General features: G+C 37.3%; 4 protein-coding genes across 9 annotated transcripts; 2 read left to right on the plus strand and 2 right to left on the minus strand.

Annotated features, from left to right (window-relative positions):
* Positions 1 to 8,025: 8,025 nt before the first annotated feature.
* Mnr (Membrane-bound Notch regulator) lies at positions 8,026 to 43,159 on the plus strand. Of its 5 annotated transcripts, XM_028187991.2 has the most exons (6): positions 8,145 to 8,266; positions 8,331 to 8,406; positions 35,924 to 35,990; positions 40,865 to 40,999; positions 41,121 to 41,958; positions 42,944 to 43,159. In XM_028187991.2, exons 3-6 carry the CDS (start codon positions 35,930 to 35,932, stop codon positions 43,002 to 43,004), a joined length of 1,095 nt encoding a protein of 364 aa, XP_028043792.2. In that variant the 5' UTR covers positions 8,145 to 8,266; positions 8,331 to 8,406; positions 35,924 to 35,929; the 3' UTR covers positions 43,005 to 43,159. The 5 variants fall into 5 exon arrangements, with proteins under 5 accessions (XP_028043791.2, XP_028043792.2, XP_028043790.2 ...); XM_028187990.2 differs by having other exon boundaries at positions 8,026 to 8,406; XM_028187989.2 differs by lacking the exons at positions 8,145 to 8,266; positions 8,331 to 8,406 and adding an exon at positions 34,560 to 34,713.
* A 2,835-nt stretch (positions 43,160 to 45,994) lies between these two features.
* Positions 45,995 to 53,025, minus strand: frj (membrane bound O-acyltransferase domain containing farjavit). Its single transcript, XM_028188085.2, has 7 exons — positions 52,527 to 53,025; positions 51,836 to 52,131; positions 51,201 to 51,352; positions 50,349 to 50,560; positions 49,144 to 49,317; positions 48,709 to 48,847; positions 45,995 to 47,634 (listed from the first exon to the last, which is right to left on the minus strand). Exons 1-7 carry the CDS (start codon positions 52,754 to 52,756, stop codon positions 47,392 to 47,394), a joined length of 1,446 nt encoding a protein of 481 aa, XP_028043886.2. The 5' UTR covers positions 52,757 to 53,025; the 3' UTR covers positions 45,995 to 47,391.
* A 1,788-nt stretch (positions 53,026 to 54,813) lies between these two features.
* On the plus strand, positions 54,814 to 72,381 carry Rint1 (RAD50 interactor 1). Its single transcript, XM_028188172.2, has 14 exons — positions 54,814 to 54,994; positions 55,221 to 55,462; positions 55,999 to 56,154; positions 56,294 to 56,469; positions 56,651 to 56,865; positions 57,612 to 57,858; positions 58,417 to 58,594; positions 61,026 to 61,221; positions 62,502 to 62,655; positions 63,515 to 63,618; positions 64,418 to 64,602; positions 67,083 to 67,257; positions 68,975 to 69,102; positions 70,404 to 72,381. Exons 1-14 carry the CDS (start codon positions 54,863 to 54,865, stop codon positions 70,612 to 70,614), a joined length of 2,499 nt encoding a protein of 832 aa, XP_028043973.2. The 5' UTR covers positions 54,814 to 54,862; the 3' UTR covers positions 70,615 to 72,381.
* A 1,564-nt stretch (positions 72,382 to 73,945) lies between these two features.
* On the minus strand, positions 73,946 to 121,069 carry LOC114253387 (dietary and metabolic glutamate transporter). Of its 2 annotated transcripts, none has more exons than XM_089734206.1 (8): positions 120,817 to 121,069; positions 79,520 to 79,704; positions 78,726 to 78,965; positions 78,434 to 78,643; positions 78,124 to 78,288; positions 77,444 to 77,660; positions 76,459 to 76,697; positions 73,946 to 75,510 (listed from the first exon to the last, which is right to left on the minus strand). In XM_089734206.1, exons 1-8 carry the CDS (start codon positions 120,941 to 120,943, stop codon positions 75,322 to 75,324), a joined length of 1,572 nt encoding a protein of 523 aa, XP_089590332.1. In that variant the 5' UTR covers positions 120,944 to 121,069; the 3' UTR covers positions 73,946 to 75,321. The 2 variants fall into 2 exon arrangements, with proteins under 2 accessions (XP_089590332.1, XP_028044053.1); XM_028188252.2 differs by lacking the exon at positions 120,817 to 121,069 and adding an exon at positions 93,745 to 93,917.
* Positions 121,070 to 121,896: the final 827 nt, after the last annotated feature.

The raw sequence follows: 121,896 nt of genomic DNA on the forward strand, positions 1-121,896 counted from the left end.
TTCAGTGCTCTCTCTCATTTTACTGAACGCACACAGATAAATTACGCCTTTGAACAATGAGCTAAGTCAAGTACAATTAGTAGACAATCTAAATATGTACTCTATTCCTCTAGAATTCAAAACATCAGAGTCAGTTTGACCAAAAAAAGCTTCAAATGAAATGAAGACGCATCACGTCTGTCTTCCATTGTTTATTCAACCACGTCGCTAGACAGGTACCGCTTCGCATTATTTATTCTTGCGAAAAGTTTGTCTCGTTCCGAAAAAGATTAATTTACGACCGAACACGACACAGTGGCGGCTCGCAGAAACTTAATTTTACGGCTCCCGAAACCGTCGCAGCAACGAGGATCGAAATGGAACCATCAAACATTGTAACGGAACAAAAAAAAGGCTGATCGAAGTTATATACCGTACGTCGTTTTCGCGCGCCAAATGTACTTAAAGTCTCTTTTCATCGACAGATATTATTTCCTCTTCCACTCAACGTAAAGGCCCGGCTTCGGCGCACACCGTTGCTCGGGCAAACTGAATTAGGAGCGTTTTTCTTCATTTTATATCTCTCGACCGCTAAAGAGCGACGAAGTGTTGAATTATTGGACTTACTTTACTTTATAAAACGATTTCGTTTCGAACGCTTCTGTTTGCTTTGGCAGGAGATTATTTTGCTTTTTAACTTTACAATTCATTCGGTTTTCGTTTACTGGTGGTAGGACCACTTGTGAGTCCGCGCGGGTGGGTACCACCACCCTGCCTATTTCTGTCGTGAAGCAGTAATGCGTTTCGGTTTGAAGGGTGGGGCAGCCGTTGTAACTATACTTGAGACCTTATAACTTATATCTCAAGGTGGGTAGCGCATTTACGTTGTGGATGTCTATGGGCTCCAGTAACCACTTAACACCAGGTGGGCTGTGAACTCGTCCACCCATATAAGCAATAAAAAAAAAACTGAAGATACGATCATTGGTTGCAGTATCTGCGAACTGCTGCGGCCGTACAATTAAAACATCGCAACTAACAAAATAAATTATAAGCACACGTTGAAACACGTTAAACACGTTAACTGACAGATAGATAATTTTATTACTCTCATGAATGAGTTCACTGTAATTATGCAAACTTATAGGTATGCCATTATTGTATATAAGTAGGTAAATTGCAATATGGCGTACACTAAAAATTGAATAGCATGTTATCAACTTGACACAAGAATTGAAAATGTGTGCCCACTCTGCCCTAGTAATTTTAATACAGTAGATTTTTAAGCAACTACGAAAGTAAATAAACGGTTTTGCTGTTCCAGCTCAGTAACTTACAGTGGACGACTCGCAGGAAACGAAATCCATCCATCTTTTACTGTAATTGAATAAATCTTAAACATATGTACTAGAACATATAAAATATTCAGACAACTTTCACGATGAAGATTTAACATCGTCCAAAAAGTTCTAGAAGCGGTCGTATTGAGGCATACAGCTACGCTGTAGTTCGAGGTCTGGAACGTTTACTTATATATTTTTTATTAATTTTAATTAAATTCATAATAGGGCATCTTCTGAGGCTACACAGGTAGGTATAACTCCAAAATGCGACTTCGTTCTTTTGTGATGCGCTTGGCCAAAGTAAACTGGCCGTTATTCCAGTCCAATAAAAAAAATTGACGTCTCCCAAACACAACAATCTTTATATTCATCATAGGTATATTAAATACGCGAAAAACAAACACAAGAGTCAAGCAATTGCCAGAGCCCGAGCACTTATGTTTTCTTGTTGCATAACCAAATAATCTCCGCATATTAGTATTGTTCGAAAGCTGTTTTAGCGCATGTATGTATGTATAAGAGAGGGTAGTGTTTCCTTTTCATTAAGTTGCCACGCACAATATTGCTGGCTGGTCGTAAACTCGGACCGAGGTGCCGGTCGCTGCCCGTTCTCGCCTGACCGAAGTAATGAGGCTACGGGAAAAATTATACGTTTAATGAAATGAGAGAAGTTCAGTTCCGTTTTCCTGATCCAGATATTAGGTTACTCTAACTGCCGACGTAACTTGACCTTAATGCTTGGTTTTAACGGTTACTTCGACGAGTGGCCTTAATTGTTTTTATGATCGTGAACATTGAATTTGGATATAAAACGAAGTAGGTACCTGGGTTTTAATTTAATTTTATATTTGAATTCTTAGGCTTATAAAAAATGAATATAAAAAAAATCAAACATTTAAGGAAACGATACTAAGTAAACAAAGAACCAACTTGAACTAGATTAATTCTTAAATTCACAGTACTAAATAGTTCTTGCAATATAAGATTGCAATTTTTTCCTTTTTTTTTATAAGATATATATCGGGTAAAAACGTCCTTCTGAGACGGCGTGTGAATTAAAACTAATGGAACGGTTAATTTCTCATGAGAATAAACCTCTCTTCGAAGCTCACCCCACGGAATCTGCTGAACTCAGTTCCAGCGGCCCAATGTTTTTTTTTTTTAAACGCAAACTATATACATTTTCATATTATATTAAATTATTTACTATTGAATGAATTATTATGCTATACAATATATATTTTTTATTGCTTAGATGGGTGGAAGAGCTCACAGCCCACCTGATGTTAAATGATTACTGGAGCCCATAGACATCTACAACGTAAGTGCGCCAACCACGTTGAGATATAAGTTCTAAAGTCTCAGTATAGTTAGAACGGCTGCCCCACCCTTCAAACCGAAACGGATTACTGCTTCACGACAGAAATAGGCGGGGTGGTGGTACCTACCCGTGCAGACTCACAAGATGTCCTACCACTAGTAATAAATTATTTATATAATAAATAAATATATATATAATATAATAATATAGGATATTATTAATATTAATATTATAATATAATAATATAGGATATTATTAATATTATACTGCGAGCTGAAAGAAAGAAACTAAATTAAAGGGAACCAAATCGTATTTTTTTTTTTTTTTTTTTTTTTTTTTATGATTGAAAGTTTACTGGTGGCCCGAAGGCCTTTCCAGTTTCACCAGGACAGGTGGGCGAGCAAAGGCTCAGCCAAGAGGGGTGGGATTTGCTAACAACTGCCCGAGCGCCTCCGAAGGAGACCTAACAACTCAAGAGCAATTGTTTCGCGAATGAATCTACTACCGGATCGGAATCGCGACCCGCTGAGAAGATCCGGCGAGAAACTCAGCGGGCTGATGCATGGGTTAGGTTGCACGTCGACCTCTTTGTCGAGTTCGACGAGTACGGTTACCGGGGTCCCTAAGCCTGCCCCTAGTATTAGAGCTGAAGGCATCTAATGCAAAGGTTATTGGATCTGATGGATCCGTAAGGACGTGTCTAGGGCGTCGACGGTGACTGGCTCCTGCATGATCAGGATTCGGGGAGTAGTCAGCGGCGGCAACGATAAGGCGATTATCATGACGCATAGCCTTATCGAAGTATCGTTCCGACGCTGACTTCATGTATTTCCGAATTGATTCGAGGCCCAGGTCGTCGTGTAGGTCAACGTTCCTCACGAACCACGGAGCCCCGACAGCTAACCTGCAAAAGCGGGATTGTAGGGATTGGAGGGTGTCTATGTGTGTGCGGGCCGCGTGAGCGAACACCACACTCGCGTAAGTCATGACGGGCCTTATGCAAGTTTTGTAAAGTGTCACCTTGTTCCGAAGGGACATTTTACTCCGCTTACAGATCATGGGGTAGAGTCTACCGAGAATAAACGCGGCACGGTCACGGACTGATTTTATATGCGGGCGGAATGTCATCGATGCATCCAGGGTAACGCCCAGGTACTTGACCTTCCTGGCCCAGGGTATGGGTTGTCTAAAGAGAGTAATCGGGGGTGTGAGATTCCTCCTCCTAATCCGGGAGGAAATCCGTGTGGAGCTTCCCCTCTGAAATAGCACCGCAGTACTTTTCGCTGGGTTGATGTCTATGCGCCATTTTCGGAACCACTGTCCTAGGGCTAGGGCTGCGCTCTGAAGCTTCTTCGCGATTAGGGACTTATTTCTACTAGAATAGTAAACAGTCGTGTCGTCGGCGAATAAAGCTAAATGGGTCGGCGGCGACCGGGGAATATCGTTGACGAATAAGCTAAATAGGAGGGGTGAGAGGACAGAGCCTTGCGGGACTCCAGCTGTGAGAGGTCGTGGGGAGGAGCGGGTTCCCTCGACTCGATATCGAAAAGAGCGGTTCGACAAGAAGTCCCGTATGATGAGCACGAGACTATCCGGCACGCCCATGTTGAATAGTTTGAAAATCAAACCATTGTGCCAGACTTTGTCGAACGCTTTTGCGACGTCGAAGAAGAGAGCTCCCGTGTATAACGGTTTTGGTCGATTAAGCCCCACAAGAATGTGCTCCGTGAGGCGGTGCACCTGTTGAACGCATGAGTGATTTGTACGGAATCCGAATTGTTCATCGATAAGAATGCCCTTGGATGAGACGAAGTCTCTGAGGCGTTTGTAGAGCAGACGCTCATACAGTTTGCCTAGAGACATGAGGAGGCTAATCGGGCGGTAGCTCGTCGGATGATTTTTTGGTTTACCGGGTTTATGTATGCCGATAACGTCCGCTTCTTTCCACACCGCGGGAAAGATACAGTTCGCCATAGCGGCATTGAAAATAGATGCCAACATCACGATGAGTTGGACGGGTAGAAGTTTAATAACGCGGTTGGATATACCGTCGGAACCGGGAGCCTTGCGAGGACGTAGGTCTTTGATCAAGTCTTTAACTTCCATCGGGGTGACGGGTGGTAACGCATCAGAGGGTGGCAAGGAGGCTCTGCGTTCTACCTCACTGTCTACTAATTCTACATGAACAGGGTCCACGGATTGAGTGCTGGGCGTGCACTGGGTTTGCAATGTATCGGCCAGCAGCTCTGCTTTTTCGTCATCATCGAACGCCGCGAGTCGGCCTGAGGGGCCTACGAGGGGGGGCATAGTTACTACCGTATCCGATTTGAGAGTACGAGCTAAGCGGTAGTAAGACCTTTGGGAGGGCGCAAATCGTATTTCTAACGATGACTAAGCTATGATATCAAACAGAATGATGAATGGTGCCGTCCAAAGATATTGTTAATTAATACCTGACACATTATTAAAGAAACTACGGTGTTACGCTTTCCCAATAGAAACTTATGAATCAGCAAGAATAAAGCTGTTTTAACATAACATAAAAATTATGTTATATAACATTAAAAAAACAACAGAAAGTATTGATGAATTATTTTTTAACTTTTCTTATATTTAAAATAAATAATTTTTCAGCACAATGATTGAAAATAAGCCTTTTTACTAAGTGGGCTGTCACTAATACTTTTTTGTACAGGTTGACGAAATTCTTGACGACACCTCTGAGTGACGAAGGCTCAAAGGATAATGTCGGTGCCTAGTACATACTACCTATAAGTGTTTAATCTATGGTAAACACTGAGCTGTGTGTGACAATGTCAACATTAGCATCACGGCTCCCCTTCACAATCGGCCATGATGGGCCGACAAATGATCGTCCATCATGGCCGCCATGATCGGGCAACTCTCCACACAATCGTGAACGTTCATTTACTGACTGTATACTGATATGTTAAGACGTCTGGGTATCGAAGATGGAAATCGAGGAGATGGTGTGGACACGCACACAATCATGGGCCATCGTTCCTTTGATCTACTGACACAACGCTGATTGTGCACGATCATACACGATGATGGCCGATCACAGACGTTTATACCCTCTACACTATCGTGAGTATCTATAATCACCCATCATGGCCAATTGTGAAGAGGAGCCATCATATATTTCCACTGTTGGAAGGCCGCGGGAACATGATGTGTCATACGTAGGTATTACTGATTTTTTTTAATTCCATAGAACTATCGTTCACTCGTCTCACGGCCGATAATATGGTGCTAAGTGGTTACTGAAGCTTATTAATACCAAAAACGTAAATGCCGCTACCCACCTTGAGACATTAGTTCGAAGTTTCAGTTCTATAGCACAACGATTGCCCCACCTTTCAGACCGAAACGCTTTAATGCTTCGCGGCAGAAATAGGCAGGGTGGTATGTAACCGTGCGGGCTCATAAGACGTTTTACCACTAACAGATTTGTTCTGATATCGTGTTTAATGTCTTAGAGTCGTATTTAATGTAAAGGCATCTCGATGTAAAGGCATAAAGGCAACACACGGAAAATATATCCTGTATTATCCACGTTTATAAATAAAGCTTTCTCCATCTAAGCTTGATATATTGCATTGTATTGCTTTATTGTATTGTATATAATATCATATTCTATAAAAAATATAACATATGTTTGTGTGTATCTTTAATAATCTTAATACAGGCCAATCTCTTTAAGACTTCTTACGACACTGAGATTGATCACATGTAATTAGAACTAACGAAAAACATTTTGAAATAAACGTTTGTCGCTTAAAACGAAAATGTTTTTTCGAGAACGATCGCAACCTCCTGCTCAAAGAATATGGATCCTTTTAAACTCTTTGCCTCACTTGACTCTGGCACACAAGTTTGTGTAAACACCAAACAGTTTGCTAGCTCAAAGGCAGCCATGTATATTAAGTATGTACATATGTTAGTACCTACTGATATCCACCTTGCCAGCCAAAAAGAAAATTATAGTTAAAAGTAAATTTTAATTGCCACGTCGATTTATAAAAACATATTATCTAATTAGTTGTGTACCTACTTGTGTGATTATTTAAATGAATGTTTTAACTAAGTAGGTTTACAGACATCGGATTAAATTTAGCTAATATAATATATTGGATGTTATATAAATTGGATGTTAATGATTATTAGAATTGAGAAGCTTAAACCTGTAATGATCCTAATGATGAAAATCAGGAAAGAAAAAATGTAATTATAAAAATTTTAATTTGCTTAACTATGTACCTACTGGTGATATGGTTTCATAATAATATGAGCTCACATTGATTACATACTAACAACACCCTGCTGTTTCTAACGCAGTAATGTGTTTTGAGGGTGCAATAACCGTCTTAAATACTATACAACTGAGGCTCACGTCTCAAGGTTATGTAATGGCGATATTTATGTTGTGACGTCACTAAACTTCAGTGACCACTAAAATCAGATGGGCCGGCAGATCGTTCTCACATTCAAACAGAAATTTTAAAAAAGATATATCGTCGAATCGTAATATGTGTGGCATTTAATTGTAGATCACTCGCTTTAAGACCAGCACAGTACATATGTAAAAAGAATTAAAAGGAAGTGTTTCTTTCCTTCTTAATGTAGTATCCTACTTTAACAGGTTACGGCACTGTTTTTAATCTTCCCACTTGCTGCTATGGCGCCACTTCAATTGCCTCCCTTTCAGCGGACACTTTTAAGCTATTGCATAGATTTTATCGCGGGCTTTCAGAACGGCGACCGAATCAAGAAATTAAGTAACGAAAATAAAACCTAACACCCCCACTCCGCCTACCATGTAACTCGCGTTCAACACATTCACACATTGCACTTGTGTAGTGTTTGTGAAAAAACGCGCGGCGTCTGTACGTCGCACTGCATGCGCATCATGAAAAGTCTGCCCTTCTCTCTCTCGCACGGTCTAGCTCATAGTGTGAAGGGGACAGTTAATATTTTGCTTTTCTTAATGTTTATAAATATAGCGTAGTTTCATTTTATTATTGTTTTAATATTAAATTGTTATTGTCCAATTATAATTGCTTACGTTGATAAAAAATGCTATGCAATAGCTTTACCGCAGCAGTCCCCAAGTGCCACACGTGTTTCTTTAATACAGTGAGATGGTGCTCCTTGCTTCTATCCTTCATACTTAGTAGGTTCAACTTCAACGTATCAGTCCACAGTTCCAACACCTGAGGTGCTGATACGGCAATTCTTCAATGCAGGTTTCATCTTAAGCTCCACATGATGCTGTGAGCATAATTAAGGCCAAATGACTCAAAAGACTTATTCCCAGGCCAAAAATAAGTTTAAAAAAATGCAAATCTCTGTCGCTGACAGTTTTTTTTTATACCTACCCTGACACATGTTTTCCGACTAATTTAGCCATCTCTGTCTATCCTACAAGTAAAGTAATAAGCTATCCTGCAGTCAAATGTCAACCAGTTTTATCTTAATATCAAAACATTCATTCAAAACATTATATCGCAATTATTACATTCATGTTTTTTTCGCAGTTTGTTCACTTCGAACAGACTAATGAATATAATAAACGCTAACGTTACGCCAGTTCAGTGATTAGGTACGTTTTCCTTGCAAGTATCCTTTCCTGATGAACTGACAATTCAGATTGACCTTGTTTGTAGATTAGAAACAAAAGTAGATTGTTGAAATATTGGATTTGGAAGTTCACGTTTCGTCTTAGAGGGATCTTGTCACAAGGTAAGTGTTCAATTTTGTGCTTTTACTTTTTTCGGCTTAAGCTCACAAATAACATAAATGTGTAAACGTACATACTCTTAAATCAAGTTTTATTGAATAGGAAATTTTTTGCAACATTACCATGTTATAATAAAATTATTAAAGGAAATGACTCACACCAATTCCTTATTTTCATTATAACTCGGCAACAATTTATTTTATCACAAACAGAATATTTTAAAAATGAGATTAACTATTAAAATAATAAAATAGTAGTAATTGGGCCCAGTGAAATATTACGAGACTATGTATTAATATTTGGTGACCGGTACCTTCAGATTGAAATTGAGGTCTTGTCTGTATTTGTGCATGGCATCATAGGCTTTAAATCACAAGACATATCCAAGCTCACAATATGCCCTGCATTGTATGTACGTAAAACATTTTGTATGCATTTTATAGTAGTTTCCAAATTTTTTTCTTTTCAGTCACAGACATAAGGAAAGCTTTTTTTTATTGCTTAAAAGGGTGGACGAGCTTACAGCCCACCTGGTGTTAAGTGGTTACTGGAGCCCATAGACATACATCTATGATGTAAATGCACCACCCACCTTGAGATATAAGTGCTTAGGGACTCAGTATAGTTACAACGGCCGCCCCACCTTTCAAACCGAAACGCATTACTGCTTCACGGCAGAAATAGGCAGAGTGGTGGTACCTACCCATGCAGACTCATAAGAAGTCCTACCACCAGTAAAAAAACAACCTTTACAGTTTAAACTTGTGTTAATTATTGTCATTATTTCATTATTACTAGTAAAATAAAAATACAATATTTGAATGTCGACAAATAACCCTAATTCTATGGGACCATGAAAACTAAAGTATTTCAGATATCAGAATAAAAATGGAAAATGAAACTCTGAAAGTAGTTTTAATTGCATGTATTGTTTGCCTGTAACATAAGGCCTATTGGGATCTTGGAACCATAAGGTTTAAAAACATTGATATCCAGCAAAGAGTACCACCAATAAGAGATAACAAAAGAAGACTTACTAAGAAAATAACTATTTATGATTAGCTTGATAAACTAATATTGTTTTTTGTTTATATTAGTATAGTAGTTCATCTTCAGAAATACTGTTATTTACTCCCAGTATTTATAAGTTAAAATATCTAAATCAAAAGAATATTTCCTTCTGAGAGTTTGACCAATTAAAACCAATAATAAGATGTGATTGGATCACTTCCATGACAAGGATGTATAGTGGTGATATTTCCAAGTGGAAAATTGAAATATCCTGCAATTTGTTGCAGTTAATGTGGGGGAGCAAATTTGTTACGCAATGTCGTCCAGATTAGTGCAATTTCAGAATAAGTTAACAGCTTTACACTAGTTCTGACTTTGCTGCTTCTGACTTTGCTGAGCTGCTGTGTAACTGAATTGCTTAATTAAGGCTATAAGAAAGCTTTATGAGTCTTATCAAAGAACTCAAAACTAATCAGTTATTTGAAATATGGGAATACCACTTGAAGAAGGAAATGATGGAAATTATTCTTAACAAAACTTTCAAGGCAGAGAGAGGAGAGGCAGAATAAAACAAGTTTCGTCATATCTATAATTAAAAAAAATTAAACTATGGAATGACAGGGAGTTCATTTCTTCAGAAAACTTAAACCTAATAATTAGTACTTGGGTCTTAATAGTAGGCTGTAACCAAGGCTTGGCCATGAGTGATAGTGATTGCCTAACATCAAATGGACCGCATCCTACCCATTTTTTCTTGTATGTAGTCACTGTCACTGATGGACATCAACAAAACTAGGAACATAGCCAAGCTGCAGCCTACAGTTTCCACTTTTTGAAATGCACCCATAATGTATATAACAGATATCCCTAATTATAATTAAATTGTTGATAAAATCACTGCATCCGATGCAGTGATTTTAAAACATGGTTCACACAGTAAGCCATAATACATGTGAGATAAGACTCCCTTCCAATTCTGAGCCCCGATGGTGCTGCTATGGCATTTTGCCAACATTCTAAAATTAGAATTCCCCTAGTTGCTTTTAACGCCGGTTTGTTAGTATTTACAATAATGACTATGAGTATCAAAACCTCTGAAATTACGTCGACAAGGAAAACCGCTCATTAATGTAATGTACTGTTTTTGTATGGTGCTAACTTGTTGGCTCAATTATCGATACTCCATACTTTTACAAATAAAGTAAAATTTAGAAGTGTGTTTAGTGAATAACAAGTTAACTATCCTTCTTTCGAATCAAAATGAAACAAAGATTGGGCATTGTTTTTTTAAAGTGATATTGTTATGTCAGTAGAGTGAAATAGACTATATAATCTGACGAAGAAACATCTCATTCCCACGGGAAAAACGCGAGCGAAGTTGCAGGTAGAACTAACAGATAGTTTATTCTAAAATTCAAACTGTTGGCATGAGTATAAAATATGTACTTATTATATTTAATCCTTTGCTTAAAAATAAACTACATACATATATGCCATTATTATACCTGTAAGTCACGTTTTATGAAGCTGCATCTAGTGATAGAGATATTGTGTAAACATAGACAGTATACCCATGTGAATTGCTCCGGAAATTCATCATTAACGGCAAGGACGCGACTTTGTGAACAAGTCATTGGCATTTGATCGTATAGTATTTTCAGATCATTTGTTTAGACTAGATGCTTTATAATCAGAAGAAAATGTTCGTTCTATTTCTTTTTGCGTAAACAGTTTTGTATTTGCGAAGAAATTTTAAACGCAAAAAGTAATGTGTATTGTAAAAGTACGTTAGGCTTTTTTGCTGATTTAGTAGCTTATATTAGCAAACAATCAAGAACATTAAATTATAATAAAAAAGATATATGTTGAGATATATGTTGCGTAATTACTACTGTGTGCTTAGTGCGAGTTTTGTAACGTTCTCACTAGCGAGCCAGTTTGCTCAAATTTGTATGCAATTGGAACAGCGCCCCTAGCGGCAAACGTACTCGGTGTTATTTTGTGAGTGCGAGTTCATATTAACGTTGTGATCTCGTAACCGAGTAATTTTACCGAAATGAGTACTACGAATGACATTTGTGCGAGTGCGTGTTACAAATTAGTGGGTTTTAACGTTTCGATCGAGTATTTCTTTAGTAGTTCTATTTTTCCAACTAGAGAGGCAAAAGTATCATGCCATAAAGCCTAATCTTTTTTTATGAAAAATGATAATATGGAGTGAAATGGATTTGATTAATTTGAAGCATTAATCAATTGGCATGGAATGAAATGAAATGAGATCAGATAATATGGGATAAAATATAATCTCTGCAAAATGCTGATTATATACTGAGATTTTTTTCAGTGGACCTTTTCGAAGACTTCGAGAAGCTACGTCCAGCGGTTTTGTTTAATTTTTTAAATTTTCGCACTTTCACAGATACTAAACAGTTAATAAACCCACGTTACTTTGTTATTGTATAGATGGGTGGACGAGCTCCCGGCCCACCTAATCTTAAGTGGTTACCGGAGCCCATAGACATCTACAACGCAAATGCCGCCTCCCACCTTGAAATATTAGTTCTAAGGTCTCAGTATAGTTACAACGGTTGTCCCACCTTTCAAACCGAAACATATTACTGCTTCACGGCAAAAATAGGCAGGGTGGTGATACCTACCCGTGCGGACTCACAAGACGTCCTACCACCAGTAATTACGCAAATTAATTTTGCGGGTTTGATTTTTTTTACATGATGCTATTCCTTTACAGTGAAAGTCAATCGTAAACATTTGATAAGTACGTATTTCATTAGAAAAATTGATACCCGCCGGCGGGATTAGAACACCGGTGCATTGCAAGATACGAATACACCGGACGCCTTAACCTTTAAGCCAGGACGGTCTCAAAATTCCACTTATACACGAAGAAATATTAAATACGCATTAACTAAGAAACATTAAATAGACAAAATAAAACAATTCACACAATTTAGCTCCTCGCGGTCCCTCCAAAATGTCTTTTCATCTTTTTTTCCTAGTTGTTCAATTGTAAATGAATAAATCAAAATCAAATCGAGTTTACGTTCTATACGGTGAAAAATGAAGAATTGTGAGTGTGAGTTGAAATATGCTACTCGCTTCGCAGGGCGTTTATTCACCGAGAGCAGCAATAATATCATTTCTCGTATATTGGTAGCACGTGATGTTTTGGCATTAGACCGTCTAAATGAAATACAACGCATTTTAACAGCATTTTAATGGGAACCAATTACTTTCAAAATTATTCGGGTAATGTCGTGTGTTCAATACTATTTTGTACCTTTAGAATTAAAGTGGCTCAACCCAAAATTCGTAGTTTCTGGTAAACTTCAATATTGTAATACAGTAATTGTATTTTTTTAGTTTTTCGGTTTAAACACTTTAAGACATGCCATTTTATTTGAAAAATACAGAAAGAGTACTTTGTCCTTTTCTAGACTAAAAGAGACTGTTTAATTTTATAAGCTGATAGAATAATATAGAAAAGAATAATAGGATACCCTCTAATCGTCACATTGGAAAAAGGTATGGCTTTATCATTTTATCATTTAAATTATTTTTTATTGCACTTATAAAACTAATTTAATTTACAATATGTAACTACATATATCTATAACTAATCCGTACTAGTCAAATTCCTCATAAATTGTCAATATTCTTAATAAAATTCCTATTAATAATATACAAGTGCAAATGTTGAGCTGCTTGCCAGAAATTAATAGTGATAATGAATAATAGTGTTTTGTTTTTTTGTTGTTTCCTTGTAGGCTGCCTGTAATAATCTAAATCTGTGTGAAAGGCAATAAATGATTTTATTATTATCTACTAATGGTAGTCCAGTGGTCGAAATTTGACCATAATTTATTTAAATTTTAAGTTTGAACATTATTATAGTTCTATTGTCACCTTTCTATTATCATCATTTCTATAATAATCATTGCTCTATGTCGCCAAGGCTACATTATAGAAAAATAATATTAAAGACAAAAAATATTAATCTATTCTCAATTTGACCACAGATTGATAAATCAATAAACAAAAAAAGTATAAATGCATGTGTGTGTGTGTGTGTGTCAAATACATGGTAATGTGTGTAAGGTTTTTTTATTGATTTAGTTTATATTTTTATTGTTTATGCACAATTAAAAAAAAATATTAGCAATCTGCACTACTTCTCTATATTCTCTATAAGTGTGGGAAATTTCATACTTCACCGTCCGCGCAATTTTCGTAAAAAGAAGTACAACATTTTTGCTTCACGTATTACTTAAAATGTAGGTTCTTAATAATAATACATAAGTGTTTTGAAATATAAAACTAATCTTAAATTTTTTAGTTATACCACTTCCATTCTAAGGGTGCAATTTCGTAAAAAAAACTTTGCCGTAATGGCGTAACCTTTAAAATACACGAAAACTGCCCAGCATTAAGTACATATTGTTTTAGTAACTTTAATAGAAGTATTAGAATTAGAAGTTTATTATAGAATTTATTTAATTGTAATTACATATTTAGACATACTTAACATACCTAATTAATCTTGGAATAGGTAATTATTTCTGCTTTTTTTAATTAAAGAAATTATGTTTTACATAGGTTTAATCATTTACCCGTTGAACGTTTATAAAATGATTGTATTTACGGTAATAGTGTTGATGATCTTCATTAGGTGGCCCAAATATACTAAAATTATTACGAGCATCCATCCTTATTTATAAATGTGTAAAGAAGCAAAATTATTATTACATTGTTCAAATTTCTATATAATTTATAAATATAAATCTGTACGTATGTACCTGTAAATATGTATATTGAGCGCGCGTGTGTGTGTGTGTGTGCGCGCGTGTGTATGTGCGTGTGTGTATATATTTCTATAATAGATAGGTACACAGTGTGCAATTAATTTCGAAGTTATTCTTGCCCATCTAATGGTTGTCTGGAAGAGATCACTCTTAGCGATAAAACTAAGAAAGAATGTTTCACAATATTTATTCATTTTGTGTACAATAAAGAATACTCTTTCACTGGTGGTAGGACCTCTTGGGATTCCACACGGGTAGGTACCACCACCCCGCCTATTTCCGCCGTGAAGCAGTAATGCGTTTCGGTTCGAAGGGTGGGGTAGCCGTTGTAACTATACTGAGACTTTAGAACTTATATCTCGAGGTGGGTGGCGCATTTACGTTGTAGATGTCTATGGGCTCCAGTAACCACATAACATCAGGTGGGCTGTGAGCTCGTCCATACATCTAAGTAATAAAAAAAAAAAAAAACTATCTCACTCTCTCTCTCTCTCATCAAACAACTCTTTAAAAAAAGCAATGATTTAATAAGAATTAAATGAAAAAGCAAATAATTAATATGTATTTACAACTAGCTAGACGTCTATAAATTTTTCTAACCGAAAAAATATATGTGTATAAACCATTAGAATAGATAAAACCTTAAAAAACAATATTATTATGAAAAACGAAAGAAAAAATCTTGATATTGTATTGGTTTCACGGCAAAAATTTTAGTGACTACTTAACTTGCTTGAAAGTGAAGAAATACTCTCACAATCCATTAATTTGTAACTCGCACTCGCACATACAATAATCGAGAGGCTCACTTCGGTAAAGCTATTCGATACATGAGACAGCAACATAAACAAACTTTCTCTCTCCCACAAAATGGGATTCATAAGTTTACCACTAGGTGGCACTGATACAACCTCACACAAATTAAACATAACATTAACATCGATTGAGTAATTAAAAAAACTCTCACTAAGTACAGGTACATTACCCATTACCCGACTAATTATAAATATCGTTAGAAAGCTTGGCATTTCAATTAAACGCCTTAAAAACAAACCTTGCGTGCTACCAATATAAAAGAAAAAAATATCGCTTTTCAAGATGAATAAACGTCCTGCAAATCGACTAACTCGCACTCAGAGCTCCGCACGTTTCACCGTGAAGAGCGTACACTCGATGCGAGTCATTCGATTCGATTTTTGAAACTCGCACTAAGCCTACAGGTCGAGCTAAATAAAACCGTTTAAAAAAACACCTCAAGAAAACGAAGAAGTGAATAGTGATACTGTGTGCTTAGTGCGAGTTTTGTAACGCTCTCGATAGCGAGCCAGTTTGCTCAAATTTGTATGCAATTGGAACAGCGCCCCTGGCGGCAAACGTACCCGGTGTTATTTTGTGAGTGCGAGTTCATATTAACGTTGTGATCTCGTAACCGAGTAATTTTACCGAAATGAGTACCACGAATGACATTTGTGCGAGTGCGTGTTACAAATTAGTGGGTTTTAACGTTTCGATCGAGTATTTCTTTAGTAGTTCTATTTTTCCAACTAGAGAGGCAAAAGTATCATGCCATAAAGCCTAATCTTTTCTTATGAAAAATGATAATATGGAGTGAAATGGATTTGATTAATTTGAAGCATTCATCAATTGGCATGGAATGAAATGAAATGAGATCAGATAATATGGGATAAAATATAATCTCTGCAAAATGCTCATTATATACTGAGATTTTTTTCAGTGGACCTTTTCGAAGACTTCGAGAAGCTACGTCCAGCGGTTTTGTTTAATTTTTTTTAATTTTCGCACTTTCACACATACTAAACAGTTAATAAACCCACGTTACTTTGTTATTGCATAGATGGGTGGACGAGCTCCCGGCCCACCTAATCTTAAGTGGTTACCGGAGCCCATAGACATCTACAACGCAAATGCCGCCTCCCACCTTGAGATATTAGTTCTAAGGTCTCAATATAGTTACAACGGTTGTCCCACCCTTCAAACCGAAACGCATTACTGCTTCACGGCAAAAATAGGCAGGGTGGTGATACCTACCCGTGCGGACCCACAAGACGTCCTACCACCAGTAATTACAAAAATTAATTTTGCGGGTTTGATTTTTATTACATGATGCTATTCCTTTACAGTGAAAGTCAATCGTAAACATTTGATAAGTACGTATTTCATTAGAAAAATTGATACCCGCCGGCTGGATTAGAACACCGGTGCATTGCAAGATACGAATACACCGGACGCCTTAACCTTTAGGCCAGGACGGTCTCAAAATTACACTTATACACGAAGAAATATTAAATACGCATTAACTAAGAAACATTAAATAGACAAAATAAAACAATTCACACAATTTAGCTCCTCGCGGTCCCTCCAAAATGTCTTTTCATCTTTTTTTCCTAGTTGTTCAATTGTAAATGAATAAATCAAAATCAAATCGAGTTTACGTTCTATACGGTGAAAAATGAAGAATTGTGAGTGTGAGTTGAGATATGCTACTCGCTTCGCAAGGCGTTTATTCACCGAGAGCAGCAATAATATTATTTCTCGTATATTGGTAGCACGTGATGTTTTGGCATTAGACCGTCTAAATGAAATACAACGCATTTTAACAGCATTTTAATGGGAACCTACTACTTTCAAAATTATTCGGGTAATGTCACGTGTTCAATACTATTTTGTACCCTTAGAATTAAAGTGGCTCAACCCAAAATTCTTAGTTTCTGGTAAACTTTAATATTGTAATACAATAATTGTATTTTTTTAGTTTTTCGGTTTAAACACTTTAAGGCATGCCATTTTATTTGAAAAAGACAGAAAGAGTACTTTGTCCTTTTCTAGACTAAAAGAGACTGTTTAATTTTATAAGCTGATAGAATAATATAGAAAAGAATAATAGGATACCCTCTAATCGTCACATTGGAAAAAGGTATGGCTTTATCATTTTATCATCTAATTTTTTTTTTAATGCATTTATAAAACTAATTTAATTTACAGTATGTAAATACATATATCTATAACTAATCCGTACTTGTCAAATTCCTCATAAATTGTCAATATTCTTAATAAAATTCCTGTTAATAATATACAAGTGCAAATGTTGAGCTGCTTGCCAGAAATGATATAATAGTGTTTTGTTTTTTTGTTGTTTCCTTGTAGGCTGCCTGTAATAATCTAGATCTGTGTGAAAGGCAATAAATGATTTTATTATTATCTACTAATGGTAGTCCAGTGGTCGAAATTTGACCATAATTTATTTAAATTTTAAGTTTGAACATTATTATAGTTCTATTGTCACCTTTCTATTATCATCATTTCTATAATAATCATTGCTCTATGTCGCCAAGGCTACATTATAGAAAAATAATATTAAAGACAAAAAATATTAATCTATTCTCAATTTGACCACAGATTGATAAATCAATAAACAAAAAAAGTATAAATGCATGTGTGTGTGTGTGTGTGTCAAATACATGGTAATGTGTGTAAGGCTTTTTTATTCATTTAGTTTATTTTTTATTGTTTATGCACAATTAAAAAAAAAAATTCTCTATATTCTCTATAAGTGTGGGAAATTTCATACTTCTCCGTCCGCGCAATTTTTGTAAAAAGGAGTACAACATTTTTGCTTCACGTATTACCTACTTAAAATGTAGGTTCTTAATAATAATACATAAGTGTTTTGAAATATAAAACTAATCTTAAATTTTTTAGTTATACCACTTCCATTCTAAGGGTGCAATTTCGTAAACAAACTTTGCCGTAATGGCGTAACCTTTAAAATACACGGAAACTGCCCAGCATAAACATATTTTTTTAGTAACTTTAATAGAAGTATTAGAATTAGAAGTTTATTATATAATTTATTTAATTGTAATTACATATTTAGACATACTTAGCATAATTAATCTTGAAATAGGTAATTATTTCAGCTTTTTTTAATTAAAGAAATTATGTTTTACATAGGTTTAATCATTTACCCGTTGAACGTTTATAAAATGATTGTATTTACGGTAATAGTGTTGATGATCTTCATTAGGTGGCCCAAATATACTAAAATTATTACGAGCATCCATCCTTATTTATAAATGTGTAAAGAAGCAAAATTATTATTACATTGTTCAAATTTCTATATAATTTATAAATATAAATCTGTACGTATGTACCTCTAAATATGTATATTGCGCGCGCGTGTGTGTGTGTGTGTGCGCGTGTGTATGTGCGTGTGTGTATATATTTCTATAATAGATAGATACACAGTGTGCAATTCATTTCGAAATTATTCTTGCCCATCTAATGGTTGTCTGGAAGAGATCACTCTTAGCGATAAGACCAAGAAATAATGTTTCACAATATTTATTCATTTTGTGTACAATAAAGAATACTCTTTCACTGGTGGTAGGACCTCTTGTGAGTCCACACGGGTAGGTACCACCACCCCGCCTATTTCCGCCGTGAAGCAGTAATGCGTTTCGGTTCGAAGGGTGGGGTAGCCGTTGTAACTATACTGAGACCTTAGAACTTATATCTCGAGGTGGGTGGCGCATTTACGTTGTAGATGTCTATGGGCTCCAGTAACCACTTAACATCAGGTGGGCTGTGAGCTCGTCCATCCATCTAATCAATAAAAAAAAAACAACTCTATCTCGCTCTCTCTCTCTCATCAAACAACTCTTTAAAAAAAAGCAATGATTTAATAAGAATTAAATGAAAAAGCAAATAATTAATATGTATTTACAACTAGCTAGACGTCTATAAAATTTTCTAACCGAAAAAATATATGTGTATAAACCATTAGAATAGATAAAACCTTAAAAAACAACATTATTATTAAAAACGAAAGAAAAAATCTTGATATTGTATTGGTTTCACGGCAAAATTTTTAGTGACTACTTAACTTGCTTGAAAGTGAAGAAATACTCTCAAAATCCATTAATTTGTAACTCGCACTCGCACATACAATAATCGAGAGGCTCACTTCGGTAAAGCTATTCGATACATGAGACAGCAACATAAACAAACCTTCTCTCTCCCACAAAATGAGATTCATAAGCTTACCACTAGGTGGCACTGATACAAACTCACACAAATTAAACATAACATTAACATCGACTGAGTAATTAAAAAAACTCGCACTAAGCACAGGTACATTACCCATTACCCGACTAATTATAAATATCGTTAGAAAGCTTGGCATTTCAATTAAACGCCTTAAAAAAAAACTTGCATGCTACCAACATAAAAGAAAAAATTATTGCTTCTAAAGATGAATAAACGTCCTGCAAATCGAGTAACTCGCACTCAGAGCTCCGCACGTTTCACCGTGAAGAGCGTACACTCGATGCGAGTCATTCGATTCGATTTTTGAAACTCGCACTAAGCCTACTGGTAGTTGGAACTCTTGTGAGTCCGCGCGGCTAGGTACCACCACCCAGCGTATTTCTGCCGTGAAGCAGTAATGCACTTCGGTTTGAAGGGTGTGGCAGCCGTTGTAACTATACTTGAGACCTTAGAACTTATTCTCAAGGTGGGTGGCGCATTTACGTCGTAGAAGTCGTCGTGGCCTAAAGGATAAGACGTTTTTTTTTTTTTTTTTTTTTTTTTTTTTTTTTTTTTTTTTTTTTTTTTTTTTTTTTTTTTTTATGATTGAAAGTTTACTGGTGGCCCGAAGGCCTTTCCAGTTTCACCAGGACAGGTGGGCGAGCAAAGGCTCAGCCAAGAGGGGTGGGATTTGCTAACAACTGCCCGAGCGCCTCCGAAGGAGACCTAACAACTCAAGAGCAATTGTTTCGCGAATGAATCTACTACCGGATCGGAATCGCGACCCGCTGAGAAGATCCGGCGAGAAACTCAGCGGGCTGATGCATGGGTTAGGTTGCACGTCGACCTCTTTGTCGAGTTCGACGAGTACGGTTACCGGGGTCCCTAAGCCTGCCCCTAGTATTAGAGCTGAAGGCATCTAATGCAAAGGTTATTGGATCTGATGGATCCGTAAGGACGTGTCTAGGGCGTCGACGGTGACTGGCTCCTGCATGATCAGGATTCGGAGAGTAGTCAGCGGCGGCAACGATAAGGCGATTATCATGACGCATAGCCTTATCGAAGTATCGTTCCGACGCTGACTTCATGTATTTCCGAATTGATTCGAGGCCCAGGTCGTCGTGTAGGTCAACGTTCCTCACGAACCACGGAGCGCCGACAGCTAACCTGCAAAAGCGGGATTGTAGGGATTGGAGGGTGTCTATGTGTGTGCGGGCCGCGTGAGCGAACACCACACTCGCGTAAGTCATGACGGGCCTTATGCAAGTTTTGTAAAGTGTCACCTTGTTCCGAAGGGACATTTTACTCCGCTTACAGATCATGGGGTAGAGTCTACCGAGAATAAACGCGGCACGGTCACGGACTGATTTTATATGCGGGCGGAATGTCATCGATGCATCCAGGGTAACGCCCAGGTACTTGACCTTCCTGGCCCAGGGTATGGGTTGTCTAAAGAGAGTAATCGGGGGTGTGAGATTCCTCCTCCTAATCCGGGAGGAAATCCGTGTGGAGCTTCCCCTCTGAAATAGCACCGCAGTACTTTTCGCTGGGTTGATGTCTATGCGCCATTTTCGGAACCACTGTCCTAGGGCTAGGGCTGCGCTCTGAAGCTTCTTCGCGATTAGGGACTTATTTCTACTAGAATAGTAAACAGTCGTGTCGTCGGCGAATAAAGCTAAATGGGTCGGCGGCGACCGGGGAATATCGTTGACGAATAAGCTAAATAGGAGGGGTGAGAGGACAGAGCCTTGCGGGACTCCAGCTGTGAGAGGTCGTGGGGAGGAGCGGGTTCCCTCGACTCGATATCGAAAAGAGCGGTTCGACAAGAAGTCTCGTATGATGAGCACGAGACTATCCGGCACGCCCATGTTGAATAGTTTGAAAATCAAACCATTGTGCCAGACTTTGTCGAACGCTTTTGCGACGTCGAAGAAGAGAGCTCCCGTGTATAACGGTTTTGGTCGATTAAGCCCCACAAGAATGTGCTCCGTGAGGCGGTGCACCTGTTGAACGCATGAGTGATTTGTACGGAATCCGAATTGTTCATCGATGAGAATGCCCTTGGATGAGACGAAATCTCTGAGGCGCTTGTAGAGCAGACGCTCATACAGTTTGCCTAGAGACATGAGGAGGCTAATCGGGCGGTAGCTCGTCGGATGATTTTTTGGTTTACCGGGTTTATGTATGCCGATAACGTCCGCTTCTTTCCACACCGCGGGAAAGATACAGTTCGCCATAGCGGCATTGAAAATAGATGCCAACATCACGATGAGTTGGACGGGTAGAAGTTTAATAACGCGGTTAGATATACCGTCGGAACCGGGAGCCTTGCGAGGACGTAGGTCTTTGATCAAGTCTTTAACTTCCATCGGGGTGACGGGTGGTAACGCATCCGAGGGTGGCAAGGAGGCTCTGCGTTCTACCTCACTGTCTACTAATTCTACATGAACAGGGTCCACGGATTGAGTGCTGGGCGTGCACTGGGTTTGCAATGTATCGGCCAGCAGCTCTGCTTTTTCGTCATCATCAAAGGCCGCGAGTCGGCCTGAGGGGCCTACAAGGGGGGGCATAGTTACTACCGTATCCGATTTGAGAGTACGAGCTAAGCGGTAGTAAGACCTTTGGGAGGGCGCGAGTCCTTCTAAGAAATCAGACCATCTGGCATCTCGGACTTCGGCGATGCGAGACTTTACGTCGCGTTGTAGGGCACGCATTCGAATACGATTTTCCGCGGTAGGATACCTGTCGTAGGCGCGTATCGAGGCGTTCTTAGCTCTAAGGAGTTCCCTAATATCGTCGGACAATTTGAAACGGTGAAGGAAGTCCTCCGCTACAACTTGTTTCGATGACCTATCTAATGTCGAGGTGATGTGTGATGTTAAGATGTCTATGGCTTCAGCGGTATCCTGAGGAGACGGGGTAGAGTCCGGGTTAAACGGGAGCGATGGTGGATCAGATTCAGCCAGGCTGATGCCCAGCGTGTGCCAATCCACCACAGTCCTCGTGACGGGAACGGAATCGGGAGCGCGACCGAGCTTCATGACGACGGGACGGTGGTCTGAATCTAACTCTGAAACTACTTCGATCGAGTGTAAGCGCAGAGTTACGTTTTTTAATAACGCTATGTCGAGTATATCCGGGCGATGCGCGATATTTAGCGGGTAGTGAGTCGGGGTTAACGGAGCGACGATATCGAAGGCGAGATCATCGACTAACGCGTCAAGCCGCCTGCCATTCGGGGTTGTGGTGTGTGAGTTCCACCTGATGTGTTTACAATTTAGGTCGCCCGCCAGAATGACAGAGCTCCCCATACCGAGCAGCGCCTCAATATCACTGCTTAGAACGATCTTATCCGGTGGAAGATAAACGGACGCGATAACGATCGGCGCGTGTCCCGTCAGTGAGATTCGGCACACTGATGCTTCGATATTAGCGAGCGCGGGAGGATCGAGCGGGACGCAATGCAGGGCTCTTCTATAGTAAATAACGGTACCACCACCACGGGCAGAGAGCCTGTCGTTCCTGACCATGTTATAGTTCGCGATTTTAGGGTCACGGCGCGCGGGCTTAAGTAGGGTCTCCTGCACTAAGAAAATGTCAATTTGATGGTCACGCAAAAAATCACAAACCTGATCACGTTGATTTGCGAGACCGTAAGCGTTAAAAAATCCTATTGTTACGGATAAGGGTTTTATTCTACAAATGTACGCCATTGATTACCGGCGGAGTGAGGGGAGGACGTACGTATTTAACGACGCGTATACGTCAGCGTATTCTTGCACAACGGCGATGAAATGTTGTGCAGTGGAGGCGGCGCGAATGGCGTCACCCAAAGCGTTAACACGCTCAAAGTTGATCGACTGGAAAAAGTCGATCGCTAGAGCGAGATTTTCGGACGCGGTCGGAGGGCAGGTCGCGGGGCAGGGACGTATCGCGGGGGTGGGACGAGTCGCGGGGGAGAGAGTTGTAGCCGTGTTCGTGTACGGCAACGGTTTAGCCCAAGCCGAGACGCTGGGCACCGACGCCGGCACGAAAGCAGGCTTAGCCTTCGGCACAGAGGGTACCGTGGCTTTGATGTCTGGGCCGGAAGCTCGGAGGCGGTTTTGACGGGCGACGCGGCGATTTATTTTTGGAGCTCGGGGGCATCCACGGTAGTTCGCGGGGTGACCTTGTGTTCGGCATAGGACACAGCTAGGCGGTTCCGTCGCGGTTTTTTGGTCGCGAGCGCAGAGGGCCGTGGCGTGATCGCCCAAACACTTAACACATCGGGGGCGCGCGTGACAGTTACGGGAAGAGTGCCCGTACAGTTGGCAGTTATGGCACTGACTAGGAGTGCCTTTTTTATGGGGGACTTCGATGGCAATACCGGAGAGCCTACAGACAGTCCGAATGTTAAAAATTTGCTTACCCTCGGGGGTAGGCTGGAGGGCGACTAAAACCATATTGTATGGCTCCCTACCGCGGCCGGTGTGCATGCGGTGCACGGAATTTACTGGTAGGCCTTGTTCTATCAGATCTGCCTTGACGAGATCGGCATCTAGCTCCTTCGGGATTCCACGTAAGACAACGCGGAGTTCGCGCTCCTCCTGGAGCGTATAAGTGTGGAAACTTATACGCTCCTTTCGGAGGTAACTTGAGAGGGCCCTATGGTCGTCGGGTGTCGTTACTTTTATTTGAATCCCGTTGGCGAGATTACGGGCGCTGGCAAAATTAATATTTTTGGCCTTAAGGGCCAGGGAAACTCGGTCCCAAGCTGCCTTCTCTTGAAGGATAACCGGGGGAGGGGTCTGAGTTTTAGATTGCGCCACCGGTCGCGGCGACGGAGTGGCACGGGCTGGAGGCGCAACGGGAGTCTGAGGGCGGGGGCGCGACGCGTTCGCGGCTTTGCTAATTTTAGCGGCCGCGAGAGCTCGAGACTCCGCGGCACGCTTCTTACCCTTTTGTACCAGGGTGAATCCATCCGTCGATGAGGCGGGGGCGAGGTCGACCTCCATCTCCGAGTCAGAGTCGGAGGACGAGGAGGCGGGCGCAGGTGACCTACAAGCAGGAGTTTTGGAGGCTGCGGATGATCGCGCTGCTGGAACGGTGGCCACGGCGGACGACGCAGTAGTTTTACTCGCCAGTATAGGCGACGCGGGAACGGCAGGCACGACGGAGGCTGCGGTGCTCGATGTAGACGCTTTGCACGCAGGTACAGGCGACGCAGGAGCAGCGAGCACGGCGGAGTCTTCGAGAGAGCTCGCAGTGTGATTGGCCTTGAAAGCCAGAAACTCTGAGGCGAGCTGTGGGTGACGAAGTCGGAGGAATTCCACGAATACAGCGTCCATGATCGCTGAGTACCCAGGTGGGGCGGCCCCGGGTCTTGAAAACACTCGCCTTGCGGCGAGGCCCCAACTTCTCGGACCTGAGCGGTTCTATTGAACACAGGTGGCAATGCGGCGCGATTACTACAGGACAAAGAAAAAGCACAACAAAACAGAAATTACAAAAAGAAGCAAAACAAATAAATACTTGCAGGAAAACACTTTGTCGGCAAATGTTCCACGAACACAAAAATAACTAAAACAAAACAAATAAAAGCTTCCAGGAAACACACTTGGTCGGCAGATGTATCACGAACACAGGCCGCGCGAACAATGGCCGGGCTAACAAAAGCCGGGCGAACAAAGACCGGGCGATCGAGTGGACGATGAGCACGTCCGCACGTGACGGGTGCCTCTATCGGAATGAATAAGACGTCCGGTGCATTCGTATGTAGCGATGCACCGGTGTTCGAATCCCGTAGATGGGTACCAATTTTTCTAATAAAATACGTTCTCAACAAATGTCCACGATTGACTTCCACGGTGAAGGAATAACATCGTGTAATAAAAATCAAACCCGCAAAAATTATAATTTGGGTAATCACTAGTGGTAGGCCCTCTTGGGAATCCGCACGGGTAGGTACCACCACCCTGCCCTTTTTATGCCGTGAAGCAGTAATGCGTTACAGTTTGAAGGGTGGGGCAGCCGTTGTAACTATACTTGAGACCTTAGAACTTATATCTCAAGGTGAGTGGCGTATTTATGTCGTAGATGTCTATGGGCTCCAGTAACCACTTAACACTAGGTTGGGCTGTGAACTCGTCCACCCATCTAAACAATAAAAAAGAATAGGTTTTAAAAATAACTTTCTTGTAATTTCGCCTTCAGGTATCTGAAAGATCGCGAAAGATCCAACAACGGCCAAACTGAAATTACCTTTTAAAAGAGTCTCGTTCGAAATTTCGTAATCACCTGTATCAACCAGATTTTTTTTTACATAATTTAATGAACACTGGTCTTTATGTTATTGACTCATAAAATATCTACGTTCGTAGTTTACTGACTAAAAAGTTTTCATTACATTATAGTATTTTCTTCGGTTTTCCGAATCATAAACATTATTAAAACTACTTTTACGACTTAATCTCGCATTTTATTTTATTTTACATTATAAATATTAGTTCCAACGAATGGAAATAATAAACGCAAAAGTGAACCGTAAAAGAAGGTTTAATTAAGTATCATATTGGTATCCTACATGGCAAGGGAAGAAATTAAGCAAATATGCTTCAATGTATTAATATTCAGGGAGAAAAAGAAGTACTATTTGTGATCAACACAGTCCGATTCTTAAACGTGCAAAAATGTAGATAGGTACTTTATACAATTTCTGTTGTCTGTCGTATTTAATTCGTGATGTTCTAATATTCACATTACGTACCTTCGTGTTACACAAAGTTTCATCAGAGACAATGAAAACCAAATTCAACAACAGGAAGCTAAATAAATTTTATTATTACTCACACTACATTGATCCTAAGAATTCGGAAAATTCCCAGTATACGAGCCTTACTTGTATCTACGGTAGGAAATTACGCATCACTAGTCGATCAGTGTGTTATTGACAGTAAGTTGAGTTAAGATAAAGCCCTGTTTTTGTTTTAATTCATTTGACAAATATAGCACATATCTATTGGCTTTGGCACTATGAAGGAAACCAGGTTAAATAAACGATATAATGATATGTCAGGTAGTAATGAAAACACCAAAACAAAGATTCGATCACAATGTTGGAACATTCTTATCACTAAAGCTATAATTATCAGAAACAAATAAAATAAGCAAAATAAATCAGTACATGCAGTTAAATAATTATGTACTTTATCTTTTTATGCAACAGTAAATACTTTTAAAGAGAAACGTATTTGTGAAAAAGGGTGAAATTCATTTTAAAATATAATATTATAACACTAAAATTAAAAACGATTAAATATAAAACTAAAGACATGTGGCTATCTCTTTCGCACGCTTGTAATTTGAAGGGTGACGTCATTGAGCATGTGCATCTATTATTTTTAATTGTTTATGGAATTTACCCCGTCAATGGTTCTTATTCTAAGACAGTTCTATTTTAAGTTTCGGTAAATACAACTATTTTGATTGAAATTAAACATAATCAAAAACCCTATCGAAGAATTCTTAGAATACAATCGTTCTTTATCTTAACCAATGACCGATTTCAAGGATGTTTACATCGTGTGGTTTCTATTAACAACCGGTTTTCTCATGCCACGGGAATTCACAATAATTGCGATAAAGCGCTTGAAAATAAAATTAATTTAAATGACTGGCCGTTGGAAATTTTTCACTGCACTGCTTGGTAAAAAGTCACACATTTAAATCTGATTTTAATATTGATAGGTATAGCATAGATAAATGCTCTCTTGATGGTAAGTGCAGCTCATTGATCTTAAAGTCAACGTTGTATTTGAAACGTAAAACTGTTATTGGTGGCAAAGCGTTTAAAGATTTTGCAAAATACAAAAGAATTTAGAGAGCTATTAATGTTCATCAGTTAATATAATCGAAGATAAGTTCGCTTAGTTTTTTTTCATCGCCTCAATAAACAAACGATACCGTCGCCCTTGGACATCAAATACACCACCGACATAGACGCGTCACTAACCCCCTCAAAACTCTTCTTAAGCTTCGTTACAAAAAAGCCATTTCGCAAAGAATTTCACTAAATTATAATACTCTCTCTAATCTTCGATCAATAATAGTAATGTTTTTTTTATTTTTTTATTGCCTAGATGTGTGGACGAGCTCACAGCCCACCTGGTGTTAAGTGGTTACTGAAACATATAGACATCTACAACGTAAATGCGCCACACACCTTGAGATATAAGTTCTAAGGTCTCAGTATAGTTACAACGGCTGCCCCACCCTTCTAACCGAAACGCATTACTGCTTTACGACAGAAATTGGCGGGGCGGTGGTACCTACCCGTGCGGACTCACAAGAGGTCCTACCACCTAATTACGCAAATTATAATTTTTCGGGTTTGATTTTTATTACACCACGTTATTCCTTCACCGTGGAAGTCAATCGTGAACAATTGTTAAGTACGTATTTCATTAGAAAAATTGGTATCCGCCTGCGGGATCGAAGACTAATCTAAATGGAAAGAGCAACATGATTTGAATGCAATTCTCGCACGATTAGTTAATAGTATTTAGGAGGATAGCTTAATGTATTGTTTGTTGTCTTCATTTTAACTGCACTAATGCTCTCTTGTATCTAATCCCAAAGTACGCAACGTGCAAAACGATAATACTTTATAAAGACGGCGTATTTAAAATGTGGGATAACTTGGATCGGTTTGTGTTTTACGACCTCACGCCCTTTGACCGAGTTTCGATAACTTGTATTACGCTCGATAATAATTTAGCCCTGTTTATGGAATATTAATCTGTCTGTAGTGTCAGTTAACTGCGAAAGTTTGGACAATAATTGCCTCAAGCGTGCTGTTATGTAATCCAGAAACAGTCAGAATCGTCTATAAATAGTCAAATGTATCTTCTACTTTAACGTTAAATGAAATACTATTTTAGTATAAGCTCTATTTCGATCGATGCTTCATATCTATTTGCACGATCACCTATCTACCCCAGCCGTAAGTAGATGAAATGAAATCTAATAAATAGAATTAAATGAAATTTAAAATGCAATGTGTTTAGGTATAATACATTTTTAGGTACACGACGATTTTAGGGTTCCTTAGATCGAAAGTTTCATATCAGTAATCGTAGTTTTTAGTTCACGGTTTCCGAAAATCTGTGATCATGTAAGTTTACCGCGAACAGAACAAATTATGAATTTTATGAAAAGCGTATTGGAGATCACGTACGAACATGATATTCCGTATATGGAAACTACATGTGTGAGGTAGGTCTTATCCTAAAAGTGTTTATTCGTTAAATTTCTTACGACGTTCACCGTTTTAACAAAACAATCTGCTTGTAGCTTAGAAATCAAGTTCTTATTTATTCTACCTCTAAAATATTATAAGGATAAATGATTTTTTTTTATGCAGCATATATACATAGCACTGTACACTTCAAATTATTTAAGGTTCATTTCCCCTCTTCTGTAAATCAATACTAAAAATGTTAAGAAATTTTGGATATTAACGTAGCAATATAATGATTCTTATCGATTCGCAAACACACTGAACTTCTTTTATCATATGACATTCAATTCAATACTAGAGGTCCCGCAGTAGTCGAAATTCGACTATAATTAATTGGAACTGTAAGTTTGTACCTACACTATTATGATTGTATTTTATACATCTATAATCATAAATTTCGCCAAGACTACACTATAAAAAATATTAACAGAGACAAACAATATTTAATCTCAATTTGACAACAGACGTCAAGAACAAAAGTTTGACAATAAATAGTATGCATGCGTGTGTGCGTCAAATACATGGTATGTGTGTAATGTTTTCTTTATTGATTTAATGTATCTTTTAAGCATTATTAAAAAAAATATTAGCATTATGCACTTCTTCTCTATATTCTCTATAAGTGTGGAAAATTTCATACTCCTCCGTCCGCGCAATTTTCGTAAAAAGGGATACAAAGTTTTTGCTTCACGTATTAATATATAGATTGAAAACAGTACGTATGTAAGAATTATAACAAATATTTTTGCCAACATTGTTGACGTAAAATATTTCGCACTTTACTTTACTATTACTTTTCTGTAAACACGTGTGAGTAATTTAAGTCTCACCAAGCATTACGTCAGTACTAAAATCATTATCGCTGACTGTGTAAACCGACCACGTTGTTGCTTTAGACATTTTTTTCGCAGATCGTCATACATTCCAGAAAATCAAAATCTACATGAACAGGTCACGTGCTATATTTAGAAACGAAATCATTCGTTGAGCACTACTTAATACTGCTTGGATATATTTGTAAATAACTCAAACAAAGACGAAGCGTACATAACAGGTGATAGCTAACAATTTCGAAAATTATCAGTTCAGTTCGGTCTTCCTTCCTTCTGTATGTATGGTCTTCCAATGCATTTGGACCCTCTATTAGAAGTAGTCGTGGCCTAAAGGATAAGACGTCCGGTGTATTCCTATGTAGCGTGCACCGGTGTTCGAATCCCAGACGGGTACCAATTTTTCTAATGAAATACGTCCTCAACAAATGTTCACGATTGACTTCCACGGTGAAGGAATAACATCGTGTAATAAAAATCAAACCCGCAAAATTATAATTTGCCCAATTACTGGTGATAGGACCTCTTGTAAGTCCGCACCGGTAGGCACCACCACCCCGCCTATTTCTGCCGTGAAACAGCAATGCGTTTCGGTTTGAAGGGTGGGGCAGCCGTTGTACCTATACTGAGACCTTAGAACTTACATCTCAAGGTGGGTGGCGCATTTACGTCGTAGATGTCTATGGGCTCCAGTAACCACTTAACACCAGGTGGGCTGTGAGCTCGTGCAACCATCAAAACAATAAAAAAAATCTATTCCTAATAATTGTTACGTGATGAATTTTGGTCGAAAACGTCGCAGACTAAAGGATAAGACACCCGGATTCATCGGTACTGATCAATGTGACTGTGTCGATATTCGAATCCTGCAGGCAGATTCCAAATTTTTCAATGAAGTACATGCTTAAAATACATGTTGACGAACGACTTCCACAGTCTATACTAATATTATAAAGAGGAAAGATTTGTTTGTTTGTTTCGAATAGGCTCCGAAACTACTGGACCGATTTGAAAAATTCTTTTTCCATTAGAAGCCGACATTGTCCCTGATGAACATAGGCTACTTTTTTTATTTTTTATTTTATTTCTTTTTTTGGTTTCATGTGTGTTTTAATGTTTCCGAAGCGAAGCGAGGGCGGGTCGCTAGTCAATGATAAGCATCGTAACATTAATCCCTAAAAATTTGAATTTGCGTAATCACTGACGGTAGGGCATCTTGTGAGCCCGCATGAACAACACTACACCCATTTCTTCCGTGAAGCAGTAATGCGGTCCGGTTTTAAGAAGGGGGTTGTACTATAGAACTGAGACTTAGAACTCATGTCTCAAGGTCGATGGCGGCATTTAAGTTGTTGATGACTGTGGACTCTGATAATTATTTAACACCAAGTGCCCAGTGAGCTCGTTCATCTGTGTAAGCAAAAAAATACCCCTTTTAACTTCATAATAAAACATAACATAATTTCAGACATACGGTCAACAAAGGTTCAAATACAACAACGTCTGTCTTACTATTCAAATAGCAACGCGTGACGGCTGACGCACCAGACATGAGCTTAATTAAAAATGGTGCTCTGAGAATCCAACTCTTATACGAAACTCAGCAAACAAGAATTGCAAACACCACAGAATATCCATCGATATATCCAGACATCCAACAAACATCGTTGCTTTAAACTCGGCGCGGCGGTCGGATCCTAAGAACAATGAATTTTGAGATCGTGTTCCAAAGTTATTACATGTCCGGGAGTAGTAGAGCATTGCGAATTCCAAATTTTTGAAACAACAACCCTCAACTCTCAAGCCTTAGGCCAGACGCATATATACAATTTTTTCGATCAATATTTAATCGTATGAATGTATGCACAATAATCGACTGAAAAATGGATACGAAACTATTTAGGAATCATGAATCAACGAATATATGAGATCGGCTATGTATGCACATTTGACTTTTTTCGCGATAAAAGTAGCCGATATCTGATTTTTTTAACATTAATAAGATAATCTTATAGATGCAGTGTTTGAAAGAAACATAAACCATCTTATATTTAAAGTTATATTATACTAGCTTTTGCCCGCGACTTCGCCGCGTGGAATAGTTCAAATAATGCTTTATTTTAGAACAAATTTGGTTAGCAAAAAAAACGTTATAGTGAGCCAACCTTAACATATTATTATAGACATATGCTGTCGCCGACTTTTTTTTATATCTTTTAAAGGGGAACAATTCTGACATACATTATTTTAGCGAAACTTTAATCGTTTCTGCAGCGCACGCAGCGGAAGCTCTAAAAAGGTAAAAATAACACCGATTTTGAAACACGCTTTATCGGTGCTCCGCTTGTATTGATCTTAGCGTGATGTTATACAGCCTATAGCCTTCCTCGATAAATTAAAGAACACTGAAATAATTTTTCTAATCGAACCAGTAGTTCCTGAGATTAGCGCGTTCAAACAAACAAAATCTTCAGCTTTATAATACTAATAGTATAGATATAACAATAATTTCAATACTAAGTTTCAACAAAAGTATATAACACGGCTAAATGTCACACTTCCTTAACTAAAATTTAAAGCAACACACCGATAATTTTTTTTATGAAAAAAAGATTTTCACATATATGTCTTGACCAATGAACTTTAACCGGTGAAAAGAGACAAGGAGAATTAGGAATCCATTAAATAGACAATAGACAGCGAGGGAGATGGCAGTGGACGGCTGAAACGCGGAGGTGACAGGCGGACCGTTAACAGGGCCGTAACAGGCTCAAGTGATATATGAGCTGCGAAGTGGCTTGGTGCCGCTGTCACTTCACGGTTCCGCTGCCGCTCGGCGTCCGCAAAAAGATAAAAAGGATTCCGAAATACGATTCACAAGTGGGCTGGCGGAAATGGGTAGAAAGTTACCGAGCACGGCTTTATGTCTGACAATATATCTCTCGTATCGCTATCCAATTTCTGCTTTATGGCTTGTAATATCCCCGTGGAGAGTCTTTTAATTTTCTAATCCTCCTTTTTTTTTTGTTGCTTAGTTGGGTGGACGAGCTCACAGCCCACCTGGTTTTAAGTGGTCACTGGAGCCCATAGACATCTACAACGTAAATGCGCCACCCACCTTGAGATATAAGTTGCAAGATCTCAGTATAGTTACAACGGCTGCCCCACTCTTCAAACAGAAACGCATTACTGCTTCATGGCAGAAATAGGCAGGGCGGTGGTACCTACCCGCGCGGACTCACAAGAGGTCCTACCACCAAAAGCTATAAGAGTTTTTCATAGTTTTGAATGTTGTTGTTGTTGTCCTAGGGTACCCCGCTGGTACATAGGGCCCTCACAAGTTGTCTCCACTTGACCCTGTCTTGTGCTTGCTCCTTGACATCACTCCAGGTCACGTTGGCAATCCTCATCTCACTCTCCACGGTGCGTCGCCAAGTATGTACAGGGCGACCAGGCCTTCTCCTGCCAAACGGTTGCCACTCAAACGCGATTGATGCTGCCTTGACTCCGCTGCGCCTTACACCCGTATCTTTAGTCGTTCACACGAGCGTAACTCGACTCGACTCAACCTCCAACGCGCGTTTTGGTATGCTTAGTCGTAAAAATAAACTCCACTCAAACGTCCTTGGAAAAATTTCCTAACCGGAGTGAAGTGACCGAACTGTCAAGTTAAGGTACGTCGCGACGTACCTTGAACGTTCCTCAAGGCTGGTTTTCTATCGATGTCCAAATAGTATGTGGACCGCAAATGGAAATATATGATATTGTTGTGCAATGGCCTGGATCTGTGCATGATTCCCGCATATTTTGATAATTTAAGTTTGATAATATTTATTAATAAAGTAAATAGTTCGAGGTTAGACATTTGAAACTCTTTATTTTATTTACCTACATAAGAGACATATTTTGCTTACTACCTGATAAATAAAGTCAATGCGATTATAAGTTTTATTTATATAATAATAAACTGGTGGTTGTGGAAAAGCACTTCAACAACACGATGCAACCAAAATCACACAAAAGCGGCGAATAAAAATACAAAGCCGGATCCGAAATCTAAAATAATAATAGGTTAGAAAATAAATAATACACTTTCAGGTTTACCGCACGCACACATATTTACGAATAACTCAGCAACCAAAACATCAAACAAGTTCATCTAGTGTCAAACAGACAGCGGCAGCTTAACTTTGACATTAAACAATGACCACAGACTACAGAACTCTATGGGTTTGATGCTAGCTTGATCAAAGTTTCATCATTATTACCTCACTCGAGGACAGTTGAGGAATATTGTAATGGTCGACTAAAAATACCAAACTCGAGTAAGTTTGGAGGGAATTCTCGAGCATCATCGGATGAGTTAAGAGTGGAGGACTATTTTACGAAACGTCTAAAGATACGGGCATTAGAGTTAGTGTAGAGAGTTTTAAATGCTTACATTTATCTTTTTTATGGCTCGAACGAAATATGCCTCTAACTCTTTTGTCCGTAGATCTTGTAGGTTGTATGATGCTAAGTTCTCTAATGCTGACATATTTTGCTTGTCACTTGTAGCTTATAGAAAAGCTATTTTAAAATATTTATAAGGTGATTTAGTCCGATGAATATTATAGTTTTATAGTGTAAGTTGATGTACATAATAATAAGTGCGTATTGTGTTGCTTTTGTTTTTTTGTAACCTAAATTTCTAAATTTCTCTTCTCTGTTCACTTTCTACTTATATGTGATTTTAAATATTATGTGTTTGTATTGTACTGTTTGTTTCCCAAATAAAAAAATAAAAATAATTTGCATGTCTAGTAGCATTGCGGACATTTTTGATTTATAAGATTTAAAGGTAATTTCACACTAGGGACTTATTAGATAATAAATTTAAAATTCACTAACCTACAAGAACTAAACATATTTATCTCGTACAAACTATGCTTGTATCAAGTTATTTGAACTTTAGTTGCGTGACTAGCCCAACCCTCGACCCCGGCGACCTTCAAATACCGCCTTCTATCGGGGTGAACCCAATCCATCCCCTATAAATCCGTTAGTTCACTCACAGGTTTTCCATTAGTCGGATATTTTCTTCGTATTTCATTACATAAAACTAATTGAAGTGTAATAAAATTGCAGCGTAGTGAAGCTACAACTGTGTGACATTAGTTTAATGTAAAGGTCAAACCAATAAGTTCTTGCTGATATAACACACAGGGGTTTCGATTCAGTTTATTGCGTAGATAGTTACGCTATTGTGGGGGCGATACTAACAATCTGACATATTCAGTTGGTAAGTCGGTGAATGATAGTCGGCCAGTCCATCGTAAATGTGAGGTTAGTTCTCTAGATAACAAATAAACTATAAAAAAAAACAATTGCCAATTATTGTAATATACCGCCTTTTTTGCATTAAAAGTGTAAGTAAAAAACAATTTCCAAAAATGTTCGCAATTGAGTTAATATGCGTAAACATTTGGTATCACCAGTTTTTTCTCATAAATAATGTCAAAAGAGCGTAATTTAATGTTTTTTTTTTTACAAACCTATGTTTTGACTACTATTAACAAAATTAATACATAGTTTTATCTTACTTGAAAAGACATAATGCAGCTGGTAAAAAATAAATGTTGCAATTAAGATTAAAATAAAAAATATTACATATTAAACATTTAAAATACTCTCATGTAAAATTAGTAAGTTTTGAGATTATACAGTTTTAATGCTAGAAGACGATATTTTCAGTCTAGTTCTAGTCGAAATTTGCGAAATACGGAACAGTGGCAATATCGAAACTTGTACGAAGCAGAAGTAAGAATACATGTAACTCCAGAAGGCGAAGTGTTTTCAATAAAGAGAAACAACTCCTGTCGTTTCCCGCAAAACGTTTACTCTCGTACATTGGCAGCGCTGTAGTTGGTAACGAGGTTATACAGAACAGTTTCAGGCGAAATTGCTCAGGGTGTGTCAGCTAGGTGTCATAAACTTTGAGAAACGCTGTCGACCATATGAGACGTGTGCAGCGTTGAAATACTCGGGTTGTTTCATCTCGGACTTTGTTAACGCTTCGCAGAATGTCGACACGTATTTAATAAACGATACCCGAAAGTGCCAGACGACCATCTTATTTGATTACGAACTGTGAACAACATAATTATGTAAAATCATCACATGCAAGTAACTAAATAAATTAAGAACGTTTAATATAAAATATTTGTAACTAGCTGACCCGGCAGACTTCGTAGTGCGCCTCAATCGATAAATAAAAGACCTAAACTTTTGTATAAAATAAACTTAAAACAAACAAAATGAATCCGTCCGACACATCGAAGGAAAAACAAAACTGTTATTTTTATTTAATTCCGACCATTTTCACATTTATCTACCTTTGAAGTCTTCTCTGGACTTCCACAAATAATTCAAGACCAAAATTAGCCAAATCGATCCAAGCGTTCTCGAGTTTTAGCGTGACTAACGAACAGCAATTCATTTTTATATATATATAGATTTGTAATAATTACAATTAAAATCCTATTCTTGTTTCCAGATAAATATGGATTGGAAGACTGCTGTTCTTCTTTTCGCCATAATATACTGCGCCGATGGATACTCAAGTAAGTAAAAAATGACCGAAGAATTGAAAATAAAGCGATAAGTTGTAAATTGTGAAGAGAAACAAGTTTTAATAGTACCAATAAACAGGTTACTGAGCAGGTTCATAAATGACCTTATTCTTAATTAAATATAACATAACATCTTAATATATGTTGGTATTTATATGGGATAATTCCAAAACAAGCTTCGATTCGATCAATTTGTTCTGACTTTTTACTGGTGGTAGGACCTCTTGTGAGTCCGCACGGGTGGGTACCACCGCCCCGCCTATTTCTGCCGTGAAGCAGTAATACGTTTCGGCTTGAAGGGTGGGGCAGCCGTTGGAAATATACTTGAGACCTTAGAAGTTATATCTCAAGGTGGGTGACGCATTTACGTCGTAGATGTCTATGGGCTCCAGTAGCCACTTAACACCAGGTGGGCTGTGAGCTCGTCCACCCATCTAAGCAATAAAAAAGACAAAAAAGTAATATTTTATTTCGCTACGAGAATGAGATTACAAATGATCCTGTGTATTCCAAGTTCAACCAGTAAGTACACTTGAGGTACACGAACTTAATTCTCTCTAAAATATATAGGCGCCGTTAATAATGATCACAATGTACAAATTCGCGCGTCTAACAGCTAGGTCACATTTAAACATTTCCTGTTAAGTGAGTTACACTGTATTCGTGTGTGCGTAAATTCAGCGTGCCCACCATAAATTACATTATTCTATAACTTGGCATGCCCATTCGTAACGATCCATCTCGGGAACCTCTTGACTTCAGACGAGTACTGCCTGAAGGCACGTACGGAGCAAGCAGATTGCCGTAAGATATGGCTCGAATCCATTACCTAATGTTCGCATAAAACGAAGCACCCTCCGAGAGAGTAACAAAACAATGAGTTATGATCCGAAGTTATGATAGGTTTTTTTTTGTGTGTGATTTTATTACCTCTAAACAGAGATGTATGGAATCACAAATTCTTCTACATTATCAAACATAAACAATCCTGAAATGTTTTCAAGTATTATTTTTTAATTTAAGTTACATACTCAAAGTCATCGTGGCCTAAAGGATAAGACGTCCGGTGCATTCGTATCTAGCGATGCACCGGTGTTCGAATCCCGCAGGCGGGTACCAATTTTTCTAATGAAATACGTACTTAACAAATGTTCACGATTGACTTCCACGGTGAAGGAATAACATCGTGTAATAGAAATCAAACCCGCAAAAAATTATAATTTGCGTAATTACTGGTGGTAGGACCTCTTGTGAGTCCGCACGGGTAGGTACCACCGCCCTGCCTATTTCTGCCGTGAAGTAGTAATGCGTTTCGGTTTGAAGGGTAGGGCAGCCGTTGTAACTATACTGAGATCTTAGAACTTATATTTCAAGGTGGGTGGCGCATTTACGTTGTAAATGTCTATGGGCTCCAGTAACCACTTAACACCAGGTGGGCTGTGTGCTCGTCTACCCATCTAAGCAATAAAAAAAAGAAAAAAAGTAAAGGATGCAGAGCCGTCTTTATAACAGTACGATATTACAATTTCAATCTAAAATACATATAGATTATACAGATATTAAATACACTACCGTAAACTAGTGATGCTGAGAATCCTCAAACAATCTATTACTGTAATGAATAAAGCGACCCAATAAAGTTAAAAGAAATATCTAAGAAATAAAGAACCGGTATAGTATTATCAATATTATTTGCTATGTAACTTCTAATATGTATCAGTATAAAAGAATCCTCTTTGTCAGAGTACTTACTACTCAGTCATAATAAATTACAAATAACAAAAGTATTTCTTTATTTTGTACTTGTGGTAGGACCTCTTATGAGTCCGCGTGGGTGGGCACCACCACCCTGCCTATTTCTACCGTGAAGCAGTAATGCGTTTCGATTTGAAGGGTGGGGCAGCCGTTGTAACTATACTTGAGACCTTAGAACTTGTATCTCAAGGTGGGTGGCGCATTTATGTTGTGGATGTCTATGGGCTCCAGTAACCACTTAACACTAGGTGAGCTGTGAGCTCGTCCACCCATACAAGCAATAAAAAAAAAATAAAAAAATATTATGTTATTTATTTTTTTGTAAAAATTTTAGGATCTAGATAAATTTTCCCTTTACCCATGTTATCTAAGCAGACATTAAAAGGTAATATGTTGTGATGCAGCATAGTTAACTTCAACCCTTCGCAAGACATGGGTTTTATACTACGTAATTTTAAGTCCTCGGTCCAACTTAAATGTCGCCTTGGAATTTATTTTAACAATAATAATACTCAGATGTGTTTTAAACTTTCCTAATGCATAGGCATTCTATACATAATTTAGGATCGAATTGACAATCTTCTCTATCGAACCTTGTTCGTCAATTATCATGAAATAACCAAACTACCAATGCATCCTAGGCATAGTATTTTATGTACGTCTTTTTGTGATTATAATGGTCAGATGCTTCGGTTATAAATACAGTTTTTGTTTTTTTCATCAATACGGCTTTGGATATCGTAACAAAGTAAAATAATGCTGCATGAGATCATGAAAAATCTGCCCATCTCTCTCTCACGGGGTCTAGCTTATGAGTGTGAAGGGGACAGTTAATGTTTTGCTTTTGTTAATGTTTATAAATATAGCGTGGTCTTATTTTTATTGTTGTTTTAATATTAAATTATTATTGTCGAATTGTAATTGCATAAGTTGATAAAAAATGCTTTGCAATAGCTTGATCGCAGCAGTCCCCGAGTGCCACACGTGTTTTTTTTTATGGCTTAGTTGGGTGGACGAGCTCACAGCTCACCTAGTATTAAGTGGTTACTGGAGCCCATAGACATCTACAAACGTAAATGCGCCACCCACCTTGAGATGTAAGTTCTAAGTATAACTACAACGGCTGCCCCGCCCTTCAAATCGAAACGCATTACTGCTTCACGGCAGAAATAGGCAGGGTGGTGGTATCTACCCTTGCGGACTCACAAGAGGTCCTACCACAAGTGTATAGTTTGAAGCTAGCAACAGTTTTTGTTATCAATCAGTCAATGTAAAGGAATATTTAAGAGTTTTATGGTATCATAGGTGTTTAGTATATATAATTCGATTTCACCACATTCATGTCGTTGGTCTTCTGGTCTGGTTGGTCTGTCATGGTCTTATTTCTACGAATATACGAAAAGAGAATACTTACTGAATTGAACTAATTTTGGAGTTACGCCACGGAATATTCAAATGCCACCACGAAGTTTTACCGTCTTCGGAATTCATTTTCATTTAAGAAATGATTAACGTCACATCTGGTACGAGGCACCCCTAAATGTTGAATTGTTATTCGTTTCAATATTACGCTAGATCTAAAACGTCGGGACTTCTTTTGTTCACCCAATTATCTGAAGTTAGATTCTCGTTTTTGTCTCGTTTATTTTCCACGTTTTGACACATGAGAAGTCTTATGATAGATAACCAAAGTCTATGTAGTGGAAAACAATTCGAGGGCAAAAAGTTTCGCGGCTCACTGGGCTTCTATTACGTGTGATATTGACTCTCGTCGGCGGAGAATCCAATCTAAGTATATAATCTTGTATATGCAAATTATCCTTGTTCCCTTACAGCCGAATTCTTACTCCGTCACGCCTTTTCGGTTATGGAAACTGCGCAATTCACGGAGACACGGTTGAATAAAATATATTCATACGTTATTAAAGAGGTTTTTTTTTCATTGTCGGACACGTTTTTTGCCTGCGCGAATCCTTTTTATTATTCCGTAAAATGGGTGCAGAACGATTGTAACGCTAAGCTGGGACGTCCTTAGATATCTGAAAGTGTTTTATACGAATTTGTTTGACATAACACACTGAGATCGTAAGAACTTACTATAGCACTAGAGCACAGTATTTACTAGAGCAGGCCTGTGCAAATGGCAGCCGTTTGTACGACCTAAAAAACATAAAAATCTTGTTGTTTATTGAAGTCGTGGTGGCCTAAAATATAAGACGACGGGTACATTCGTATTAAGCGAAGCAACGCTTTTCGAATCCCGCAGGCAGACCATTTTTTCTAATGAAATACATACATAACAAATTTTCACGATTGACTTCCACGGTGAAGGAATAATATCGTGTGATAAAACGTAAAACCCCAAAAATAATTGGCGTAATTAATTACTGGTGGTAAGATGTCTTGAGTCAGCACGGATAGGTACTATCGCCTTGCCTATTTCTGTCGTGAAGAAATGCGGTTCGGTTTGATGGGTGCCATTATAAATAAACTAAGACCTTAGAACTCATTTCTCAAGGTGCGTGGCGGCATTTACGGGGGAGGGACATAACGGGGAGTAGGCTCCATTAACCACTTAACGCCAAGAGGGCCGTGAACTCACTGACCCATTTAAGCAATAAATAAATAAAAAATGTAGTGGTTACCAGATGTCACAACTTCAATCCTGCCCCTCGCCTTAAAAGATGAACTGGAAGTCTCTTCAGTTCAATCAATTGCAAGTGGTCGTAGTCGCATGCATACCTTTCATAATACCCGGATAGACTATTGTTATAATTCTAATAGAGTTCGCTTTTAATTTTTTAATAATCAATTCAATGAAGATTAAATCTATTACCATTCGCTAAATCCTGTCATTGAAATTTAGTCTCATAAAACATAACATTTAAAATATATATTCATATATATTCATAGTTCATATGAACTTTAACAAAATGTTTTCAATTTAAAATCCCGAGGGTAGTTTTTTTTAGAAAAAACCGTTAAGAGGTTCCGTACTCCAACGTTCAGCGATCAAACTCACTAAGCACCAGAATTTTACGGCTAGATCCACGCAGTGAATAAATTAAAAAATTGTTTTACGTTTATGGTGAATAATGTTTTTTTTTTAGAATACGGGCGTACGTGCAGAGATATAGGATGCCTTAACAGCGAAGTCTGCGTGCTTGCCGAAGATCCGTGCACGTTTGGTCACACAAGCAACTGCGGCACATATCCTACATGCAAGAAGAAGTCCCTTGTCGAAGGTATAAAATAAACAATGACATAAACGGTTTGATATCAATGATTTATCTTTAATTTATTATTGGTAGATAAGAATAGCTGTTTCTCCAGTTAAATTGACAAGGTTTTCGGTTACTATTTTAGGATCGCATGCAGCAGAACCGGCGCAACCTAAGCCAATGGCTCCAAAACCGCAAACACCAACTGTTGATTTCGACTCGCCCCCTAACTACAAACCCCCGGTTCCGCCCAGCAACGGAGTTTCTTTTGGCGGGAACTCACCATATGACGGCACGTCCTCACATGGAGGTTCCCCCTACGGAGGTTCATCAGGTGGAGGATCCCCCTATGGAGGTTCAACAGGCGGAGGATCCCCCTATGGAGGTTCAACAGGCGGAGGATCCCCCTATGGAGGTAGTAATCCATATGGAGGCAATCAATATCCAGGTGGATCGTCAGGAGGACATAACCCCTACGGCGGCAACAACAATTACGGAGGAAGTTCGTCGTATGGCGGAAATTCGCCTTACGGTGGAAACTCACACTACGGAGGTGGCAACAGTCCTTACGCAAGTAATTCTCACGGCGGATCCAACCCATACGCGCCTAGCACTGGTGGATCAGGCGGAAAGAGCCCACTCGACAGCATATTTAATACACTGACTAATTACGCTGGGGGTATCGGAGGTGGTTCGCCGGGAAGCAGTGGCGGCGGTAGCGGAGGACTTGGCAACATATTCGGCAATCTCCTCACCAATCTCTCTAAGAATGGTCTGAGTAGCTTTGTCAATACGAGACCGATAATGGAGAATCCGAACTACTCCTCGTACAGCTCCAATTCGAGGAGTTCTAACCCGCAAACTTATCCGTCAGGCTATCAACAGAACCATGCGCAGGATCAGAATAAAAATTACAGACAAACTTATGCGCAACACAACTGGGCTACCACTCGTAAGCCCGTCAGCTACGGGTGGACCGTTAGGTAAATAAAGCAAACAGTCTTAACATAATATGTAGTGCTGAGCTTCGTTGGATTTCTACTATGCTGGCACACAAGCACCTCGCTTTTATTTTTTTTGAACTATCTTCACTTTTTCCATTAACTTTTAAATCACTAACGCAAAAAAACTACAGCCAAAAAATATCCTAAATGTACAAAAAAAATATTAACCAAAATGTATACATAATAAATAACGTATTGTAAATATTTTGTGAAAGGTGAAAGTTTTAGAGGCTAAATTAATGTATTTAAAATTTATATAACTTGACATGCATGTGGTGACTGTTTGTTATCTGTAATGGTAAACAAATGAAGCTATACTACAATCAAATTACACATCCAGTAAAATGCTATAATATATTACGCATCATCTCCATTTATGCGGAAGCTTTCATAAGCGTATGCACACGTTTATATGTACTATATACAGCAAACCTTTGCTTTTAGTCAATTTAATCAGATTGGAACGAATATCATACAAAGTGAAGTGAGTCCAATCGAAGTTAATGCTTTTCTTTTTAAATAAGGTGTTTCTAGTGACGCTATTAGGAAAGGCAAAATTATTTTTCAACCCAGGTCAAATGTTCCTAATAGAATATATTATGCCGAATACGGCGTACAGTCAGCAAAATAGTTTATTTTGTCTAATAGCTTATAAACCAACTGATCAAGCAATTTAACAATAATACTCATTATAATTCGAATGTTTATGTTATTTTACGCATTGAGACATCAAATTAAACATAATATATTTTGAATTTAATTTCTATTTTTGCCTAATATTCAATTTGTATCATATACAGTCAGCAAAATATTCAATTTATTAACATTTTGTCTTATATCTTATAAACCAGCTGATCAAACAATTTAATAATAATACTCATTATAATCCTAATGTTTTCGTTATTTTACGCATTAACACATCGAATTAAACATTATATATTTTGAATTTAATTTCTATTTTCAGTGTGACTGTGGTCTTGACGTACCTGATACATCAATATGTTCAAAATATTATACGGACCTAATTTTATGAATACATAGTTTATTATATTATATGCTTGTTTTTGAAAGCAATAACAGATCTGTTTCTTTGTTTCGACTTGAAATGTATGTTGTATTTTTTTTTTTGTTATTCTGTTCAATTCGATATTTATGTTAAAATATAGTATTTTTACTAACAGTTCTAAGTTTTTATTTAGACTTCATAAGATCGCATGTAATCGTAAGGTATCTATAATTTGACAATTTTATTCAAAGTGATGAAAGTTAATAATTAAAATTTTCATGCCAAACTATCGAAAAATATTTACGCTTTTGCAATCTCTAAGACTCCTTTTCCTCCATTAGATACTAATTATTTTTAAGACCGGTATAACTACTATAAATTCACATTCACACACTTCTTTTAATTCGAGACATATATAGTTATAATTAATCTGAAAATTTTAGTCTGGCAGTCAATAAACTTAATAAAAAGGCAAAGAACAAACTACTTATAATTCCAAAATCCGGCAAAAAGTAGATCTGACTAATGCCGAGAAATATGAATGCGCGTGCAAATATGACAAAGTATAAGTACTGTCCTCTGAATATTATAGCTGATTGGAAAATTCTAAATAAACGCCCGTACCTACATTTTGGGTCTTACAGCTTAAATGTGAAGCATCGTGCGTCCCAGTTCCAGACCGTAATATCCTTTATTCTCATATAAATAAACGCCATCACGACTTCGAACGAATATGTGCGGTTTGTTTTTACACAGCGCACGACGTTTTGTGTTAGACGTGCAGAGAAGTAGGTAGTACCCAGGTAGACAACGGCTTGGCGCTGCCCCTGGCATTGCTGAAGTCCATGGATGACGGTAACCACTCACAATCAAGTGGGCCGTATGATCATCTGCCTACAAACGCAAAAAAAAGGTCGTGTGTAACAGCGGCATGAATGTGCCCCTGAAATTACTGAAGTCCATGAGCGAAGTTGACTAATTACCAAAAAAAAACCACCAGCACGGTTTCCGAAAATTCCCTACCACGAGTACTGTGACTTGTGTACTCTACATCGAAAATTTAAGAAAGATACAGCTGAATTTAAATTTCGTTTTCAACACCTTTCCTTTGTAATTACTAAAACAACTGTAAATGCAGTTAATTGCACTAAATACCCATTTCAGTGAAACTTTTTGTGTCTAAACACTTAACATTCAACATAAAAATTGGTACTTAGTCTGTAATATATTATCTGTTGCCACCAAGTATATGAGTACCTACATTATATTCAATATTTTATTGCAAAATCAATACAATTTAAAATGTATAAAGGTGTACAAATAAGTTTCGGCCGTTTTGAGAAAGATGGTGTGGCACGAGGTTTACGTTCCAATTCACAGATGATAATCGGCTTGAAAATTATGTTGATCATTTAAGAACAACTTAACCCTATCATATTAACTCCGTATTGGCATCATATATTTTTTTATCCAAAAATGTTAAAATTTAAACCAAATAAGCGTCATTTGCGGGAACTTTTAATTTACTTTTTTAATTTAAAAAAATCTGCAGCCGAGGCGCATCGATTGCTGGTAAAAGCATATAATGAGGCTGCCTTGAGTGAGAGAACATGTGGTTTAAAAAGTTTAAAAACGGTGATTTTGATGTAGAAGACATAGATCGCAGTGGAAGGCCAAAAATTTATGAGAATGCAGAATTGACGGAATTATTGGAGGAAGATTCGTCTCAAACACAAAAAGAACTTGCACTTACTTTAGAAGTAACTCAGCAAGCAGTCTCACATCGTTTAAAATCGTTAAGAATGATTCATAAACAAGGTAATTGGATTCCATACGAATTAAAGCCGAGAGATGTTGAACGCCGATTATGCATGAGTGAAATGCTGCTAGCTAGGCACCAAAAAAAAAGTTTTTTACACCGAATCGTCACTGGTGATGAAAAGTGGATACATTATGATAGTCCAAAAAGAAGAAAATCATGGGGACTACCTGAGCACGCGTCAACATCCACAGCAAAACCGAATATTCATGGAAAAAACTTATGCTATCTATTTGGTGGGATCAGCTGGGTGTGGTGTTGCTTAATTCAGGCGAAACAATCACTGGAGCTCTCTACCGAACGCAATTGATGAGATTGAGTCGAGCTCTGAAGGAAAAACGCCATCAATACTACTCCAGACATGACAAAATTATTCTGCTCCATGATAATGCTCGTCCGCATGTAGCGGTACCGGTGAAAAATTATTTAAAAACACTTAATTGGGAAGTCCTACCTCACCCGCCGTATTCGCCAGACATTGCCCCGTCTGACTATCATCTGTTCCGGTCAATGGCACATACTCTGTCGGAGCAGCGGTTTACATCATATGAAGATACCAAAAATTGGGTTGATTCGTGGATAGTCTCAAAAGACGAGGAGTTCTTCAGACGTGGAATCCGAACTCTGCCTGAGAGATGGGGAAAAGTAGCTGCTAGTGATGGACAATACTTCGATTAAATTTAAATTACCGTTCTTTCATAATAAATATTATTTTTTCGACAAAAAACGGCGGGAACATATTTGTACTCCTAAATAATACAACAATATTACATCTGTACATATAAATAAAATTGGAGTGTCTGTTTGTAATATTGAAATAGCCTCTTTGTACTACATACATATAAATATATATACGGTACATACACCAAAATAACATTTTTTTACAATTTTTGTCTGTATGTCTGTCTGTTTGTTCCGGCTAATCTCTGGAGCGGCTGGACCAATTTTGACGAGACTTTCACTGATAGCTAGCTGATGATATAAGGAGTAGCTTAGGCTACTTTTCTTAGACTAGCTTCGCCCCGCGGCCTCACCCGCGGTACAACAATAATCGCAGGTAACATCGCGGGACTCAGCTATCAATAATAAAATTTAATGTTTCCGAAGCGAAGCGAGGGCAGGTCGCTAGTAATATATATAAAGAAAAAGGTTTTTAAAATAAAATTGAGCATTTTGAAGAAAACGAGAAATTAATTTTAGTTATGTACTTAATTTATTTTAGTCCACTTACATAAGACTAGAACCCAATACAAAATAATAATAAAAACTTATTCATATCACACAAATCTCAGAATTGACAATAATCTATCTAGATCTTTATTTAGCCATTATACTCAACAGTTTGCTACTTCAGTAATATATTCAGATGAGAATAGACAACGAAGTCCATGACCTGAAACTAAGAACCTTTTCCCGCATAAAAAATAAACTCCAGATCTCTGTCCGATCACAATTTCAACTCAATTTTGGACCACTTCACCGGCCACAGCAGGAAACTAATTTTGTGTTTGGTTCATAACATTGCCGAATATTTATGACTCCAATAAAGTGCGACTGTCATGATTAAAATTATATGCACAATAGAATAAAAAAAATATATAATTTCAATATTATAAACCAATGAAACTATTTTAATATCTCCGTATAGTTATCTCTATCTACACAATAATTTTTTTACAATTTTTGTGTCTGTCTGTTTGTTCCGGCTAATCTCTGAAACGGCTGGACCTATTTTGACGGTACTTTCACTGATAGGTAGCTGGTGATATAAGGAGTAACTTCGACTTTTTTATACTAGCTTCACCCCGCAGTACTCAGCTATCATTAATAATAAAATTTAATGTTTCCGAAGCGAAGCGATGGCGAATCGCTACTATATTATTATAATACTAGCGGACCCGGCGGACTTTGTTCCGCCACACTGTTTGTTTTAAACACGTCAACTTCAAAATTCTACGACAATTAACCATAGAATATATTACGTTTAGCTCTCAATTGCGTTTTGTTATATCACGTTTTATGTCACGTCCCGGAACGTGATAAAAAGTATCCTATGTCCTACTGGTTCTAAGCTACCTCCTCACCAATTTTCAGCCAAAACAGTTCAGCCATTCTTGAGTTATAAATAGTGTAACTAACACGACTTTCTTTTATATATATCGACGCTTGAAAGGCAAACGTGACTAAGCGACAATAACTGATTTGTACATAAATGATAGGCAATAACCATATTCGATGCGCAAAAAATATATATTTCTAGGTCTATTAAAATCATTTCAATCCTACAGCTACTAGCTAGATTCTACTACAGCTAGATTCGTTAAAATAAATTTTGTTTTCAGGTATTTCAACTTTAAATTAGTCTACTGTAAAGTTCACGCATTGTCGCTTAGTCAAGTTTGCCTTTCAAGCGTCGATATAGATAAATACAAGTTCAAATCTATGTACTGAATGGGAATGTATATGAAATGTTAAACAATATCTTCAAAGAGCTATTGATTCCCAAATAAATTCATGGTTCGAAGACACATCAATTGAGCAACATTAATTATTTACCTTGCACATTTATAGTCTTGACTAAATTAAACTATTCCGTTTTTATTTGATCTACTTTTTTTTCATTAGAGTTTTTCGGTCTATTTGTTTTATGAAATTGATTCAACGCAATTCCTATTAATAAAAAAACCAGCCAAACGCCGTACCAATAATGATAAACGGATGAATAGTATATCCATATACGATCAAAAGTCAGGAGCAGGAAAGCGGCCGCCTGGTAAGACTCCGAATGCGAACGTAGAAACCACATTACGAAACCGATCACGTTCCTTTTCTGAAAGAAAAAAAAAAAACAGTAGTTATAACTATTATTAATCTATTTCTCCTCCCGCCAATAACTATGCCTTCTTAAAAAAAAGGTGACACGTACATAATTAACATAAAACTAAATAAAAACACATAACTTTTTTTTTTACTTAAGCTGGTAGTCTTAGAAAGCTACGCCAGCTAACATTAACTAACATTAGCCCTAGCAAGAGCCGTGCTTCGCAGAATCTACCACCGGATCGGAAACGCGACCCACTGAGAAAATCCTGCCAGAAACTCAGTCTGCTGTGTCTGTGGGTTAGTTTACTCGCCGAACCCTTCGTCTCAAGCGACGGTTTCGACGAGAACGGTAACCGGTGCTTGAGGTACCTAAAAGCACCGTTAGTGGATCGTAAGGACCCGAAATGTTGTCATAATACTTACAGTGATAGCAATATGATGGAAATTTTTTGTTAGTAATTGGAACTGTCTTTTTTTTTATTGCTTAGATCGGTGTACGAGCTCACAACCCACCTGGTGTTAAGTGGTTACTGGAGCCCATAGACATCCACAACGCAAATGCGCCACAACCTTGAGATATAAGTTTTAAGTTCTCAAGTATAGTTACAACAGCTACCCCACCCTTCAAACCGAAACGCATTACTGCTTCGCGGCAGAAATAGGCCGGTGGTGGTACCTACTCGCGCGAACTCACAAGAGTCCTACCACCAGTAATGTACCATAACTAAGTGTTGTGAGGATGCACATGTAGTTTCCACCATCCTGCCTATTTCTGCTGTAAAGCAGTAATTAGTTTCGGCTTGAAGGATCGAGCAGCCGTTGTACTATAAAACTGAGCTTAGAACTCACGTCTCAAGGTGGATGGCGACATTTACGTTGTTGATATCTATGAGCTCTGGTAACCAGCTGACATTAAGAGAGCTGTGAGCCAGTCCACCCGTCTAAACAAAAAAATCGATTCTTTAAGCTTATCGAATTGATTCGTCTTTTCCGTTTTCCTACCAAAGGCCTCTGATGGATGGAATAGAATATGCCGTGAAAATATGCAATCTCTTAAGACTTATTAACTATTAATGCTCACCATTCCTGTAGCATTCTTGTAGTACAGTTTGTAGTAGATATCTTCGGCCATCAAGTAGAATGGACAGAAGTATATACAGAAAAAGTATCCAGCATGGAAACCATGCCATATCACAGATATAAATAATGCCGCGTGAATTCTGTAAAGAAATAAACATAATATATAAAGTCTTGTTGTCTGAATTCCTTAAACATACAGAAATTTTAATAAGGAAACTTATCATTAAAATTTCTAGAACAACATTTAAAAAGCTAGAACTAGAAAGTCTATACAATAATTTTGAATGTATTCATTTTTTTTTTGTTATTCGTTATTACAAATGTTTAAATAACTTGACTCTTGACCAAACTACTATGACAGAATATAATATCTACTACGAGTATATTCAATATAAGACATAGACATATAATATATAGACAAATAAGAAATACTCACTTCAGAGGTTTTATGGGGAATCTCTTGTATACAACCATTGCTACCCAATACTGCACTGCTTTGTTCCAAACTTTCATTGAATCACGCAAAGTTACGACTGACTCACAGCCCCATACGTCCATAGACTCAACTGTATTAAAATCGTACAGTGAATTCTTGGCTTCTTCTTCGGACCTAAAGATTTAATAATGTTCATTAAAATTAAAATATTAATCTAATTATAACAATAATTAGCATTCATAATATGTACATTTTATTGCTGTATCTGAGTCGACTTGATATCAAGAGGTAATTAAAGCCTTGAAAGCACAATATAAATGTCTCTAGCTTGAGACATAACGTGAAAATTTCAATTATGTAATAAGAGCGACATCATACCCCAGTGTTCTTAGTGCGAATTTTTTAACGTTCTCGATAGCGTAAAAGTTAACAAATTTGTATGGAGTTCGAACGTTTGCTTGCGTTTGCCGCTAGGGGCGCTGTTCCAACTGCATACAAATTTGAGTTAACTTTTACGCTATCGAGAACGTTAAAAAACTCGCACTAAGCACACTGTATAGCGTAAAAGTTAACTCAAATTTGTATGGAGTTGGAGCGTTAGCCTACGTTTGCCGCTAGGGGCGCTGTTCCAACTGCATACAAATTTGAGTGAACTTTTACGCTATCGAGAACGTTAAAAAACTCGCACTAAGCACACTGAACTGAAATGGCTGGCGGCAACACTCATGACCGCTTCGCGGTAAGTTATAAGCAGGATGACGGTATCTCCATCTCATATGGGCTTACAACACACCCTACCAACACCAAGACTTATTTATTAAAGAGACTTCTGTGTTTTACTCATATTGAGACCTACTGAATATTTATCAATTCTGAGGGTCAATAAAGATGTCTTGGAATACTTCCGCATTACGATGGTAGTCGTATTAGCGATTCTCAACATATTAACAATAAAACATTTGAGAATGATACTCACAATGTAATTAAATTAAAAATCTACTACTAAAATTGGATAAAGGTCCTCAAGAGAATGTTTGGGGGTGACTGAGCTATCTTCATGTTACATTACTGGTTATTTAATAGAGGAGGTTAGTAAAACTAAAAGTTTTATGCATTATTTAGCAAATCATTGCTTTTTGCATTAGAGTAGTCACTCCGGCACTGTCTTTGGGAAGTGACCATCCAATTACACTCTGTATACTTACATCTGCTTTAATTTCATGTATCCCACAGTTGGTCCGTGACCAGTCCTGTTTCGACCTTGTACAGGATATGCACCCAGCCCAGCTGAATTGCAGACACTTTCTGCTAAAGTCATACCTGCATATATTCGTTGGCGGAATGCAGCGAACAGAGCCCACGGATATAGCATTCTGTATATGATATGTCTGCTATTATGTTCTTCGGTTAAGACATACTAAAAAAAAAATGTTTAAACATTTACGTTTACATTCTTACAATGATTGTACATAACAAATGTACAGGCCAAAAGACTAACATAATAGTGTTTATTTCTGCTAATTAATATACTACCATTTCCTTATTAAACATGTACCTAACAGACCGTTGTTTAAGATTCTTTGACCAGAAACCAAAGAACCTAAAACATCTAAAGAACATCTAAAACATCTAAAGTAGACTATATGCAGCGTCATAGCTAAGGGTCAGTTCATATTAACCAGTTTACATTATCTGAATATATTACATTCATCTTCTCTTCTTTTTCTCCACCTTTTCCCACTAGGTGGAGTCGGCGCAGCAAATTTTTCTCTTCCATTCTCTTCTATCAGCCTTCATCTTAACACTCACTCCTCTCTCTCTCTCATATATCGTCATTCACACACACCATCCATGTCTTCTTCGGTCGACCTCTTCCCCATCTACCTTGCACTACCATTTCCATACATTTCCTAGTTACATGCATCTTCTCTCTACGCATCATATGTCCATACCACACTAATATTATATTCATATGAGCGTAAAATACTTAAAATCTCAAACTTTAAAACCTATTTTCCAAAAAGTCATATCCTATTTTTATGAAAAAAGTTTCTTACCTCTAATGGCCATATATTTGAAAATGCCAAATACAGTGAAATGTATAACGGAACAGCTTTCAAAGTGTTGATTGTTGCACCAAAACAATCAGCATTCTTACTGAACGGCAAATAGAAATAGTCATCAAATGTCCTGTATCTGTAATATGGTCCTGAAAATAAAATTAAAATGCGAATATAATTATAAATTTTCGGTGTGTGTAATAGGATAATCTAGAAATGTATAAAGTAAGCCAAAAAATAACAACACTTATAAGAAAATTGCTCTATCTCTATATAATCAAGTATCAGAGTTTAGAACTCTAAGAATATTATACTTTCTACTAATGTAATAAAAGATTTGTTTATATTTTAACTATGTAAGATAGAGCATTGTTAATTTGTATGTTTTTATTCTATGTATTTACATTATTGATCTAATCGAGTTGAAATATTCTAACTGTTAGTGTGCCAGTGAAGATTTATAACATACCTTCAATTAATGATAGGTAGCACTTGTCATTTCAATAAATGGTATAATTTTATTGCCAAATAGTTAATAGTAATTGATAGTATTTAATAGCAGTTAATTGTATTCTATAACCACTACAATGAAATTAAATATAAACTTTAAGGAAATACAATTTAATACAAACCTGTCAAGAGACCAATATAATTAAATGAATAATGAAACAAGTCCAAAAGATCTGGATTTATAATTTCCAGAAAATCATCATCTTTCTCTTTCTCATTTTTAATACTTTCTTCTTTTTTATTCTTCATCGCAAGCCAGGAACCATTAATTTCAAATGCTACTCCCACAACTCTCAATACTATTATCATTTCTATTAAATTAGTTTGACCAGATGACAGTGAGAAACCAAATTTATCAGCCAATCGAAAGAAGAATAAATAGCCAAACATGAAAAAAAAAGTGACTATGTGACAAAACCTGTAACAATACATATTTGAAGTAAATAAAACAGTAATCAATTATATCTACTGACAACAAATGTTAATTTTTTTTATTGAACTAGGTAAGCTGACAGCATTTCCCCACAACTGGTATTGTTTACTTTAGATCATAAATTCTGTTTGTAGTAGTCAATTATGAACACAAACATTGGATACATATTGACTTAAAAAATAGGAACAACACACTTAAAGTAAGTTAAAGGAATCATGCTTCAAATGATGCCATAATTCAATTTGAGGCCAATTGTAAATTAACTCCTAATTTTTTAGTGCTTACTATTTTGTAGTGTTAATAGCCCTTGACTTACTTAACACTTGAAAAATTGTATGTAAGTACTATTCATTAAAGTAAATTAGTTTATAATCAATTACCTTACAGTACTTGCTTTTATTGCTAAAATTCCTATTGTTGCTGACAGAATAGGATGAATAGCACTGTATCCTGACACAGTCACTATTAGAATTAGCCCTAATAATGTACCTGTCCATTTCTTTAATAGAATTGTAGGTATACTTCTATAATAAGGTCCGACTACAACACTGGATAACAGAAGGGATAGGTATATAATATCATTAATGTTTTTTGTTATGAATCCAATCATTGTTATTTAAATTTATTGGAAGATCAGCGAATAGCACGGTCCGATAGCAAGTAAATATCTAGATTGTTGAAGGTGAGATTAATTTATTATTTTGAAACCTTTAACAATATCGAAACAGAGCGCCTAGAAAGTAGAAAAACACTAGTTTGGTGGTGATACATTAACCACAAGTCAGAAATAATATTACATTAAATTTATTTTATTATTTTTATGTGATTTAGCAGACAAGTCAAATATATTATGTGTATTTTTGTATTGTGGCTCGCACGGTTTGTGCATTAGCCAGTGTCAAGCACTGAAGTACGAAACCTAGGGTCAAGTAATAATAAGAAGATTTTTTCGCCTTTTTAATTATTTACAGTTTATGGATAATAAAAAACGAAGGAAATTGTCCGTGTTGGCCATTATTAATATCAGTGTAATTATGAATTAAATTATCGTGGGACGATATAGATAAATTAGGTTGAAAAAGTAATTTAGTAGTAATTAACTCTGCAAATGATAATATGAAGTGAAATGAAATGAAGTTGATTAATATTATGAAATATGGCATGAAATGAGATGAGATGATATGGGATGAAATATAATCTCAGTAAAATGGTGATCATTTATTGAAATTTTTTCAGTGGACTTTTTGGAGGATCCAGAGAAGTTACGTCCAACGGCTTTCTTTCATTTTCCCACAATTGTGCACTGTCACAGGTATTAAACAGTTATTACACATTTAAACCTGAAGAAACCACCAGAGACCACAATTTTACTGGGATTATATTTCATCCCTTAAATATCATCTCATATTAAATATCATCATTTAATTTCATCCCAGTTGACTAATGTTTCAAATTAATCATCTTCGTTTCATTTCACTCCATATTATCATTTCTCATAAAAAGTATCCCATATCATATCATCTCAGTTCATTGCATTTCATTTCATTTCATGTCATATTTCATAAAAAAATATATATAAGATTAGGCTGTACGGTCGATACCTTTGCCTTTCCATTTGGAAAAATAAAACTACTACTACTGTACCTATGTAGGTATGTACATTAGTGATGTGAACCGATTACAATTTCTGGCTCCGGTTTATTACCGTTTTTTTTCTCAAAAAACCGGTTTTTTTTGGTATTTTTAGGTTTTTTCCATAAAGGTTAAATAATCACTTAATAAAAAACAAATTTACGTGCAAACAAAGAGTTTTCTTCATACAATTAATTGGGTGAGCATATTTTTATATAGGCTTTTAATGATCACATTTATATTATCCAATAACAAAAAGCTTTTTATTTTTGATTTAATACTATTTATTGTATTAAATCAAAATGATGACGCAAGAAGCATGGTTGGTCCACTGCGTCATCCAGAAGCCTGCTCCTTCTGGAGCACGTACCCCGACGTCGAAAACATACGTTCGGAAGGCACAGAAGTTGCTGGGACTGATAGGTATTTAAATGCTATTTTGTTAAAAGGCCTTAAATAAGTATTGCTTATCCAAAAAATGCCAGCAATTTCGGTGTGGTTTCCTGTGGCGGCTTCAGTCTCAATATACATTCGCACTATATTCACTGGGGCCGCTGTGGCGTTCGGAATATCCCGTTTTCACAAATGCAAAAAATCCAGAACACCAGGCTTTTTCAAATTCTTTGTGGTTTCTTCTGGCTGTTCCGATGATTAAGCGCCAATTGAAAATTCTTTAAGAAGGTTCCCCAGTTCACGACGCACCATCTCCTTTGCAGACAACATGTGCTCTGGTTAGCGAAAGCCATTTCTGAGTGTTGGGTGCAGATATGTGGATATTTGGGTCAGGTTCCTCATTTCCTACGCTAAAAGTCTACCAACCATATTGTGGTTATTGCACTGTAGTTTTTAAATGTAATTCACGTTAATTTGAGTCTGAAACACGGTGTTTTTAGGTAGCTTGTATATTTGATCTGATAGCACTGGCGTGAACTGTGAATGTAACGCATAATTAAAAACCGGTATTCTTAAATAAAAACCGGTGTTTATCGGTATATATAAAAACCGGTTTTTCTCCGGTTTTCTTCGAACCGGTTTACATCCCTAATGTACATACAAAATCCAATTTTTTGTTAAAAATTTAATCATGAATGATGATGAGAAAAATGCTATTATTCAAGAACTTAATTTTAAGATCGGAAGTGATATTAACGAATTGGGTAGTACATTTGCTCTGGAAAGTGAGTTAGCTGATAAAAGAGATAAACTTTTAAGCTGTGTAAGTTATTTAAATAAACAATATTTAATTTAAGAAATAAACAATATACGATCCCAAAAGTTTTTAAATAAATGCATAATAAATAAATAAATCGAGCTGTTAAGAACTTTATGTTTACTCGCACTTAAAGTTCTAGGTCTCGTCTTTTACACCCATATGTTTGACTTCGTTGATTTATCTGACTTAAAAATTCAAATTAGTCTTCCTAAAAAAAATTTAATTTCAGCTAACGGTGGCCAACAATGAGGTGCCTACAAAATTATCAGTTGCAATTAAAAATGCTGAAGTTAATTCAATGCAAATACAAAACTTGAAAGTAATAAGTAATGAGTTGAGAAAAAGAGTTGCAGTATTCTTGGAGCAGACAGAACCATTACGAGCTGAAATGGAAAGAAAGTTTCATGCTATAAATAAGTTATATGAAATAATTGAATATTTGAGATCTTTTGAGAAAGTAAATGATTTAAGGTTTGTAACATTTTATGTATTTGTATTGTAGGCATATAGTCTAATGGTAAATATTTATCATCCCTTATAGACGTCAGTGATGTCAGGAACACAACCATGCCTGTCTGCTAATCCATAAACCTCATTCAAAGGTAGAGATGACATAGTACTCAGGAATCATTGTGGAGGGAAACTCACACCAAATCTAGATAAGTAGAAAAATACCTCTGGAAATGTAGCATGAGTCAACTCAGCCCTGGTGGTGGATGGTGCGATGGTAAAAATGAGATGACAGGATCATCTCAAATAATTCTTTACTAAGTACTCTCTATGAAACATATAGTACAAAACATAAGAAGACTGAAGTCATCATTTAGAACGCCTTAAAGTTCTAATTTCTAAGTCTATGCCTACAATAAAATCTTAGATAACCTTTTCAGTCTTTAATGCCATTTTAAGTTAATAATACATAATACAGGGTCATTATAATACAGGTGAAAACCTTAACTTAGGGTTGTTGAAATTAGAATTTGTATTAATTATTAGTGTTGTTTCAGTCGACAAATGAAACAGAGTAGTGATGATGAACAACTTGTGTTACTGTATGGTGAACTGAAGCATATGTGCCAATTATACCAGAAGGGTCACAGAGGAAACTATGTAAAGGAATACACTCACTATTGGCATAATGTGCTAAAAGATAAACTGACACAGTAAGATACTTAATAATACTTAAAGTCCCAAAAAAACATGCTGTTTAATTATTTCACTTCAATTTAGGCAATATATTTATGGAATGTATGGTTATCACATTGTCATACTAAATACTATTAAGTATTTCAATTTCCGCAGACACTTTGATGAGGTAATGAAATTACTGAAATGGCCTTTTGTAAGTGGAGCTGAACATTCCCCACCTCCCAAAGAAGTTATGATTAAGTTCACAAATCTCATTAGATATTTGTTTTTGATTGAAGAACCTGAAGACTTGAACATAAATGCTGCTGTTGCCCAAGATTTTGGTCAAGGTTTGTTTTGTTATGTGAAATGTCTCATAAAATTAATTAATTAAATTTTGTGACTTTTGTATTCATAAAAGCTTACTCTTTATATCTTTTTTTCAATAATTTGAATTCACCAAATTTGTTATATGTCACATCCAAATGAAAGTTCTACAAGCATTAAATTTAATTTACCATTTCTTCACAGAACTAAACCCATGTTTGCCTGTTCGTGTTCTCTTAAGGCCGTTAAAGAAGAGATTTGCATTTCATTTCATGGGGTCCAGACAGACAGCTCGCATTGATCGACCAGAGTGGTTTCTCACTCAAACATTAACCTGGATAAAGGACCATCAGAACTTTGTTCAAAATAATGTACAACCAGTTGCTGATAAACTTGAACTGGACAATGTTAATGCAGTGGTGTGTTTATTTTTCTATCCTACCAAGATTTATAGCTCCTTATATACATCTGTAGCCATAAACAAAGTTCGCTTGGGAATAAAAAAATTAACATAGAAATATCAAGTACTTTGACACTTCTTAAATTTTTTATTTGCTCCTTTGGCATTATTTTGCCAAAAATACAATACTTTTCGAAATTCTATTCAGCTTAAGTTAACCATAGAGTATTTTTATAAATTTAATTATATTGCTTTGTCTACGTTTTGTTGTTTTTTCTTGTCAGATTTGTCACCAAGAAAGCTATTGTTAGAAATAGCATTAAATTTAGCCTTATAAGCTGTTAAAAATGAGTCGTCTATTATCAAAGGCGGCAATCTGACTTTTGGACAATGATTGGTAAATCAGAAAAACGAATTATTGACTTTGTATTCCATTGGCAGTCACAAAACTCTTCGGAACGACATCTTAGATAAATAACAGGTTAACTATTAACCTTTATTTAATGCAGGTTTTGAACCGTATTCTTTGAAGGAGACGATTATATTCAAATAAATCTGTATTGACATATCAATAAAATTTTTTTGTCCAAATGTACAGATTGCCGCCTTTGATAATAGACGACTCAAATATAACAAAACTGTTTAAGTGAAATTGTCGAAGTAAAAATGATTATATGAATTAAAAATTTATTTAAATTTAAAGTTATGGAATTTGCTGCTTTAATATATTATCTTCTTTGTTTGTAATCGACAATATTATTTTAGGATCAATTCAATGCCGGTCTTATATCGCTAGCTGCCGAAAGACTTCACACAATTATAGCTTTGTATCATACACAAGGCACCAAAAGAGAGGTAGTCGATGCAGATGCCGCATTCGCACATGCCGTCGACGAAATACTAGGATTTAATAGAGAACTGAGTACACTGACCGGAAAAGAAATAAATAGTATACTCTCGGTGCTGACTAAGGCGGAGACTTTTGTAAGGTGGTTGGCAGTTGAGAAGAAATGTGAGTGATTAGGTTTTTATTGCTAAGAAAACGGACGTAATTGGTATTTTGATTGGTTTATCGTAAAAGGCAGCAGTTTTAAGCGAAGTAAGAGTAACTTTTTTGCTTAGGCTGGTAGACGAGCTCACGGCCCACATAGTGTTAAGCGACTACCCATAGACATATACAACGTAAATGCCGCTACCTACCTTGAGATATAAGTTCTAAGGTCTCAAGTATAGTTACAACGGCTGCCCCACCTTTTAAACCGAAACGCATTACTGCTTCACGGCAGAAATAGGCAGGGTGGTGGTACCTACCCGTGTAGACTTACAAAACGACCTACCACCAGTAATTACGCAAATTATAATTATTCGGGTTTGATCTTTACTACGCGATGTAGTATGTAAGTACGCATTTTATTAGAAAAATTGGTACCTGCCGGCGGGATCCGAACACCGGTGCATCGCTAGATACGAATGCACCGGACGGCCACGACGACTTCATTCATTTATATTGTGATCTATTATTTGACCCAGTGATATTTGATACATGTTAACAACGATATGATGATTACAGATGCACTAAGTAAAATGGATGAGATATTGGGCAGCGACCAGTGGACCGAGCCCGTGGTGACGGGGACGGGCGTGGCTACGGGCGCCATCTTGTGGGTGCCGCGGGCTGCCGACTGGTTCGTCACACTACTAAAGACTATCGAGGACAGATACGCTGTGTTGCCACAGCCTGGACACAGGTCAGTGCTGTACAATACAGAGAAGTATTCAACATCCGTCGTAAATTATCATGACGCCATCGATGGAAGTATATTTGATTGATATCCAATACTAGTTTCATGTTAAATGCCCTAAGTCGAACATCCGATGAGTTACTTACAAGTGCTTGCAACTACTTTAAGTCGTCGTGGCCTAAAGGATAAGACGTCCGGTGCATTCGTATCGAGCGATGCACTGGTGTTCGAATCTCGCTGGCGGGTACCAATTTTTCTAATGAAATACGTACTCAACAAATGTTCACGATTGACTTCCACGGTGAAGGAATAACACCGTGTAATAAAAATCAAACCCGCAAAATTATAATTTGCGTAATTACTGGTGGTAGGACCTCTTGTGAGTCCGCACGGGTAGGTACCACCGCCCTGCCTATTTCTGCCGTGAAGCAGTAATGCGTTTCGGTTTGAAGGGTGGGGCAGCCGTTGTGACTATACTGAGACCTTAGAACTATATCTCAAGGTGTGTGGTGCATTTACGTTATAGATGTCTATGGGCTCCAGTAACCACTTAACACCAGGTGGGCTGTGAGCTCGTCCACACATCTCAGCAATAAAAAAAAAAAAGTTCACATGGTTGGCAGCCTGTTAACTAACTAGTCAGGTCATAAGTATTGTCACACAGTAAAAACTTTTCTTTTAGAATGCTGGCCACAAAAAAGTTTATTGAATTCGAATTTCGAATTGTTAATGAAAATAAAAATGTATACTTTTAGAATTTTACTCATTTTTAAATATGGAGTGGACGCTTAAATAAGACCGTGTTGCAGTTATTGCGTTGCATCGTTGCGGTTACGCGCCAATTCAAATTTTTAACATACTGAAAAATTTGAATATAACCAAAAGATTCGTTTATCGTACCATTAAATGATACAATGAAGACTCTAGTGTAGATGACAGGTCAAAAAGTGGTCGCCCTCGGTCTGTTAGGACTCCAGCAGTGATAAAAGCTGTGAAGGCGCGAATTCAAAGAAATCCCAAACGTAAGCAGAAACTGTTGGCCGTTCAGATGGGGTTAAGCAGAACCACGGTGAAAAGGGTGTTAAATGAAGACTTAGGGCTTCGGGCATATCGAAGAAAAACAGGACATCGTTTAATGCTCGTCTAATGGACCTGAGACTGAAGAGATGCCGCGCTTTGTTGAAGCGGTACGCGGGAAAAAAATAATCGGGAAATTCTTTTTTCGGATGAAAAAATTTTTACCGTAGAAGAGAGCTACAACAAACAAAATGATAAGGTGTACGCACACAGTAGTGAAGAAGCGAGCAACCGTATTCCGCGTGTCCAACGAGGTCATTTTCCATTCTCGCTCATGGTATGGTTGGGAGTTTCTTATTGGGGCTTAACAGAGGTACATTTTTGTGAGAAAGGTGTAAAAACGAATGCAGATGTGTATCAAAATACAGTCCTGACGAACCTTGTGGAACTTGTTTCTCATACCATGTTCAATAACAGGCACTGGGTATTCCAACAAGATTCGGCGCCAGCTCATAGAGCGAAGAGCACACAAGACTGGCTGGCGGCGCGTGAAATCGACTTCATCCGGCACGAAGATTGGCCCTCCTCCAGTCCAGATTTGAATCCGTTAGATTACAAGATATGGCAACACTTGGAGGAAAAGGCGTGCTCAAAGCCTCATCTCAATTTGGAGTCACTCAAGACATTCTTGATTAAGGCAGCCGCCGATATTGACATGGACCTCGTTCGTGCTGCGATAGACGACTGGCCGCGCAGATTGAAGGCCTGTATTCAAAATCACGGAGGTCATTTTGAATAAACTTTAGTGTCATAAGAATCTATGTTTTGTTAAGTTCATTTTGGTATATGAATGGTTACATAATGAATAAACTTGTTTCAATTATTTTACATTAAACATGTGACAGAATTTATGACCTGACTAGGTATAATTTGAAGTCGTCGTGGCCTAAAGGATAAGATGTCCGGTGCAATCTTATTTAGCGATGCAATGGTATTCAAATCCCGCAGGCGGGTACCAATTTTTCTAATGAAAAATGTACTTAACTATTGACTTCCATGGTGAAGGAATAATATCGTGTAATAAAAATCAAACCCGCAAAATTATTATTTGCGTAATTACTGGTGGTAGGACTGCTTGTGAGTTCGCACGGGTAGGTACCGACACCCTGCCTATTTCTGCCGTGAAGCAGTAATGCGTTTCGATTTGAAGGGTGGGGCAGCCGTTGTAACTATACTGAGACCTTAGAACTCATATCTCAAGTTGGGTGGCGGCACTTATGTAGTAGATATCTATGAGCTGCGGTAACCACTTAACACCAGGTGGGCTGTAAGGTCGTCCACCCATCTAAGCAATTAAAAAAAAATTAAACAAATTTAAATTAGTCGGGGGAACCTTATAACGTTTTTATTATTATTTCAGATTACAGTTTCTAGAACTTCAGCTAGAGCTGCTGGAGGAGTGGCGCATCCGCTTAACGCAGCTGCTCAGTGCGGCCATGGACTCGCTGGTGCCTGAAACGTTCCTGTCGCCGGGACCCACGTCGCATCCCCTCATAGCGGTCACCAATACGGCCCATCACTCGCGGATCGTGCTGCTGCAGTGGGCCAACTCATTGGTGATTTTTATTACATTACATTATATTGTTACGCCGGTAAGAATAACGCCATCTATCGCCGAACGAATATCGAAGAACCTAGAACGCTCGAGAAGTACAACGCCATCTATTGTCAGATAGTGGGAACTACTACTAGAAATGTGTGGAATATTCACGATAATTCTAGGATAAGGTACCGGCTATAAAAGCGTTGTAGAGATGGCACGCAGTAACAATATTAACAATTTACAAATTTACAATTTTATAACTTATACACATGACATCTTATTTGCTTTCATTTACATATAAAGTTATATATTATATGTATTTATATACGGTTCTACTCAAAACCCCCTTATCATATATTATCTTATTTCTCATTATAATAATTATATTCAAATATTTAAATATGCATCTTGTTAAATTTCGATGTAGTCAATAGTTTCGAAATTTAATAAAAGTATTTGTTTTCATCAACAACAAAAAAACTCCTTGATAACTTAACGCTTACCTTAATTAATACCTTAAGTGATTTTCTCTTGCCCTTATCCGATTAAGCGGAATCAGCACAATGTGTATCCAATCCTTATTGTACTATACCGGTAGAACTCATATGGTTTGGTACCAACATATTCTCTATTGCCATCAAGCGTTTCATATATCAAAATGTGTTGACATGTCAATAATAAATAAATAAATAAATATTTACTAACAATCACGCCGCGTTTACTGGTCCCGTGATAAGTTCGTAAAGAACTTGTGTTACAGGTACCAGATAACGGATATAAATGTAAGATTTTTATTATACACATACATATATTTAATATACATCCATAACCCTGGAAAAGACATTTATATTTATCATACAAATATCTTCCCTTGGTGGGATTCGAACCCGCGACCCCCTTGTGTAGTGACCATGTCACCTACCACTACACCAGACGGCCGTGCAATAACAATCAATAGATTAAAAATTCGAATCATTTGGTATTTCTGAAAGTTTTATTGAGTATGGTTCACTGAAATATTGCACACTAACTTCTCCTTAAATGTAAGTGCGAAACAATTACAACTACAACTTGAGATACAGGTTTTATCACCTAGTTCAAGCAAAGATGCAAATTATGATTGTGTTTCTACTTTTATGTTAATAATAAATAAATAAATAAAATAAAAAAATAACTTCCAGTCCAACAAATAACAGTAAATTATTTTAATGGTATAGGCAGGTACGCTACTCTTAAATAATTAAGTCTGTAAGCTATTTTGCTAAGTAAGCAGTGTTCGTTTGTATTCAACAGCATTACCTCCAGTTACACTACTACAGGCGGCAGTTCCAGCACTTCACACAGCAGCAGCATCATGAAGATAGCTCGATTTCATCTTCAAGCTCTGATGATGATGATGACGATGACGACAGCAGCGAAGGACACACTAAGAAAGCTTCTAGAGCAGGTACCCGATATATTCACCCAAACAAAATTCATTTCAATTGACTTTTTTGCTAAAGCTATTTTTGATAAAGACTGAAAGTTTTGTAAATTTGGAAGTAATTGATGAATTTCTTGAGAAAGGAGACCTATATCAAATTTATTTAACAAAGATTAAAATAAAAAGGTTTATCACCTAATAAAACCGCTTTTTTGCGGTTTTCGACAAAAAAAACTACAGAAGACGTATTTCTTTATTAAATAGCGCACATAAAGTAGTTTAAATTGCACACTTAAACTACTTTTGGTGGTATTTTCAGGAAAATTTATGTAAATTGGATGTGTGTGTGTGTGAAGTGATTTATGCTTTTAATAAGAAAAACTACCTTGTTTTTATGGGCAAAATTTTGTTTTATCGGCATTTTATAAATTTAATAATTTTATAAGTTTAATTAATACTAAAATTAAATAAATATAATAAACCGCCCCCTTTCGATCGGCCCTGAATTTTAACCGACATTTCGTTTGAACTGCTAAGATTTACAAAACATATCAACTTAATTATTTTATAAAAGTTTCACTGATTACTGTTATTTGTTAATATTACTTATCCCTGGACAGTTTTCGCTGTCTCGCTTTAGTTCGTGGTTGCACTTTGAGCTCGTCACATTGACATCCAAATTGGCAAAACCAACAAAACAAGAACTACACAAACACGTACATGCAAGGTCCATTCTTTGCGCCCTTAAACAAATTTAATTCCTTATTACTCTTTTAGTTATAAGCAATTAAAATCTGACGTTATTTTGTCACAAGACAGTTCGGCTGGCTCTATCATTGTAACGAACGAATAAACGTTTTTTTTTATGATATTTATTAAACAGACGAAACGATGTCCTTAAAAGAAGTCGAATTGCGAGCGAAGAAGCTCGCGCTGAATGAAATGATCCGGAGGGATTCGATGATACACGAGCAACTGTACGACATCGTGAGTACACTGACGTTATTATCCACTTATTAGTTGGAAGACGAGGTATAGAAATAAATTCGATCCTCTTCGTATTTAGTGTGAAGGATGGGACAACCGCCGAGTTATTCTATTGAGACTTCGACCTCACGTCTCTAGGTGGGTGAAGGCATTCACATTGCAGAGCCTATAAGCTCTGGTATCGACCTCACACTGATTAGACGTTAATATTGTTAACCCATCTACGCCATATAAAATAATTAAATCAAAACCGAAATACTAATTTGATTCGATATTTAGTAATGATTAACATTAGAGCTACGGCTGTTTTAGTGCGTAATCTATCTAACTTACCTCTTCTTCTTCTATATATATAAAAGTGAATTGCTGTTCGTTAGTCTCGCTAAAACTCGAGAACGGCTGGACCGATTTGGATAATCTTGGTCTTGAATTATTTGTGGAAGTCCAGAGAAGGTTTAAAAGGTAGATAAATATCAAAATGCTCGGAATTAATTTTTTTTTTTTTGCTTGGTGTGTATGATTTAAGTTTATTTTATACAAAAGTTAAGGTCTTTTATTTGTCGATTGAGGCACTACGAAGTCTGCCGAGTCGGCTAGTTTAAAATAATAATAATTAGTTATCACAGCATAGGCAGCAGATTAGCTGCACCCCACGGCATTGCTGACATCCATGATCGACGGTAACCACTCACCATCGGATGGTATGCTCATCTGTCTGGAAAGCAATAAACAATATCAAGGAAGGTTCCTTATAAATGTCCAAATTTTTTACAAATTAACAACGTGTGTCTTTCCATAGACTGCTCCGATAGCAAACCTCGCCGTCACCGAACCTCTGTCAGGTGACGAGGATATGGAAGAAGCAGGAGTATTCGCCGAAGCACCAGCTTTACTATCTCGATTACTTAATGCGGCCTTAGACGCGATTTCTGAACACATAACATTAGAATTCAAAGCCAGTATAAGGGACTACAAGAAACAAAAGTGAGTGTGTCTTTGTCATGTCAATAAATTTTGAGATTTTAGTTTTAGATTTTAAAAGTTGAAATATTTCACGGTCGCATCGTGTATGTTTGTTTCATCGGTAGGTTGATCAATATCTTTATACAATGATACGAAATGGATTTAAATTAAACATTTAAATGGATCCTAAAAAAAAAAAGAGTATCTGTACAAAGTACACTTGTCAGAAGTGAAACATTTATAAACTTAACTCAATGTTTACACACTGTATACATACTAGTGATAATGTAAATAAATAAAAAAATATCTGCGTTTACTATTGTACAAGACTTTATGCGATAGAATTGCCATCTAAAGTTCTAACTACTAAACGAATACATCAACCAATAGCGTGTATTTTTTTTTTCGATATCCCTTTCTCTCTCTCGCTCTGTCCCTCCCCTCGCTCCATGGCACTGTGCGGGATGCGACATTCGCTCTATCTCACTCTCTCTCAATCGGTCTCGATCGCTCTCTCCCTCTTCTTGGACAAAAACGTCCCACATTTTCGTGTCACTAATATTATTATTGCGTTTCATCCGTAAAAAAAATTACCAACACGCGCGTAAGGAAGTTTCACTTCAAAATCGTAGGTTGTATCATCGATCTAAATAAAAAGTAAAATTGATAAAAATAACGCGTTTCATAAATACTAGAGGATACCCGAGCTTTGCTCGGAATTTTTTTTTTGATAAATTGTCTTTTTTAGAAATTATATTTAAATACGAATTACATTTAAATATGAATTATATTATGTTATTTGTTATTTTCTTTCAATAAAAAAAAAAGTTTATGTTTAAGTTGATTATCGATAAAGCTGATTATTTAAAACACGAATAAAACAATATTTTCTGAAAATAAATCGTAGCTAGATCGATTAATCGCCCCCGAAATCCCCTGCTGTACACTAAATTTTATGAAAATCGTGGGAGCCGTTTCCGAGATTCAAATTTTATATATACATATTTATATACAAGAAGTAGCTGTACCCGTCCGCTTTGTTGGCTATTTAGAATTAACATTATTATTTCTCACCCCCACAAAGATTCTGATCATTAACGCCCCCCCTAACTGGTATAAAGAGTCCAGCCTCATATAAATATAAGCCTATCCATTAAGTACATGTATTTTCTACATGGATACCAAGTTTCAGGTCAATCGGATGCATGGCTCAGTAGTTATAACGGAACATCCATCCAAAAACCACTGTAGATTGATATATGACGGCATCAGGGATGGCTGAGCGGCAGATTCCGTCATCACTCGTTTTCGGTTGAGCTTAGTTTATTGCAATAAAAGTTAATTAAACCTTTTGAATAATAATTATTCTAACTCTCACCAAATAGTTTTCGCAATGACAGGGTAAAACGACAGTTTCGTTTCAACTGACCGACTGACAGGCTGACTGACTGACTGCCTGTGATTGAATGAGACGACACTGTCCGTTTTTTTTTTATTTATTTTTTCCTAAGCTGAGAGCCTTGAGAGGCTATTTCAGCGTAACCCTAACTTTTGTAGGTGAGCTCACGGGGCTCAAACCTGATGACGTTGCTAACACGAACCCTAGCAAGAGCCGTGCTTCGCAGAATCTACCACCGGATCGGAAACGCGACCCACTGAGAAGATCCGGCGACAAACTCAGTGGGCTGTGTCTGAGAGTTAATTTACTCGTCGAGCCCTTCGTCGCAAGCGACGGGTTCGACGAGAACGGTGACTGGTGCTTGAAGTACCTAAAAGCACCGTTAGTGGATCAGGAGGATCCGAGATGACGTGTTTTGGGCGACGTCGACTGCTTTCCATTCTGTCCGCAGGATCGGGAATGTAGTTACCGGCGGCCACGATGAGAGGGTTCTCGTGTCGTGCCGCTTTATCGAAGTGGCGCATCGACGCCGACTGTAGATACTTACTGATGGACTCTAAGTCCAGGTCGTCATGGACTTATTTCTAAGGGACATTTTACTTCGCCTACATATCATCGGGTAGAGACGTCCTAGAATGAAGGCGGCACGGTCGCGTACCGTCTTGATGTGGGGGCGGAATGTCATCCTACTGGCGAGGGTGACGCCTAAATATTTGACCTTCGGGGCCCACGGTATGGGCTGGTCGAACATCGTGATTGGGCGAATGGCGGGGGCGGAGATGTTGACGCGCCTAGTCGGGAGGGGGATGCTCAGCGTGGTGTTCGGAGGGCGACCCCTTTTGAAGAGCACCGCTGTGCTTTTCGTGGGGTTGATGTCGATCTCTGTCCGTGTCCACGTACCACCATTTTATATTCTGGCGTTACGGCCTCTACCCTATATTTTTGTGATATTTATCAAAACAACATTTTATCATTTAAAATAATACTCAAAACAATGTCTTAATATTACTAAAGTCGTTATCCACGACATGTATTAGTATAGATTGCTCGTTTAAACATATAAGAATAACAAATGTTTAATTCTGCTTGGTTTGTCGGACAGGTGGCACAATCTGCCCGTAGTCGAGGAGCTGGCGCTGACGGTGTCGCCGGCTCTGTGCGCGCCTCTGTCCGGACTGAGCGCGCGGCTGTCGTCCGTGAGCGCGCGGCTGGCTCCTTGCCTCGCCGTGAGACTCCGAGCGCAATTAGCCACTAACGTCGACCGATGTTTGTTTGAGGTTAATATTTTTTATGTTTTTTTTTATTTATTAGTTAGATGGGTGGACGAGCTCAAAGCCCACCTGGTGTTAAGTGGTTACTGGAGCCCATAGACATCTACAACGTAAATGCGCCACCCACCTTGAGATATAAGTTCTAAGGTCACAAGTATAGTTACAACGGCTGCCCCACCCTTCAAACCGAAACGCATTACCGCTTCACGGCAGAAATAGGCCGGGTAGTGGGTAAAGTATCCACCAGTTAAAGGTTATCAGTTATCTATCTACTATTGTTCTTAATCTTTATTTTATAAAGCGAACTAATCTATACTAATATGTATATAAATCTACAGTGGTTTTTACGGATGTTCCGTTATAACTACTGAACCATGCATCCGATTGACTTGGAACATGGTATCTATTTAGAAAATACATGTACTTAATGGATAGGCTAATATTTATATGAGTGTTGGACTCCCTACACCAGTTGTGTTAATGATGCGAATCTTTGTGGGGGTGAGAAATAATAATATTAATTTTAAATGCCCAGCGAAGCAGACGGGTACAGCTAGTTATATATAAAAAAGGGTGCGTTTACTTATGTACGCGCGTAAGAAGTTATACTTTATTTTTATGAAATTTATTTCTTTTTTTTTATATTAAATAATTAATAATAAATATTTAACGTTAATAATTTAATAATATTAAGTGAATTATATTAAATAATAATTTTGTCATTTATATTACTATATAATGAATGCTAATAACACTTTTTTTTACGAGTGTACATGCGCGAAAGTTCACCTGCGGCTATATTCAAACTCGCCAAGTTACGTCGGTCGTATTGTAATGACCGATTTAGTGGGTAACTTCATTTCTGTTAATTTTGTGTCACGGTGCGCGCGCATCGTAAAATTTCACTCTCATCAATTTTTCATGACGCGCCTAAAGAAGTATAACTTCAAAAGTGTACAATAAAATAATAATAGAATGTGGGTACTCCGGACATAATGAACGTACACTGTGTTCAAACTGTAACGTTCAAATTGTTAAACGCAAATCAATTTCGATAAGTACGAGTGAATGAATATGACCGCAATGGGTTTAATCAAACTTACCCATTTGAATCGAATGTTAAACATAATTTCTTGGGTTTTACTGATATTTCTGGGGCGGAATTCTAATTGATTTAAAAAAAAAATGGGTGCGTGTACTTATGCACGCGAGTAAGAAGTTATACTTTATTTTTATTAAATTTATTTCTTTTTTATATTTAAATAATAATCAATTTGAAAAAAAATCGATTAAACAACATCCTCAAACACGCATATTGGACATCCCTTTTCTTGACATCGTATAAATTCGGTAATTCTCGGTACGGTTCGGAAAGTTGACCTGCGGCTATATTCAGACTCGCCAAGTTACGTCGGTCATATTGTAATGAGCGATTCAGTGGGCAACTTCATTCTGTTAATTTTGTGTCACGGTGCGCGCGCATCGTAAAATTTCACTCTCATAAATTTTTCATAACGCGCCTAAAGAAGTATAACTTCAATAAAAACTTAAGATGGATGGACGAGCTCACGGCTCGATCCGTGAATGGGCTTTACAGACATTCAGGTGCGTTAGATAAAGCGTCAAGTGTCACAGACTTAAATAAACTTTATAAGATTATTAAGTAAATTAAAGAAAAAACCTCATATCAAAAATAATAATAATATAATAATACTCTTTATAGACGGTGGTACTAGAGAATTGGTTCAACACCGGCGGCACTATGCAATTCACGTTTGATGTGAAACGAAATCTAGTCCCTACGTTCGCTCCGCCGAGCAAAGTGGCCTCGCAAATGAATCAATTGCCCAAGTAAGTTTTAATTTTTTTTATTATTATCACGATGGGTAGACGAGCTCACGGCTCACCTCGTATTAAGTGACTACAGGAGGCCCATAGACATCAACAACGTAAATGCCGTTGCCAGCCTTGAGATATCAGATCTGAGTAATTGTATTATTTTTCACATGGGTAGGCTCTTCACAAGCTGGATCGAAGAAATGTTGAAGGCTATATATATACATATATAATGCTTCTATACGTAGGTTTGTCAGCGAATTCTTCCTAAATGGCTGGAGCGATTTTAATGAAATTTTTGTCTGCATTTGTGTGGGTCGCTGTCTAGTTTTTGGTTACAATTGGACTCTGCCAGTAATGCTGCAAAATTATAATTTGCGTCATTACTGGTGGCAGGACCTCTTATGAGACCGCACGGGTAGTTACCACCACCCTGCCTATTTCTGCCGTGAAGCAGTAATGCGTTTCGGGTTGAAGGGTGGGGCAGCCGCTGTAACTATACTGCGACCTTAGAACTTATGTCTCAAGGTGGGTGGCGCATTTATGTTGTAGATGTCTATGGGCTCCGGTAACCACTTAACACCAGATGGGCTGTGAGCTCGTCCAAACATGTAAGCAATAAAAAAAACAGGCTTTAAGTTTAGTTCTATTTTCAATGCAAAACACCGTCTGTAAGTCCACTAGTATCTACAGTATGCGCGCGAGTTCATGTCCATCGGGGCCAGAGGCGACGCGCGGGGGACAGCTCGCCCCACCTCCCCGCATTTGTCTGACGTCGAGCGTTGTCCTTGACGGTTATGACGCGCGCTTATCGATATCGAAAATTTACGCAAACGCTATTGTGTAATTTAACCATAACTACTCCGCTCCAACAAGTTCAGGTAGAAACGAAAAACCTACTGAAAAAAGATACATACTGATTCCGACTCTGATCTGTCGGTTGTCTTTTCATTTGATAGTGATTGAATTGGAATTTAAAAAATATTTTCTCTATTAGAAATAAATAAGTAATTACTTGTCACAATTATTTTATTTCATAATTTGCTAAATTACCTTAAGTTACATTAAACCAAATTGATAGCTGTTGACTAAATCGGTACTTATTATCGACATTACCATAATTAACTATGTCACAGCCCTACCGCATCCCTCAGGATGGACATGAACTCGCGCGCCTACTGTATTATGTCTTCTGTGCAACTCGTAAATGCTTCGTTTTAATTTATTTTGACTGTTATCACTAAATACCACATGATCCGAGAGCCCTTCCAATCTAAAGCAAATAAGGAGACAAAGCTGCTTTGAATTTGTCGTAGGTTGCTCGAGTCCTGTAAACTCCTGAATCAGGACTACGAGGACGCTCGACGTCTCCGCGACATGCTGGAGAGGAAGCCGGAGCTGGCAAGAGACTTTCTGGGCAACCAGGGCATTACCTCGATAACTGGGATGGAAGCACTACAGATACTGAACCAAAGAACGGACCTGTGCGACACTAACAGTGCGGCTTCTGTGCTGGAACTATTCTGAGAGCTCGAGGAAGGATGCGGGTAAAGCAACCAATAGCAATCGCCGTACCAATTTGGTTTTCTGGATTCTATTATTTCTTAACTGAACTGATATAAATATCAAATTAAACGTTGTGTTTTAAAAATATTGAATCAATTAAAAATGAATTTTATTTATGTATTTTTTTCTTAGATTAGTGGAACAGCTAACGACTCATCATTGATTGCCAGAGTCCATAGACATTAACTACATAAATGCCACCCACGTTAAGAAATTAGTTGTAAGTATCGATTTTACAGTACAGCGGCTGCCCCACCCTTCGATCTAAAACGCATTACTGCTTCACGGCAGAAATAGGCAGGGTGGTAGTACCTACCCGTGCGGACGCACATGACGTCCTACCGCCAGTAATTACGGAAATATATTTTTCGCGGGTTTGATTTTTATTACACGAATTTATTCCTTTATCGTGGAATTCATTCGTCAATATTTGATTAGTACGTATTTCAATAGAAAGTTTAGTACCTGCCTGCGGCATTCGAACGCCGGCTCAGTCACTTCGCTTGATACGAATGCACTGAGCGTCTTATGCTTTAGGCCACGGCGACTTCTTTACTAAAACCAACAAAGTATATCTATTCAGCTCGATTTTTCTTCATTTGAAATTTATGTCGTCTTTTTTTAGTTTTATTCAGATAATATTTATGTCGAATTGAAGATTCGAGCAAACAAGATTCCTGCTTAAAAGATAATTGTAATAATCATAACAATAAATGCATGCTGTTAATGTTTCGGTGTCGGTTCCGGTTATTGGAGTGCACTCATTTATTATAAAATGAAGCATTGAATTTGTTAGAATAATTGTTGAATCAATAAAAACACTTCCTACTCCTCAAACGTTTGTCGCACAAAGCTAATTTATATTTTTGACGTGATAACGTCTTATAAATCCATAAGCACCGGCTGTAAAGATGAGTTGATCAGACAGTTCTTATTTAATTAGTAGTAGTTTATTTAAAAATTAAATTAAAACAGTTAAATTGTTCCGGCTCAGTACTCCACGAACTTTCGGCCTAGTAGGAGAAAAAATAGTATGTGCACCGCGGGAAAAAAGTAGGACATCTCATCCCGCGTGGGAGGAAATGTCCTACTTTTCTCCCTTGATGCACAATGTACTATTTTTGGCGTGGCAAAAGACATGGCCCGGGCAACGCTAGCAATGTTTGCTATGCAGTTATTTTATATGACTAATATGTTGTCTGGAACTTGCAGCATGTTTCACTCGTCCTGAATTCCAGATATAAAGCGGGTAAAACCGTGGGGTATGTCGAATTGGATCGTTGGTCGAGTGGCGAGTGGACTGCGACTACTGGTTCACGGGGTCAGAGTTCGATTCTTACTTGGAATTTGTATCCTTGTGAATGATATTGAATTTTCAGAGTGGGTTTGGGCATTTCTTCGTCTTTTTTCTGGATTTAAAAATTAATAATTGTAGCTGATAAGGAATAGCCGTAGTAGATTTTCGATTCGAAGCGTAAGATACGTAATATTTGATAAAATGTTTAAGCTAAGTGCATGATAATCTGTTAATATTGCTGCTGTTATTGTTTTTTTTAATTATTATTGGCATATTTTTAAGTATACAGTGAAATTAATTATACTTTGTTTATATTCTGTGATTTTAAGAGAAATGTGATCTGGGTTTTATTTATATTAAAATAATCGCATTTAAAGCATGAACTTCGTAAAATGGTTATTATTGTTCGAAATAAATAAGGATATAAACAAGAGATGTCTTTTTATTATATTTAACAACATATTTATTTTGTACAAAAATTTAAATGAAATTACATACAAAATGTAACCAACATAGTAACTACAATACATTAACTTTAAACTGTGATTCGTCAACAAAACTTAAATTCAAATAATATTGATTCTTAAGTTTAATACAGAAAAACAAAAAAGTTTAATATTTTTAACGTTGGGATGATTATTTTCAGATTTTTAAGAATTTTTATTCCTATCCTATGGTAGATTCAGTGACGCACTGATCTTGCTAGTGCCGGTGTTAGCAAATTCTCTCAGGTTGAGCCCGCGAGCACACGTATCGACCCGTGAGTGGTTGAAATAGGCTCTTAGACTACCGAGATTAGGTAGGGAAATAAAATAATAAAAAGCTACATACCTATATGGCGTAGTTTTTTTTTTCAGTGTGCTTAGTGCGAGTTTTTTAACTATCTCGATAGCGTAAAAGTTAACCGAATTTTGTATGCAGTTGGAACAGCGCCCCTAACGGCAAACGTAAGCAAACGATCCCATTCCATACAAATATGAGCTAACTTTTACGCCATCGTGAACGTTGAAAAACGCGCACTAAGCACACAGGTCAAGTTAAAAACGTACCATAGATAATAACGAACAAATGAACTCACAATTAGTTCTCGACTCACAAAACTATTGTAACACACACATACGAAAGGAATCATCATTCTGATGGTTCTTGAGTTTTTCATTAAATACAGCAAGCGATGTAACGGTTGCTAATATCACTTTGTAAAATAATGTTGCCATGCTTATTTAGATAGTACCTAATGGTAGTTTTCCAATTACAGCACAAGAGCGCATTGTGCGGCATAATGCTCAACGTTGAATTTTCCAACTACAGCAACGCTTCGCACAATCGAGCACGCTCAAAAGTACTGCTCTCGCGTGATTCTCGCAATCGATACCGACTCAGTGACAGAAAATTGACAAGTGTTTTTTCTTTAAGTTGGCATTGATCGAATTTTGTTTATATTATCGTTAGTAATGTTATTTAATGTTGAAAAAAATTGCAAGGCTTTCGTTTCGTCGTAGTTTCTTAGAAATAATCAATGTTATTTAAAACTGTGCTAACTTAGCGCACTCTGCTGATGCATTTGAAAACTAATTCACGTTCCAATTAAGCTTCAGCATAATTCGGCATTGTGCGTCACCGAGTCGCATTATGCTCTGTAATTGGAAAACTACCAATGTTTCAGTTTAGTCTGATTCAGTTTACTTGCGCAAACTTAGTCACACAAAATATATTTATTTATTTATTGTGATTATTTATATTGTGATACTTATTTTAAAGCTCCTGCGACTAATAGCGGTGTGGAACTAGCAAACAGCAGCTACCTATTGCTTTAGATTTTTTTTTTGTTGACGGAAAATGAAAGTACGTGCATACGTAGATGAAACGTATTAATTATTCTCAAAAATGAAATGCTTCCTTTGTGTTAAGATCATTATTCTATTTTTAAATTATTTTATATTATATCTTTTACATGTCTCGCGAATATACCTGATAAAATAAAAAAAATAAAAATTGTCGCGTACCGTTCCAATGTGCACAACAATAAAAAAAATATATTTTAATTTGTAACAGCGTCACTAAACTAAACATGAATCGTATGAATACGTTATTTAATAGATTGATTGTTACACAAAGTGAATGTACTTCCTTAAATGAAATAACCAAACGAGGCTTGTGGAGAGTATTAAGCGGTAGGCAGCGGCTTGGCTCTGCCCTTGGCATTGCTGAAGTCCATGGGCGACGGTAACCACTCACCATCAGGTGGGCCGTATGCTCGTCTGCCTACAAAGGCAATAAAAAAAAAAAAAAACCAAAATAAATTCCTTGATAAGACACGCGTACTTAAAACGCATATAAAACATCAAACAATTTAAAAACTGTTTATGTCTTTTAACAATGCTGCGTTAATAATAGCATTATAAAAATAACACTTGCGTACAGTTTAATATGCTTTAAAAATTGATAATGTATACTACTACGTACTTTCAACAAATAATTCCTCAAAGAGACATGTTCAAATGGCACAAGTGCACCTTGAAATATACGAGAATAATACTTAACAGTTAATCATTGTTCACAGCCGTTTTTATTTTCGATTGAATAAAAAAAAAAACTTGAACGATATTTATTTTATAAAAATATTTCTTTTTCATAGATTTCAGATATTTTTTTAAATGATATCTCTTATTCTCCTATTTTACTTCATTGAAATCGATTTTCAAGTGGATTACATAATTGTCTCTAAATAAATGTATATAAATAAAATTTTGATTAAATCGTTGGTCTACTAGTGTGACCTTATCGACCTGACTATGGCATCCGGCTTTGATTCCCGGATTTGTGGATATTTCCTGTATCCAAAACGAAAAAGAACATATTTCGTGGCCTTGAATTAAATATGAAAAGTTGTTAATAACTAACTATTATAACGGAGTATGATTAAAATATTATGAATTACTTAATTTAATAATTAAATATTCTTACTATCACATAACACTGGCTGGTCATCTAGAATATGATCACCAATTCACAATAATATTTCTAATAACGTTTATGTACCTACTAAATTTATATTTATAAATAATAAAAGACCAAAAACTATTTACAAAAAAACGCAACTTTAACTCTAATGTAGGTCTGCCTACATAAAGTTTAAGAAGCGAGTTCATTAGTAATAACAGTCCTAAATTAAACTAGGTAATCTGTGGCTTAGTGGTCTACACATAAAAATATTAAAAAAAACGCACGTCTGATTTTTGCCTAAAGCGTTTACGTAAATCATTCTAAACAATGCGTGCGCCATTTTGTCCTGCGCTCGAAATTAGAAATGGATTCCACATGGAACCAACAACAACAGCCTCTATTCGTATAAACAAATAGCTTCCTAATTATAACTTTACTTCGGCAGTGACCGTTTGATTAGTATTTGCTTCGACTTCTTGCTGCTTCTTTGGATCTTGAGCAGTATTGTTCCACCACTGCTCATCGCCTGACGCCCAGGCAACGAATACTAGGTTTGTTACAATGAATACGGCGAGAGCTATCCAAAACACCAATCGCCATTGCACTAAGGTACTCTGAAAAAGAAAGTATGTTTTTTCTTATAATTAATGCAACAACCTACTTATTTTAAACGTCCGTGGCTTAAAGAATATGACCATCGGTACATTCGTGTCGAGAGATCTGACTGTCTGATTCAAATTAAGCGAGCACGTAAATTCTTCCTTAGAATTAGTTATCACGTATTGACAAGTGACAATCACATGATGAATGAATTACATAATGTGATAAAAAAAATAAACAGCAATAAACTGTCGTACGGAATATTGTGAAGTCGTAGCCTAAAAGATAAGACGTCCGGTGAATTCGTGTTGAGCGATGCACCGATGCTCGAATCCCAGGCGGGTACCAATGTTTCTAATGAAATACGTACTCAACAAAGGTTCACGATTGACTTCCACGGGGAAGGAATAACATCTTGTAATAAAAATCAAACCCACAAAATTATATTTGTGTAATTACTGGTGGTAGAACCTCTTGTGAGTCCGCGCGGGTAGGTACCACCGCCCTGCCTGTTCCTGTAGCAAACCCATCGTACGCTCGTTTGAATATTCATCAAAATTTAAACGTAATGTTTTAGTGTCAATGGCTGCATTCATACAATAACCACTTAAAATCATAATAGTAGCGAGACCGGCAGCTCGATCGTAATAAAATAAAAATGACATATAAAAACTTCAAAGCCATTATTGAATATTTAAGAATGTACGTAGTTTTATTTTCACGGCTCCACATAATCACTAAGAATGAGAAGTAAATCTCTGGTACGATATTTGGTACAAAATCAACCTAACCTGATTTCTAGAGTTTTGATCTCAGTGAACTAAAAGTTAACATACAGGTGTTAACATAACATTATTATTACCTACATGACCGACAAGTGACAACATAACCGAGTAACCTACAAAACTACAAGCCAAGTTGCGAATCACAGGCCATCAATCAACACAAAACATGTCACTTACATCAGGTGTCAGAAGGCCCACTAAATACGGCGCGATGATGCCTGTTATGGCCCCAATACCGTTTACGATCGCCATTATAGTGCCCGCGTAGTTGCAGCTCAGGTCTAGAGCATTTACTTTCATTCCTGGATAGAAGGCGCCCATCAGGCCCATAGAGGCAGTGAACAGAATCACTACCGCTTCTGTATTGCAGCCTGAATATGAAGCGAAAATCATGCATATCCCAGGACCAACGGAAGCTGCAAAAAAATAAAAATTTTATTTGTTGTTCACTAATTACGATAACAACAGCAGCGATAGGCAGTGGATCGTGCCCTTGGCATTATTGAAGTCCATCAGCGACAACAACCACTCGACGTTAAAGAATTACAAATTAAAAAAACACGTGTGACACTCGGGGACTGCCGCGGTAAAGCTATTGCATAGCATTTTTTATCAACTTATGCAAATATAATTAGACAATAATAATTTAATATTAAAACAATAATAAAATAAGACCACGCTATATTTATAAACATCAACAAAAGCAAAACATTAACTGTCCCCTTCATAAGATAGACCGCGCGAGAGCGAGATGAACAGACTTTTCATGATGCGCATGCACTGTGACGTCACGCCGCGTGCTTATTCACAAACACTATACAAGTGCAACGTGTGAATGTGTTGTACGCGAGCTACATGGTAGGCGGAGGTGGGGTGTTAGGTTTTATTTTCGTTACGGAATTTCTTGATTCGGTTGCCGCGCTCGAAGACTACGATAAAAGCTATGCAATAGCTTAGAAATTACTCAATCTGCCCAGTATGTCAGGAACATCACGATCCTGCTCGAATAGAATTTAATAATTAATCCAAGTTAGTTAAATGGACCAATTAAGTCAATCGAGTGGGCAACATTCAATTTGTCTTGGAACTTCCGTCCGTGCTACTAACTATAGGTATTTGTTAAGCTAGGTGTTATTTGAGTGTATCTCTATAAAATCCTCACCGATAGTGGTGAACGTCTTTCTAGCGTTAGTAACAGTCAACCAGTTCCTTTTCACCATTTTGTCACAGATCCAACCGAATACGATAGAACTTATCCACATTACAGCGTAAGGCAAGGCTGCTAATGTACCCGTGCGATGGATGTCGAATTTCAAAACACCTGTCATGTATTTAGGTAGGTCTGTTACCATTGTAAAATATCCATAATCGTGTCCAATCTGTGAATAAAAACGAATGAGTCCATAGATGAGCGATGAGAAATGAGTCAAGAGATAATACTGTTGTTCAAATAATTTTGGTATCTAAATGAGCCATCCTTAATGATTTAGTCAATAACTCTGAAATCATCAGATAAACGTATTTATTTTAATACCCTAGTATCATGCTAGGAATGTTTTATTTTGTGAGTACTCAACTCAACAGATTTACTGAGCGGTTTACCTAAATTTTTATTTGAAGCCAAACATTTAATTCGGTAGTAGTAGTAATAGCTGTAGCTTTTTGAAAAACAGCCACCCTTGCGTGCAATTTCCTGTGGCCATTCTTAGCCAAATTAAACTATAGCAAGGATCCATTTTATTCTGAGCCTACCTGGTGTGATCACAGTAAGATAAGAAGAATAGTAAGATTGCCATATCGAAAAATATTTTGATCACAAAAAAAGTAAAAATCGTAAAATACCTGCGCACAAACTAACGCCCACAGCGGTACGGACATAAAGATCGGTTTCCAGGGAATGGCTGATGGTTGACTGGAATGATGCCTACCGAGAGCCTCTTCTAAATATTTTTTTTCTTTGTCCGAGATAAACGGATGCGATTCTGGATCGTTGTAACATAACAATGCCTGAAAAGAAAAGATGCTTTATAAAATGATTTACCAACTAATCTTCAAGGAGGCATAGATATCTCTATTAACTATCGGTCAGGTACCATTACAATTTCGAAAAACAAAGATGTCTCTATAAAACAATTATTTCAGTGCGACTCACCCATAAAATAAACCACAAGATTCCAATGGCCCCGAAAAGGTAAAACACACATTCCCACTCTCCGGTTTCCTTGATCACCAACCCAGAAAGATATGTGCCGGCAATGTTTCCAATTTGCGAACCACCAAACACGAGAGAGCCCATACGACCTCGTTCAGATACGGGAGCCCATCTGGCTAACATCGCGTTTAAGGCTGGGAAAGTCGTGCCCTAGAAAATAAATATCCATAAAAGTTGTGTTTCGTGATGATTATATAATCGAAGTTTGTTTTTCTATTCCATTAAAACTTACTTCTCCAAGACCTTCCAGTACTCTTAAGATAATTAGTCCAGTAGCACCACCGGCACTGACTGCCCAGGGAGTGAACAAAGTGAACACAGCAGTACTAAGCACACCAAATCCTAGAGAGTATTTTCCGCCGAATCTTTCTGCTAGCATGCCTCCAGGCAGATGAGTAACTATGTACCCGTAATAAAACGAGCTTAGAATTATGCCTTGTGTCTCCTCATCCCAGTCGAAGCCCGTAACTTCCTAAAATATTTTAACATAAATAAATTTGGTATACTTGGCTGCGTCAGCGTCATCAAACTGTTCGGCGTTTCGCGTTTGCAAAAATACCAATAACTCTAGAAACGAAAACATTATTTAAAAAATCCCGTAATTTTAATTAAATTAAATTTTTTGTTCGATTTCTTTAATTAATAAATTATTTAACATCTTTAAAATGCACTGTATTTTATATGTGGTACGGAATATTTTAAGCCTGCATGGACTGTTACTACATTCCTCTCTATTTCTGATAACCGTTCTACAATACAATTGAGACTAGGATTTTGTTTTTTGTGGGTACCGATAACCACTTTTCAACATGGATTCTCGTATCCCACTTCGACAAAGCGGCACGACACGAGAACCCTCTCATCGTGGCTGCCGGTAAGCGATTAAGGTTAAGGTTACGCTGAAATAGCCTCTCAAGGCCATCAGCTTAGGTAGGAAAAAAAATGGACCGTGAGTTTGTCCACCCCTCTAGAAGAAAATTAAAATTCGGCTTACTTAAACGAAGTGCTAATTGTAAGGTAACTTACCGCGGCTTCAGAAGCCATGTCATGAGCTTCACCCGGGCAGGACCCTTCTTCGTATTCTCTGGACTCTGCGTGCCTCCTCACCATTTGCGTTATGGCGATGTTCAGACACACTCGCATCGTGTACGCGTTGGCTACCGCCAGGAAACCCATTATTGCCATCACCCATCTTTGTGGTATGAAGAATACTGGAATAGAATAACCGATAAGATAACTGATTCGGTCATTAAAGAAAAAAGAAGCTTGAAAAAATATATAAGTCTTCTTTGGAATTAACTTCTCTCCACAGCTTTTTCTTAAGGCTACGGCGTATTTCATTAAATCAGGTACAGGAGGATATTTAAGAGTTTGACTATGACGTCAAGGGCATTGACTTTTTTTATGCAATAAAAACCTTAAGAGATTCATCTTGAAGATTTTTAAATAGGTGTTTTAAAAATCTTCAATATCCAATGTATAACATTAAAAACATAACCTAGTAGATACTAAACATAAAAAAGAAACATTGTATAATAGAACTAAGGGTCTAACCAATTTGCATCGAGCAATTTCCTTAGTTATTATCATAAGTAACAACGTGTCAATGACCTTGACTTTGTTGTACAATACTGCGTGAAGAATGCAATTGAGTCATCGTGAAAGAGTTCGTCGTTGCGATTTTGAAACTGCCATTGTTATCCTAAGGTGTTATCGCTGAACGAGGAAATGCTTTGACTAATTATTGTTGATGCAGACAATCTTAATTACTGAAAGTACCACCGAGTTTTTTTCCAGCACGTATTTCCGCAGTAGTTAATATTTCAAACCATTGCGGGATTATTATAGTCATCATCAATCATGGGAGGCCAACGCGAATCTAGTCCTGAAACTGGTTCTAATTTTATAGCCATGCAATAGCAATAAAAGAACACCGCTGCATAATAAAAGGAAACTAGTAATTTGAGTTTTTAGCTACTGGAGCACGCTCATGTTGTTATCACAGTCTTATTTCTGCCGGAACGGAAACAATTTTTCGCTTTTGAAGGATTTTGTATTTGCTAGTCGAAATCACATAACCGATCTCATTCTAGTATTATGTTGTAGTAGCTATTTCATTATATCAACTGATAAAACGGAATTCTTCTAGTATCGTCCTGGTGGTAGGACCTCTTGTGAGTCCGCGCGGGTGGGTACCACCACCCTGTCTATTTCTGCCGTGAAGCGGTAATGCGTTTCGGTTTGAAGGGTGGAGCAGCCGTTGTAATTATACTTGAGACCTTAGAACTTATATCTAAAGGTGGGTGGCGCATTTACGTTGTGGATGTCTATGGGCTCCAGTAACTACTTAACACTAGGGGGGCTGTGAGCTCGTCCACCCATCTAAGCAATAAACAAAAAGTGATTAACGTTTGTATGAAATTTACGAAAATTAATACTAGTTACGGCAAAAAATCTCTTAAACTCTCTTTTTTATAAGTAAACAGGCGGTGAATTGTTAAAAATGCGCCCGATGTCTTTTCAGCAACCGATTGTAAAATGATTTAAAGCGTTCAAGGCTGAACAGATTTCGCAAACTTTTCAAAAGCATTTTTTTGTAATTTATATTTGTTTTTTTTTCCTACCTAATTTGGTAGCCCTGAGAGGGTATTCCAGCGTAACCTTAACTAGTAGGTAAGCTCACGGGGCTCAAACCTGACGACGTTGCTAACACGAACCCTAGCAAGAGCCGTGCTACGCAGAAACTACCACCGGATCAGAAACGCGACGCACTGAGAAGATCCGGCGAGAAACTCAGTGGGCTGTGTCTGAGGGTTAATTTACTCGTCGAGCCCTTCGTCGCAAGCGACGGGTACGACGAGAACGGTGACCGCTGCTTGAAGAACCTAAAAGCACCGTTAATGGATCGGGAGGATCCGAAATGACGTTTTTTGCTTTCCATTCTTTCCGCAGGATCGGGAATGTAGTTGCCGGCGGCCACGATATGAGGGTTCTCGTGTCGTGCCGCTTTATCGAAGTGTAATTTATATGGGTCGCGAACAAGTACATAAAGACTCCTGGGCTTTGTCTATGGGTATAATTCAAAAAAATTAGTCTAATTGTTAGTCAGGGCACTTTGACTTGAATCAAATTTTAATGAATATTCTTATAAGGAAATTTCACGTCCCCTTGAAAAATCCACGCTGTGTACAATCATACGTAAATCTAATAACCTTTGATAATGGTTTCTCAATGAAGCCAAAGTCGTACCCCACGAAATAAATTCAATCAAAACATCCAATGATTGTGATTTCCTTGAAAACTATAAAGGAATTACCTTCAACGGGCAGCCAAAACTGAATTTTGCTGATTATTTAGTGTTTCTTTGTACGTATATTCACAATGGGTTCTTTTTGTACAAAATACAAAGAAATCAGATATATATGTACATATAAACGAGTACAGGACCTCGGATTTACTGACCGTTAAGGCCTAACAAACTATCTAATTATAGATATCACAATAATATATCTAGGAGATAATTACAAACTTCCTTCATTATAATTCAGTAAGTATCGTTTATAAATGACGAACTATTTTGCTTTCGTATTTTATAAAGTATAGATATTCCAAGTCAAAGAATACATTTTGTTGTTTATTTTTTATGTGCTAAAATGCGCCGTTAATCTGTTTGAATTGAAACTAAACAGTTGTTACGGGTTGATTTAGGCACTTCAAAGAAGATCTGTGTCATGATGCTACCGAGATGTTTCAAAAAGGTATTTAAAAAAAACTGATACAAGTAGCATCATTTAAATTTCAAATTAGCTCTAATGGCCCAGACAGTGCTGAGAGTTCTTATTTTGGAGTATAATTCAAAATATACAACAAATTTCTAGAACAAAGTGATACTTGGCACATTTTATTTTATGTGAGAAGCTGAAGAACTTTTACTCATACACATTTGTACATTGTATTCATATTTAATTTATACTTTACCCGGCACTAGCGACGATCGTGTGACAATTAAAAACCGAACATTATTTCCGTACACAATGCATTTTTTTTTGCAACAAAACACTGATGTGTCAACGTAATTACACACACTACGTTTCATTCTCACACACAATACATATACAAGGTATTTTGCATATCAAATCAAGCATTTGTATGGATAATAATTTGTGGTGATTTTTTTGTCATCCACATTGCTGTGCGGCGACCGTAACGGAAGTTGGGAGTGTTGAAGATACCTATTGTCGATTAATCCGGTCTGGTTCAGATTCAAGTGACGTCATTTTTATTATAACTTAAATCTGTCAGGCTTACAGAATGTTAATCGTTTTACTACATTTCGGGAGCATTAAATTTGATACTCTGAAGTTGAAAGAAGTCGAGAAAGTGATTCGTATTTTGAACATTTATTTGAGATGTTACGCAGATACTTTCTGTATTTTAATGAACAGCTAATGAGCTAAGTGCCTCCAGCTGTGTTAAACTTAGTGTTTCTATTGACACACTAATTACAAGCACTGAGCGCTTTGCTCGCAACTGTTTTGAATAATCAAAGACTTATTTACTTTCCATTGCTCAGTGAAATATCTAAGCCTTTTAAAATTTAACTAAAATAATTATATAACAATGCTGCATATTGTAAACAATTGAAATGAATCACATTTACGGCTTTCCGAAAGCGGTTTTATTATTTCCGTTCTTTCATCGCTAATAGAATACATATACGATATGAATGCGAGTGACCCGTTAAATTTCCCGTTCAAACATATCAAACTGAAATGCATGTAGTATAGGCCGAATAAATTGAATCCACCATAAAAATGTTTATGATAATAAATGCAAGACGCCAGTCCCGCGCAACAACGTAGGTTACCTAATTTGGCATTGGAATCGAGAAACTCGTTAGAACTGACAGTTTTTGTGGCTGTTGGCGAAAAGATTTCTATTGGACTGGTCGATTGGTTGTGCATTCCAGTGTCGTACGATCCTCGCCGTCCAATGACTGAACCAGTTCTCGGTGTCAACGCCAGACAAGCTGGCGGTAATTTCGCATCGGTGCCGCGTTGCTCAAGGTATAATCAATGTGCCGTTCCCAGAAAACTCGTAAGAACTGCAATCGCGTTTGTAATTGAAAGGATGCAATGTACTGTTTCGATTTATTCTCAGGCATTCTCTACCAAAAACAGATTAAGTACTACATAAACTTTTTTTTCACAACAAATATCTTGTAAATGTGTGAAAAAAAACCCATTACGTTGTAAAAATTCACTGTGATAAACCTAATTAAAGTATTCGTTCTATTACCTATATATTTATGTTAATATGAAAGAAGCTGACAGGAATCGCTATTTTAAAATAAAAAGACTATTAGAAGTTCCGTATAACAGTTCCTTCAAAAGGCTTCGTGATTAGCTCGTACCTCTCCAACTTATATTACTCGCAATTTCCCGTATTCGTTACAAAGTTTCAAGTAATCTATCTGATCCCACCGATAACCGAGCCCTTTCACTATGATCGCTAACAATCTATAAACGACTATACCTATTTTATAGAAAAGTACAGGAATCGCAAGAGTTGTCGCAAGCTCAGTTTCAACATTTAATTGCCAATTATAAATTATTGGACGGCCGCTGCTTATCAGACTCAGCTAAGTTGCACGTCAATCGTGTTTAACTATGGCATTAAGCTGTAATTATCCTTGGTAAAGGATGATGTCAAGTTACTATTATATTTTACATTTTTATAGCTTACTTACAATTTGGAAACAGTTCAACCAAGTCTCAGTGAATCAACAGTTTCTATTTTAAAATCAAAGTAATGTGCCAGTATCTAATAATTATCATTTAGCCATTTTTATTTGAAAAACACCTTAGTATCTCTTCTAATCTATCTCTCTCTCTAACGAACTAAAGATTTAAACTACACTAAAAACACGAACGCTAACTAACTAAAAATACACTTTAATAGCAAACCGAACTAAATTTTATAGTTATTTTTTTCCTGGTAATTCATTCAGTTTATTTATTATTACGTCTAAATAATGAAATTATTATATTTTCATCGAACTCTGATATACGTGCATAATTTCAAGACAACTGGACTTCTTTAAGTTGCTATAAACTAGATTGAAATATTGTGTTACTCAGATAGATGGATCAAATGAACTAGAATGTATTCAAAATACACATGTTTTACAATAATGATTCGTTCTTCTTCGATTTGTTAAACTATTTATAAAATGTCGTTCAATTCATCCAACCTTAAGATGTTCAAGTGCAGATCCACAACATTTACTTAAAATATTTTAACTATGCTACTTCGTATTTCCTAAGTGTGATTTACGTTGATATTGTTCGAAATACGCCGATGAATTAAAGTTCAAAGCGTGAATAATTTTGGATTTCACAGTTTCAATTGAATGATGAAAACCGATTGGTTTTTGGCGAATTAATTATTTGGAACATTAACACGCTAAAATAGAAAACTTATTGAATGCCTGAGCGAAGTTGAATTGCACTCAAATTCCGCAAGTAGTTTTTTTTTCTTCTATAAAATGTATACGTATTTAGTACGTACGCCTCTTATACATACCCAAAAAAATGAGGTACGTACCTAAAAATTTTTCACGAAAGACTGCCAAGATGAAAGAAAAACATGGTCTGATAAAAACTAAACCTGCAAAATATTTGAATGCGTACTAGCAGTATATAGCAGCAGATATAGCACACTAGCAGGATGAATAAGTCGCTGACATTTACCACAATTTTGCCCATCCCTGCTCAGTCTCACGATTTAAATAAGTTAAACCGTGGGATATCCGTTACACAAAAGATTCAATAGAGACTTCTAACTCACTTTTTAAAGTTCACTTAACGTTGAGCCGGGCGTGAGTTTACCAAACCACCTTGTGCATGAAAAAAATATGAAACGTAGAGTACTCCTGGGACGGCGGAATCTAGCATAGCTTACTCAATTTACGGCCGTGGACAATACTGAAGCAATATGTATTCATTCAATTTACCATAAACAATTTTATTTATGTCGATACCTATGTACCTTCCATTGTGTTACAACACAATTTAAGTTTAAGAACAACGTGTTTCATCCGCTTGTGCATGTTTTCATATTAATTTATCATTTACTAGCGACCCGCCCTCGCTTCGCTTCGGAAACATTAAAACACACATGAAACAAAAAAAAAAAATTAAAGAAAATTTAAAAAAAGTAGCCTATGTTCATCAGGGACAATGTCGGCTTCTAATGGAAAAATAATTTTTCAAATCGGTCCAGTAGTCTCGGAGCCTATTCGAAACAAACAAACAAACAAATCTTTCCTCTTTATAATATTAGTATAGACGAGCGTCTTCACTGCAATTTAATAGGCAAGGACACATTAAAATCTATCTATATACCTATATATATAAAAATGAATTGCTGTTCGTTAGTCTCGCTAAAACTCGAGAACGGCGGGACCGTTTTGGCCAATTTTGGTCTTGAATTATTTGTGGAAGTCCAGAGAAGGTTTAAACCTTTTAAAAGGTAGATAAATATGAAAATGGTCGGAATTAAAAAAAATAACAACAATTTTATTTTTCCTTTGATGTGTCCCCCGTCGGACGGATTCCTTCTGTTTGTTTTAAGTTTATTTTATACAAAAGTTGAGGTCTTTTATTTATCGATTGAGGCACTACAAAGTCTGCCGGGTCAGCTAGTATACATATATATATATTTTTGGTGAACAGAAATTGTCGAGCAGAGTCGAATCCGGCTTATGAATACTAATTGAGAGCGACTTATGTTCAGCCGTTGACTAATGTAGACTGAGCTGAGCTTCAAATACATATGGAAGAAATAGAAACGGTGCTAGCTAGGATTATTTGTACGTAAGGCCCGAAAACATAGCCAACAAAAAAATTAAGTACAAAATTGTTTACTAGTAAGACGTCACGTTTCACTAACGCGATGTAGTTTTTGAAATATTTATTTTAAATCTACACACGCGTTGCCTATCGTAACTTGATACTACTTAATTTTAGGTCTTCCTTTCCCAACATTAGTTCAAAAAAATCATTCCAACCATCCGATTAAGCTGAAACATGCATAAGACAAGTGTAAACGTTAAAAGCTACTAATATTCACCTTTACAAACGAATAAGACGCGACAGAAAATTTTCCATAATTTTACTCCTGGCCTTTTTGGTGTTATAAAACCTGATTAAGTTTTGTTACAATAAACGAGCAAACGAGTCAATTTAAATAATCTTGCCAAAACCGGATTCCGGAAACCGGAATGCAGCCGAAATCACTATGAAAACAAAAAAAAACTGGGCAAGTATGTATGTACTTTAGATTACACAAAAAAAGGGTTCCGTACACGGACGCGTGAATGAACATCATTAAAATTTGATTCTACGTCGGTCTTTCATTTGATTTCATACAGAAGAGGGTAGTACGGATTAGCGATCGTCATGATAATCGCCTTATCGTTGCCGCCGCTGACTACTCCCCGAATCCTGATCACGCAGGAGCCAGTCACCGTCGACGCCCTAGACACGTCCTTACGGATCCATCAGATCCAATAACCTTTGCATTAGACGCCTTCAGCTCTAACACTAGGAGCAGGCTTAGGGACCTCGGTAACCGTACTCGTCGAACTCGACAAAGAGTTCGCCGTGCAACCTAACCCATGAATCAGCTCGCTGAGTTTCTCGCCGAATCTTCTCAGCGGGTCGCAATTCCGATCCGGTAGTAGATTCATTCGCAAAGCAATTGCTCTTGAGTTGTTAGGTCTCCGGAGGCGCTCGGGCAGTTGTTAGCAAATCCCGCCCCTCTTGGCTGAGCCTTTGCTCGCCCACCTGTCCTGGTGAAACTGGAAAGGCCTTCGGGCCACCAGTAAACTATCAATCATAAAAAAAAAGGATTAGCGATACCGATTTTGTGGGACGTATGGGGCCTTGTGTTCTGGAGACCGTTTGTTTGATTATGTTTAGTACCGTAGATTCCGTGGGATGTACTATGAGGCATTATGTGACAATGCTTCGGACGGAGTAAGGCTGGTAACCGGTAAATCTTTAAAGACAAATTTTTCCAGCTAACATTAGACTAGTGTCTTGTGGAAGAAGAAACTACGAAGGAGATGTTACAGGGAAATCCATTCAAACGAAGTAACTAAGTAACAGTACGCAACAACTTGGTTATGCTCCTGACACTGCCGATGTCCATAAGCGCTGTAAACTACATCATTGTCGTCGGAGATTTTAATTTTAATGCTTTGACGTTAATGCTTATCGAAAAATTTCAGTTCAGCTATATGTCCAGGTGGTCATCACTGGCTTATCTTTTAAATTTCGATATATTTAATAAACTATACTGTGAGCGGTTGATAAACGAATAGGACAAAATTCTCATGATTTTGTTTTTGCCATTTCATCGCGGAACTCTAAAAAGTTTTTTTTTTTCTGCTATAAAACAAACTGTCCAAGCTGTTCCTTTTGAACTTTCATTGATAGTCACGGTCAAATCTTGAGCGTGAGTAGTACTTACATATTTCTAAATAGTTCTTCCATTAAAACAAGTATGTAAGTGGACCATATTAACTGAGGGTGTGAATCAAAATTATAGGCGATTCGGAAGACGCTAAAGGCGGCTACGAAATAGTATATTGCTATAGTTACGTAATACTTTGCACAGCTCACGTGTTCGTATATCGTTTCGCAGTAAACGTGATATCAATTAATGTCATTCTTTACAATTATTATAACGCGCACAGATGGAATACAGAGCATATGTCAAACATCAAAATGCATGTTTAGAACGCGATCAAATCGTTCGAATATCGAAGCACATTTTATTTTAATGTTTACAGCATTGATAATTTTTTTAAATCATGTTTACAACGCGTTAATAGCGTATCGAGAAATATTTCTTTATTATGGTCAGGAAACTAGAATTATATTAGATAGCACGCACGGTTTACCACCATCCTGACTATTTCTACTGCAATGCGTTAATGATATCCGGTTTGAATAGTTAAACATGTGCTTTAGAAAACGTTAATGCGGCGTTTCGTAATACTAAAGGGAAGATCTTCCTTCCATCCAGCGGTTGTCATGGAGCGATACTCCGTTTTGTGTGAAATGTTTGTATTTTAACAAGATTTTCGATATTATTAAATTAACATCATACAGGTTTTCCCTAGATTGATTTATTGCCGACAGATATCACTACAGCTGTTACTTCAGCCTAATGTAATAAACAATAATAATAAGCATTGCATTTCACAACAGAGCACGTCGCGTCGGCCCATTGACGGAAAATTGTGGAAATGTTTTGTATTACCTACGTTGTTTATTATGAATGTGACGCTTTGCAGAAACACCTGTTAACTGTTAATTTAAATAATCGTACCTAATACAAAGCGATGTAACAATGAGAAGCAGATTATATTAACAGAATACTTTATAAAAAAAAAAGCCCGCAATGGCGGCCGAGCCGAAGCGGCATCAGCATAGTGGAACCCGTTGCTTGTCACATAGGAGGCATGCGTGCTTTGGCCACGAACGCTCTTTTAAATGCGAGCCACGCCATTTTGTCTGCTCATACTAAACAAGTAGAATGCTGTTTGTTATGAGGACAAATTGTACGTAAAATGTAGTAGGTATCCGGATAAGTATTATATGTTTTTTAATTTATCTTTGTAAGATCAGTGACGGAAGATTTCCAGTCGGGTATTGACTACAACGAATATTGACGGTTAATGTCGCGAAGTTCCCGGACCTAGGAAGGAACAATAACCTAGGGGAATACACTAGTTTCACTTTTTTAAACGGGGAACTTTTTCATGCTATTTTCAAATTTTTGGCATTGCCTATCAATAATTGTCTATTATCAGGCTATTAATATTGCCTGATTCCAAAACGCAGTTGTGTAAAGACCAAGAAATGTTCTTTTTTTTTATTTATTGTTTAGCTGTGTGGACGAGCTCACAGCCCACCTGATGTTAAGTGGTTACTGGAGCCCATAGACATCTACAACGTAAATGCGCCACACACCTTGAGATATTGTTCTAAGGTCTCAGTATAGTCACAACGGCTGCCCCACCCTTCAAACCGAAACGCATTACTGCTTCACGACAGAAATAGGCGGTGCGGTGGTACCTACCCGTGCGGACTCACAAGAGGTCCTACCACCAGTAATTACGCAAATTATAATTTTGCTGAACAAAACTAAACGCCATTCTTTTCAGTCAAAGTTTCCGGTTATACCAAAAAAAATATTTATCATTATCTGTGCACACGACGTTTACCATAGACAACCCATAGACATTAGTAAATGAATCTTGTTATACACGTATATACTGGCTGTTCCACCGTTTGAACAGCAACGCATAACTGCTTCGCCATATACATGAACGGGATAGTGATGTCCACCCTAAGCCTTACCAAAATAAACCATAATATCAGCATAATTGCACTTTATAAATTTGTGGGTTTGATTTTAACACAATGTTATGTAGTAATTTTGGAACGAAGTTCCTTATGGGACGATGCGGAGGGGTACCCTAACCGGGAAAAAACGTCCGTAACGTAAGATTTTTATTAGTAATGCACATAGTGTACGACTTAACTTTGTAATAACGTACAAAAAATAACAATTTTTTTATCATTCATTGACCACGATCTCAGAACGTTCGTTTGCGCAATACACTAACTCGTATGCAAACAACCGTGACTGAAGTGTACCACAATAAGTTCGCACGTTGCCGAATGACCGTGGGTTGTTGCGAAACCTCCAAGAAAGAAAATAAAACTGTTTTCTTTATACCTCGAATAGAACTTAAAATGAATATTTTTATAATAAGGAACTTCGTTCCTATCCGGTGTCCCACGACACCACACATCTTTTTTTTTGCATTTTTTTATTGTTATTATATCATTTTGGAAGTTTGGAATCCATTACAGTTTTCGTGTTTACGGGCGAAAAACAAAATTTAATGAGAAAAACAGTATTGACAATGGCATTTCTTTAATCGTTATGGAAGTATTTTGATGAGCACGTGTTAAGTATATAATATTTTCTTAGGACACGTGGTAGCTCCGTGTGACGTTTGTAAACCGGCATAGTACTATCGCTTAATATGAACTTACGGGGTATCTTATCCGTCCGAGGACGACATTAAAAATCATAATATAGATAAATAAATTTACTGTTGAAACCAGAAACGCTAACTATTTACATCCAATATTGCCTGTATGAAAATCGCCGATTTCAGAGATATTTCAACGAATTACTTGAGACCTTAGAACTTGTATCTCAAGGTGGGTGGCGCATTTACGTTGTGGATGTCTATGGGCTCCAGTAACCACTTAACACCAGGTGGGCTGTGAGCTTGTCCAACCATCTAAGCAATAAAAAAAAAAAAAAAAAAAAGAATTACTATTTAAGTAAACTTAACACCTTCAGTGCGGAATAGGCCCATATCGACCCACCCCGGTACTTTCAGCTGGGGCGAACGAAGAAAACTATATCCTTCTCGCCGGTGCCAACCGATTATTTCATATGATCTGACACCGATAACTATATACTATAAATTTTATACAATATGTTTTCGCAAAATTATAGCATTTTACCACCTACCACGCACTGGTGGAAATATCATTGGGGGCGCATTTCGACCCGCCGCCGCACCAGACGACGTTGTATCACCAGGTATATGATTTTACTTGCCACAGCCAAGGTTTAAAATTCATACACTTGTAGAATCTTAAGTAGACCACAGTTTCCAAAAGAGATCCCATACCCATGTGAAGAATCAGCGCTAAATGCTGTACTAACTTATATTTTTTCTATTCCTTTACTATTACTACTACTATTACTTCTTTGATTGAGACAAACTTGTAAGTATACGTATGTAAGTATTATATAAGTAATGAACTTCAATTAGTTTTTGTTTTGGTACTTAATTATTAATTAAACTCATGTTGTCTCTACGTGCTCATTTTAATTAACTATCCTAAGTTTTTCAACATTTACAACTTCAATAAAAAATAGCTTATTTTTTTTTAAATGAACATGAAATTAAAAGCGTGGATCAAAGGGAAAAAAATCAGCCGGAAACCGCAGCAGAGATAAAAATACAGTAGCAATATAGTATTTTTTTTCTCTAAAATATCCACTATCTATTTTAATAAATCATGATAAGGGCGCTCGTTTTGTATCGCAAACGGCAATTATCATTCGTTGCGCATTCATAAATGATCACGTTCTACATTATAGGAAATGATTTGGTCGAATTAAAGGTGTCGGCACCAGTCAAATTATTTCAACAGGAAGTGTTCGTAAATCAAATTATAATCCTTAAATTGTTTTATTACAATTTTCTTAAACAAAAAACTTTCTGTTGCCCAAAGATTTTGGTTATGATGCGATATAATGGCATGCTGTTGCAATAATGCATATTACGGCACAAAAAAGAATAAAATAATGATTTGATCCATTTCAAAAACATACTTAATTTTAGTATAATTATTAAAAAAATGATGTATGACTGAGTAACAAATATTACTCAGTCATACATCAATAATCCATAACATTTCATTCTAGGTATTCCCAGGACATTGAGTAACATATTTTTATTATTTAAGAGTCTTCACCATGAATACTACAATTTGACCGTATAATCAATTAACTTTTTCTTTTCGAAATTCTTTATAATTTATTTCTATTTCAACTTTATTATGTTTTTCAATTATTAATAAAAAACCTATCTCTAGACGGTTTTAACTAAAATGTGAATAGGTCACAATGATCGGCGGGAATTTAAATTAAATAATTATTATTTTTTTACTTACAGATATTATTGTAACGAGGCGTGCTATTTATAAACAGTAGTAAATGATAAAGTTTTTTGCTCTGTAAATAGATACAATTAATTTTTTTATAGTCAGCTCGTGAATGTCAATAATGATATTATAAAATGTTTTTTATACAGGTATACAGGTTTGTATTAATAAAATAGAATAATTCATAAAGCAATACAAAATTAGAAATGTGATAGTCGAAGATTACAATACAAATAGTAAAAACGGCTTGCAGAATATTTTTTGACAGTACATCCTATCATCCAATAGATTGTAGCTGATATAAGTTATTCTTGGTTTCATTAAAACAAATTAAGGCTTGCTGTAAAAATGTCAGTTAATTATATATTACTCAAAATTTTAGCGTTTATATTGTATTTTAATTTATTGATTAACAACATTGATTACAATAAAAGTCACGAAATCATGCCTAATGCTCGTCAGATCACAACACGTTTTCAATATTTGTAAATAGAGTTGTCTAAACAAAAAGTAGACAATAGAATAAGTTCTACGATCATTTATTTAAATAATTAGGTTCATATTTAACAATGATATTTCTGTACTGAATATTTATGAACCGAAATTATATAATTCAGGTTAAGGGCGTGATTGAATTCACGAAACATGCTGTTTCAAGTCATTCAAATTATCTGCAGTGGTGCTTAGTAAAACTAATGTCTACTTATTTAATATACATATTGAGTAACCGTAATTAGATCCTTACTTTAAATTTTTATTTAAAAATACGGTTTTCCATGTGATTTGGCTGTCGGAGAATGCAAAGAAAAAAAGTTTGATTACTGCGCGCGATATATGCAGTAACATTGTTACTTTAGGAAGTGATCTACTGACACAGATCAAATGTTTTAGTTCATCGTTTCAAGCCTGCAACTTTCGTAATTTGGCCTTCCTTATCGCTAATAGTCTCTTCCTGAATTAGTTTATCAATATAGTAGTCAAATGTTCAACTTAGATTGGTATTTGATTTACTTTTTTTGAGTTCGTAGCTACACTCAAATTAAGACTAAAGTAAAATAATTGTAGTTACAAAATTAAACGTGTCATTTGGTTTTTAGATAAATGACCACTTTAAGATATAATTGAAACTGCTTTTCCGGTTTAATCTCGCGTTTATTATTTAATTTTAAGATAATAAAATAATTCAGTAACAATTAAATTAACTCGCACTTAATAAAGTTTTTTTTTTAAATTACAGCGGAGTTCTAATTTTAGTTAGTAATTATGTATATAATATAAACACATGAGAACTTCAAATTTCATTTTGGACCCGGTTTTGTTTTTATAGCCACTTTACTGTCATTCTATTATTAAAAGCGGCGTTTATAACCTCTACCATTAAAACCAGCGAATACAATAAAATTATGTAAAACTCACGCTTAGACAATATTAACCGCCACCCGCTCAACATTTTGTTTGTTTCACTAATCCACAATAACCACTATGAACCATAGGTATGTGTAAGTCACAGAGTTTGTACGCGTGTTTTTGTGAAGGCTTTAGCGCGGGAGTTTGCGTACTGCGAGACACGCGGTACGGCTTGCAATAAGGCGCCCGCGGACTTGTTGCCCGTCTATATAGTGTCCACCGGCGAAATCTAGCTTGGACTACCTGTTTCGTTCGATGTCCTGGTGCAGGGTATGGGGCTAAGCAAAGGAAATTTATTTTAGGATTTCTTTGGTACATATCTAGAGCTGTAATACACTAAATTTTACCGTGTTTCTTTTTGTGCTTTTATACCTATGTAATTGTTTCTTTTATTATTATTGATAATTCTGTCTGTATTCTTTAATATTTTCTTAGACTTTCTGGTGTATTTTTAAGGGATTACAAATAGTGTTCAGTAACGGATTAGTAGTTAGGACTCAAGTGTCCCTCCTCCTCCTCGCGTCGTTTCGACACTGCTGATGGTCGCGACCATTATATGTCGACAGGATTTTGCTCCTTGTAATGTCTCGCCAGCGCCTCCGATCATTGGCCGCATGAAGGGCGTCGTGGAATGGGATCTTTTTTTTTTTATTGCTTAGATGGGTGGACGAGCGCACCGCCCACCTGGTGTTAAGTGGTTACTGGAGCCCATAGACATCTACAACGTAAATGCGCCACCCACCTCGAGATACAAGTTCTAAGGTCTCAAGTATAGTTACAACGGCTACCCCACCCTTCGAACCGAAACGCATTGCTGCTTCACGGCGGAAATAGGCGGGGTGGTGGTACCTATCCGTGCGGACTCCCAAGAGGTCCTACCACCAGTGAAAATCTCTAGTGTAGTGCGGTGATCAAGTGTCTCTACTCATAATTAAATATAACTAAAGATTACTAACGCCTAGTATTCATTTGAATAATTAAATAACGTGTTTAGCTCTTTGTTATTTTACCTGTCTACTTACATGATTTTATTGCTTATACCTTTTTTATGTATTCCATATGTACCTCTCGGATTTTTTAGTTTAGTTTTCGCCAATTTTCCTTTGTAATTAATGGTAATTATTAATATATTATCATTAAATACACGGGTAAAAGTGTCTACTTTGTTCTCGCCTATCCGGAAATACCAAACTTATTTTATTTGACATGACTGCCTGATTGATTTAGTACGATAGACATGAATGAGGCTTATCAATTAATGGTGGTAGGGCGTATTGTTGGGCTGTATTGGCACCGCTGTTTTGCCGATTTCTGCCGGAAGCAGTCATGCGTTCCATGTGGTACAGACAATTTAACACGAAATGGTAACCACATCGCATCAGATAAATTGGATCACCAGTAGCGTCTTGAACCTCGTCCACCATAACTATTTATAACTAAAAAATCTCATTCTTTTGTCCAAATTATATTATTGTATTATATTGTAACTAGACTTCACTTTTATTACTTGTCACTTGATTTGAGTTCATCGTCATCATCTGGCTGTCTGAATCCTCTTCAAATACAGTTTGTCTCCAGAGCTATATTTTCCTCATGAGTATTAAATCATGTTGTACAGTGAACTGGCGTTCCCTCAGATCAATGACTCTTCTTGTCAGTGTTCAGAATCTTGTGCCTTGAAGAGAATACGCTTCGGTATGCAGATTCTCTGCTCTTAAGGGAAATTTCGTCTATTTAAGATAGCAGCAAAAAAAGCGGCCTGTATGAAGATTTATGACCAGATGAAATGACCAGAGCTTGGATGAAACATGGTCGTAATCTTAAGAAATAGAGATTTTTATTTCATCAACTTCAGAGTTTTATTAAATGTTAATTTTCATATTACTTTGATTTGGTATCACGCATGTTTCATATCTTTATCTAAGACTAGCGACCCGCCCTCGCTTCGCTTCGGAAACATTAAATTTTATTAGTGATAGCTGAGTCTCGCTATGCTACCCGCGATTATTGTCGCGCCGCAGGTGATGCCGCGGGGCGAAGCTAGTCTAAAAAAAGTAGCCTAAGTTTCTCCTTATATCATCAGCTACCTGTCAGTGACAGTCCCGTCAAAATCGGTCCAGCCGTTCCAGAAATTAGCCGGAACAAACAGACGGACAGACAGACAGACAAAAATTGTAAAAAATGTTATTTTGGTGTATGTACCGTATATATATTCATACGCATGTAGTAAAAAGCGGTTATTTCAATATTACAAAGAGACACTCCAATTTTATTTATATGTATAGATTACTTTTGCCTATTCCAGAAAATGCCAGTTTCATGCAATGTCAGTTTTCCAGTCAAACAAAACTTTATAACCAGCGCACATTTTGACATTTATGTAAGCGGTCAAGTTCAGTGTTCATAAGTGTGTTTGTTTATGTGACGTAATTGTATTTCATGTTATTGTTATGTAGCTCGCGTAAGTATTTTTTAATAGATTAATCCTTTCGCACCATTTCGTTTTTATGGGTAATTTCTTTTTCTTTTTCTTTACGAGAATAGAACGACAATACTTTTAATCCGTGACTTCACCTCCTCAACGCCCCACCCATGGAACCGGAACGCACTGCTATACGGCAGAAAAATATTGAATTGTGGTAGATAATCGTGGCTGTCTACAATATGCCCTATCTAACGTCGTTTCGCAAATACTAAGGGTTTTTTGTTTTAAAAAAAAGAAGTTAATCTTTCATCTCGGAAGTTGTTCGTTAGCTAAGTAGTATTTCTTAGAAATCGGTTCCTTAAACGTAGACTATAGGATTTGAACATAGGCACAAGCCCATCGTTCGATACGAGGACAACGGACTTCTTATCTTTTAGGTCACGGACGCACACGAAGTGTACTGTGAAATGGTTTCTTAAAGTGATTGCCAAAGTTTTTGGCCGAGAAACTTAGTTACAGCCGCCTTATCAGCTATTAATAGCTTGTCATCAGCGTGCACAGTATCAATATTATCACCTATTTTAGAACTTAGCTCCTTAGTTTCTAAGCCTAGTTCTTATCGTAGTTATTAGCTAGGATTTTTGCAAAAAAAAAAAAAAACCGGGTCCCCTCCGTATATCGGTTTCGGGATTGGCGAGGAGACCTAAGAAGATGACACGCATGCTGCTACACGCGCCTTCCGAGCAACCGTGTGATGGTTGACCGTACTCCCCAAAGACTGGTGGTAGGACCTCTTGTGAGTCCGCACGGGTAGGTACCACCACCCTGCCTATTTCTGCCGTGAAGCAGTAATGCGTTTCGGTTTAGCCGTTGTAACTATACTTGAGACCTTAGAACTTATATCTCAGGGTGGGTGGCGCATTTGCGTTGTAGGTGTCTTTGGGCTCCAGTAACCACTTAACACCAGGCGGGCTGTGAGCTCGTCCATCCATCTAAGCAATTAATAAAAACCACCGCTTCGAAGTCCAGTTGAGGTAGAGTGGAGGGGAGATATGTGCTTTGTACTCCCAGCCTGCCACGAATGTGTTCTGCCTTAACTGTGCTCTGACCAGGGTTGTTGAGCATACTTGGGGCTTAGGTACAAGTGAGAACCAAAATCCTTAGCAGCTCTACTACGAATCCATTATGCGTTTCCGTTTGTAATGTAGGTATAAAAAGTATATAAAGATATAGAAGCCTTTATTAACAATCTTAATTCATATTTAGGTACATATTTTTAATGTTATTTTTCTAAGCATTTGACATCGGCAAAGATTGTTTTGCTTTCGAATACACCTTCCCAAAATCCTGCCATAAGGTCCGGTCGTGGCATTTCCTCTTCCACGTAGAGCCCGCAACGGCTTTTATGTCGTCTACCCATCTTTGGAACGGCCGTGCTTTTAATCTTTTCACCTCTTGAGGTTACTAATTTATCCCATTTTTAATACGCTTTTATTATTTATAGCTTCAGACGTATGTTAGTATGTAACGGAATCTTTGATAATGATTTTTCGTGAGATCCGGAGGGAGTGTCTGCGTCAAGACCAAGAATGGAAACTACCAGGCGCGCTGATCACATATTTCTCGGATAATTTACCAACTGATTTAGATGAAATTTCTTAGTTTAAAAAAATTATTAAAAAATTTAAATAAACTAAAAAATGAAAAATAAATAAAAGTTTAATAAAACAAAAAAAAATACGCTTATATAGAAAATCCAACTAAAAATAGAAAATAAATTTCTAATAAATCTGAATTACAAATAGTGTAAGAAAAAATGATTTTATTGTAAAAAAAGCGTGTATGGTATCAATAGCTATAAATATTTTCTGAACAGATATGAGTAGAAGGGTTATTTTGATAATATCCTGAAAACCACGTTTCTATAAAAGCGTATTTTTTTAGTTTTTTAAACTTTATTTAGTCTGTTCTATTCTTAATAAATTACTTATCAATTTCCACTTTTTTTTAATGTGTATGACGGCGTTAACAATATTTCTAATAAACATCACGTGCAACAGGCGTGACTCACACAAGCCGGGTGCGCCGGCCGTGTCGTTCCACTCGTGCAACAGAAGTGACTCATAAGCCAGCTGCGCCGGCTAGTATAAAAAGGCGGTGCGTGCCTTGCGAAAAACACCCATTCCGACAGGAGCCCTCTTCTTCGATGTAGCGAAGGCGTTCGACAAAGTCTGGCACAACGGTTTGATATACAAACTGTATAACATGGGAGTGCCAGACAGACTCGTGCTCATCATACGAGACTACTTGTCGAACCGTTCGTTCCGATATCGAGTCGAGGGAACGCGTTCCCGGCCCCGTCACGTCACAGCCGGAGTCCCGCAAGGCTCCGCCCTCTCCCCGTTACTATTCAGTTTGTATATCAACGATATACCCCGGTCTCCGGAGACCCATCTGGCGCTCTTCGCCGATGACACCGCCATCTACTACTCGTGTAGGAAGAAGGCGTTGCTTCATCGACGACTTCAGACCGCAGCTACCACCATGGGACAGTGGTTCCGGAAGTGGCGCATCGACATTAACCCCACGAAAAGCACAGCGGTGCTCTTCAAAAGGGGTCGCCCTCCGAACACCACGCTGAGCATCCCCCTCCCGACTAGGCGCGTCAATACCCCCGCCCCCGCCGTTCGCCCGATCACGATGTTCGACCAGCCCATACCGTGGGCCCCGAAGGTCAAATATTTAGGCGTCACCCTCGACAGTAGGATGACATTCCGCCCCCACATCAAGACGGTACGCGATCGTGCCGCCTTCATTCTAGGACGTCTCTACCCGATGATATGTAAGCGAAGTAAAATGTCCCTTAGAAATAAGGTGACACTCTACAAAACTTGCATACGCCCCGTCATGACCTATGCAAGTGTAGTGTTCGCTCACGCGGCCCGCATACACTTGAAATCATTCCAAATTATTCAATCCCGTTTTTGCAGGATAGCCGTCGGAGCCCCGTGGTTCGTCAGGAACGTCGACCTCCATGACGACCTGGACTTAGAGTCCATCAGTAAGTATCTGCAGTCGGCGTCCATGCGCCACTTCGATAAAGCGGCACGACACGAGAACCCTCTCATCGTGGCCGCCGGTAACTACATTCCCGATCCTGCGGACAGAATGGAAAGCAGTCGACGTCGCCCAAAACACGTCATCTCGGATCCGCCCGATCCACTAACGGTGCTTCTAGGTACTTCAAGCACCGGTCACCGTTCTCGTCGAACCCGTCGCTTGCGACGAAGGGCTCGACGAGTAAATTAACTCTCAGACACAGCCCACTGAGTTTCTCGCCGGATCTTCTCAGTGGGTCGCGTTTCCGATCCGGTGGTAGATTCTGCGAAGCACGACTCTTGCTAGGGTTCGTGTTAGCAACATCGTCAGGTTTGAGCCCCGTGAGCTCACCTACTAAAGTTAGGGTTACGCTGACATAGCCTCTCAAGGCTCTCAGCTTAGGTAGGAAAAAAAAAAAAAAAAAAATGCGAAAAACATTCGTTGGACTGCGCTTGCCTGGTGCACTTACTATATCCTTGTTACGTTGTGTGATTCAGTGATTGTTGTACGTACTGGTTAAAGTTGGACAAGTGTTAAAGTGAATTGTTAAGATAACACATTGTTGATTAAATCAGGAATCAGAAGTGACATCGTTTTACTTGGTGTTCAACAAGATAATATCTACCCTCAAGCTTACATCAGAAGTGAGATCAGGACTCTACTCTCACTGGCGTGACGGGTTTGAACATGTTCGAAGTACAGCAAAAAAAAAAAAACATTATGCAGATCAGAATACTAGTAGTGGTACGCCACAAGAACGTGAATGCAGCATACGTAAGTCGTGTAATAACGTCTCTGTTACCTCGATGGAAGATCTGAGCCACGAAGAAATCGTCACATCTTACGTTCTGGCTCATGTTGCCCAGTTTGACTGTCGACGTCATCACATGGCGTTTACTAACGGAAATACAACACGTAACAAGCTATTGCAAGAAATTAAGGCAAGTGCAAATCTCAAGTGAAACTTCGATCGCAATAATGGATCTGTCATGACGAGTGGGTAGTTCCGACACGAATCGTTTTTAAGCCAATGACTACTGCTAGAGTTATATGGCACTAGTACAGTAAACCAGGACATGAGACTGTGAATTGTCGCTGAAATTTTAGAATCTACTCGATTCAATACCAATAACACTACACGTTCGATGACTTCGGGCTCCAGCAAGCAAGCCAACAAGAAAGCAAGCAAGTTTCCGTGGGGAAGAAAAATTGACACATCTGAAGTCGTCGTGACCTGTAAGATAAGACGTCCGGTGCGTTCGTGTCTGGCGATGCGGCGGTGTTCGGGTTCCGCTGGCGGATGCAGGTTTTTCCGGTGAAGTGCGTGCTTGTGCGTGCTTGACAAGTGTTCGCGGTTGGCTTCCTCAGTGTGGGAGTAACATCGTGTAAGAGAGGTGGAACCCGTAAAATTGTAGTTTGCGTGGTGGCTGGTAAGATTTGTTGCGGTAAGAAGTTTGCATGGTGGTAAAATGTCTTGTGAGTCTGCACAGGTAGCCGGAGGTGAGACTTCCGCGGTCGCGGCCCACCCAGTCCGCGAGAACCGGGCAGATCGCCTCGACGGTACGGAGGCCGGCCGACGGGTCCGCCAAACGACGAGATCACGCCTCCAGCACGGACTGCCGATATTGGAGCCCCCGCGCTCCGGCTGCACTTGCGCTAGGGTGCGCCGCCTCGTAGGAGACTGTGCTGTGGCAGGTCCAACCAGAGACGTCAACGTGTGTTCCAGAGCTTCAGTGTGTTACAGATAAGTGGTTTTGGCTTCCCCTTTATGTTCCATTCAAGGTCAGAATGTAGTCTCAAAAAAAAAAAAAAAAAACATAGTAATTTATTCAATGGTAAGCGGTTTCATGAACAAGTCACTCTTTGATCTGAAAGTAACTCGGACCAATCATGGCAAGAGCAGTTAGGGGATATTCAACTCGCCCTTAATAGTACACGTTGTCGAGTAACAGGGTTTACTCCAATAGAATAGATGTTTACCGTTCAGGGTAGTTCACTTGAAATATCTAAGTTTCAACAGAGTGATAATCCCTCTAGATTAGATCTTGATTTAGCACGGTCGAAGGCCTGCGAAAACAAAAAAAAAAACAAAAATGGGCACAAACAGAAGCTTGGTTTAGTCGAGGCAAAGCTAAAGTCAAACTCTTTTCCGCTGGGGGTTTTGTTTTCGTAAATTAGACCGAAAATATAAAGATCCCTTCAACATTACTGCACCCCGAATCCTGATCACGCAGGAGCAAGTCACCGTCGTCGCCCTAGACACGTCCTTACGGATCCACCAGATCCAATAACTCTTGCATTAGATACCTTCAGCTCTAACACTAGGAGCAGGCTGAGGAACCCCGGTAACCGTACTCATCGAACTCTACAAAGAGGTCGACGTGCAACCTAACCCATGCATCAGCCCACTGAGTTTCTCGCCGGATCTTCTCAGTGGGTCACGATTCCGATCCGGTAGTAGATTCATTCGCGAAGCAATTGCTCTTGAGTTGTTAGGTCTCCTTTGGAGGCACTCGGGCAGTTGTTAGCAAATCCCACCCCTCTTGGCTGAGCCTTTGCTCGCCCACCCGTCCCGGTGAAGCGGGAAAGGCCTCCGGACCACCAGTAATCTTTCAATCATCTGCAGTTTTGGAAAACGATAGGTATAAGTTGAGACATGTAAATGGTTCTAGTGTACAAAGTTTCCCATGAAAACTTACGCGAAGTACCTCGAGGCCCGTCAGGCCTACTAGAAATTTCTGAAAATTATAGTGACGATGACGTGACGGCGTACACAGATGGGTTAAGTAATCTTGTTCATGAAACTGATCTTAATGATGACGACTCTATCACTGACAATAGAAGCGACATTTTTGTCCGCAAATAGCGATACAGCAAACATAGTCTGCGGGTAGTGATACAATGTCTGTAAGCTCAGGCACCTCAGGTGCAGGTGTTGGAAATGTAGAAAACGATGGTCGGGCTCGCACTATTTCTGAAGAAATTCCGTATAAATGTTCTGGTTTAAGAGATGTTTTAACAAACGCTACCGTACACGCAAATTAAAAAAAAAAAAAAAAAGAGAATTGTATGTGGCTAGAGAGATGTTAATCCGGACTAGCAAAAAAAAAAAAAAAGAGAAAAAAAAGAAATTGTAAGTCATTGAAGGGTGTATCCGGTCCAATGACTTGACTAAAGGGATGTTAATCCGGACTAGCAAAAAAAAAAAAAAAAAGAGAAAAAAAAATGTAGGTCGTTGAAGGGTGTATCCGGTCCAACGACTTGGCTAAAGGGATGTTGATCCGGACTAGCAAAGAATAAAAAAAAAAAAAAAAAAAAAAAAAAAAAAAAAAAAAATGTGTGAAGTCATTGAAGGGTCTGTCCGGTCCAATGGCTTGGCTATAGGGATTTTCATCCGGACTAGCCACAACAATTAGCTACAGGGATTGCGATCCGGTCTAGCATTATCCGGTCCAGTTCGAAAAAGTGAAGGGATAACAATTCCGATTTAAGTTAAAAGGGACATACTTACATACCTGAAGAGATTTAAATGAACTGGCCCAGGTATGTAAGCAGTCAGTATTTATAGCCAGTATAGGATTTTCTGAAGAATTATGCGAACCGAACCGTATTAGATTGTTAATATCATAGACCACGTTTTAAGTTGCATCCGTTAATGTCAGGATGAACGAATACGCTTATTGTCTACAGAACAACCATAAAAAGGCGCACGAGGACGAGCGCATGTCAGTATGGCCGTGACGGCGTTAACAATATTTCTAATAAACATCACGTGCAACAGGCGTGACTCACACAAGCCGGGTGCGCCGGCCGTGTCGTTCCACTCGTGCAACAGAAGTGACTCATAAGCCAGCTGCGCCGGCTAGTATAAAAAGGCGGTGCGTGCCTTGCGAAAAACATTCGTTGGACTGCGCTTGCCTGGTGCACTTACTATATCCTTGTTACGTTGTGTGATTCAGTGATTGTTGTACGTACTGGTTAAAGTTGGACAAGTGTTAAAGTGAATTGTTAAGATAACACATTGTTGATTAAATCAGGAATCAGAAGTGACATCGTTTTACTTGGTGTTCAACAAGATAATATCTACCCTCAAGCTTACATGTATGATACATCCGCTATTTTTGTTTTCATACGAACATCTTATAATTTTAATTTATCCTTTTTTTTAGCATTTAACATGCTAAAGTATATGTGATGAAATAAATAAAATAATCTTAAACGATATTCAAATCAACCTCTCAGCCTTACGAAAACATTTAAGAACGATTAAATTCACGATTGTAATTACGTTTATAATTTCTCTATTATCTAAGAGTATAGGAAGTGGGTCAGCCCTGTCATGTCAGCACGGCGACATTAATAAAACATACAAATTGCAATACATTACTGCAAATGTGAGTGGACTTAGCCCTATTAACTGCCAAGTCTGCAACTCGCTTTATGCGCATTGAATTATATTAGAAATGCATTTAATTACTAACTGACATGTAGGGACCTGGCCACTATTTCTGGCGGTGACAACAAAGTTTACTAAAATGACACTTAAATGAAAATAAAAAAGAGCTGTCCAAGAAATTTTCTTGAGATGCTAGCATGGCCATTGAACTAAGCTGCATAGCTTAAAAAAGGAAAAGAAAAACACAATAAAGTAATCTATAGTGCATAAAAACTCTTTATTACTTTTCCTTTTGCTGAGGCGGGAAAGTCTGCTAGGAATGCATCTTCCTGTGGTATTAGTACGAATCTGGTCGAACGTACGAATTAGGTCGTTACGAATCTGATAAATAACTAACCTTTATCGAGGAGTGCGTAGTTTACTGGCTAAAAGAAAAAAAATGTACTAAATAGATAGGCTTCGGAAGGTAAATGCTGCATATTAACCTCTATGTAACGAACAAATTTACAAAAATTACAGATGACAAATTACCATCATCAATAACAGATCGTATTCATACGATAAAGAGATCTAAAACTTAAATTTCGAAAGAACGAACGAAATAAAAAATTGAATTTAGATTAAGTATTTCCTTTTACAAATAATAGGTATGATAAAACAATTAAGACACATGGACACATTTATTTTAATTTAAATGTATAGGTAATGTTTAATGTATACTCGTAATAGAATAAATAGTAATTATAAATAAAATTCACGTAACATCTAACTTAATATTTGTCTTTCTTAGGTAAACAATGACGTACATTATTTAGAAACTTGTTTTGATTAATTTTGTGGAAAGGATTGTTCACATAAAACCTGTTTTAGTAAAATTTTAATTTATAGGTTATGGTTTGTTTTGTTATTTTTTTACTATATTGTACACAACGATGGACTACAGCCAAATATGATGTCCACGAATAGCAACGACACTCTTCCAGCGGATACAATAAAAGGCGATAAAGGAATTGTCTGGAAAATTCGAAACAGAATATTCTCGGTCCTATACCACTAAACAACGTTCGTCGTCGGGCATTTACTGGTAGCAAGGCACGTAATGTTGTAACCACACAAGTGCATGCCGCCACTCTTTCTCCCGCAAAACAGTCATGCGTTTAATTTTGAAGCGTGGGACAACCATTATATGTACAATTAATATGACCTCTACACTAACCTATATCTTTTTTTTTATTGCTTAGATGGGTGGACGAGCTCACAGCCCACCTGTTGTTAAGTGGTTACTGGAGCCCATAGACATCTACAACGTAAATGCGCCACCCACCTCGAGATATAAGTTCTGTCTTCCGGAGGGTGGCAGAATTCACATTTTTAAATATATGGTCTCTCGTCAGTACTTTAATACCGGGTAGGTTGTTAGCTCGTCTGTCAATTTCCAACATAAAAAATGGAACGTGTACAAAACGGATCTAATTTATTCGAATATCTAGTGTATGATACTGCGTCCACACTGCAAAACTTACCTGAACTACCAGTAATGTCTGCAAAAAGAAATTAACTCAATTGGATAGCCGACGCGAAAGACAACACGAACAAAAAAACAACCTCGTACACTTCGAACTCGGCAAAGAATTCGACGTACAACAAAACCTATACATCAGTCAGCACGCTGAGTTTTTCGCCGGATCTTCTCAGTGGCTCTTGATTTTTTAGGTCTCCTTCAGGTCTCTGCGCCCGGGGCGCTCGGGCAACTGTTAGCTATTCCCACCCCTCCTGGCTGAGCCTTTGCTCGCCCACCTGTCCTGGTGAAACCGGAAAGGCCTTCGGGCCACCAGTACCACCAGTATGCAATACCAATACTAATAAAATAGGGTGCGTGTACTTATGTACGCACGTAAGAAGTTATACTTTATTTTTATTAAATTTATTTCTTTTTTTTATGTAAATTTTAATCAATTTGAAAAAAAAAACTATTAAACAACATCCTCAAACACGCATATTGGACATCCCTTTTCTTGACATCGTATAAATTCGGTAATTCTCGGTACGGTTCGGAAAGTTCACCTGCGGCTATATTCAGACTCGCCAAGTTACGTCGGTCGTATTGTAATGAGCGATTTAGTGGGCAACTTCATTCTGTTAATTTTGTGTCACGGTGCGCGCACATCGTAAAATTTCACTCTCATCAATTTTTCATAACGCGCCTAAAGAAGTATAACTTAAAAATGCGGACCTTTAAAACCATCAATGTAGGTTTTTATTCGTGTATCCTTTATTTAACGCGAACCATAAAAACGTTTCGTCATTCTCTGAACAATACAACCTAACTTAAAGTTTACAATCAAAGAGTCATTTCAGTTAATTAGTTCTACGAGAAAATTGTCATAATATTAAGATTAATTTATGCCTCACATTAATTATTACCGATCGTTAATCAACGACAATCAAAACAATTCGTCAAACATTATTGATTCGTTAGGTACGTCACTAGATTTTGCTGACAATAAGGCTAGTAAATCTTTGATGTTTTGAACATGCTTTTATTACATTGATCTATACTATTTGTTACGGAATGTTTTAACGTAATTTTCCGTTATTTTTATATTGATAACACTAAAGCTCGCCAATTCGTAATAATAAACAGTTGACAAACTAAGGATTTCTTACACGCACGTAGACGACATTGCCCACCTCATAGTGAATAGTCGCTGTCTTTCATGGATGTCAGCAATGCCGAGAACATAACCGCAAATTTTTTTTATTACGTTTCAATTTACTAGTATTCGCACCGTGATCGAAATTCACATTCGACAATTTCATTTGTTACTGGTGGTAGGACGGCTTGTGAGTCCGCACGGGTAGCTACCACCACCTCGCCTATTTCTGCCGTGAAGCAGTAATGTCTTTCGGTTTGAAGTAGCTGTCGTAACTATACTGAGACCTTAGAACTTATATCTCAAGGTAGGTGGCGCATTTACGTTGTAGATGTCTATGGGCTCCAGTAACCACTTAACACCGGGTGGGGTGCGAGCTCGTTCACCCATCTAAGCAAAAAAATTTTTTTACTGACAATTAAAAAAAGAATTTAATGAAAAAAATTCAAAGCACTAAAGGCTAAAAAATTGTAAGATTATCTTTCGTTAAACAAAAACAAATATTTTGTTTTTGCTATCTTTAATACATTTTTTCTAATTGAACACTTAATTTCCATATATTGAACATAACAACGGTATATAAAAAATATGTTATTGCGTAATATTACCTTAATATACAGTAAAATACAGTGTGTATTCTGAACGTCGCGAAATGGCGTTTAGCTATTTGTCGCTTGCATCTATTTGGCATTGTTCGAATTTAAAAGATTAATTAAAATTAAAATAGAAGTACAATAGGGATGTCATAATTTTAGGTCCTTTCAAATCAGTTCGAATTTAAAAGATTAATTAAAATTAAAATAGAAGTACAATAGGGATGTCATAATTTTAGGTCCTATCAAATCAGTTCGAATTTAAAAGATTAATTAAAATTAAAATAGAATTACAATAGGTACGTCATAATTTTAGGTCCTTTCAAATCAGTTCGAATTTAAAAGATTAATTAAAATTAAAATAGAAGTACAATAGGGATGTCATAATTTTAGGTCCTCTCAAATCAGTTCGAATTTAAAAGATTAATTAAAATTAAAATTAAAATAGAAGTACAATAGGTACGTCATAATTTTAGGTCCTTTCAAATCATACTAGAAAGTTCTACATATTAGAAGTCATTATTTTGTCAATCAAATGTGTTGGTTTGTTCATATGTTCTATATATGTAGAATTCAGTAAGAATTCATTTTTGTATGGCTATTATAAACCAGATAGCCATTTCTTAAAATTCCCATTCTTGTTCTTGCCAAGTCATCAAATACACAAAGTACATGCTGCCTACCTATCTATAACTATAAGAAAACAAAAATGTAGTTCCGTTACAGTAGACAGCGACTTTGCTTTGCTCCTGACATTGCTGACGCCCATAAGCCACGATAACCATTCACCATTGGATGGACTGTATGTTACAAAACCAATAAAAAAGTTCAGGAATTACATTATTTCATTTTTACACGCTGCATTCATAAAACAGCTATAGAATAATGAATAACAAAAGGTGTGCTCCGAGAGTGAAAAAATCTTTTGAAAATTTTCTGTGTTCACAACATGAACAACACGAACTTTGAGATATAAGGCTAAGAGTTATGAAGTCATAAGATGGCCGAGTTGTAGCATATTTGTATTTTATAATAACACGACATGAGCTGTGACTTGTTTTAATGGCGGATGTAGTCTGGCCGTATTGCCATAGATTACATTCTTTACCTAACAAGAGTGAGAGTGTTTCAGTTGTATTATGTTTTATATTGGTGGGTTGATACTTCTACCACCAGTTAAACCAAGGTTTCCGACTGTAATGAACCCGCATTCATTGTGCGACTGCGGACTATGTATAAAAAGAAAAAATAACTCAGTAAGTATTATCGCAAGAATAACGCTAACAGTGCTAATGCGTTCAATTAGTATCTAAAATATTTCAGAGAAATATACGTGATTGACGAAAACATCGCGTTTTGTATCCACTGGTAACTCATATACCTCATATATCATTTTTTCCCTGGCAACATGCGTCCCGGTTGGAAAAGTGGGATAGCCTTCATATAATACGTTGAAAATTAGATTTTATTTCTTACTAGACAGTGGCATTTATTTAAGAGTGCCTGTGTACTTTATTAACTGCCGAACAGCCGCCGGGTTGAAGGGAAGGAATTATGTCTATCTACACGTACGCGTCAGTAATGACCAGAAGAATATTCAAAAAAGTTTTTAGAAGTTTTTAAATAAACGAGAGTTTTAATTTCTTTTGGCTGAACTATCCATAGTTTTCCTCGAAACTTTCCCCGTTTCTAAATTGGGCTATCTCTATTACTTCCCCAGATAAATCGTTTCCATGTCGCCTTTTTGCTCTTATCTAATCACTGGTAGCCTAAAGGGCTATTCCAGCCGACATTGACATTGTGGTACATGAGCTCACTAGGCTTAACCTGGTAGGACTTCCTAACAATAGCCCTAGCAAGAGCAGTGGTTCGCTGAATCTATCGCCGGATCGGAAACGCGACCCACTGAGAAGATCCGGCGAGAAACTCAGTGGGCTGTGTCTATGGGTTAATTCACTCGTCGAGCCCTTCGTCGCAAGCGGCAGGCTCGACGAGGACGGTGACCGGTACTTGTGGTACCTAAAAGCACCATTAATGGATCGAGGAGGGTTAACCGCGTCGCTTTCTCAATGAACTATGTCGTTGTGTCTCTAGACCCATCTAGGCTGTATTTTATATTGGTGAATTGGAAGTATTAAAGGACGATACCGTGATGGGACTACAAAGATAGACTGCTATCAACATAAAATAATTTGAAGTTTGAGTTTACACGAAAATTAATCGTTAAATCATAATATTCGTTAAATCAAAACGAGAATTCAGTTAGCATAATTTCGAGACTGAACTAATTTTAATTATATCTTATATCTTTAAACGAGCAATTCTTGTATATAATATATATATTTATATATAATCTGAATCTCGGAAACGTCTCCAACGATTTTCATGTAATTTAGTATACAGGGGATTTCGGGGGCGATAAATCGATCTAGCTACGATTTATTTTCAGAATATGTTGTTTTGTCGGTATTTTCAATAATCAACTCTTCCCGACATCTATTTGCGAATAATAATACTATTTTTCTTAATTGAGGGCAACTAACCGCTTTAAAGACACAACAAGATGGCGTTATCCAAAAAAATACCGAGCAAAGCTCGATCATCATCTAGTTAATTTAACGTTTTTTTTTTTTATTGCTTAGATGTGTGGACGATCTCACAGCCCACCTTGTGTTAAGTGGTTACTGGAGCCCATAGACATCAACAACGTAAATGCGCCACCCACCTTGAGATATAAGTTCTAATGTCTCAGTATAGTTTGCGTTGAACAGGTAGCGTGCATACAGAGTAGAAAGATTTTTTATTATTATTTAGTTAAACATCTATCACCTCAACTCAGGGCCGTTCCGACAACCTTGCTTCGCTGAAAGGAAATCGAGAGTTTACTCCAGTAACAAACGTTGTGACATTCGTATAGTTGCAAAATTCTTATAATCGTAGCCGAACAGTGTTACACAAAATTGAATCAAACTTGTAATTTGGTCAAATAGCTGTCACGGATTCGCGTGAATTTAATATCGCTCTATTTACTTACAGCTGTTTACGTAACGGCACAACAAAAACATGAATTCGTGTCTCGTTTCAAATGAGAAAAAGGTGAGCCTCTCATTTTTCGTAATTAACAAGATGTTTTTTTAAATTACAAAAAAAAAACTGGATCCTGTAGTATAAGGAAATTATTATTGAAATTTATGTTACAAAATTACGAAGGAGAGGAATGTCGTTTTTGTTCATCGTTTTTTGATAAGTTTTCCTTGTTTTTTTTGTTTTTTTTTATTCTATGTTAATAACATCTAATTCATTACACCATTATATACTTATTTGAGCAATGACAGCTAGCGGTCATCCACCAAGGACAACCCATTTAGCTAGCAGGGGCAAATATCCTAAACAAGCTCCAAACATGTGTTCACGAACGACTTATACGGTTGTATATAGGTATATAGGTGGTATATACGGAATTAATGTAGGTATCTAATTGATATCAAGGTGTCTATAGGTTTTGACAACCATTTAACAGAAAGTTAGCTGTCGGCTAGTTTGTCTGTCTTCTACAATTATCAGAGAAAATGACTTCTGGTCTAGGTTTAAATACAGCGGCCTCTTACCATCGACCACCGTGTGGTCTCTTAACTACAGTAATCGTCTTACTAGAAAACGGGTATTTAGTGAAATATCTAACACTTCAAATTAAGTACCTATTAAGCTTGCACATTATTCCCATTTTTTTATAATTTTTGAGGATAACAAATCTTTAAATTGCTTGTTACATAAATAAGTAGAGAGTAGTAGAGTAGATCATCAGCTCCACTAAACAATATTAACAATATAAGGCAGCTGCCAGAACCATAAATAAACTAAATTTAAATTCAGGTAATTAGAAAGTTAGTTAAAGATAAGAAAAATATGAAACCAACAAGAATTACTTTACGCGAATGATTTAAAATATATCGATTCATTCAATTCAAGACGGTGGAAAAAACCCCAAACACAGAAAAAAAATTTTTTGATTTCACATTTTTCGTACATCAGTAGATATTAAATGTCATAAGGAAAAGAAAAATATATTTATATTAAATTTAAATAAGTCTTATACTTCCCCAAAGTCACGTTGATAAACTGTAATACATAAAAAAATAAAGTGCTCGCTTGTTCGACAAGGAAAATATTAGATGATGCTAAAAAAAGGCGGGTATATTTCAAAACCCAAAATGTTGCATGTGATTTACAATGTTATCACCTGTTCGTTAAGTTTCCTATGTATGTTTAGAGAAGTAAGAAAACTTTGAAATCCAAGAATTATATACTATTGATATCGTTTTGAGCCCGTAAGAGTGAATGAAGTACCAGCATTTTGCTTATTTCTATTGCGAAGCAGTCTTGCATTTTTTTATTGCTTAGATGTGTGGATGAGCTCACAGCCGACCTGGTGTTAAGTGGTTACTGGAGCCCATAGACATCTACAACGTAAATGCGCCACACACCTTGAGATATAAGTTCTAAGGTCTCAGTATAGTCACAACGGCTGCCCCACCCTCCAAACCGAAACGCATTACTGCTTCACGGCAGATATAGGCGGGGCGGTGGTACCTACCCATGCGGACTCACAAGAGGTCCTACCACGAGTAATTACGCAAATTATAATTTTGCGGGTTTGATTTTTATTACACGATGTTATTCCTTTACCGTGGAAGTCAATCGTGAACATTTGTTAAGTACGTATTTCATTAGAAAAATTGGTACCCGCCTGCGGGATTTGAACACCGGTGCATCGCTACATACGAATGCACCGGACCTCTTATCCTTTAGGCCACGACGACTGCTAAAATGAAGCCTCTTAAGCCATACCATTTTGAGATTCCAACCAGACGATTCAAGTAGTTGGTTGTGGCATTTACGTAGCCTCTAGGATCCAGTAATCAAAGGTAAATCGAAACATAATCTGTCAAGCTACAGCCAAAATTATCGAATCAATTTTTTGAGAGCCAATAAATCTATTTTTTGACACCCGTTAACCAATTTAGGGAATCGTTAGTAAAATGGTATGATCAGTTCTCGTTTTGACATCTAAACCATGAAAATCTAAGCCATAGATTTGTAATGGGTGTCGTTCTGATAGTAGATTTAGTGATAGTATTGGGGGCGATTCGTGTATTAATGTTTTCGCTTAAATTTGTATGTTATTCAAATTTCAACAACTCAGTTCGAAAACTCAAAAGCTAACAACAAAAAATATGATATAATTAGAATTTTAAAAGACTTCTAATAAATATTAAATTCACCTGAAATATCATATATGTAATAATTATAAATGAATTGAATTACGAATTTTCTATTTTTCATTCAAGTATTTCTAATTAATTTTTTATCGACTTGTCGATATATAAAATCTCTGTCTCTTTATAAATCTTAAGTAAGATAATGAAATGATCTGTCAAACATATTCGATTTGACTGAATGTTAGATTTGGTAACTTAATTTAATTTTAAAACATTTCCATTCAACAAACAGTTCCATTAAATACCCATCATCACTTTTAATTATTATTCTCATAAGCCTCTCGCAGGTCTGCTGGAAGAGATTTCTTAAAGAAATAAGCAGTGCCTTTGTACATAATTTTCCTATTACTCTGTACTATGTCTTCTTTTTTATAAATAAAATAAATAAAAATAAATAAATAAATGAAAAGAAAATTGGTGGAATTCACTAATGCATAACGCATTGATTTCAAATAATGTAGAAACGTTTCATAACGACAATACGAACTTGAAGTTTTTTTTTCTATCAATCTGTACAGTGTAAACATTTCAACAAGGTCCAACGTTATACTTCAGGCAATTCTTATTTTTGAACATTCAAATTCAGAACACAAAAAATATAATAGTTTCTTCATCACGTTCCCCTTTTGTACCTAAAACTGTCTGTCTACGTTTTGTGATTGAAATATTTAGCTGTGTTGTGTTTTAGAACCGTACCTCCCAATTTTTTCCTGTGGGCGTCTCGAGGTCGATTGTTCGGAGAATAGGCAGTTTCAATTTCAAAGTATCATACCAGAATATTGCGATCGCATTAGTGGTGTTTTGTACACGGACGGTAAAGTACAATGGCACATAAACCGAAATTAGTGATTAGTGATCAAGGTAGAAATACACGGACAGAGTAGGTATGTATGTATAGTCATAGTAAATTCTATAACTAGTACATTCTTCGAGAAAGCGACATAGGACGATAACTTTCTTATCGTGACCGCTGCAAGTTATATCCCCGACCAAGACGAAGGGGCAACAAACAGACGCGTCGCCCTGAGCATATATATTCTTTGAAATCCTCTCAATACACCCTTTTGCTTTTCCTTTGCATGCTTTTTCAGGATGAGATCCGTGAGCTGGCCACCAGTCAAGGTGAAGCCAGAATAGCCTCTCGAGGCCACTAGTAGACACGTAGACAAAAAACCTAGTGCATAGATACAACTTTATCAATGTCTAAGTATAATAATGTAAGTTAAAACAAACAAAAAGGTTGTGTATTACTTTAAAAACAAATAAAACACAGCCGATATTATTTTCAAGAAAAAAAAATCCACAGGCCCATCGAATAGTGTTTTCGTTGTAAACATATTTATTGAGTGATATTAATAGTTATTACAGGTAATGTAGTATTGCGGTTGCTGTGTCCACATCCTATTTAATTTTATCTTACGAGCGTTCAAATGCAAACTTGTTATGATTACTTAATAAATTCTTTTGCATTCGTATCGTCGGAAAGAAAAGTTGTTAATCAATCATTAATTTATGGAAAATGTATGTTTTGATTGATTAAGCAGCTCATTTAAACTTGAATTCATCAGAACTATAGTAACCTTTTATAAATTAAATGCTTAATGAGTTTTAAGCCTATAGACCTTTTACTGATGGTTGGAAGTATTGTGACTCCGCACGGGTACAAAGGTTCGCCGCACACCACGAGAAGCTAAAGGCAGCTACAAAGGTAGCTGAAGCGCGCGACAGCCACTTATGGCCGATGGCTGCTACTTTTTGTAACCTATGCGCGCAGTATCATAATGGACTCTAATAATTCTATATCTATTTCAATCAACAACAGCCTACATGTGTGCGTTGTCTTCGGATTGAACAGGAGGTAAGAGAGAGTGAGAGTGAGAGAGGGAGGTGGATAATCGCGCGAGTAGCGTGTGTCGGCGTTTTGTATCTGCGCTTGGTGGTCGGTGCGGGCCACAAGAAGCGAGCAACGACGATTTGTAGCGTGTGGCGGCCACCGGTGTCAACCGTGTGCGACGAGTCCATGTAAAATGTATGAAAATTACAGGAAATATACCGGTGGCGGCGTTTTGTGGTTGTGGCTGATGGCCCGTGTTTGGTGACCCTAAGTGTCGCCGCCACTTGAAACTAGAAGCGGCTACAAAAGAAGCTGACGCGCGCGATTAGCACTTGTGGTCGGTGGTCGTTACTTTTGCTTAACGCGTGCTTGCAGTATCATAATGGACTCCTACGAAAGAATGAAGGGAGAGAGGGGTGGGGAGCCGCGCAAGTGGCTGTGTGTCGGCGTTTTGTAGCCGAGCCGACCACTAGTGGCGACCACAGGCGTCTACAGTGTGCGGCGAGTCCATGTGAAATGTATGAAAAGAACAGGAAATAGGTCGGTAGTTGCGTTTTGTGGTTGTGGCTGGTGGCCCGTGTGCGGCGACCGTAAGTCGACATGTTTCTGATTACGATTCCACGAAGTGAGTTTTTTTTTTCATATAGCTATTTGGTAAGGTTACTCCCGAGTTAGGGCACTGCATTGAGTAATGTGGGAGTAAAAACCATTTACAAACTGCGCTAACTCTGCTTATCGCTGCGTTTAAATTTATAACGTAAAAACCTTATTACATTAATAATATGATTTACGGATTTTAACTTTGATGCGATTAGCTTGTTTTCGACCTGATTGACGCCTTTATATTTACGATTTTCAAATAGTTGTCTCTATCACGGGAGAACTACAGTGGCATCGATTGTATTTGTATAAAAACTGAATCCGTTCAAGATTCTCGGATTTAGCACTGTACGTTATGACTTTAGTAAAGCTCAATAATAAATTGTTCATATACATACATAAGTGACACATACATTAGTATTAGTAATATAAATAAGAAGTGCGTGCGACAAATAACTGTCAAGCAAGTTCAAGTAAAGATCAATAATATTTGTTTTTCTAAACACATTTTCACATTTGAATATTGAAAATACATTTTTTGTTCACAATTAACAGAATACAGATGCAATTTTATAAAAATCTGTTATACTTAGTGGTAGTTAATTAATTTTGAACGAAACAGAGTGAAAACAGTCAACCTATTATGTGACTGTGTGCATTTATTAGATTGTTGCAATTGGGTCATATTGATTTCACTATTTAATACTAAATGACCTATCTGAGTACTATTTACTACACAGGGACATGTTACTAAAAAAGAAATACGTATATGACTATATACAAGCTCATGATGATTAGTCTGATCTAGTTTTTTTTTTAATCCTACCTATGCTGATAGCCTTGAGAGGCTATTTCAGCTTACCCTAGCTTGTGTAGGTGAGCTCACGGGGCTCAAACCGGAGAATTGCTAACACTGACCCTAGCAAGAGCAGTGCTTCGCAGAATCTACCACCGGGTCGGAAACGCGACCCACTGAGAAGATCCGGAGAGAAACTCAATGGGCTGTGTCTGTGGGTTAATTCGCTCGTCGAGCCCTTCGTCGCAAGCGACGGGTTCGACGAGGACGGTGACCGGTGCTTGTATTGCCTAAAAGCACCGTTAATGGATCAGGAGGATCCGTGATGACGTGCTTTGGGCGACGTCGACGGTTTACCGTTCGGTCTACAGGATCGGGTATGTAGTTTCCAGCGGCCACGACAAGAGGGTTCTCATGTCTTGCCGTCTTCTCAAAGTGGCGCAGTGATGCCGACTGTAGATACTTACTGACGGGGTCGAGCTCCAGGTCATCGTGGAGGTCCACGTTCCTCTGGAACCATGGTGCTCCGACGGCTATCCTGCAGAATCGGGATTGGTGATCTAGGTCACTAATTTATATCTATTAATATCCAATCCTTAGAGTTGACCGATTTCTAAAACACAACTTGTGTCCCCATGCGGTAGGTACAAATCGTCATTGTATGAAATATATAAAAGAAGAAAAAAAAGCAAACATGTTAATAATAATACCTATCTTAGAATAAAAAAAATCAAAACAGCGATCGAGGCAAGTTGCACTGGTATAATTAATTCTGAGCTAGTAATTGTAGGGTTCGCCAACGGCTACCGGTAGATGGTAATGACGAAGGCGCGGCAGACAGCCTGGCTACTGCTCATTTATGTATCATTTAAGTGGATCGAAACACAACGGTACCCTCCTCGTCACAACATATATTCTGTACTAGATTTTGCCCGCGACTTCGTCTGCGTGGAATAGTTACTTTGGCATAACGCTAAATTTTACCCGCCTCTTCATTTACGTAGAAAGTGAAAATATTTTTGAATAATTGAATGTTAAGGAGTTATTTAAGGTACCAAAATTACGCTTTTTAACCGACTTCAAAAGAAGAAGTTCTGAAAAGGGATTAAAACTCCGATTTTGAAACATTCTTTATTGGTGCTCCCCTTGCATTAGTCTTAGCGTGATATTATATAGCCTATATCCTTCCTCGATAAATGGGCTATCTAACACTGAAATAATTTTTCAAATCGGACCAGTAGCTCCTGAGATTAGCGCGCTCAAACAAACAAACTCTTCAGCTTTATAATATTAGTTTAGATTAACATTTTTAATTTTTTTTTAAAGCAATGTTCATGTGGCGCTCATTAAAGCCTAATTAAAATGCTAAAGTAAAATTAAGCTATGTATAGGTATAAACATATATGTATATAGGTTAAAAGTACGATTTCCTACAGTAGAATTTTCGGATGTTGTGTTTATTGGTGAGATGAATTAAATTTTAAAGTGTTCAAATTTTAAAATACGTTTAATGTTTTTTGTCAAACTACAATATAATCAACAATAATTGCAATCGATTTTTAATAGATAGTTCCAGGCCTTATTATTATTTATTTATCATTATTATTTGCTGTATATGTTTGTGTATTTAATCAGTGTATTTATTTTAGTATCTAGAGGCCAGATGATCGTATTGGATTTATCCTTGATTGTTTATTATTTTTTTATTTGACCATTAATACCATTAAACCCGTCATGACTTACGCGAGTGTGGTGTTCGCTCACGCGGCCCGCACACACATAGACACCCTCCAATCTTTACAATCCCGCTTTTGCAGGTTAGCCGTCGGAGCTCCGTGGTTCGTGAGAAACGTTGACCTACACGACGACCTGGGCCTCGAATCTATCCAGAAATACATGAAGTCAGCGTCGGAACGGTACTTCGATAAGGCTATGCGTCATGATAATCGCCTTATCGTTGCCGCCGCTGACTACTCCCCGAATCCTGATCACGCAGGAGCTAGTCACCGTCGACGCCCTAGACACGTCCTTACGGATCCATCAGATCCAATAACCTTTGCATTGGACGCCTTCAGCTCTAGCACTAGGAGCAGGCTTGGGGACCTCGGTAGCCGTGCTCGTCGAACTCGACAGAGAGTTCGCCGTGCAACCTAACCCATGAATCAGCTCGCTGAGTTTCTCGCCGGATCTTCTCAGCGGGTCGCGATTCCGATCCGGCATTGAAGAAAAGCCGTCCCAGAACAACTTGGCGTCGCTCAGTAGAGCAGCAGCTGAGTGTTTTGGGCATGACGTGGGAAAAGATAAAATAGAATGCCTAAGTCCGATGAAAATGGAAAAATTTCGAGCCCTACATCCCAGCAGAGAGTAATAGGAAAAGAAGAAGAAGTAAGCATATTAGTGAAATTATAAAATCACTAAATCGCATTTGTAACAAACATAGTCGTTTTAAAAATAAATATTTATACAATTTATCGATTGACTGGTTCGACTGTGTAAACAAAAAACTATTTCCTCAGTCTATAATTAAACGGAGCCATCGTCCCTCGCCACGCTGAGAAACAGAAAAAAAAACAAACAACAATAAAAATTGAATTGAACAAAAATCTATTTTGGTACGTTTCAATCACAAAAACGAATACAAATTTTTATTATATTTCAGTATGCATGATTTGTATTGGCTTTTCTGAAAAAGTTAATTTTATTTTCTCAAAAAAAAAAAAAAAAACAAGTAACAATTAAAGGTACAGCCTTATATTTGTTTTTAAATATCTTCACTGGCTATGTACTTTAGCAAATTCAAATTCAAAATCATTTATTTCAACTTAGATGACTCAGTATGACACACTTGTTGAATGTCAAAATACAAATAACAATGTTAACTCTACCACCATACGGATAGCTTTTACTACCAATAACTTTTCTTATTAATCTTATTAATAAAGCTAAGACCAGCTTACAATTAATATTGCCACATTTTTCCATCGAGATATCCTCATTGAAATTCGATCGGATCACCGAGATGTGTACACAGGACCTGTTGACCCTAAACGTCCGGTTAATCACCCAGGATTTAGGGCAAGAAATCTATAAATTAACATTCTTCGCTTCAAGTGTTCTAATGACTTGATGAAAGTGCATTAACATTACCTTATCGCCTCTGGTTTTTATCTGCTTGTATTAAGGGCAAGTACGTACGGGTTCAGTGGTATTTAGATTAGGACTTTGACCTTCAAATTTACTGGGACATTGTTAAAAGAACATGGTTTTCTATACTAATTGATGATGGAATAAAATAATGTACTACGACTTTGTAGAACACATTATTAATTACAAAAAATGTCGCGACAGCATATATCTAACTATCATAGTTATGCCACAATAAGTGTTCTTTTATTTTAAAAAAGGAAAACAACGTCAAATATCGTTGAAATTTTTGTCAAAGATCCTAGCGGAGCCGAAGCGGGCCGCCAGTATGTTATAAAATATCATTAGATGTATCTAACCACGAATACCAAAAAGCGAACATCGCCGTTTAACTCGACACATTCGATCGATGTCTCTTGGATTGGAGTTTATTAGATGAACACATGAATGTTTCATTTCATAAATAAGCTAAATGATAGTTGACACCCGTGCAAATTCACATCACACTCCACCACGAATTGGAGATATGTATTTATTTTTTATTTATTTTTTTGTTTAGATGGGTGGGCGAGCTCACAGCCCACCTGGTGTTAAGTGGTTACTGGAGCCCATAGACATCTACAACGTAAATGCGCCACCCACCTTGAGATATAAGTTCTAAGGTCTCAAGTATAGTTACAACGGCTGCCCCACTCTTCAAACCGAAACGCATTACTGCTTCACGGCAGAAATAAGCAGGGCGGTGGTACCTACCCGCGCGGACTCACAAGAGGTCCTACCACCAGTAAATCCACCAGTAAGTAATAAGATAATTTGTGAGTTTTAATTATTGCGCGGTATAACTCGTTATGCGATGCTATTCTTTCATCATTGGAATCCTTCGTGAGCACGTGTTATTATAAATTCTATTTATTACAATAAAAGTACCCGCTGCATGAACAATACACAGCTAACATAAATAAATATGATTATAAATCATTTTTTTATTTTCTTCTCAATACATTCGATTTGGTCTTTGTTGGTAAATAGAGTTTACATATCCCATGTAAATCTCATCAAATACCTACATTTTTTAAATTAAAATGCCGATTTGATTTCAGGTTCCGAATTAATTTATACACCTTCTTAAATAACATTAACATTTAATCTAATTTATGGATATTATTGTAGCTATAAAATAATTGTTTAAGAAAACGTACTGATTCTCCTTCTTTGAATGTTTTTTTTATATTCTGACGAAAATCAGCGAATGTTGCCATGAACCATTTAAATACATAGAAAAAGTATAGAGAGTCTCTCTTAAACTACATCTTTTTGGGTTGACTAAATCGAAATTTAAAAAAAGCCATTTAAAATTACTTAATTTGAAAAAAGATTCCAAAGTTTATCCAATAGTAGTCGACCAATAAAATTTAATGTCTTTATCTAATGATAAATTACGATTCTTAAAACTGGACCTTAACATGTAATGGAAGATTTCGCGCGGCACACTTGTCTCGTGTGGACATTTTATTTCCATAAATGATCGCAACATGTGCTGCACCTTGTTAATTATTTACATAAAAAGGAGTAACTTTGATTTAAGGCACGCGTTTAGTGTAAATGATAAGTTTGGGTACATTTCGTTAAAGAAAGTCTTTGTAAATTAAGAAACAGCACTATGTGTTTTAAATAAGTTGTTGATAGAATAAACATCCACAACGAAGTATGGAAATGATTAACTAATGTTTTACCCATTATCATACGTTTTGAAACTAAGGTAATCAATCAAAGCATCTGATAATATTTACTATGATGCTACTCGATTGTACAGAGCCTCACAAATGTCTATGATTATAGTATAGTTATAAATTATTTTATACCAGGTATGTACCTGCTATTTAAAAGCTCCGATCTAACGAACAATAAAAATAATACATAGATGAATAATAACAGGCTCAGAATACGCATATACTTACCACCTTCTTTCCCAATTTGGCTTCGGGAACTGTTGCTTAGCAACGTGGATTTATATATTACTAGGTGACCAGGCAAACGTTGTTTTGCCATATAATTTATTTATAGGAAAGATAAATAATTTAAATACCGTCTGCAGCGCCATCTGCCGGGCTGATTCGTGAATCTAGACCATCCAGTGCGCTACCCAAAGGCATATAAAAAAAAAAGTTCAAATCAGTCCAGCCGCTTAAGAGGAATTCAGTGACAAACACACGCACAGAAGTAATATATATAATATATAAAGATAAATGAACACTATGTACCCTTTTCGATATTTCTGGCCCCCAATAAAGGCGTCCGTTCCGTTGTCGAACCACTTATTCCAAAAGACGGCGGATCTAAGCTATTTCTGGACGCAAACAGTTTTACGATACCAGCAGCATTTATCATATTAGATCACAATAATTCCAATACAACACATTAAATTAGAATTTCAACTTTTTAATACACTAAGAACCGATTTTGTTCACATAAGTAGAAGCGTGTGAACACTTTACAAAGATTGGTACCGCACTGATATTGAGTTCAGGAACTGCTTGACAATTTGTGCTTAATCTAATTGAGTGATAACAGGACATTATGGACTGTAGAGTCAATATTACCGGCAGATCAAAGCCCATTTGTATTTATTGTTTTAAGATAATTGAGTAATTTCGTTGATTGCTAATTACAACAAACAAGAGAAGTGTTTCAAGATTTTAATTGTAGGTAGGTACAGTTTATGTATGTATACAATGTTACAACACACAAACATTTTGCATTGAAATAACGGATATAATTCATTGTCTCATCAAATAAGGCATAATAGCGAAGCTAAGCTGATTTGACGTTCATCTTGATTAAAAGCAGCATGAGAAGAAATTTTGTTAAAAATAGTTCTCAAGCGTCACAATTTACCATTACTATCTCTCTGCCAAACACTTCCTGTCCCCGACATTAAATCCCTAATTCTATTGGCCGTAAGTATATCATATTATAAGCTAACACGAATGGCCGTCTAAAATCTGCCTATCTTTGCCGTAAAGCATTAATACGTTTTGGTCTAAGCTGTAGGATAGCCGTATTATAATACCAATTAGGAATGAGATTTCTACTTCTTATTTCAAGGCGGGCTGTAGGATTCACTTTATAATATATAGACTCCAGTAACCACACAATATCTAAAGATATAAAATAAGACAGAAAGTAAAAGTAAATTTCCGTTGTGACGACTGTTTGCTGGAAAAACACTGACCATCGATCGTTCGTAAACAAGCAGTGAGGATACACCGGATAACGTTATTGGATTATTAATTCAATAACGCATCTACGCTACTTACCTGTGTAAATAAACACTTCCAAAG

This window comes from Bombyx mandarina, chromosome 17 (assembly GCF_030267445.1).
Source record: "Bombyx mandarina strain Sakado chromosome 17, ASM3026744v2".
In the NCBI taxonomy this organism is placed as follows: domain Eukaryota; kingdom Metazoa; phylum Arthropoda; class Insecta; order Lepidoptera; family Bombycidae; genus Bombyx; species Bombyx mandarina.

Excerpts from the sequence above, each read along its gene's own strand:
- Mnr (XM_028187990.2), top strand. The coding sequence starts at position 35,930 with ATGGATTGGAAGACTGCTGTTCTTCTTTTCGCCATAATATACTGCGCC. Across the intron at positions 35,991-40,864 it reads CTGCGCCGATGGATACTCAA|AATACGGGCGTACGTGCAGA; the intron begins GTAAGTAAAAAA and ends TTTTTTTTTTAG. Across the intron at positions 41,000-41,120 it reads GAAGAAGTCCCTTGTCGAAG|GATCGCATGCAGCAGAACCG; the intron begins GTATAAAATAAA and ends TTACTATTTTAG.
- frj (XM_028188085.2), bottom strand. The coding sequence starts at position 52,756 with ATGATTGGATTCATAACAAAAAACATTAATGATATTATATACCTATCC. Across the intron at positions 52,132-52,526 it reads ATAAAAGCAAGTACTGTAAG|GTTTTGTCACATAGTCACTT; the intron begins GTAATTGATTAT and ends GTATTGTTACAG. Across the intron at positions 51,353-51,835 it reads TTATATTGGTCTCTTGACAG|GACCATATTACAGATACAGG; the intron begins GTTTGTATTAAA and ends TTTTATTTTCAG.
- Rint1 (XM_028188172.2), top strand. The coding sequence starts at position 54,863 with ATGAATGATGATGAGAAAAATGCTATTATTCAAGAACTTAATTTTAAG. Across the intron at positions 54,995-55,220 it reads GAGATAAACTTTTAAGCTGT|CTAACGGTGGCCAACAATGA; the intron begins GTAAGTTATTTA and ends ATTTAATTTCAG. Across the intron at positions 67,258-68,974 it reads TCGACCGATGTTTGTTTGAG|ACGGTGGTACTAGAGAATTG; the intron begins GTTAATATTTTT and ends TACTCTTTATAG.
- LOC114253387 (XM_089734206.1), bottom strand. The coding sequence starts at position 120,943 with ATGATAAATGCTGCTGGTATCGTAAAACTGTTTGCGTCCAGAAATAGC. Across the intron at positions 79,705-120,816 it reads GGCCAGAAATATCGAAAAGG|TATTCTTCATACCACAAAGA; the intron begins GTACATAGTGTT and ends ATTCTATTCCAG. Across the intron at positions 78,289-78,433 it reads TCTTGTGGTTTATTTTATGG|GCATTGTTATGTTACAACGA; the intron begins GTGAGTCGCACT and ends TTTTCTTTTCAG.